General features: G+C 38.2%; 1 pseudogene; it reads right to left on the reverse strand.

Moving 5' to 3' along the window:
- Nucleotides 1-1,410: 1,410 nt before the first annotated feature.
- LOC149141785 (potassium transporter 10 pseudogene) lies at nucleotides 1,411-78,638 on the reverse strand (annotated as a pseudogene).
- Between the last annotated feature and the right edge of the window lie 65,541 nt (nucleotides 78,639-144,179).

Genomic DNA, 144,179 nt, shown 5'->3' on the forward strand with positions numbered 1-144,179 from the left:
TCACCTTTCAAATATCCACGTCAACCGTAACTGGCTATTAATTTCTAAAACCGTCAATTTGACGGGCAGGTTTGTAAATGAAAAGTTTTAAGTTTTTTTTTAATAATTTTTTGATATATATATTATATATATATTTAACATACAAGTTCCAGCTTGCAAGTCGGGAATCGGGATCGATCGGACCGTCGGTAATAGCCTATACGATTCTACGAATGAGTGACTGTAGTCTGTAGTACGCTGTATGTTGTAAGTTGGCGTGACGCGTCCACGGTCCACCAACTTTCACGAATTGAAATAAATTCTGAGCCTGTTGCATTTACAATCCACTGAGAGCTGTTAATGGCTTTATTAAATTTGGTTGATGGTATTGGTGTCCACCGCGCAGCGCCAAGATTGTTTCTTCTGGTTTTGCTACCGCGGAGCAAGCAATTGGCACAGACCCAGTTGATGGACTGGCGCAGTGCAGAAAGGATAAAACCCCCTCCGATTGCCTCACATGTATTACCGTCGCAGAGAAGCAAATTCGCAACTGCTCCGCCGTGTCTGGCGGCAGAGTTATTTATGATGGCTGTTTCTTGCGATACGAGAGCAACAATTTCTACGCCCAAGCCACGGGCCCTGGTAACACACAGTTCTGCGGTGCCACTAAGGTCAGGGGCGACAGGGGCGACAGTAATCAGTTTTCGGAAACGGCCCAAAATTTGATAGGCGATCTGATAACGGCGGCTCCGAAATCCACTGACCTTTTTGCTGCACAGCTCCGAAATACGAGTGAAGGGCCATCAAATAGTACCGGTCCGCGCTGCGCTCCGGCTCGAGTGAAAATTCCATCATACGCCCGGACCACTGAAATATTTCCAGCTTTATCTTCGTAAAAGCTCTCCGAGTCTCCCCTTCTCCGCTTGAATCCGTTGGAGCTGCTGTTTGGCGTATTTGGCTGTTGTTTGAGCGAGAATCGTGGCTAGCGCGAGCGAGAATCTGCCCATTCATCGGCAATTTCTCCCATTGAACCACAGACTCTGCTTACGATCCGGCCGAGCTACAAGGTGAGGTTTTTCATTTCTTTTTAGAGGTTTCCTGATATTTTAGTACAATGGCAATATTGTCACTGAAACCTTAAATGTAACACTAAATGAACATGAAAAGTAGTCTATAAATTGCATCCTCTCTAGTTAATCTAGATTTAGATAAATCCATGTAACTCATATACACACATTACTAGAAATTGCATTCTCTCTGGGTCATCTAGTTTTAGATAAATCTATGCAACTAATATACACACTAGTTTAGATGAATCTATGCTACTAATATACACATTACTTGCAAAAAGCTTTCCTGTATCTTGAAGTATTCCGCCACCTCCTGATGAATAGAGAACCCCTGCCTTCACTAAAATCTCTCCTCTAGGCTCTAGGCTGAGATAGCAGGAGTAAAAATTCCATCACCGATGACCATGCAAGTGCCAACAAGTACAAGAAGTAAAAGTGCATTTTGACGGTCAACTTTTGCTTCCAGCCATTTCTTTGTTCTTGCAGCAAATGACTTATCTTCAATCTTTCGCCTGCTATAAGTTGTGAGTTCTTCATCTGTGCGGTGTTGATTCGGAATAGTGCTCACTTTAACATGCCGACAGAGTAATGAATACAGAGCAAATGTTCCACCTACATCACAGAAACGTGATATCTTAAGAGCCCTTGTTAAAATTGCATTTATATGCATACTAAAAAGCAGGTGACAGGAAAAGAAATTAGATAGCCTTATAAACAGAATGGCCGAGTGAATTTTTCAAAACAATTAACAGAAAGTTCTAGCCTAAACTTTGGAATTGTCTATTGGGTTTGAATAGAATCACCCAATGATACTTAGAATGTAAGCCTAATGGATAGTTACAAAATTCGCAAGGGCCAGGAATATGCAGGGCATTTTGATTTTATCATATGCAGTCTCCTATGCAAAGCCATAGTGTCATGTTACCTTCTCCGTTGTCATTGGCCCTCATGACAACAAAGACATATTTCAGAAGAGGAATTAGTGTCAAAGTATATATGATTAACGAAAGAGCCCCCATCAACTCTTCACGATCGCGGACACCATCAGGAAATGTGCTATTAAAAACATACAAAGGAGATGTGCCTAAGTCTCCATAGACAACCCCAAGGCTCTGAAATGCAAGACGCAGAACCATCAAACCCGACAACTCCTGCACATGAAATACAGAGGATCAGGATATTACTGCTTTTTATATTTGATAATTGCTAACAAGCACTTTAACAGCCAAAGCTTCACGATCGCTATTTACTCCGGCCAACCTATCAGGCAATTTATGGAAATAATAGTATATATTATAGTCCAACGAAGCAATTTAAGATTGTAAATGCTATTCAAGATTCCAGTTATTGTGATTTGTAAAATGGTTCACTCTATCTATCAAATTAGGAAAGGAAGAATCTACTACAATGAGTGTGCATATTGTGAACATATTTTATGATTCAGAATCTTTTAACTGCAATCGAATTGTTGTCCTTTTCTTTGTGAGATTTATTTGTCCTTATTTCAATTGAAGTACTCCAATAAAGTTTTCTATGATTTAATTCAATCTAATGTTGAGTGATCTGCTTTGAGTCCATATCTTGAGTTTTTTTTACTTTATAGAGTTCTTTTAGATCATCTCACCAGCACTTTTATGGTCCTCCCAATCTATGACATCGCCCTTTCTACCTTATCAGAATTATTTCTATTATAATCAGAACACGATTAAAAATTTTAGAGAAAAGTTGGGTTGAATATTTATAAGTTGGACTCTTCACCCAAAAAAGGGGAAGTATATACACTAAATAAATTACTACTTTATAAAAATGCTCGGTGAAGTTTGTTTGAATGTGCACGCCGCTTATCATATACCAAATATGATGCCTAAAATAGTTCAAATTCGCACGCTGTGTTGGTTATTGGAGGACCATGACCGATTTCTTAGAGACTAATATTCAAAACAATTTTAAACTTTTCCTTTCTGGCAGATTTTGCGGTATATATTTTATTAGAATGGAAATCCATACATGCAAACATAATAAAAATATATGAGAATGGAAATGCATATATGCAAACATAATAAAAATATGGAATGCTGTCGGTGATGATCTACTTTTATTCTGTCACTATACGTTGCTTTAATTTCTCCATTCCTTGCCGTATGTCCAAAGTGATGCCATACCGAGAACCAGTAACTCCACCAGAGCAACTGTGGATTAACGCGTATTTTGGCTTTGAAGTTTTGTGATCAGAAGTTGTCATCCTCTGTGAAAAAGCCGCATACAGTTGGCAGGGATTCATGATCAGCAGGTCTCAAAACAAAGTGTAGCAATGAGACTTGAGCCCAATTGTAGAACAAAAAATAAAAAATTTAAACAATTATGAGTACAATTTGAAATTAGATAAAACTTGTACAAATAAATTTTAAAAGTCATATGATGGGCAGTGTAAAAATAAAAACGTCATAAAAAAATTCCTTGACGGGTAGGGTCACCCGTCAAATTTAACCCCTGCTTGTGCAGTTGGGAAATGGATGACTTGGGACCGAGTAGCAATTTTCATTCAATTCAAATCAACGGATAATCATAACCCAATCGTCTGACAAAAGATCGAATGGCACAGATTATGAGTAGCAATTTTCATTCAATTCAAATCAACGGATAATCATAACCCAATCGTCTGACAAAAGATCGAATGGCACAGATTATGACACGAAGGCAACCAGGGGAGTTCTTTTTCAGAGGGGAACGCCTTACAATGTAAATATTTCCATAGAAATTAAATTAAGGTTTTAATAAAATTAAGCTAAGATGGATCTATGTCGGCTCTTTATATGAGCTAGGGATCCAAGGGATGAGAGCAAGCAAATTGACTAATTATAATAGATTAAATATAGTGCATGATTTTTTAAAAGTTTTTCATTATTTTATTTTCTTTGACATGATTGATCCAAAATATACCATGGCTTATCAATACCACAAGTCCAAAATCCATAACTTATTTCACAACTAAAATATTTTACTACAATATGACAAGATTCTTAACCGTGGATATTCATCCCCACATTACACCCCCACATTATGGTAGATATTATTAACTTGTAAAAAATAGCATTTTTTACAATACCATGGGTCAATACCATGGATTATCAATACCACATGCCCAAAAAACATAAACTATTTCACAATCAAAATATTTTATAACAATACCACATGCCCAAAAAACATAAACTATTTCACAATCAAAATATTTTATAACAATACCACATGCCCAAAAAACATAAATTATTTCACAATAAAATATTTTATAACAATATGACAAAATTGTTAACCATGGATATTCACCCTCACTTTACCATGGATATTAACTTATAAATCCGCTTTGTTACAATACCATGGGCCAATAGCATGGCTTATCAATATCACATGCAAAAAAACCATAACTTATTTCATAGTAAAATTATTTTATTTTAATTTAATTTTACAACATTTTTTTTTAATTGAATCTAAAAGGGAAAATGTTGCAATTTGAGATATATCTAAACCCTTTATCCTCACAATTACTAAAAATATTTCCATAGAAATTAAAATAAGGTTTTAATAAAATTAAGCTAAGATGGATCTATGCCGTTCTTTATATATATATATATAAAGAACCGACATCAATCCATCATAGCTAAGGATCCAAGGGATATGAGCAAGAAATTGACTAATTATAATAGATTAAATATAATGCATGATTTTTTAAAGTTTCTCATTATTTTATTTTCTTTGACATGATTGATCCAAAATATAGGTTTAATATTTTACAACCAATTACGTTTTTCTAATTTAGATAATTTTTTAAACACAATACAATGTGATCAAATTTAAAAGAGAGTTGGGCGGGGCGTGAAGAGAGGGAGCGAGTCGGTGAAAAAGTTGGAGGATAGAGAGAGAGAGGAAGAGAGAGTGATGAGGGGGAGAGAGAGTGATCCGAATTGGATCCATAGAACACTGTCAAAGAACCATGACTGTATCAAGTCGGGACAAATCTCTAAAGAAGTCCAAAACAACGATCAAAAACACCCCTGAACTAGTGGCAATGGCAACCAACATGGAACGACGAGGACGTCGGTTAAAGCGCGCTGACCGAGGCCCATGGAGATTACGTAGGAGGTCAAATTAGCCCTTGGGAGCCTCAGATCAGGAAAAGGAGGTGCAATTTGATGTGCGATTAGCGTTAATCGTGCATCGCTAGGCGAACAGGGCCGTGAAGGAGGAGGCTCGAGCACATGAACGCATGGTGAGCCGGAGAACCGCGAGCAGAAAAGGCAAAAAGCGCTAAACGTACAAAGGTGGGACTCGCACTCTGGGAACCGGCGGTTTTGATCGGGGTGCCCTCAAACGGTAAGAGGTTTTGGACGAGAGCGGAGCGATTCCATACGTCGATCGACGCGTGGCAAGCGGAGGTGAGAGAAAACCGCCGTTGATTGCGCGCTATCAGTCGAGTAAGTCAACCGCACAAAACGTGCGTATGGCGTCAGATCTGGAGGCCTCTGATCGGACAGCTGAGATCGCGCTCGATGGGGGAAGCGGAATCGACGAAGGAATACACCGCGTTTTAGAAGGATTCGGAATCCGTGTGACCGCCACGGTGGAGGAAGAACGCATCCACGACGTAACTGAAGAAACAAACCGACGAAATATGCTAGCGTCATTTAGAGGAGGACATGTGGCCACTCCCTGAGCGCTGATGATGACGCCGAACAGGGAACACCAAGTGCAGCTGCAAAAGGTGAATTGACAAAGAGGAAGAGGAATCGAACATGCATTAGGACGAATGCCTAAAAGTCGTGAACAGAGACAGAATACACAATTGGAGTCAGTCAGAGTGAACCCAGAGAAGAGAACTGAACACTGAGAGACAGAAACTAGGGAAGAAGGCAGGAAAGAAAAAACAGAAAGAGCAAAAGCAGAAAGAGATAGAGGGCCGAGCTGACCAGCGGTAGTATCGAGCACCAGAGAGCTTGAGAGATTCAAGCCATCCCGTAAAGGAATCTGTCCGCACTGAGCACCACATTTGGCTCTTTCCACTGTAGACCAGAAGGTCACAAAGCTAGTAGGAAGAAGAAGACTCTGTGTACTCCAGTGGCTTGGGGAATCCAAGAACCATCCTACCAAGCAAAACCTGCTTAAAGATAACTCATATTGAGTCTCTACACTGTAATTCTCTGCTGAAGACACAATAAAAGAAAGCCCCCACTGAAAGCTAGACCAGAGATGTAGCCCTGGAGAATAGGATGAACTCCTTATTAATTTCTTATGTCTTTGTATTTTCTTACTGTATTTCTTTGCTGTCTTTTATTTAAATGTTTGTGTATTGACAATCTGATCGATCCGTTGCTTAAATAACACAGAACACACACCAACACATGAGTCTGTAATACCTTTAAATAATAAATCTTTAACTGATGTCACTCATAGGGTGAATATCAAATCAGAGAGTGAGGTGGGAGAGAGGGAGCGAGAGGAAGGAAGAGAGAGGAGGGAGAGAGAGAGAGAGAGATGGACTTGGAGTGGGAGAGAGAGGGAGGAAAGAACAAAGACATAGAGAGATAGAGGTGGAGAGAGAGAGGAGAGAGATGGAGAGAGAGTGAGGTTGGAAAGAGGGAGTGATAGGAAGGAAGAGAGAGAGAGATGGAGTTGGAGTGGGAGAGAGAGGGAGGAAAGAACAAAGACATTGAGAGATAGAGGTGGAGAGAGAGAGAAGTGAGAAGGGAGAGATGGAGAGGGAGTGAGGGAGAGAGGAGAGGAGGGAAGAGAAAGAAGAGGAGAGGATTGAGATAGGGAGAGAAGAGGACGGGAGAGAGATGGAGACATAGAGATGGAGAAGGACAGGGAGGGGGGAGATAGTGATAGAGTTGGACATAATAGAGAGAGAGAGGGAGAGTGATTTGGGTGGGAGAGATAGAGGGAGGTGGGAGATAAGGGATAGAGAGGAAGGAAGATAGGTATGAGGAGAGAGATATGGAATTGAAGGGGGTACGAGAGGGAGAGAACAAGAAAAACATAAGAGGGAGAAAGGTGGAGAGAGAGAGGGGGTGACAAGGGAGTCATGGAGAGAGAGTGAGGGAGAGAGGAGAGCGGGAGGGAATAGAGAGAAGGATATAGATAGAGAGGGAGAGAAGGGGAAAATAGAGATAGATAGAGAAGGGGAAGAGAGGGAGAGAGAGTGTGTGTATGTTTGGGGGGTGAGATAGAGAGAGGGAATAACAAAGAGACACAAATAAAAATATAGATATTATATAGTATTATATAACCAACCTAGATCCATATTAACCCTATAACTATCAAGTGCCGAGAGGGATCCAATCTCTCGAGGTGAAAACATTTCCTCAAGTTTTGCACTAGGAAAAAAAGTTTGCACCTCGAGGGATTGGACCTCTCTCAACGCTTGATAGATATGGGGTTAAGTAGGTTGGTTAATATGAAATTAAAGTAGTTTTTATTTGATATTATAGTCTTAAAAATTAAAGTTTCACTTTAAATTAATTTCAAATTAGAACTAGATCCAATTAGATTCAATGAATAGATTTTTAAAAAATACATAAAATAAATTTTTTATTAAAAAATATATTTTTAAAATTACAAATTATTAGAGATACATAGTGAAAAGTTGGCTCACCTATACACCATATGAGGATGAAGAAGTGTTTAAGGAAGGATAACCTTTCAACCAATCTTTAACAACCTTTCAATCCCCTATCACTTGTAAGTTTAGATTGCTTGACACAATTAAGATGACTAACATAAAAAAACTGATTCATATTATTGTAGTACTTGTTAGGTAGTTGTATTTTTGTTCTTAGACTAAATTAATCATTCATATTAGTCATTTTTAGTTGTATTACTTATTAGCTAGTCACATATTTTAACTCGTGACTAAATTAGTGATTTATGTTAGTTGTTTTTAGTTCGGTCACTTAAGATTGCTCATTTTTGGTAGTATTTCACTTGGAAAAGTTGTGGTAACAAACATTTTTAGTTACTTAGTCACTAATTTCTCATTTTCTACTAGTGCTTTGACAAGCGAACATTCAATGAAAACTCATGAAAACACAGTGAAATTCAAAAGAAAAGGCAGTGCTCTTACCTGCAGCTGACGGTTCGAGAAATGATGCCTTGGATCTCCCACACTGCTCACCTGAAAAATCGAAGAAAATGGGGTAAAAATGCACTCTCAAATTTACTCCAAGTGAAATGGTAAAAATGTTTTTACTTTTAGTCTATTTATAAGTTTTAAATTCATTTTTTCCATTATTATTAATATTTTATTATTTTCCTTGATATCAGTGATGTGTGGTTATCTTTGTGCAGTTACATGTACTTTTTGGTGGATACAATGATTATTCTTGACTGATTCAACGAGTTGTATTTTATCTCTTTTTTAGACTTTTTAAAAATAAACGAAAAAGGAACCCCCCTGAAGTAATCTTTAAGCTCTTTTCTAACTCTCGAAACATGAAAAGATCGTCGAGTACTTGTTTTTCTGAACTCATTAAATTAAATGAATTGACGTCGTCTCAATATACGTTTACTCCTTTTTCAGGTTGAGATTGACTATTTATGAAAAAGGTACACCTTGGTCGACATGGTCAAGAGGTTCTCTCAGATATTGTATTCTACCTTTTTGAGTTCGAGGGACAAATTACGAAAAAGGGACATGATGGACTTTTCTTTTTTGTCTCTTTTTCAAACTCTCTAAACATGAAAAATATACCGAGTTATTCTTCCGCCAGACTCGTTAAAACTTTACGACGAAAGACTCGTCACCATGATGAGACTGAGTTTCTCCTTCTTAGGACTTGTAAAACTTACTAGGATGGATTCATTCGAAGAATGAACTTATATGACAATCATATGCTATCCTCTTCAAGCTTGTGATAAAAAATAATTGGGGTACTCGCTAGAAATAGTGGGGGAAAATGAAAGTGAAACATCCTTTGTATAGGCAGCATGTCTCTCTTGAACATGACACTCTTCTGCTTCTCGTGTCGGGTTTGGGATATCCTCACTCAGTCACTTGTCCTCTCGTGTTTGGGTGATCCATTTTGCCTCTCATCTGACTATTCCATTTCATCATGATCTTTGGTCATATGTTGAGTCAAATTCTACCACACCCCAGAATCGTGTCACCGATGTTCAAGAGAAGTCCTATCTGCAGTCTATTACCTATACATTATCTGACCCTTCGCTACAATCTTGGATCTTATTCATTTTATTCCACTTTATTCCTCGTTTCATGTCGATGATGGGGGACTCATCATGGCCCTCCTTCAACGAGTCACTTCCTATCGACTTCATCTAATTATCCAGGTAGATGGCTTAGAGACTCCCTTTCAGTACCTTAGAGCTTGCAATGCTTAATGGCAAGTTATTCACATTCGACGACAATTTTTCATCATTGGCCTTCGATCGAATGATTCCATGAGTGTTCAACTTCATCTTCATTTTTCACATTCACAGATTATACTATCGTACCTTGAGGACCATTGTCATTACTAGTGGTTTGTCTCGTTGTTGTTAATGATCCACATCATTGGCTAGTAATCAGGTGGTTTTCTAGGATGTTTGGCTTCGAAACATTCATTCACATATTAGAATTCGTACTTTGATCGGGTTGGGATGGAGCGCAAGACCATGAGTCTTGTCTGATATGACTCAGGCTGCATGGAGTTATGTATTATTCATGATTGTACACGTTTCTGCTATACGGATGGTTATGACCATACTGTAGGATTTTACATTTATGGTGATCCTTCTATCTTGGATGCCTTCGTCCATACCTTGGATCTTAGATTTACAGATGATCCTTTTCATTTGGATGGTTGCACCCATACCATGGATCCTTTCACATAGTCCTTATTATCCGGATGGCTGTGTCCATACCGTGGATTCATGTTTTGATATCATATATGTATATGTATATGCGTCCTTGATTTGTAGGTCTCCTGACAATGTTTGTTCTCGTCCTTGCAAAATCTCATAAAGCATCTCAACCATCACTCCCTGTTCTGCCTTCATGCTTTAGGGGGCATCTGTTACACAATATTTTGTCACACCTCCCGCACTTCCCTGTGACATACCCCAAAGTGCCTGAAACATTACCATCATGCAATGTACTCATCCAAATATACAGCTTAGATCCTCCCTAAAACACTGATTGAAAATTGCCTTTAAGCTTGCCCTGAAGCAAATGGCTGTAAAACCGTAATTTTAGCTTCATCGCTCCTGTGAAACTGAAAACCACAATGGTCGTTAGTTGCACTATACTAGCCCTACGATGCCAATGCACTTTTGGATTTGATACCAACGATGATCCCTAAAAGGAAATTTTCCCAAAGAGGACAAGAAGCTTCGTGATCTAGAGGCTTTCAGAACGACAAGATGGAGGTTATTTGGTGTGGATTAGGTCAAGTTCTCTCAACTTGGCCTTTTTTTCTTATCCCTATGAGCTACCTCTTTGAGATGGGGGCCTTCTTCTATCTTTGGAGAGATCCTAACTCCCTTTCCCTGCCTATATATTCATCCTCTTCCATTCCCAAATTGTTGGTCTTTGGCTATTTTCACCCTTATTTTGAGTTTGTGCCTACATGCTACTCATTTGGCTTGGAGAAGGAGTACTTGGAGAGCTTGATCTTGGACTTGGACATTCACTCAAGGAGAGCTTATTGACATCAATGATTGGTTGTATGCTTCCTCCTTTATTCTATTAATATATACAACTACTGATTCATTTTCCATAAATGTGTATGTTAATGCATCATTTATCTTAATTCTCCTTGATTTGTTAAGTAGGTTACTTTCGATTATGCTATTTTTACTTGTATGCTTTGTTGTGTACTCATCTCTTGTGCAGGGATTTAAACGAAATGAGTAGTAGGACCAAGCCCATAGCGCAAGTGATTCGAGGTCTTCAACAAAGGAGGATATTATATCATCAGAACGAGGTAGGCCATCTTCCTCCTCTTCTATTTTAATTGTAATTTAGGAAAGTGTCTAGTAGATTGCCACGTAGGTTGCTAGTCCCACTCATTGGGCTAGAGGGATTGTCTCTATCCACAGAAAGAATTGTATCGAAAATAAAGAGACATAGTATATAGGTTATCAGCAAAGGCCAAAACCTCTCATTCTTTGAGAGGAAAACCCAAACAAATTATTCTTATAGAACCTTTAGTTGACCAATCCCAAGACCATGACAAAGACCCTTGACACTAGAGTCCTCCCAAGACTAAGTCATAAGCCTTCTCTTGAACACTGCTCTTCCTCTTCCTTTTCTTAGCTTCCTTCATATTCTCGACCTCTTCTTGTAGGAATACAACCCTTTTTCTTCACAACAGAAACCCTAGATCTGATTTGGCTCCCCAAATAGTCTCCTCCTTGAGAGAGACTCTTCTCTCTCTATATTGACTTTCTTAAGCGAAGACTTCAACCCAAACAATATCACTTCTAGGTCACTGCAACCTTCGATCCTCCCTTTCCAACTTTGGACCTGCAACCTTTGCACGTGTGAGGGTATAATTAGCCCAAAACATTCCCCAATGATGCTACTCTCCTTCGCTATCCTTCCTTCGTTCCTCATTGGCTTTAAGGCTCTTTCTAAGATGTATTGCACACTTGTTATTGTTGGAAAAAACACTGAGAGGGAGGGGGGGTGAATCAATATTAGCAAGTCAATATTTCATTTCACAATCAGATTTGTATAGGCTACTTCAATTAATAAATCCTATGTATATACGCAACTGTAGTTAAGGAAACTAGCGTATACCCTGCAGACTTATAATTTAGTTAATTCATCAGATGTTGATCTTTAATCTATGCATCAGAACCATATAAATAGTAACCAGGTACAATAAAAACAGAGCAGACAATCACACACAAGAACACAAGATATAAGGTGGAAACCCAATGTGGGTGAAAACCACCTGCTGCAATTCGTCTCTATTTTCTTTTAATAAGAAACTTCTTTTTACAATATTTCTGTACTGGTGCAGTCTTATACCAGTACACAGGCTTCTACCTACAGAAGGCTACAACCTTCTCTCGTTCTCTAGTTTCTCCTGGAAGGGAGCTTCAACCCCCTTAGCTCTTGTACTAGCTGATGTGTTTACTAGTACGTAGGTGCTGACCTACAGAAGGCTACAACCTTCTCTTTTCTTCCAGGGACCACGTTTCATAAATTTTCAAATTGGATCCATCAATAACATCAATCAAACTTCACATATATCTGTATCAACCAATCTCCTTTGCACCAATCAAAAATTGAATCAAACAATCACTTCTCTGAATGTTGTAACTAGAATACAGTAACAGTAACCAAACCCAAGCCAGAACCCAGAACACTGCAACATCAAACAGAAGTAGCTAAAACATATTTTATGAGGTGTACGCTACTTCATTGTGCTGAACCTACATGCATACGCATTCTTCCCAAGGTTAACATGCATATACGCGTTTTGAAATGCCAAACCAGCGTGTATACTTGCCTTTGCTATAATGAACCTGCATACAAATCTGTAAAAGATGATTTAACCTTTACAACTATTTAGACATCAGTTATACCCAAATAATCAGATTTACAGATTACGACATGCGCCAAATATTCAGATAAAAGATCAAAACCACACAAATATACTTTTCTTTACGCCTTAAGATCTTGACCCATCAATAGTACTTATCCTTCAGCACTCAGGTTCATCCTTGATTCAGATCCAGCGATGCACCATAACCCAATGACCTGTATTCTAGATTTTATGCTTCATTAGATATTCAATACTTGAGTGCCTTTGCCAAATGATCTTTTCCTCCTTTTATAGTCTTTAGGCCTTACCCAATACCATGGTTCAAAACCACTTAGAATCAATACCTTGGACCAAATACCCGGAGTAAACACTCCGGACAAAATACCTTGGGCCAATACCATGGACCAAATACCATGGACCAAAACTAAGTTTTCCAACATGTACGCGCCTTTCCTTGCGTGAAAGTGCATGTATATGCATACGAGCCTTTTGGTCTGCGAACCCGCATGTACACGCGACTTGGTCAATGGGAACCTGCGTATACATTTCTTTCTTCATTTTGTGAACTTGAACTGAGATCTGTCATCTGTGAGAGTTGCCATCAAGGACAACACCTGTGACATAGCGCCAAATCTGAGTCATAATGCCAACAATCTCCCCCTTTGGACTTGATGGCAACCCCAAGTCACTCTCCCCCTTTGTCATCAAGGGGAAAGGGTTATGCTCCCCTGAGTACATTCTAAATTCTTTGATATGCTGAAGTGTGTTGTCCATGCTCCCCCTGACTGTAATCAAGGTCTGCGAAAAGATGTTCTACAAGAAAAACATGACTCTATACATCATAAATGACCTTCCTATCACCAAAGACTCATACATACATCCATCTCCCAACCAAGTGGGGATATACCAAGATTGACTCATCCACCCAACCAAGTGGGGATATACCAAATGTTTATACATGACAAAACAGGAACATTACATCATTCATCCCATGCATAGTGGGGAAATAGGTCGTTACATGACCTTGATAATAAAAGATATTCATAACATAGAGACAAAATTTTGAAGACAAGACTATGATAGTTATCAACAACTATCATCAGTAACATCTGTCGATCACCATCCAAACCAGCGACCATGATCTCCCTCTACACCTGTTCCACCTGAATCAAAAACAACTGTGAAATTGTATCAAAATAATGCCAACAAAGCATTATTAGAAGGATATGCTCCCCCTGAACATGTGCCAGATGATCATTGTCAGACCCATATCAGACTCTTTTCCTGCCGAGTCTGGCCCACTGTTTTTCTTCAAACCAACATATACGCGATTGTATCCACATCAACTGGCATATGTACGCGGATACGCTTCATGAAACTCGCGTAAAACCACTTTTCTTTGAATCAGATAGGTTTCCACAACAAGATGATGCTTCAACTACTCCCAGCTTCTATCTGAGATATTCAAATGTCTCTCTGGGCAGCAGTTTGGTGAATATATCAACAACCTGTTCTTTGGAGGGAACATACTCCAATTTGACCTTTTGTTCAAGCAATTGTTCACGAAGAAAATGATATTTGATAGGTATGTGCTTGGTCTTGGAATGCATGACTGGATTCTTTGAAATACTGATTGCATTTGTATTATCACATATAATGGAGATGGGTGGAGTACATGTGATCTGAATGTCTTGCAATGTTTGCATCATCCAAAGTAGTTGTGTGCAGCAAGATGCAACAGCCACATCTTCTGCTTCAGCTGTAGATAATGCAATTGAACTTTGTTTCTTGCTGAACCAAGATACTAATCTGGAAACCATATAGAATGCACCACCACTAGTGCTTTTTTTGTTATCCACACTTCCTGCTCAATCTGCATCTGTATATGCATTAAGTGTAAGATCTGTATCCCTAGGATACCATAAACCAAAATTCTGAGTTCCTTGAAGATATTTTAAAATCCTTTTGACTGCCTGAAGGTGTGATTCCTTTGGATTTGCTTGGAATCTTCCAACTATTCCCACTACATGCATGATGTCTGGTCGGGTACCTGTTAGATAAAGTAAACTGCCAATCATGGATCTGTAGGTTGGTTGATGTACTGCTGCTGATTCATTATTTGAACTGAGACTGCATCCTGTTACCATAGGGGTACATACCAGTTTAGAATCTTCCATGCCATATTTTTTCAAGATCTGCTTGAGATACTTGGTTTGTGATAGAAAAATACCATATTTATTTTGTTGAACTTGTAAACCAAGAAAATATGTGAGTTCACCAAGCAAGGACATTTCAAATTCTTTTTGCATTACCAAAGCAAAGTTTTGACTCATGGCTTCTTCATTGCTACCAAAAATGATATCATCAACATACACAACAAGTATTAGCAATTTATTATTATCAATCTTTGTATATAGATTTCTATTAGCTGATCCTTTTGAGAAACCTTGTTGATGGAGATATTTGTCAAGACGGTAATGCCAGGCCCTTGGAGCTTGTTTTAGACCATAGAGAGCCTTTCTGAGTATGCATACAAGTTTTGGATCATTTCCAAGAATGAATCCATCTGGTTGCTCAATATATACTTCTTCTAAGTCTCCATTAAAAAAGACGGATTTTACATCCATTTGGTATACTTTGAAGTTCTGAAAGCTAGAAAGAGCAAGGAACATTCTTATGGCTTCAAATCTAGGAATAGGTGCAAAAGTTTCTTCAAAATCTATACCTTCTTGTTGAGCATACCCTTTACAAACAAGTCTTGCCTTATTTCTAATAACCTCACCATTTTCATTTAGCTTGTTTTTGAATATCTATTTTGTTCCTATGATATTCTTATCATGAGGTCTAGGAACTAATTCCCACGTATTATTCTTTTCAATTTGCTCAAGCTCTTCATTCAAGGCCTTTACCCAACACTCATCTTTGCATGCTTCATGTACATTTTGCGGTTCAATGGAGGAAAGCAATGCTGATAGCTTGAAACTTCTGTAATAATTCTTCTTGTCTGCACACTTGCCTCTTTCTGTCCCAAAATTTGAGTCTCTAGATGATTTTTCTGAACATGCCTGGATGGAGTATTTTCTTCTACCGTTATCTGTTCTTCTGGTGCTTCATTGGTTTCTTCTTCAGAATTAGTCTGATTTGATGTGGAAGGATAATCCTCATCTTCTTCATAATATTTGGTTTTTACCTGCTTTGGATTTTGGCATGCTTCATCAACTACAACATCAATACTTTCAACAATTTTTCCTAGTCTTTTATTGTAACACTTATATCCTTTACTTCGGGAAGAGAAACCAAGGAGAATGCCTTCATCTGCTCTATGTTCAAACTTGCCAAGTTTTTCATCAGTCCTTTTGATGTAACATTTGCTTCCAAAAACTTTGAAGTATTTTACAGTCGGAGTCTTACCATACCAAAGTTCATGTGGAGTTTGAGTGTTGTTTACCCGAATGTTTGTTTTGTTGAAAATAGTGACGGTAGCAAATGCAGCTTCACCCCAGAAGGTTGTAGGAGTTCCAGACTCATCTAACATGGCACAAGCCATTTGTTGAACAGTTCTGTTCATCCTTTCTACTACTCCATTTTGCTGAGGAGTCCTCGCGGTGGAAAATTCTCTTCTTATTCTATGTTCATCACAAAAGTCGAAGAATTCATCCGAGGTAAACTCCCTTCCTCGATCAAATCTGAGGCATTTGATTTTGTGGTCTGATTCATTTTCAACCAAAGCTTTGAAGGCTTTGAATTTTTCAAATGCTTCATCTTTGTGTAGAATTCCTATCCAACACATTCTGGAAAAACCATCATTGAACAATATAAAGTATTCTTCTCCACGAGGTGACTTTTTCCTTGATGGATCACATAAATTAGTATGAACAAGTTCAAGAGGCTTACTCGTTGATCCTTCCTTCTCCGGGAAATGTGCTCTGGTTTGCTTACCAAATTGACATGATTTTCACATTGTATTTTCTGGAATTCTGATGTCAAGAAGATCGCGAACAACCTGGAATTTGCATGCTTTCCTTATTCGAGGGAAGCTTAGATGCGCCAATCTTCTGTGCCATAGCCAGTGTTCATCATTTTTTCTTAGGCAACATTGTTTTTATCCTCCCTTGAGTATGTATAGGTTGTTTGGAGTTCTTATACCTTTGATCACTGTTTCTCCTATATCAAGCTCATGAACAACACATCCATTTGATCGAAATACTACCTCATTTCCTTGATCACACATTTGACTGACACTCAATAGATTATGCTTTAGACCATCAACATACATAACATTCCCATCTTTAACCTTTTCTTTTAAGAGAACAGAGCCTTTACCTTTTATGACTATAGGAGTGTCATTTCCAACCTTCTTTTCCTTTTCTAAAGCATTATATGACTGAAGTTTTTCTTTACCACCTGTCATGTGTTTCGAGCATCCACTGTCAGTGTCCCACTGATTTTCTTGTCCTTCTGCATACAAGGCTATACCACATCTTTCTGTTTGCGGTTTTTTATTTCTCCATGTTTTGGGACCCAATGAAGTTTGCTCCTTCTGAGATGTTTGCCTAAATTTACTCCTGAATTCAGAATCTTCATGACCGAAGTTGTTACAGATAGAACAATATAGTTCATTTTCAAGAAAAGAAAAGTTATTGTAGGTCATTTTCATGATCCCAGTCACATTCCTTTGATCTTGTGCTTCTTTAGTCATGATCGTCTTATAAGCAACACCTTGAGCAGCTTTGTGTCCAATGTTATGACATGAGAAATGGCCATTAAAGAAATTCCTGTGATTATCGAACCTATTGACCTGGTGATTCATTCTTGAAGAAAATTGAGTATGATTTATCTGTGGTTGGTTGTTGCTTCTGTTCATCCTCGAAGTAGATTGAACTCGATTTACCTAGTGATCTGCTTTATGCCTTTGCTGATGATTGTCAAACTATTCACTTCTCCTTGCTGCATCAAGATAGCTTTTGGAGGTTGATGGCTTCTGTGCTTAAGATGCTTCTTCAATATATCCAAGACCTGTCTTTATCAGAGGAGAACACCGCACTTTGATAATTTCATCTAAAGTTTCTGATCCTTTAACAAATCTGAGATTGAGAGCTTTTGTTTTCTCAATATCTTTTCTTAGACCCACAATTTCACATTCTAATTTTTCATTGTGTTTTTCCCTTTCAACAAGTTGGAATGTCAGAGTATCTATAATCATATTCTTTTCTTCTAAACAAACTTTAAGTTTAGAAATTTCTTCATAAAGACCATCTTCATCTAAAGCATCCAAGAAATCATCATCTTCAAAAGCCATTAGAAGTCTATAGTCATTACCATGTTCATCTTCATAACTATTTGATAAACCATCACTATCTTCATGCATATAGTAACTCTTCTTATTTACATTCTGTTTTCTATTCCATTTTTCTCATTCCTTACCTCTATCAGGTTTATCTTTATGAGAACATTTGGCCGCATAATGACCGACTCTTCCACAAGCAAAACATTTGAAAGGTAGCTTATCTCTTAATCTTCCAAACCCCATTGAAGGTTCTTGACAAAGTTTGCTTCTTCCTCTCCTTCTGAAATATGTCTTAATTCATTGAGTTCTTCTCTTCTTGAAGCTTTGAATGCGGCTTCTCTCATATCTGATGGACCCCATTTTCTCATTTCGAAAGAAGTTAGGATTCCATGCAGCTGTGTCATAGTAATATTCTGAAGATTCTGCTTTTCTTCTATGGCAGAAACTTTTGATTCAAAATTAGAAGACAGGGATCTCAAAACCTTTTCAACTATAGTAACTTCTTTTATCTTTTCACCCAAGTTTTTCATGCAATTAACAATCTCATCTATACGTAAGAAGTAATTGGCTATACTTTCATCATTGTGCATTTTGAGAGATTGTAGTTTTCCACGTTTTACCTAATTGTCTCCTTCATAGCTTAGAACGATCTTGTCCCATATTTCTTTGGCGGTTTTGAGCTGCATAACCTTGACAAATTCTGATTGTGACAGACTCCCCAATAATGTATTGACAGCCTTGGCATTTGTTTCATATTGCTTTTTACCTGCCGTATCTGTAGGAATTGCTAATGGAAATGTGTATCCTCCTTCCACGATTTCCCAAACATCTGTTCTAAGAGATTGAATATAGGTTGTGGTTCTTACTTTCCAATAGACGAAGTTGCTCCCATCAAAGATTGGTGATCTAATGGATCTCTCTCTTTCGTAGGTACTCATGATGATAGATCTTCTTTCAAGTGATCAAGCTTCTTCTGAAGGACCTGCTCTGATACCAATTATTGGAAATAATACTGAGAGGGGGGGTGAATCATTATTAGTAAGTCAATAATATTTCATTTCATAATCAGATTTGTATACGCTACTTCAGTTAATGAATCCTGCGTATATACACAACTGTAGTTAAGGAAACTAGTGTATACCCTGCATATTTATAATTTAGTTAATTCATCAGATGTTGATCTTTAATCTGTGCATCAGAACCATATAAACAGTAACCAGGTACAGTAAAAACAGAGCATACAATCACACACAAGAACACAAGATATAAGGTGGAAACCCAATGTAGGTGAAACTACCTGCCTGCAATTCGTCTTTATCTTCTTTTAATAAGAAACTTCTTTTTACAATATTTCTATACTGGTGCAGTCTTATACCAATATGCAGGTTTCTACCAATACGCAGGCTTCTACCTACAGAAGGCTACAACCTTCTCTCGTTCTCCAGTGTCTCCTGGAAGGGAGCTTCAACCCCCTTGGCTCTTGTACTAGCTGATGTGTTTACTAGTACGTAGGTGCTAACCTACAAAAGGCTGCAACTTCTCTTTTCTTCTAGGGACCACGTTTCATAAATTTTCAGACTGGATCCATCAGTAACATCAATCAAACATCACATATATTTTCATCAACCAATATTCTTTGCACCAACCAAAAACTGAATCAAACAATCACTTCTCTTAATGCTGTAACCAAAATACAGTAACAGTAACCAGAACCCAGAACACTGCAACAACAAACAGAAGTAGCTAAAACATATTTTATGAAGTGTACGCTACTTCATTGTACCGAACCTACATCCATACGCATTCTTCCCAAAGCTAACCTACGTATACACTATTTTGAAATGTCGAACCAACGTGTATACGCGCCTTTGCTATAATGAACCTGCGTATAGATCTATAAAAGATTATTTAACCTTTACAACTATTCAGACATCAGTTATACCCCGTTCATCAGATTTGCAAATTACGACATGCGCCAAATATTCAGATAAAAGATCAAAACCACACAAAGATACTTCTCTTCAAGCCTTAAGATCTTGACCCATCAATAGTACTTATCCTTTAGCGCTCAGGTTCATCCTTGATTCAGATCCAGCTATGCACCATAACCCAATGACCTGTATTCTAGATCTTATGCTTCATTAAATATTCAATACTTGAGTGCCTTTGCCTAATGATCTTCTCCTCCTTTTACAGTCTTAGGCCTTACTCAATACCATGGTTCAAAACCACTTAGAATCAATACTTTGGACCAATACCATGGTTCAAAATACCATGGAACAAATACCACAAACCAAAACTAAGTTTTCCAACATGTACGCGCCTTTCCTTGCGTGAAAGTGCGTGTATACGCATACGCGCCTTTTGTTCTGCGAACCCGCGTGTACACACGGCTTGGTAAATGGGAACCTGCGTATACCTTTCTTTCTTCATTCTGTGAGCCTGAACTAAGATCTATCATCTGTGAGAGTTGCCATCAAGGACAACACCTGTGACATAGCACCAAATCTGAGTCATAATGCCAACAGTTATGAGAGACTTGCGTCACCGAATTGATTGCGTTCAAATGAGGCCGAGCACTGGTATGTATATTCATTGGTTCATGATTGTTTAGGCCGAAATGATCCCTTTGAGTAGGCCAACTTCATCTTCTATATTTTTCCTTTCATTGTAGGCTGACTTGAGTGAGGGCTAGTGACAAGGTCTTGGAGAGTTACTTATAACGACAAATATGACTCTTTAGAATATGTAACATGCCTTCATTACATGATAATGACTCTTTAGACTTTGATGACAATATCCATAAGGGCTCTCAATGGGAGCCTCAACTAAAAATAAAATCTCGTGCTCATGAAACCCATGATGCAAGCATTGCAATAATTTTATTTTTCTTCTTTTCATCTCTTACATAAAATCATAACTACACCTCATTATGAAGACCGAACTTAGTTACACTTTTCAAAACTCCCTATTAACTAGGGAGGTATTCATAATGGTACTTGGTCATTCTGAATCTGAAGAATTTCTTGTAAGAAGAATCAGATTGGTAACCTATTTGTATAGCATCATATCAACCAACATTGTCACATAGCAAGGCTTTGACTAAAAAATCTATCTCTCCACAAGATATGAGCTCAATGCTGGCGAGACCAATGATTTATAAACACTCTCATCATTGTCTCACCCAAAACATACCCCACCCAGGTTCTTAGGGTGTGTTCCATCAAGACTATTCTTATATTGGATTCCCTAGTCCTCAAAGAATATCAGTCCTTTACGACTACTCTTATCTTGAATGCCCTATATCATCCTCAAAGAGAATCAGATCCCAAATGATTACCCAATTCTCCATTCTATCTTCCCAAGTGAAGACATGAATGATGTATCTATCTCTCCCTCTCAATTAGGGAAGACATATCAATTCCAATAAAAAAAATGAACTCATTCATATAGAAGGAATGTACCTAAGCTCCCCCTTGGCTTAGAAATTTCCAAGTTTCTTCCAAGTAAGAAACTTGTTTCTTGACTCCCTCTTAATTAGGGACCTACAATAGCTCCTCAGGTGGAGATGATGGGACAACCTATTGCTTGAAGATCTCCTTCCTTCAATGTCATGAATTTCTTTGTCACAAAGTCTTCAGCTTTTGGGACTTCTTCATAGGGTACAAACCATCCATCACTTTCATCCATGAGTCAGTAATGTCATCATTCCTTTCATCAGAAAGTGATCCATCAGTCTACATCTGGACTTTCTTCATGTCATGCGGCCTTCTTTATACTATCTTATTCGAAAGGATCTTACATCCTTCTACATGGTCCTTGGGGAAGACATCCACAATTCTTCCTTTGGAAGTTTTGCATAAGCCCATCTAGATATTTGTTCACAAATAATAAATGAACACTTAAATAACCATTACCTTTGTGATGGTCATTCATCATGACATCTTTATGTAGGCATCAACATCCTTCATACATGTTGAAACGTCTCTTAAAGATATGCATTTTCAAGGGTCTCCATCTTTTCCATACTTCCATCAGAGTATTCATATCTTCTTGGGAGATATCATAGTCAAATATTCTTGGTATTTCAAATGTTGTCTGCCTTTACCATTGTTGCATATTCCACAATCTCTTCCTTCTTCATCTTTCCTTTGGGTCATCCAGAATTCCTGTAGCATCTTCCTTTGAATGAAGTATCTCCATTCCATTGTTCTTCTTCTTTGTTATGTCATCATACCATCATCCCAATAATTCCACAAGTTTGGAATTCTTGATGAAACAATTGTTTCCCTTAATGATCAGTGAACCTTATAATGAAGATTCCATTAGAGAACCTTGAGGATCTTGCATATCCTATCCTGCAGATGTTACCTGTTGACTGATGTATGATGAGTCTTTTCCTAGATAACTTCTTTCTTTTTCCATATCACTTGAGATTTCAATGAAGTTTCTAAGAGCTATATCCTACATAGTTGACTGCCATTTTTTTTTTTTTCTAGACATCCTCCATGTTACCTATGTCACGAGCTCTTACTTCTAATGCTTCTACCATGATGCCATTTTCTAATATGATTCATCCTATTTTATTCACAATGCTTCCTATCTTGATAGCTATAATTTACATAATTGAATAGTAATTGAAGGAGATTATCTCAGTGATAGTAGAGATCTCTCACTTCCTCCTTCTTAGGCTTTTTTTTCTCAGGTTATTCCACTTCTTCAGTAATATGGACTTCTTCCTTATTTCTCTTGTTATTGCCCCTTATGAGTTTAGGACAATCTCTTCTATAGTGCCCATATTCTTGACATCCATAGCACTAAACCTTAGCCATGTTCTTCTTTTTCTTTTGAGGGCCAAATTTACCAAACTTTCCTTTTCCTTTTGTTATAGCAGCATATGCTTGATTTTTCTCATTTGATCCTACATCTATTTTTTCCTTCAGTCTGGTTTCTTCGATCTTACACGATGACCATAGATCCTGGAAAGGAGTGGATTATTTCTTCCCATAAATACTTGAAGTGAAGTTGCCCCATTCCTCTGAAAGTGAATTTAATACTACAATGGTCATTTCTTTGTGAGACATTATTTCACCCAGATCTTGAATTTGATCTCTTATTTTTGAAATCCTCATGAAATATGATGTTTTTCCTTCTTCCTTTGAGATCTTCAATTTGTAGAGTTCTTGCCTTAGAGAGATAACTTCTTTTGCAGTACCTATGAAAAACTACTCTACCAATTTGTCATATATATCTTTTGAAGTGCCTAATTTTGATACATATGAGATGAGAGAGTCTTTAATGGATTCTATGAGAATCCTCTAGGCCCTCACTTCCCCTTTCATGTATTTAGAAAGTACTTGAGTGTCTTCTTTGGAAGGTTGGGTTATTGATTCCTTGATGTGATCCATGACTTCATTCTCAATAAGGTTTAGGTCTGTTCTTTTATTCCATGCAATGAAAATTGAAGCCCCAACTAATTTGTTGCTCTCCTTGCAAAAATATATTTTGATAGAGTCAGATGAATTCATATACTTACTTGAGTAGATGCTGCTTTCTCCACTTGCTTCCTCCTTAAATGATGGATGAGTGATGATCTCAGAAATACGTCTAGGGTTTTGATCTTTCTTTTTACTTCAATATTATTTATCTCGATTTGATCCCTTTTCTTGAAACTTGATCCTTGTGTATCCTTGATTAGAAGCCCCTCCTTGACTTTTAGCACCTTGGCTCTGATACCATGTTGAGAAATTTAGGGCATCAATAGTTAGGTTATTTCTCTGCTTATGCTAATTGCTTGTGATAGTCTTTTTACTTCTTGATTATGGTCTTCTCTTCTTGAGTTATTATTGTGTTCTTTTCATCAAGACAATTACCAAATCATGAAGAATAAAGAGACAAGAGACATAGTATATAGGTTGCCATCCAGGGCCAAAACCTCTCACTCTTTGAGAGGAAAACCCAAATTAATTCTTCTTATATAACCTTCAGTTGAAAAATACCAAGACGATGAAAAATACCCTTGAAACTAGGGTCCTCCCAAGACCAAGTCACAAGCCTCCTCTTGAATGTTTCTCTTCCTCTTCCTCTTCTCATCTTCCTTCAGATTATCGGCCTCTTCTTGTAGGACTAGAACTCTTTTTCTTCACAACATAAACCCTAGATCTGGTTTGGCTCCCCAAATAGTCTCACTTTGTCTCTCTAACTCAATTTTCTTAACGAAGACTTCAACCCAAACAAGACCACTTCTAGGTGACTGCAATCTTTGATCCTCCCTTGCCAACTTCAAACTTGCAACCTTCACACATGTGAGGGTATACTTGGCCCAAAAAGGTCCTCAATGATGCCACTCTTCTTCGTTATCCTTCCTTCCTTCCTTGATGGCTTTAAGGCTCTTTCTAAGATGAATTGTGCACTTGTTATGAGATACTTGCTTCACCAAATTGATTGCCGTCAAATGAGGCCGAGCACTGGTACATATAGTCATTGGTTCATGAATGTTTAGGTTGACATGATCTCTTTGAGTAGGACGAATTCATCTTCTAGATTTTTCCTTTCATTGTTGGCCGAATTGAGTGAGGGTTAGTGACAAGGCCTTGTAGGGTTACTTACAAAGACAAATATGACTCTTTACATTGTGTAACATGCCTTCATTACATGACAATGACTCTTTAGACTTTTATGACTAGATGACAATATCCCTAAGGGCTGTTAATGGGAGCCTTAACTAAAAATAAAATATCTTTCTCATGAAATCCATGATGCAAACATTGCAATAATTTTATTTTTCTTCTTTTCATCTATTACATAAAATCATAATTACATGTCATTATGAAGACCAAACTTAGTTACACTTTTCAACACAACCTTGGTATCTGGAAGGCTAGGATGTTGTTTCTATTGGACGAGCATGGTATGAAGGATTGTGATACAACAATTATTGATATGCCAACATATCCCATTTAGTTTTATAAGTATAGGAGGGACAAAACCAAAGCAAAGAGGATGATCCTCAATGGATTTAGGGATCACATCATTCTGAATACCGCAGAGAAGGGAACAATGAAAGAGATGTGGGATGCCATCTTTAAGCCATACCAGGATTCATCAGAGAACTAAAAAATGATCCTCAAAGAGAAGCTAAGGGTTGTCAAGATGAACAAGGGAAAATATGAAAACACCTATCTCACCAGGATTTAGTCTATTAGTGATGAACTTGCAATAGTTGGAGAAAAGTCGATTAATGACGTGCTAGTGCATATAGAACTCAATGGGTTTACCAAGGAAGGACATACATTCGTCTATATGATTTCTAGGTGAGACACACTTCCAGGATGGTAACACCTATGGAGTTATTTTACTCAAGAGGCGCTGAGGCTCAACTTGGTCGAAGACACTACCAATAGCAAAAGGGAACAAGAGAATAACACTCTTGCAGGAAAAGGAAAAGTGAAGGGTCCTAGTAAGGAACAAGACTCGAAAGGAGAAAAGAAGAAGGAATTGTCAAAGGTCAAGTGTTTTGGTCGTGGTGAAATTGGTCACTACATCAACCAATGTCATAATAAGAACAAGGAAAAAAAGGGGAAGCATACAACTTCTTCAACAAAGATTGAGGATTTGTCTTCCAGGTTGGAGGATGAATTCACACTTATAGAGGCACTAGACTCAAGAGGAGGAGAAGTATGAGACTCTAGTATGTTAGATAGATCAGGCTCTGAGGAAGGAGGAACAAGGAAATCTAAATCATAGCCAAGGAAGGCTTAATCAGTAAATTAGATCCCGTTTTTGAGTAAGTGATTCCTTAGTTGGACCATTACCCTTGCTATGGGAGCCCAAGTATTAAAGTAGCAGGGAGGTAGTTTGAATTGCCCAATTGCAGAGAGAAAGGCACAATTATAGCTAGCGAGGTTTCCAGCGTTGTAGTGTTAGGAAAGGAGATAGAAATTTCTTGCAGGGAAGGCTAAAGCAGGGGGTGTGAATTGCCAGAGTGAGTTAGATAGTTAGCCAGTGCAAGTTGTAGAGGCTACATATCGTGTCCCTGTGTTAGTAGGTGATTCAGAGGAAGAGCAAGTAGATTCAATAAGGAACATGAGGTAGAGTGATTACCAGAAAGGGTTTCAGGAGGTAAGATCGAATTTCCACTGCGAGTTGCATGGAGTGCTAGTAGTCGGGAGAAAACTGAGTTGATTTGTTGGAAGGTAAATATTTCCCAATTAATTTTCAGTGGGAGATCGAGACTCATTGTTACAATGATAATAAAAATAAAAATGAAGTGGTACCACAAGGGAATCAACAATGTGAGATCATAGTAGCATAATGGAAGTGCAGATTGGTTCAACTACAACATGTAGCAGGGGAATCAAAGTAGCGCAGTAATAACATGGGTGACAGTGATTTCCAGAGGATTTTCTTCACAAAGATTCTGAGTTTCAAAGTGGGAGAGGGAGATCAATTTTTTATTTGTAGAAAGGAGTGTTAATGCTCTAGGGAGGACGCAGTCCCTCCAGTAGCGTGAGTTGAATGAGGTAGAGGGAATTGCAGAGGCAATGGGGTACTTTTCTAGTCAGATCGATTTGTAAAGGAGAAGTAATTCTCAGTTTGATGGTTCGATTTTCAGTGGAGTCCATGGTTATTTCTAGTAGTGCGAGTTTGCAGGAAAGAACAAAATAAATTGTTGTAACATAGTTTTAGAGGCCGATTTAGGGTCTCAGAGGGAGGCCAAATTGATTTGGAGTGGCTGAGTAGCTTCTAGGAGGTTAAATCAGCTAGTAGAGGTGAAGGAATAAATTTACCAAAGGTTTTCTAATTTATGGCAACGAGTGAAATATTTTCCAATCATAGATGTTGGATGCCAGTAAAATGGATCAGTTCGGCTACAACATGTTCCCACAGATCACCAGGTTGCAGATATACTCACGAAGGCCTTGGGTAAGGAAAAGTTTGTCTTCTTCAGGGATAAGATGGGAGTAATTGAGAACACCTTCTTTGTTAAGAGGGAGTATTAGTTTTTGGTAGCAACAAACATGTGTTCTAGTCTCTATGGTGTTTAAGAGGCTAAGGAACACGAGATCTCCAAAAACTAGAAAATGTTTTGCTCAAAAAGCCTTAGAAACACCTCAATTAGATTAATTAGCTAATAATTAAATATTTCCTAAGTCTAACTTAGGAAAACTGATTAATTAAATTAGATTAATTGAGGAAATCGATTTTTGCTCTAGAGACTTCTGGAAAAGTGAATTGAGGGAAACAAGATGATCTTAGCCATTGATTGAGATGTGATAATGGCCATTGGTTATCCAACATAATATTATAAGAGAAAGTCAATGGGGTTTGGGGAAGATACATAGAAGACACAAGGGTTTCAAGCAGTTCGAAGTACCCAGTTGCAGTGATTCAGCAAGGGTGAAATTGAAGCTAGGGAGACACCAAGCAATGGGGTTTCAACAAAGATTTGGGTGGAGAATTTTGGGAGAAAATTTCCATAGTGATTTCCAGTTTCCATAGGTAGGAAGGAGGTTGAATTAGCTAGTGTGAGTAGCTAGTTTGATAGTACAAGTGGCAGAGAGGAGCTCTTTTTAGTGAGCTAGTGCTAGATCTATCACTCAGAGCTAGAGTGAGTGGGCCAAGTGCGGTGCCAGAGGAAAAATGACTTATGGGAGAAATATTCTTCGAGGCTATAAGAATTTCCAGAAGTAGAAAATGCACATTTATGGCAGGCAATGTGAGTAGCTAAAGACAATGCGAGTTTGTTGGAGAGGCCATATTGAGTTTTGTCGAGGGAGGTTTTGAATCTCCAGATTATTTTATCATTGAAGATCAATATTTGCTGAAGCTTTTCCAGTGAGAAGAAAGTAAATCATTATACTCTTAAATTGCTGAAGAATTATTAATAATAAAACCCCCATCTGTTGCATTGGTTTTCCCTTTTGGGTTTTCCAAGGACGATTGTCCGAAAATATTGGTGTCATAATTATTTTGTGTGTGCATTATTTTGTCAGTTCCAATATTTTATTTTCCACAACTCTTTTATTTTTGAATAATTGCAATGTGAGTTATTCAATATTTTCCATTAATAATTAACAAAAGACAAATAAATTTCATAAGTTAGGAGATTAATTTCCAATTGCTACAGTTCATGGAACTTTCATATTCATGACTGTTGATTAAATCAAACTAGGAAAACCCCATGGCTTCCCTTCTGCAAACCACAATTCCTCTTTGACAGCTCGTACAACCGCCCCAAAAAATCTCACTACTTCCTATCTAACTTTCATAGCCTCTCGACAAAATCGCACTACCCTTGGAAAAATCATACAACCTCTGGAAACTTGAACTGGCTAATATGGAAATTTGCATTACCTCTAGGAGATTCACATTGGATTTAGAAAATATATCAGCCTTCTCTGAAGATAATAAACTGGCCAACAAAACTCTTTTTGAAACTCAAAAGATGGAAGTCTTCTCGGATGAAGAATAAACCCTACAAAAATTTCCTCAATTACTACTGTTGAAATCCTCCTGGTGTCTTACTAAAAAATCACCCAACTCAACTCACTCGATATGTCTCCAAAGCTTCCCATCAACTTCCCTTTATAATCTCTCATTCACAAATGAATGGCCATGATTAGAAGTTAACTTGTCCCAATCGATGGCTAAGATCAACTTAGAAACTTTCTAGAAGCTTCTAGAGGCAAATTGATCTTATCCCAACTAATGTCAATTAATTATCCACTTTCCCTAAGTTTTAACTTAGGAAATATTTAAAAATCACTAATTGACTTAATTAAGACATTTTCCCTAAGTGAAACTTAGGAAAAATTACATGGGATTGGAGATAATTAATTCCTCTATGTTCCTAGCCTTAATGACACCTCTCAAGGCTAGAAATTTTGTCCGAGCTACAATATTTAACACTCCCTCTTAGCGAGGAAGGTGTTCTCCACAAAACCCAACTTATCCTTGAAGAAAAAAATCTTTCCTTTATTCAAGGCCTTCGTTAGAATGTACACCACTTTCTGATCTGTAGGCACATACTGTAGCGGAACTGATCCATATTGCACACAATCCTTGATGACATGGTATCATATGTCGATATGTTTCGACTGATCATGGAATAATGGATTCTTAGATATCTTGATGAAACTCTAATTATCATAGTGAATGATGGTCAATTCCATCCTCTAGTCAAACAATTCCACTAGTAGCTTCTGAAGCCATATGGCCTCACATGCTTCCATGTACTCTGCTTCTGTAGAGCTTAATGCTACAAACTTCTTCTCCCAGTTGTACCAAGAGACAACCCCTGATCCAATGTTGAAGAAAAACCCTGAAGTGAATTTATGGTCCATTGCATTTCCTACCTAGTATGTTGATTTATGTAGCTATAGAGGTAATCCCACACACTAGGGTATAGGGTTTGGGAGAAATTTGACCCACATTGGCTTTGTGGGCGAAGTATCCAAGCAATGGGTTTTGCACCCAAAGTTGTGGGCACAAGACCATGAGGAATTTTGAATGGTTTGATCATTGAGGGCATGTGGGGCACTAAAGGAATAGATGTGGTGGCGTTAAATGAATGAAAATAATTTTTTTCTCATGTTTTATGGAGATTTAACATATTGATAAGGTTGGATTGGTGTTATGTAATGACGCTTGGTGGCCAGGGGAATCCCACCAAGATCTCTATAAAAAGGAGATAAGTGAACCTCATTCTCACACCATCCTACTACAATTCATCAAAAGGAAAGGCATATGAGGTTGCTGCAGTCTCAAGAAACCCTAGCTAAGTCTAAGAGAAGGTTGTGTTTGTGGTATTTTCTTTTGTTAGAGTCTAGGCATGATTAGGAGTTGTTGGTCGATTTCTAAAGGAGCATTTCTGGGCACTAGATCATGGCACATCTTTTATGACATGGCCACACTGTTATTTGAGATCCTAAAGGAGGGTCAAGCCCCTAATTTCATGCTATATAGAGGTGGTTTATCCCTTATACAACAATAAGAAATAAGGTTGAGTTTCTTTGTGGGATAACATAGAAGTTTAGGGTCTTGAGGAGAGGAATTGTCATTGTTTTGAGCTACTGTTTGGAAAAATTTGTGGTTGTCATGTCGATGTTACATGAATCCCTAAAGAGGGCCAAGAACTTTAGTAAAGGCTTTGAATATAACCAATATGTACCGAATTACTGGTGACGTCTTATAGACGTACGAAAATTGTCTTTCATGTTGGTGTTTTCTAGGGATGGTAGGTTGTTTCATAAACATTGAAGAAAATGAACTAAAGCAGCTTGTGTACAATGTTTGGAGGGTTTTTAGTAGCTTCTTATTGTGCCCTAGTACAATGGACAAGGGAAAGATTATCACTATTAAGTGGGAAGGTTGTTTGGGCTCTAGTTCATTGACCTCAAGAGTGGAGGATTGATGATAAGAGGGTTGGTTATTTGTGCCCTAGTTATGTGATTGATAGAGGGTTGAGTTAGAGATAATAGGGAAACCTCGAAGCCCTAAGTCTGTCATCATTGGAGCAGCAGAGAGTCAAGAAGTGGGCAGTGGTGAAGACCCTATGCGTTGGTGTCCTTGAAGGATCAAAGTAGAAACTAGTGGGAAAAATTATGATGGGCCAAAGTTTAATGACACAAAAGGAGAAGTGATCATTGATAGTGGCAGATTGTTGAGTTGTAGAAGCAAGCCTTCAGAGGAAAAAAAAATTGCTTGATCAACAGAAGAGATGAAAAATAACCTACCATATGTGTTCAAGGTACATGGATTGAAAGGGTTGTGGAAGTTCTACATTAACAAGTAGGTCAATTGTACTTTGTTCAGGGTAGATTGATCATCATAGTTGTTGATACGAAGTCCTAGTTGTTGTCTTGTATTAGGGCTGATTGTAAGGGGAATGATCCCTAATATGAGAACCAGGAGATTGTTGTATTAAATATTTGTAATATAATAAGTGTTAGGTTGAAAATTTTGTCTTATGTAATAGTTGATTCACTAATGCGTATTTTCCATTGTGAAATGTAGAAGTGTTGTGGAATTTGAGCGTGTTTGTAATCGTGATTTTAGAATCAAACCATATTCTTGAGTTCCATGGAAAAATAAACACAGTCCACATCAATGTATCCCATCAACCTAACACCATCGCCTTGAGCATATTTCAACCCATACTCAATAATACCTCATAGATATCACAACACATGATTTTCTATTGTCTAATGCACTCTCTTTAATTCCACCATGAACTGGCTAAGAGTGTTGACTACAAAGAAATTATATGGCCTTGTGTTGACTAGATACATGAGAAAGACAATAAGCTATCTATATAAGGTGGGTTCCATTGTCACCTGCTTCGATGCATAAACCTTCCTCCAATTGGTTACCATAGGTGTAGACATGGGCCTACAATCCAACATCCTGAATTTCTTGAAGATATCCAAAGTATATCTCCCTTGCCCAATAAATATTTCCCCATCTGTCTGCCACACCTTAAGTCCTAGAAAATAATGCATCAACCCTAAGTCCTTCAACTTGAACTTTGCTACTAAGTTCCTCTTGCAGTCTTCTATGAGCCACAATGACCCAATAAAAAATAGACCATCCACATACAAAATAATAATGAGTGGTTCACCTCCAACCATAATATAGTAAAGGTTTGAATTTTCCTACTCTTCACGAATCCCATCTCCTGCAAGTAGCTGTCAATATGACCATATGATGGTCTGGGAGATTTGTTGAGTCTGTATAACACTCTCTTCAACCTGAATACATGGGTTTCCTTCCCATGCATCTAAAAACCCTCTGGATACTTGATGTACACCTCCTATTCTATGATACCATTTACAAATTTCATCTCAACATCCATATGGTGAATCTACCATCCCATCTATGTTGCAAGTGAGATCATGGATGTAATGGAATTATACCTAGTCACTGGAACAAATGTCTCCTCACAATATATTCCCTCTTTCTAAGATAAACCGTTGGCCACGAAGCTGGCTCTAATTTTTCAATGCTACCAAATGTAGTGTGCTTGATCATAAATATCCAGCGAGAACCAACCACTATCCTATCCAATGGTCTAGAAACCACCTCTTGAACATTTTTCAACATGATGAAGTTGTACTCCACCATAAAATCCTACCCCACCTAGTTTTGTGAAACCTATAGTTGGAAGGCTCACTGTCAATGAGTTGACTCATCAACGCCATCTATCCTGAATATCTCTCTGGTGGTCTCCTATACTTGGTGCTCATTCTAGGAGATCCTACAAACTCCTATGTGTCTATCAATGTCTAAAGCAGCTCATGGTTCCTCCTACCAACTAAAGTGGTTGGAGTGTTAAGGTCCTCGTCATGATATTTCTCCTTATTATGTGAACTCTCCTATGCACTTGTACCTGTACTAGTCATTGCACTTATACTTGTGCCCTGCACTTGAGATTGTTGTTCAACCCTTGGAGCTTTTGCTTGCTGACTCTGATCAATTGTTGGAAACTCGCAAGATCTCCTTAAGGATTTCTCATCTTGAAACATAACATCCCATCTCATGATAATATTCCAAGTCCTTGGAATATAGATATTGTATGCCTTGGTTTTACTGTAACCAATGAAATATCCCTTCTCTGTAGTTGTATTCAACATGGTGTGCTTCTCAGCCGGAACACGATAATAAGTGATACCGCCAAAAATATTATAATCACCCACTTATGGCTTCTTCTCTGTAAAGTCCTCCTTGGGTGTCATATTTCCTAGTACCTTATGTTGGACCCTATTCTGAATGTAAAATTTTAAGATATATGATTTTTCCCAAAGATATCTAGGCATATCTTGATCATATATCATGACCCTCGTTGCTCCAACTATGGTTCTGTTACTACATTTTGCAACCCCATTCTGCTACAGGTTGTATGGAGTTTTCCACTCTATCTTGATTCCCTCTTTGGTGCAAAAATACTTGAAGGATTTCTTGATGTGCTGACCCCCATTATTTGTTTGAAGTACCCTTATCTTCTTTCCTATCAGATTCTCCACCAGAGCCTTAAACTCTTTGAAGCGATTGAAGACTTCATCTCTTATATTCAAGAAGTAAATCTAGTTCTTCCTAGGGACATCATCAATGAAGGTCATGAAATATTCATAAACCCTGAGAGATATTGTGGATAATAGACCCATAATATCATAATGTATCAAATCTAGCACACCCTTGGCTCTACTGTCACTCCTTGAAAATGTTGCTTTTGAAAACTTTGCAAATACGCACCCTTTGCATATGTCATCATGTTCGGTACTCACCAATGGAATACTTGTCACCATTTATTTGAGAAACTTAAGTTCTCCAAGATGGATATGACCCATCCTCCTATGCCACAACTCTCCCACATATTTTCTATTGTTGTTGCTAACCAATGCATTTGGAGTATCAAACTGCAACTTATACAACTTGTTGCTTCTCACCCAAATATCCTTTATTATCTTCCAATTTTGTTGTTTCAAATAGACCTTCTTTCCTTGAAAGTATATATCAAACCCCTTATCCTAAAAAGCATAAACTGAAATCAGATTCATTCCCATACCTGGCATGTGCAACACATTCGTAACATGGATATTTTTGCTTGACTCCCTCTGAAATACGACTATTCCTCTCCCAACTGGAGTACACTTGGACTTATTTCCCATTTGTACCTAGAATCCTATCTCCTCTCCCATATACTTAGAGAAATACTCTCTAACTCCTGTCATGTGACATGACACCCCACTATCGATTTACTAGACTCATGTGGTGGTCGAGATAGATAGGCAAGCTATAAAAAAAAACTCATCCTCAAGTCTTAAAGATAGTTCATCAATGTTTGCTAAAGTTTTTGTCTGCCACTTCTTCTTTTCACCCTTATTTTTTTTCGAACATTGACTAGTAGAGTGTTGTAGTTGATGAAAGTCAAAACACTTGATTTTACTCAATTATTTATTTTTCTTCTCTCCCTTGGAGTTTGACCCTTTACTTGAGTCTTTCTTGGATTTTCCCTTTCCAACAAGAGCAATATTCTCATCATCCTCACCCTTTTGGCCTTTATTTATCCCTCCACTGACAAGGATCAACCTAAGCTCTTCCTCAGTGAAATTTCTCCAAAGATGATCCCAACTAGGCAAGTATTTCCATCCATTAATCACTTGGACAATGACATCCAACTACTTTGAGAACCCATTCAACATTTTTCTCATGAGCTCATCATCTATTATTTTCTCCCCGAAAACTGGTAACTCATCTTTGACTTATCTGACCCTAGTGAGATAACTGACAACTCCTTCACCCTTGCTCTGTCTAGCATTTCACAACTTCTCTCTAAGGATCAATTTCTTGTTCGCAGTTGCAATCTAAAATAGATTCAAGATAACATTGCAAATCTTCTTACAGGTATCCAACTCTACAATATGGGGGATGCTATTATCTTAGACCCCATCTTGGATAATACACCGAGATTTGGCATCATCCTTATGGTAGGTCACTAATTGCGTTGGATCTATTGGTACGACAACAAAAAACATTGGATATTCCTTCAGTTCATGCTCCTCCAGGAACAAAAGTATCCTGTATTTCTAGATACCAAAATTTATGCACCATCAAGTCTATCTTGATCCATCAACCCAGTTGTAGCTATCTCTGAAACCCTCAGACAATAAACCCCATTAAATCTGAAGAGATCTTAAAATCAATCTATGTTAAAACCTTTGATTTCTCTTTCAAAACCCTTGTGATCAGATAGAAAATGACCTCATCCATTCAATGTTGTGATACCATGTGGAAGTTTTTCTACCCAAAAGGTGTTATTAACCCAGTTAATTATTTTGATTACTTATACACAACAAAATTGATTTATCAACTGAAAGTAATGAATAAAAACATAAATAACACCATTCACCAAACAAAATTTGTAGCGGAATATATGAGAAACCAATCACACAAATAACACATTTTTTTGGAAAAATGTCCCTAGAAAAACCCCAATGTGGGAAAATCATTCTTCAGTATGAGTATTGTATTATTAATCTTCAAAAAAGTTTGCTACTGAGAAATTACATAAACTTCCCGAGAAAACTATGACAAATTTATTTTCACCGTTGTTGATCAAATCAAACTAGGAAAACCCCACAAATTCCCTTCTGCAAATCACATTGCCTCTCTGACAACTCACACAACATCCCCAACAATTTTCACTACTTTGGCTAATTCGCATAGCCTCTTGGAAAACTTGCACTGCCCCTGGAAAACTCATACGACCTTTGGAAACTCATTCTGGCACCTCGTGCTTCCTCCAACAACTAGTAAAGGCTAATATGGAATTTACACTGCCTTAGGGAACTTCACATTGCCTTTGGAAAATAACTTTGCATTCTCTGCAAATAATAAACTGGCCAAAAAAACTCCTTTTGAAACTCAAAAGATGGAATTATTCTCGGATGAAGAATAAACCCAGGACAACTTTCCTTAATCACAGATGTTGAAAACCTCTTGGTGTTTTATTGAAAACTCATCCAAATCAACTCACTCGATATGTCTCCAAAGCTTCCCGTCAACTTCCCTTTATAATATCTCATTCACAAATGAATGGCCACAATTAGAAGTTAAATTGTCCCAATTGATGTCTAAGATCATCTTAGAAACTTTCTACAAGCTTCTAGATGTTGAATTTTGTAGCTATGGTCGGTCTTCATAATATTTCATTTGTACTTGTAATATTGAAATAGGAATTATATTTGTAAAAGAAAAAACTATTTGAAGCATGTTCTTCATGTTTGCAAGAAAAATGAAATATTTATTTGTTTTATATTCAAACTATTTTTTATAAGACATGTTCTTCATGACCTTATATAGAGCAAAAAAATGAAAATTTGAATTTGCATTTTTGACACCACAATATTATCAAGTTTTCCTCCCAGTGATGAAGTCAGCCTTACCCAAGAGACAACTATTTGACCCCCTCCAACATGTATATATAGAGAGTAGTTGTCTCCACTCCAAGAACAATTCACATCTCTTCTCATTAAGTATTTATGATATGATCTAGCAAAGAACGACAAGGAAGGAGAAGGATGAGTCAAAGAAGAAGGAGAAGTTGATCCCTAGAAGAAGACACTTCGTGTGTGATCTCTCTCTCTCTCTCTTTACTTCCCTTGCACACGTGAATGAATATCTGAAATTTATGTGGTATAGGTCAGAAAATCCGAGGCAAAGGAGAGGTCAAAATTCATCCCTACTACAAACCTAGTGGAAGTTTGAGGGAAGGCATAGTAAAGTGATTGGAAAGTTTTGACTTGGCATCTTGGGAATGTTGTGGTTGTCATATTTCTGGTTAGTTTGACTTTTATTTATCTCTTGTTGCATTGATTCTCCACGAAAAAGGTTGGTTGGGTGTTTTCCCTTTATAGGGTTATCCCATGGTAAAATATTCTTGTCTCTTTGTGCATTATGATATCTATTGATCTATTGTCTATGGTTAAATTTATGAATGTATAATTTCTTAATGATACATTGGAAAGAGAAAAATAATCATGTACATCATTGGAAGTAATAATCAACATTTCATAAATAAGTACTTGCATCTATTGTGCTGGAAAAGTCATCACGGTATTGGAGCTTTGGTGAAGGAAAGAGCACAAAGATCACTCTTGAAGAAGTCCTATCTTGAGATCAATTTGAATATCTACAATCAATTTTCATCCATGGCTCCTGCTATGAAATCAAAGAACAAGTTAGAACGGGTTATAACCTTTATATATCGGAAGACAAGAATCAACCTAATTCTTGCTAGGAAAGATCTTTTGGATATTGTATAAGGCAAGTTGACTGAACCTAATGATGAAGTAGGAAAGAAGAAGTACAAGAAAGATGACATCACTGATATGATAATTATTGTGTACTCCATCAAGGATCATCTAATTCCATACATCTCAACTCTTGGCACTTCAAAGAAGATGTATGATGCCTTAAATGATTTGTATATTGTCAACAATGTTGGTCAAGTCATGAGTTTGAGAAATGAGCTTTGTGATGTCAAAATGACAAAGAATGATACAATGGCTTCATATTTTGTAAGGATCTCTCAATTGAGAGATCAACTTCAAGCTATTGATGAAATTGTCTTTGAAAAATAACTTGTGACCCGAACACTCAATGGATTGCCACTATCATGGGATGCATTTACAACAGATATAAGTGGCCGAAAGGAAGCTCCAAGTTTGTAAGAATTTTGGGTAGCTCATTCTCAAGAAGAATAAAAAATTTTGTTTAAAGAAAGAAAATAAAAGAAAGAAGAAGATTCTCAAGCCTATGCAGCTCGTTCCAAGAAAGCTGGAGGAAGAAAGAAGTATAATTTAAGAGGAAGAAGAGGGGATTTGATAAAAAACCTAATCCTCAAAGGAGGAAAGATATGTCACAGATCCATTTTTTCTGTTTCAATAAATTTGGTCACTTCAAAGCCCAATGTCCTGAAATATTCAATGATATGAAGAAAAGAGGGAATCAACATGCTACCAGGACATAATTTTATGAACATTCCAAGAGACCTAAAGTTGAAGGAGATAAATACCACTTATACCATTCCACAGTTGTTGGATCTCTTGCAGATGATAACAACATATGGTTGATCGAAAGTGGAGCTTCAAGACAAATGACAAGGAAGCATGACCATCTTACAAGTTTGATGGGAAGAAGGTTGACTCAAAATGTGGAGCTTGAAGACAACAACTATGCAATCAAAGGAATTGGGACAACATCCATTGAATAGAAAATAGGTGAAAATGTTCACTTGAGAAACATACTCTATGTTCTAAGTTTGGAAAAGAATTTTGTTTCAATTTCATGTTTAGAATATAGAGGAGATATAGTAACCTTAATTGATGGAAATTCATTTTGCGAGATAAGGGATCTAGTATAAGATCTAGTATAAACTCCTGGGGAAACCTTCACAAGATTTAGTGCATAATGATATTAATCCTTGTGAGTTATATAGTTATGATATGCACACCTTCATTATAGAGCTTTTCCAGCTTTGAAGCATATTGTTTCAGGTGTACCTAACTTGCAGATGGATCATAAAGGTGTGTGTAGAGGATTTTCTCTTGGAAATAATGTTGAGAAACCATTTACAAGAAGTGAACATAGTCCCAAAGGGATCTTGGATCTAGTACACTCTAATGTGTGTAGTCCTCTGCCGATGAAATCTCTTGGAGGTGCTCTATACCATGTATCCTTTATCGACGACTTATCTTGCAAGACTTGGATCTATCTTATGAAGTCAAAAGATGAAGTTTTCAGAATGTTCCAAGAATTCAAAGTTGAAGTGGAGAAACTAACAAGGAAGAGAATAGAGACTCTAAGATCATATAAGGGAGGATAGTACACCTCTAAGTAGCTCATTTCCTTCTGTAAGGACGATGGGATTAAGATGGAGTTGATAGTTCTCTATAATCCTCAATAGAATGGAGTGGCCGAAAGAAAGAACAAATCTATTGAAGATTCTATGAAGGTATTGATAGATGATTAAGATGTACTAATGTTCTTGTGGGGAGAAGCAGTTAGGATAACCATTTACATTCTTAATAAAAGTACTCTTGAAATTTTGGAAGATAAGACTCCTAAAGAAGCATTCACTAGTCTGAAACCATAAGTTGATCATATGAGAATATTTGGTTGTCCAGTGTTCATACATGTACCCAAGGATAAGAGAAATAAGCTAGAGCCATCAGAAAAGAAGGGGATATTTATTAGGTATAATGACTCATCAAAAGCCTATAGGATCTATATTTTAGGGAAACAACAAGTTGAAGTAACCAAGGACATGACTTTTGGTGAAGAAGTCGCTTATTGGAAATCTAGAGAAGAACACTCAGGCACTAAAGATGAAGAAAATAATCATGTGGCTTCCAAAGAACAGGTTATAGGTCCTCCCTCATCCTCAAGTAATCTTGAAGATCATGAAGAAATTCCAAAAGGACCTTGTGAACCATTGGATCCTATGGTTATTCTAGAAAATAGAAAAAGAACAACTTGGCTCAAATCTACTTTGCAAGATGCAGAAGGACATCTGGCTCTAGGAGAAACCTTCAGGGATTCTAACAGACCTAAAAGGTATTTTGGTTATACAAAACTTATGACTAAGTTGATTGACTTTGAACCTTCCAATTTCGAAGAAACAACCACCCAACAAGTGTGGAAGGATGGAATGATGGAAGAATACCATTTAATTATAAAGAATGATGTCTGAGAGATTGTTCCAAGACCTGAAGGAAAGTATGTGTTAAAATTAAAGTAGATATATAAGATCAAGCATGCAGCTGATGGGAGCATTGTAAAATACAAGGCAAGATTTGTGGCTAGAGGATTCTCCCAGAAAGAGGGGGAATATTATGATGAGACCTTTGCACCAATTACTAGGTACACCACAATTGTATCTCTTGTTTCTATAACTTCATTTATGGGATGAAAGCTACATCAGATGGATGTGAAGACTGCCTTCCTCAATGTCATGATTATGGAGAGGTATACATAAAGAAACCTCAAGGTTTTGAGGTTCATGACAAAGAATTTCATGTGTGCAGATTGAAGAAGGCCTTGTATGGAATCAAGTAAGCACCGAGACCTTGGTATGGATATCTTATGAGACTTGGTTTCTCTAAGAGTGTTGTTGATCCAAACCTTATATCAAGGTTGTGAAGGGTGAGCCTGTGATGCTGCTACTATATGTTGATGATTTGATCCTGACATGTGTGAAACATATTATTATTTAATGTAAGAGGGAGTTGGCGTCTGAGTTTGATATGAAGGATCTTGGCTTGATGTTACTATTTGGGATTAGAAGTTTGGTAGAAACCTGATGAAATAATTCTTGGGAAAGGAAAGTATGTCATCAAGATCCTTCAGAAGTTTCGAATGATGGAATGCAAGTATATGGCAACTCCTATGGTGATGAATCTGAGAAAGATGAGATATTTTGAGTCTAATCTAGTAGATTTGTCCATCTAATTGAAGTGGACTGGATCATTGATCTATTTGGTTAATACCAGACTAGATATCTACTTTGCAGTGAAGACCTTGAGCCAGTTCCAGATGGAGCCAAGACATGAGAATTGGATTGCAACAAAGCATATATTGAGACATTTACATGGTATCGTTGACTATTGTTTGAGATATGTTTCTAGCGGTGAGATAAAATTGCAAGAATATACAGATTCTAACTAGGCAGGGAGTGTGGATGATAGGAAGAGTACATTTGGTGTATGTTTTAATTTGGGCTTTGCTACGATTTCCTAGATGAGCATGAAGTAAACATATGTCAAACTCAGTATTATAGAGGTAGAGTATATTACACCTTATCTGGCATGTTGTGAGGGGGTATGGCTTCGTAAGCTACTCTTTGGATTGTTTTACCACATGTTGGATCCAACTGTATCGTTCTGTGATAATTAAAGTTGTGTGAAGCTGATAGACAACCTTTTGTTTCATGAAAAGACAAAGCATATTGAGATCAAGTACCACTACATTCGTGATAGCGTAGACACAATCCATGGGAGGATTTTAGGACTTACGATCACATTAAATGGCCGTTTAAAACCTGCCAATCTTAAATGCCCATTATATCGTTAATCGGCCGTGTTAGTGTCGGTCTTGAAAGCCCTCCATCAGTGATCAAAACTCTTTGCATTTGCATTAGTAGGTGTCTCATCAGTGTCAAAATTTGCATCCCGTTAGGCATGCCATAACCCTGATGGAGGAGCTGGTCTATTTATATCCCTCTTGGCTTTGCTGGATCAGATCATATCAGGTCATTGAGTTTGTCAAGCTGCTCTTGTTTGGTCTTAATGTCAAAATTCCAGGTCTAGGGTTTTGGTCAATTGTCTTAGCAAGGTCATGTCTCTGAAAGTCCTTGAGTGACCAGCAAGCCAGAGGAAGGATGGTAAACATGTTCCTTTGAAATTTTCATCATGTATAGTTCATTTTTAACCTTGGATTTAAAAACCCTGTTTTTAAAGCCAAGGTCATGATAATTTTTGTAAAGAGAATAAATTTCCAAATTGTCTTCAGAAAGGCAGCAACAACCCTGGTCCCCTTGCCACAGTCCTTCAGATGATCTCCCTGCAAAAAGAATCAGGTCAAAGCACTCAAAAGGTCAACTTCAGGATAAAGGAAACCAAGAAAATCAGTGTTTTAAAAAGTGACCAAATAGACTTTATAAAGTGGGTTTTGGATGAAATTTTTTCAAAAGTGAGATTATAAAAGGTAATTCTCCCTCCTTTCACTCTCATTGTGCATTTCGAGCTTCCAAGAGAGATTGTGAGAGAGTGAAAGGCGAAGGAGGCGAAAATACAAGCGTTTCGGGCAGTTTGCAGGTGCGCGACCCGTCCAGGCTCGTGCGCGACCCGTCTAGCAGTCTCCGGCAGTGCAAAAACATAACGGGCGCGACCCATTGAGCTGTGCGCGACCCGTCCAGGGCTGTGCGCGACCCGTTCATCTGCCTGCTATCAAAACTTCAAAACAATTCCTTCATTCCTCTTCAAACTTGCTTGATCGGTCGAGGTAGGCTCCTAATCCATGGTTGATGGTATGGGTGATGAAAATAATGATGTATGCTATGGTTTTATCTTTTAAATTTTCAAATGAATGGATTAATGTGGCTGTTGCTAATGTTTGTAGAATGCTAGGGTTTTGTGAATGTTTCAAGTGTTTTTTGTCCCATTGATCCCTTCCTTTTTTCCCTCTTTCATTCATAGTCATGCTTGCATCTCTGTCCCATTTGATTTGTACATAAAATGTTGATTTTTTCCCCCATCCCTAAGCTATAAACCCTACCCCTCTCACAAGCACTCAAAACCCTAATTCCCTCTACCATACACATGCAAAAAATAAAACAAAAAGAAAAGATACATTTGAAAATAAAGAAAAGAGTCATGTGAATTTAATGTTGTTGTATATCAAAAGGCATGTACATAACCCCTATATACCTTTGACATCCCCTTGTACATGAACACTTTCCCTTTATGTGAAAATAATGTGTATGTACTCCTTAATGTGTATGTACTCCTTAATGTGCATGTACTCCTTAAAGGAAAAAGGGCAGAATTTGCCTTATGACACACATGAACTCCTGCAAGCAAATTTGTGTATGGTGTCCCTATGTCCCTATTGATTCATGTATGCCCCTTCATATTCATTATCATACATGTTTTGTCCCATATGAGATGTTCTTTGCAAATGATTTCCCAATGATAAAATTGTTCCTATATGCATGACAATTTGTAAAGTTTCCCTTGAAAATTCCCTGTTATTTTCATATATTCCCATTCCTTGTTAAGAAGTTCCCTCCCCTAACATTCCCCTCATGTTTTTTCCCCTTGAAATAGCATAGAGTTCAGTACTTTTGCAGGCAGAGGCAGCAGTTCAATTTGTCCTTTAGTTTGCCCACCTTGCTCCAAAACCATGTCAGATACCGAGACTTATGAGCAAGGTGATGACCATTCATCATCTACAGAGATTGAGGAACAGAGGAGGCCTCGTAGAGGGGGTAAGGGAGGTCACCATAAGAGGGAGGAGCCTACTTCATTGGCAGAGTTACAGGCTTGTCCTTTGGCATTGAGTTGTTTCCAGTACATGTCATGCTATCAGTTTTGTGAGAGGCTCTCTCAGATTCAGCATCACAGAGAGTTGGCCCGCTTGTTTGTCTTACACCTCCATGATGGACATGTCACTCTTGCAGGGGTGAATTTCATATTGACACCCGAGGTGATCTCAGGAGCTACAGGTATACCGAATGTGGGTGAGGTGTGGTCTAAGCGCAGACTACTTGATTTTGTTCACTTTGAGCCCTATGTCCGGCCATCATTTGTGAAACTGTTGGCAGGTGTTTTCCCATTCAGATTTCTTCGGAGTGAGTATGCTCCCCTCATGAGACTTATCATGCATTATTTCACATGTGAGGGCAGATTTTCACAGGTGTATTCATATCACATTCGCCTGTTGATGCATTTCACCCGGGTGAGGATGATGAACCTCCCAATCTTCCTATTTCAGAACATTCAAAGGATGGTACCCATGTTGCAGAGGAAGACCCCGGCCCAGCAGTACAGGAGCCTTTGTCACTATGGTTTGATTCAGCTCATAGTTTTGCATCAGTTGACACAGCAGGGCATCTCATGGGAAGAGTTCATCTCTCGTGAGTTTTTCACAGTGCCACCTCAGCCACATCAGGAGGCTATTCATGAGGAGGGAGGACCATCTCAGCAGCCAGATGCTCCCATCACCCGACATGTCAGCTCCACTCCTATGGTCACCTATCAGAAAGGCCCAAGGGCCTTATTTGCGGCAGCCAAGCGAGTACTATCTCCACAGCAGGTGGAAGGGGTCTCGCCTTCATCTTCAGAGCAGCGAGTGTTATCTCCACAGCAAGTGGAAGGGGCCTCGCTTTCTTCACCAGCAGAGGTATTGCAGAGGGGCAAAGAGCCCATGGTTCATGAGGATCCAGTGATCGATCTTGAGGTCAGTTCTCCTAGCCAAGAGGCAAAGGAGATCATTCAGCAGCTTAGGGCCGAGAATGATACTTTGCAGCGGAAAATTGAGGGTGCCCAATGGACCATCACATATCTAGAGCAGCGGAACACACAGCTGGAGGAGGAGAAGGCACTTGATGAGATTTGGAGGATTCGTAGTGATCGAGTCCTCAACCGTAGGAGGCCCGGTGATCCATTGCCTGTTGACCGGGAGTCTTTGCTTATTCAGGAGAATGCCCACTTGGAGAGGCTGTTGGCTAAGGCCAACCAAGACAAAAGGCTGCTAAGGAACATGAAAAACCACTATTGGGCTAGGATGCACGTTTGTAAAGCAAAGATGAAAGTGTTCCAAAGAAGATTGACCGAGGCTCTTAGGAGGAAGAAGAAGGCCAACCCACTCCGCATCTTGGCCGAGGCTTCTCTCACTCATCATGACACTCACTAGCCTCTTCACAGCACCAAGCACAAAATTTTTTGGAAGTTTTGGCTCATTTTTGGCATTTTTGGGCAATTTACAGGTTTTGGCCTCTCAACGGGTCTCACCCCCGGTGAGACCCTTTGTCATCGTAGCTCCGTTTTGCGAAAACTCAGCATTGATGGATTTTTCATGCAAAGTTACATATGCCCATCCATTACCTTGAGTTTTCATGAAGTTTTGGGCCTCCAAAAGGTCAAAATACAGTCAAATTTTGACTTTCTGCCCCTTTTTTGAGCTGCAGAAGTAGTCTTGGGAGAATTGACTTTTGACTGGGCAAATGACCTCCAAATCCAAAAATTCCAGTTGGGTTGGAAAGTAGACTCAGAGACCTTTCCAACGAGCTATCCTGCACCTGATTCTGACACCGGGAAGGCCTCCAAACAGGGCTCCAAAGTGCGCGACCCGTTGAGCTGGATGTGCGCGACCCGTTGAGGGAACTTTGCCAGATTTGACCAGTTCAGCCCAGAATTTGCAGTTTAGCTCCAGTTTGACTTGCTGAGCTCGATGGTGGTCCTTTTGACTGTACTTGTGGCACTTTTTGGGTACTTTTACTCTTGTTTTACTCTTCTAGAAGTTTCTCTCATGTAAAAGGGTAAATTTGACTGTATGAACTGGTTTCCAAGTTTTTAGAGGCAAGTTGTTTTGACTGCCTATTTTGTAGTGCTTAGTTTAGGAGTTGTTCAAACAGCTCCTAGGATAGTGAGCTCGAACCCTAGAGGTGGGGAAGAGGTTAGATCATCTATATTATGTACTTTCATGCTCATTTTCATGTTTGGACTCTTGAGGGAGGAACTATCATTGTATATTTTGCTTGTATCTCTGCAATTTTTGGCTAAGGAAGACCAGGGTTTTGCAGTCATCTTTGGGATTCATGTGGACTCAGGTGTTGATGGTGTGTTTCTTCATGTTATTGTAAGCTTTGTTATGTGATTCATTTCTTTTCTATATTGCTGCATATTAAACAAATGAAGTGATAAAGTCAGAATTCATGCTTGCCATGCTCTACTTTTAAATTTGTTTAATTTCTATGTTTTCTGCTGTCTAAAGAGAATTCAAATCCATTGTTTGCTCTCTTTAGCCCTCTCATCTTTCTTCTAAATCATCCCTTTCAGCTAAAGACATCTACACAAGTTCCTACGTTGCCCCAAAGACCCCCCTGCAGAAACTGTGTCCAATCCCCGCACCCTAAATTGCAGTTCCTCAATTTGCCACCAAAAACCCCAAAAACCCCCAAATCAACCTTCAAATCAGTTTACTAGCCTAATATCAGTGTTACCTTGATTGGTCATCTCTTCCTATTGAAAATTTACCGAGATTGACCGGAAAGAGCCTTCTCCTGCCCCGTAGGGCTAGCTACGAGGCTGAATGGTTTGATGTAGCTTTGAGATTTGCCTTTCTCAGCCTGAGGTGAAATTTCAAGCGCTAACAGGCCGAATGATTCATTTAAGCGTGCTGTGGGCGTTTTGGTGGTTGTGAGCAAGCGAATCATTGCTTAAAAGATCAAGCTTTAAATATAAATGAATCATAATATCCCTCTATTTAATGGCTTTTTTGAAATCCGCACTATATCGTAATCGGGCGTCGGGAACACTTAAATCCTTACGTTGACAATTTTGAAATCCTGATCGCCGATAGCGAAATCGCATCGCATCGGGGTGAATGGGCATCATAATGTGCATAAATAGTGTATTGCCAATTGCCGATTGCGATATCGCATCGCATCGGGGGTATGACCTGGGCGCCTTATTATTGTGCATGGGATACTGCCGATTGGCGATTGCGATATTCCATCGCATCGGGGTGAAAGGGTTGGGGTGTTTTGAGACTGCGTAAAGATTACCGCCGATAGCCGATCGCCGATTGCGCATCGCGTCGGGGCTAATGGCATGGGGTGCTTTAAAATGTGTATAGAGTGTTGCCGATAGCCGATAGCGATATCGCATCGGCGGAGACCAATGTGCCACTTATTTGTGTTTTCTATGCCATTGCGATATGCGATCTTGCGATCGCTTTATCGCAATGATAAAAGATTGTTTTATTTGACCAAAAATGGGTTTTTAAAAGGTTTTATATAATGTCTTCATTTGGTTTGCGGACCTTTTTCAAATTATGAAGTATTGATACCAACTAACTTCTAAAGGGACCCATTTCATATGATGATTTAGTAAATAAATATGATATGAAATGGGGGGTTGTTGTAGGGCACAACAATTGGCGATTTGCTGGAAGAACCAGTTATCTCTGGAAAGCATAGAAATACTTAAACTTTTTTTTTTTTTACAATAGAGTTCTAATCAAAGGGGAAAATTCTAATATAACTAGGTATATATGCATTCCGAGTAAAATGAAACTATTTTGCTAACTTCCTTTCTTTTTTAAGAAAATAAATACATTCTAAGTTTTAAATAGGCCTTTATTGGTTTATAATGATAAAACAGAAAACCTTTCCAAATCAGCTTTTATAGTAAACTCATCTGTCATAGGTAGAGCCTCTGTTGCCAGCAAACGTTTATAGTTTCGACAGGGATACCTTTTAACCATGCTATTGTCCATTGTCCCATCCAATTAAGAGTGTGATTAACAGAATGAATTCAAAACATGTTTTCATATTTTGTATTCCATTTTCTTTTCTATTATTAATAAGATAAAAAGCCATTGTCCTGGTTTGGTGGCCAGCTATTGACAATGCCATTCACTGGTAGTAATCTAACCGAACAAGCCGGCTCGTGATGAGACCCCTTGTCTTATAATTCTAAGCCATTACCCTGTTATGGTATGCAGTATTGGTAATGTCGGTTAAACTATTTCCCTATGAACATGGTAAGCAGGCTTGTAATAAGACCTCTTATCTTTTCTATCAAATATTTTAGAATTACACTCTGAGTAATCATAAACTTTAGTGAATGGGATGAACAATTTTCTCCTTAAGAGTAAATGGATGACAGGGTAAGAGTTGAAGATGCTGAAATTGGATTAGTTTCTATCTTAATATTGATAACCTTTTGAGACCAATTTGAAAACAGAAAATGATTTACAATACTTTTAAACTTTGAAAGGAGTTCACAAAACTTGAAGTATGCTTTCAGAATACAATGATACCTAATTTCCTAGAAATTATCCCTTTTGGTTAAGAGTTCTATTATTTAAAAGCAAATATCCATACTACTTCTGTGGGACAACTTTTAAAACACAACAAAAGGTCAATGGAAGTTACCTTACAACTTTATTTCCTAAAAATTCTACAAACTACAAAATCCTATTAAAATAAAAGGAGAAGGGGTTACCTCCTCAATTGAATAATTTTTTCAAGATCAGGCCATTAACAGGGAGAGAATCTCTCGAACCTGATAAATCTTGCAATATAAAGGTCGAATGGCCTATCTTTTCACAGATCTGAAACGGTCCAAGCCACATCTTCTGGAACTTGGTGTGTTTACCCTTGTCCTTATGGGCTTTGTCCCATTTCAGAACTAAATCACCGACTTGGAATTGTTCCGAACCGGATGAGACTGAATCAAAAGCTGCCTTGATGACTTTTTGATGTTTGGCATGAGTAACCCTGGCTTTTTCTCTTTCCTCTTCTAATTTTATAATTTGGTCATGTCTAAGCTAAATAGAAGAGGAAGGACATTCCTTAATGAATTGAACTAGGGCTAGTGAAGGAAGAACAAGATTTGTGGGCAGCACTGCTTCTTTTCCATACATAAGATTGAACGGGGAAGATCCTATAGAAGCTTTCTGCGTTATCCTATCAGCCCATAATGCAAACATTAAGGACTTGTGCCAGTTTTTATGATTCTGTTTGATAGTTCGCTTAATGATTTTGATCAGATTTTTATTAGTAGACTCTGCTAAACCATTACCCCGGGGATAGTAATTAGCAGAATATTTTAATTTAAACCCTCTTTTAATAGCGAAATCAAACATAGCATTGCCTGAAAAGTAAGATGCATTATAAAAAACAAGAGCGTTTGGGACACCAAACCTGGTAATGATGAATTGATCTATGAATTCAATGATTGCTTTAGAATTTGCTGTCTTCAAAGGGATTGCCTCAACCCACTTAGTAAAATAATCAGTAGCGGTAAGGATATACTTATGCTGTTTGGAAGACGGTGGAGTGATTTCCCCAATGATATCCAATCCCCATTGCTCAAATGGTTGTTCAATGTTGACTGGTTGCAGAGGGAAAGCTGGTTTACATTGTCTTCCACTCGAAGTTTGACAATTGAGGCATTTCCTTACATACTCGTGGGCATCTTTAAACAAAGTGGGCCAATAGTAACCAGCATGAATAATTTTGTGAGCTGTTGTATCAGCTCCAAAATGTCCTCTCGCTGGTCCACCATGTAACTCTGCAAAACCTTTTGTGCTTCAATTTTCTCAAGGCATCTCAATAAGATGGAATCATAATTCTGCTTAAAAAGCACATCATCAATAATTGTAAAATTCTTTGCTTTCAACCTAATGGCCCTTTTGTTCTTGTAAGATAGGTTTGGAGGTGCATAACCATTCTTTAAATAAAAGATTAAATCTGCATATTGAGATACGGAATCAGTAACACTTATTTGATTGATTTCTTCAGTTAGATCTGTATCGCTTGATTCTGGAATGTTGGATGCTCCTGCCAATATCCTGCAAAAACCTTGACCTCTAACAATATTTGCTGGTTTAATTTCTAAGTCATACTCTTGAAGTGCTGTGACCCAATTTGCCCTTTTTTCACCCAGTTCTTTTTGGATTAAAAGTTGCCTAACTGCAGGGAAAGGAACTATAACTTTTGTGTGGGTTTTCAGAAGGAAGGGTCTATAATGCTTGACTGCTTTAAATACAGCAAAGGCTTGTTTTTCTACATCGGAATATTCAATTCAGCACCCTGAAGATTTGAGCTAAAAAATGAAATGGGTGCTTCCAGATTGTGATCATTTAGTTGCGTGAGTACTGCAGCATACGACGAGTTGGATGCGATGGTATATAATGTAAAATGATTAGAAAAATTTGGAGTATTTAAGGCTGGGGCATTGATTATTGATTGCTTGATTAGATCAAAAGCTTCTTTTTCTACTGATCCCCACTTAAAAACTGAATTTTTCTTAATCATTGTTTGAAGTGGCAAAATAATTTGAGAAAAATCTGGAACAAATCTTTTAACAAAATTGATCTGGCCTAAAAATGACTGCATCGATTTTTTATTGTGCGGGAAAGGGATTTCAGAGATTTCTTTGATCCGATCAGGATCAATATAAATGCCATTTTTGGACACAATAAAACCCAAGAGTTTCCCTTGATCAAGAGCAAAGAAAGACTTTTTAGGGTTAAGAGAAATACCATATCTTTTGCAACGTTGAAAATTTTGATTTAGATCATGCAAATGATTATACCTCTCCTTAGAGAATACAGTAATATCATCTAGATAGACGACTACTGTTCTATTAATCAACCCTCTAAAAGCTGTATCCATTGCTCTTTGAAATGTCGCCCCTGCATTTATAAGTCCGAAAGGCATTTTCTGATATGCATATGTTCCCCATTTTGTTCTGAATGTGGTTTTAAGCTGGTCATCAGGATGAACCAGAACTTGGTTATATCCTGAGAAACCATCAAGAAAGGACATCAATTCAGAGCCTGCTACTGATTGGAGTATTTGCTCCATAGTAGGTAATGGGAAATTGTCTTTCAAGCTCGCTTTGTTCAAATTTCTGAAATCAATACAAATTCGGATGTCGCCATTTTTCTTTCTGACTGGCACCATATTAGAGACCCAGTTTGAGTGTCGGACAGGAAAAATAATCTTGGCTTTCAAGAGTTTGTTAAGTTCCGATTTTATCTGGCTCTCTAAATTTGGATGTATTTTTCTTAACTTCTGCTGAATCGGTTTCTGATCGGGAAGCATAGGAATGGTATGCTGGATAATGGATGTATCATATGTCTTCAAATCATCGTATTTCCAAGCAAAAACCTGTTTATTTTTCCTTAACAGTCTTATGAATGCCTCCTTTTCTTCCAAGGAAAGTCCTAATCCTAAATTAATATTTTGAGAAGCATGCTCAGTACCTAGATTTATCAATTCAAACCTTAGGGTAGAGCTTTGGAGCTTTGCATTAGTTACAGGTTTAAACCTGTCTTTAATATCATAAAGATCTTCCAGCTTTACCACAGGCTTAGGAATTGCATTTTCCTGAGGTGTTTCTCTCATTTGGGAGTCATGCTCATCTTCCTCAATGATTTGATTATCATAGGACTTTTCAGAAGTTAAGAATTGTAAAATATCCTCATCATGGTTGAATACTCTCCAATTAGTGACATTGTCAGGAATTGAAGGCCTAAAAAGCAATTCTACGGAAAATCTATCTGGGCTGTAGTCTTGAGAAGGTAGGAGCTTGGAAGCTACATTAGCTAGGAGATCGGCTGCCGAGTTTTGAGACCTGGGAATGGAGGAAATGTTGAATGCAGAAAAGTGCGAGGTAAGTTCTTGTACTAGCGATTGATAATGCTTGAGGTGATTTGAAAGACAATGGATTGCATTCCTTACCTGTTTAACAATAATTTCAGAATCGCCAAATACTTTTAGATATTGCACTTTAAGACCGATTGCTTTATACAGTCCCTGGACTAAGGCTTCATATTCGGCTGTATTGTTAGTGCATTCAAATTCCAGCCTACAGGACAGCATTGTCTTTTCTCCTTGTGGACTAACCAAAATACAACCTGCTCCTGAGCCCTCGCTAGACTTGGACCCATCGAAGTATAAAGACCAAAATAAAGAAGTATTAACAAATGTATTTACAGTTTTCTCAGCCTCATTGAAACATCTAGACCTATCTGTTTGTGAAAAATTCTCAATCTGAGATGTAAAATGATTGACTGAAAAAGGAGATGGTTGGGCAACAAAGTTGCCAAAGAATGACTCTGATGAATAATTCCCCAAAATGTTGTTGTTGAATGCTACGGGTTGGTTTTCTTGCTCAAATTCAGTAACTGTGTGGGTCATATGTTTCTCTCGATCGATCCTTATTTGATTTGGCTTACCCTTATAGGGAAGCCACATATGTGACCAATCAGTAGAAATATATCCATGCAATTTTTCGGACCAATCCCTACTCAAAATTAGACCGTAAAATTCAGGTATATCGGCTATTAGGATGTCAATCCTTTTCACTATTCTGGGATCAACAGATAACCTGATGGTTACGGAATTAATTTCTCCCACAACCTGCACTTTGGTCCTGTCCAACTGTACAATATGGATAGCAGACTTCTGGGGTTCAATGTTCAGTTTAGAACAAACTGAAGCTGGCATTATGTTAGACGATGCCCCTGAGTCAATTAAACAGTTATGCAGGTTCCTGTTATAAATCTCATAGGTTAGAAGGAAGGGTGGAGTATGAAAATTTGATCTATCTCAAATCAAAACTGAATTGGTAGCTTCAACCATACCTGGAGGAGGTTGGCCTGAATCATTAGCAGCTTTTGCACTGGGAAGTGGTGTAGAGGGAACAACATTCAATTCTTTAAGAAGTAATTTCTGCTGATGCTTTAATTTACTAAGTTCAAACATGGTAATGTTTGCTTTAGTTTTCTTCATGTCATCAACAATGTTATACTCCATCGAATCGGATACCACTAATGTTTTGGATGTTGAAGGAGCACTAGAAGTTGAAGGCTGGTTTTGGGGAACTGCTACTGGTGATTTCTTTGCAGGTGTTTTTTCTTTGGTTGTAGCAGCACCAGCGCTCCTTTTCTTTGATGTTACCTGAACAGGTTCAGAAGTACTTTTTCTCCTAGTAGTGACCGGGAACGCTTCTTCTTCATTATCAGTATCGGAGTTGGGGAGTATAAAATCCCACATTCCATGAAATTCTACTACTTCTTCTTCATCATCAGTCGGTGCGATTGTTTCCTCTTCCTCTTCTTCTTCTTGCTCTGAGTTTGCATTAGATATGACATTTGGGGGCTTTGACTCATTTTTCTTATAAGTCCTAAAGGGTCTTTTGGTTGAAGTTTCGGCCACCTGTTTCTTTATTTCAACCATTTCATTTGATAAAGTTTTTAGGACTTTTTGCAAACCTTCCATGTCATATGGGTCTTTTGGGGTCTTCTTCCTTGAGTCATCTTTAAAAGAGACTTTCTTGGCTTTTCTGTCTTCCAGAGCAGCTTTCTTCTCTAGAGCATTGATGCGTTTTTCCACGGCAAGTGCTTCTCTCATATTTTCAGCTAAGGTAGGTTTCCCGGCCCTGTCTACGAAAATGGCTATATTGGCAGGTAGGGCAGTAATATACCATTCGCTTCGAATTTGTTCACTTGGTTTGTAAGCTGTAGGGATTTTATTGAGGAGTTTATTGAAGCGAGCATTAAATTCCTTGATTGGTTCCCTATGCTCTATTCTTAGATTGGAGAGATCGTTTATTAAAGTAGCCAAAGACCTATCATCTCCATATTTGGTAAGAAACTGCTCTTGGCAAGTATTCCAACTGGTAATGGAACCAGAGGGTAAAGAGAAATACCAGGATCCTGTTGATCCTTGCAAGGTGTAAGGGAAAAGTCTAACAACAACATCTTGTTCTGTTACCCCTTTCAAGTTGATTGCTAACATGAAATTATTGATGTGTTCCTCAGCCTGGATTCCATCATCTGGATTAAACTTGGGTAGCCATTTTTCAGGATAATCTGGTAATGGATGCAATGGCGCAGGCATATTGACTGCACCAGGTCTGGTCCATGGATCTGCCATTGTAATAGCAACAGTGGTTGATACTACTGTTGGAATTCCAGATGTATGGGAAGGAAATAATGCTGAGGAGTGAGCAGGTTGGGATGTTGAAGCTTCTAATCCCTGGTGAACAACAATATGTAATGGGGGAGTGGATGGTTGACTTTGCAGAGGGGAAGATGCAATGGAGGATATGGATGAAAGCTCTTCACTGTCAGATCCTTCAGTATTTTTCTTCGCCTTTTTCCTTTTGGGTAAAGGGAACTCAGTGGGTTCAATATCGAGCTTTTCACTCTGAAGTCTGGTGAGAGGGTGAGGTAAATTGAACTGCGAAGTCGCACTGCTTTGTGATACCTCAGATTTCTGTGGTGAAATCGAGAAGCTCTGAAGTTTGTGGATAAGAGACTGGACTTCAGGTGATTCAAGACTTAATTTTTCTGGAGTATGATGGGTTCGAGCAGTGGTAGTTGATTCCTCTTCTTCTTGTTTGGATACTGGCGAACCAACATGTGAATGAGAAGTTCGAGGGGATTCGGAGGGAGAATTACTCTTAGAATGGCTTGCAGATTTGGGTTTGTTTGCCATTCACAGTCAGGCCCTCCTTCTAGCGCCAAAAATGTTGATGCCTCGAAAATCGCTGCAACAACATCGGGGATAACCACCCGGTCCGGACCTTAGTACAGCTCCTTTTCCGTTTGGAATAGTGGCTCCGACTGGGGATAATGGGACCAGTTTCCCAAAAGTGGATACACGGGATGAATGGATGATTTATAAACTAAGCTAGCGGTGAGCGAATAACTAAATCTATTGACAAGAATACAAAAACTATGAACTATCCCGGGAATCTATTGAGCTTTAAAGTGTAGCGTTTGATGGTCTGTGTCTAAAGACAGGCATATAGATGACTCCATCTAACAGACATAGATATTAATTCATTCAAGATTACTGTGCCTAAATAGTTAAGCAAAGCGATTAAAGCGATATTACCACACTCATCATTTATATTATTGACATATACATGATTAAAAGGAAAGCATATCATAAAACATCCAATAGTGGAAAGAATGTAGAATTGCTGTTAAAGTGCATGCATATAATCAACAATAGCAAGGATAATCAAATAACAATTCACATAACAGGAATGAATTCAGACATAGATAGAAATACCATATGAGCTGCTTTGACACTCCCGATATCAATCGCTACTTGTAATTCTTTCTTCAACGCAGAAACATTCTCAACAAAGACAATAGTGCACAATTGCATAAAAAGCCTCCTTGTTGAATTAAGAACAACTGGTCCAGTTTCATAAAAGAATATTGACTCAAGCACAATAGTGCAAACTTCAGTCTTTAAGTCTGGTACAAAACTTTACGACCCTTTCCAAAACAATGAAAGGGTCTATAAATACTAAATTAATCTAAATATCTATTAAACTGAAATCCTACTAAATCGGTATCAATAAATCTTGATCCTATTTTCCTCAGCGATCTGGCAATCGGTTGCATGATTCATCAAGTAGGCTGCTTGCCTTTAAATCCGAGCTGACTTATCGCAAGCATTGGCTCTACTTCAGGAGGTTTGTTGAGGCGCGAACTGAGCTGGGCGGCATAGGTGGCATCCTGAATATCGGGAATCATATACCCGATCGCATCTGTTAGGCACTTAAGGGCGGCTCTCTGTGTATGCGGCTTTTCCAGGAAGAGCCAATATGCTTCCATAGTTAAACTGTTAATCCCAGCGATTAATCTCCCCTTTTCCTCTAAATCAGGATAACATGATTGCTCCAATGTGTTTGTTGTTGTCAACCTTCCTGGTGTACATTGGGAAATCATATTTGACAAGTAGAGAGTGTTATTAACTAGTTCAACCAGGTTGCTGGAAGTTGATTTACATCTGGAAGCTTCCCTTTCTGCTTTCATCATCTGAGACTGCCATTCTGTGAAGAGTATATCTTTATGTGTTTCTAAGATTCTGGGCAAATTTGCTGCTCTCCCTTGTTCAGAATCTTGCCAGTCAAGAAATGCAGCTATGATTTCTTCGACTTGATCCAATTCATTCCTGGCCTTCTCTACCTGCTGATTTATGGATGTCATTAATTCACAGAGTGGCTCTGCCTGAACGATTTGTTGACACAGAAGCCTAATTTGAGATATTAATGCAGTGTTTATTTGTAATGCTTCTGCTATGAATTCAGCCACTTGTGGAACGCCCTTTATTATTTCGAGCTGCGATGACAATTGAGCGATTTGCTCATCCTTTATTTTCATCATTTGCTCGTTTGTTGCCCTTAATTGTGCCAATGCCTCTGATAATTCCTTCTGTTTCTGGATCGCGCTTTGGTCGATCCTTTGCTTTTCTGCCTGCAATTACTGAGTTAGTTGACCGTTTACTTGCTGTTGTGTCAACAATTGCTGCTCTGCCTGTTCTGCCTTCTGTTTTGTCTCAGCCAACTCTGCCTGTAATGCAAAAATTTCTTGATCCTTGGTTTTCAGTAGAAGACTTACCTCTGATGCCTTATCGATTGTCGCTGCCGAATAGGCTCCCGCATACTGCGACAGTTTTGTCAGGTCATCGGAGGGGTCGAATTCCTCCTTCCAAACCACGCTGCCCGTAACAGTTTGTTCTGGGAAAAGGGGAGGTTGATCAATCTTCCTTCTTTTCCTTTGTCGTTTTACCACTGCTTTATGCCTCGGGCTGTAGAAAACATCCAGGGGAGGAATATCTTCTACTTGGAGAATGATTTGGTCGGAGGGGTCTTTTGGTATTACCTCAACATCCTTAGAAATGGGTGGGCCGCTGGTTCCACTTAGAACCTGAGGTGAAGTGATGTCCTGTGTGTCGTTTGTCTTGGAAGTGTCTGTATCCTTGGAGCATTCCAACCCACTGATGATAGAGTCAAATTGCTTCCATTCCTGGAGCAATTTAGGGTCAATATGAGTATCTATATTGACATCAATGGTGGTTTGCTTTTGCTTTTCGGCTTGGGACTCCTTCCGCACCACTTCCTGCTCTTTCTTCTGTTGCTCCTCTTGTTCCTTCTTTTGTCTTTCCTCCTGCTCTTTCATTTGTTGTTCCTCTTTCTCTTTCTTTTGTTTCTCCTCCTGTGCTCTCTTCTGCCTTTCTTCTTTTTCTTTTCTCTGCCTTTCCTCCTGTTTCTTCTCATGATCCTTTGTTATAACCGGAGGTTCCTTTGACTGTTGCCGACCAGGCTCGCTTGATGATGTCGCCGGGGTTGTTGCTAGTAAATCTAGAGGCAGAGTTTGCAACCTCTGTTCTCTAAGTTTATTAAACTCAGTCAACCCTTCATCATTATATTTCATTCTAGCGAATTCTCTAGCCTGACCTATTGATTCGGCTGCAATGAACAGGTCGTCAAACATATCTTCCTTATGCTCAAATTTTGTCAATTTGGCCTGTTCTAGTGCATTATAGGCAACTTTCCTTGGATCAAATGGCCTATTTGGGATAGTCGCCAGAGTTAAAGATTGAATCTTTGTGGCTTCCTTTTCTGCATGTTTGAGATCATGCAGAGTATAGACACCACATCTTAGGGGAAAAGAGGGCCAGCCCCTCTTCTTTTCTTTCTTAAGAGTCTGTGTAACACTCTCAGCCGTAATCTGATAAGCGATTTCTCTTGCTAGCAGTTTATCTGGTATGTACAAAGGGAGAACATGTGGCTTGGCTTGGCTGCCGAAAACTCTTATGTAGGTAAATCTCTCCTCTCCAAACCAACTCCCTACTGCTGTTAAATCAAACGAAGCTTGATAGGAAATCTTGGGAATGGGTTTATCAAAAATAGAATAATAAATAGGCACCATAAAGCCATTGCAGATTTGGTACAGATGGTGCTTGTAAGAGGACTTCCATAATTTCTGATGGTATATGTGGATAGCCGTGGGGTCTTGTGGCGTCCACCTCCAGCCGAGCACGGGAAATTCAGAAATGAAACATATTGTATCTAAAATATATGCACTGTAATAGAATGGGGGAATTTTCCTTTCAGAGACGACAGTCTGATTTCTAAAATCAAGAACAGCTATGGCTAGTTTATTTGAGAGAATAGTGGCCCAATCCATTATTTGACTGTTCACTGCAGCTTCCATTAAAGGAACCATCTCTATGGTGAAATTAGAGGAGTCATGCAATCCCCACAATCTACACATCATTATTCCAGCGTAGCAATAAGGAGAAGCCAGGGAATCAACTGAGTACTTACCGGAAGATTCATGTTTGTGCTTGGCCGGATTTTGTCTCCAATCCCAGATGGGTTCGGATTCAACTTCATTTTCACTTGCGAATTTCTCCAGGAATGCCTTATTGTATATCTTCTCTGGCTTAGGCAAATGGTACATTTGCCTTAAGTCCTCAGCTTTGAACGACCCGAAAATTCTTCCGTCTCTGGTGCTGAAGGTTCTATCCAAGATTGGGATTTCTTCAATTGCCCAACGTACTACATCTGTGTATGGGAGAATTTGCTCCCTGGCTGCTATCCTGTGAAGGAAGGAGTCAGCTAAATCCTTAAGAGTGCACTCAGACTTCCGAGTGGAATCAACAGTGGCTTCTACTATTGTCACCGAAGGTTCTTCAATCTCGATTAAGTTGTAGGTACCCTGCCAAGTAGTTTTGCCGAGACCTGAACATGTTGTATCCAAAATTAATCCTTTCTTCTTGTCAGTGAGGACCTGTCCTGCAGCTAGCGTAGTGGAAGCGCCTGTGGTCTTCTTGGATTTCTTCCCCATTTTTCTTGAGCTTTCTCCTTTGGATGAATTCTGCACAGAGGCGCAAATATACGTAATACAGAGAAATAGCAATGAAAACTTACAAGTGATGAGAAATATTGATAGATGCGTAATAAGGGATTAGCTATTAAAATGGGCGCAGACACAATCCATGGGAGGATTTTAGGACTTACGATCACATTAAATGGCCGTTTAAAACCTGCCAATCTTAAATGCCCATTATATCGTTAATCGGCTGAATGATTCATTTAAGCGTGCTGTGGGCGTTTTGGCGGTTGTGCGCAGGCGAATCATTGCTTAAAAGATCAAGCTTTAAATATGAATGAATCATAATATCCCTCCATTTAACGACTTTTTTGAAATCCGCACTATATCGTAATCGGGCGTCGGGAACACTTAAATCCTTACGTTGACAATTTTGAAATCCCAATCGCCGATAGCGAAATCGCATCGCATCGGGGTGAATGGGCATCATAATGTGCATAAATAGTGTATCGCCGATTGCCGATTGCGATATCGCATCGCATCGGGGGTATGACCTGGGCGCCTTATTATTGTGCATGGGATACTGCCGATTGCCGATTGCGATATTCCATCGCATCGGGGTGAAAGGGTTGGGGTGTTTTGAGACTGCGTAAAGATTACCGCCGATAGCCGATCACCGATTGCGCATCGCGTCGGGGCTAATGGCATGGGGCGCTTTAAAATGTGTATAGAGTGTTGCCAATAGCCGATAGCGATATCGCATCGGTGGAGACCAATGTGCCACTTATTTGTGTTTTCTATGCCATTGCGATATGTGATCTTGCGATCGCTTTATCGCAATGATAAAAGATTGTTTTATTTGACCAAAAATGGGTTTTTAAAAGGTTTTATATAATGTCTTCATTTGGTTTGCGGACCTTTTTCAAATAATGAAGTATTGATACCAACTAACTTCTAAAGGGACCCATTTCATATGATGATTTAGTAAATAAATATGATATGAAATGGGGGGTTGTTGTAGGGCACAACACCTTCGCACTTGTTTCACCTCTTGAACTGACCTTCATTGCCTCACTCAGACTTTGAATGACCCTAGCAAAACCCTTCTCTGAGCTTGATTTGATTATTTTATTCATAATTTGGTCAGATCTGCATAAACACTCCCCCCTGGTATAGAAACAGAGTGCCTCAACGCACCTTCTCCTTGTTTGCACCTGTGCTGCAGAGCATTGGTTCCATTTCTGCACCTGTGCTAATCCCTGTAAGATGCAAAAAAAATCCTCTTGTGCCTCGCTCTCTAATCTGCTTTGTTCCATCTAGTTTTCCTTCTGTCCTTGAGTGTTTCTTGGTCTCTGAAAAGCCTTCACTTTGTTTTCTTTTGGTTTTAGTAGCCTTTGATAAGAATTTGATTGGATTTTTCTTTGTTCTCGTCAATTAGGTCATTATCAAACTTTTGCTTGATCATTCATTGGTTGAAAGAATTGATATTACAATCATCATTCTGTATATTTTATTTTATCACGATTTAGCAAGCATCTTAGTTTTCATTTCATTTGGAAATTAAGTGGATTGAAAATAAAAATCTCATCATTTTGCATTACATTTAGGGTTTTGTGTGTGAAATTGGAAATAGGAACAATTACATTAGGGGAATTGAATTAACAAATTTTGTTTGTCGCATCTTGTATGTTGCATTACTCTTTGTTCTCTTCCCCTCCATACATATATTTTCATTGAAAAGAAAATTTCATTTTGTCATGCTAGATTGCATCTTTAGGATATTCAAGTGAAATTCACGGTGAGCCTTGAAAATTAAAACATAATTCAAGATAAACTTTAAAATTTATTGAATCAATCTTAAAGAGCATTTGAAACATTAACACAAACATCTAGAGGTCTAGGCTAGAGACATGTTCCAGTGTCTATAAACATAGGAGCTGTCGTTTTTTACCAACGTTACATTCTCGGGGTCATATCCCATTCCACGTACGTAAGTGTATTAGATCATTCTCCATGTACCTCTGGGTACATCAGATGGCGCTCCATGCATGAAGAGCATATGGGAACACTCTCATCATATGGTTATGCATTAGACAACACTATTACGAACCGTACTTCCACATACCTTTGGGTATATTTTGGACGTCCCCACTAGATTTCTATCCCACCATAGGTAACCGAGTCAGCTGCCTTAAACACTGTGATACACCAAACACAACATTCGGGGATGTTTCCTGCCCGTACGTAAATCCTTGGTTCAACAAGGTGGTATATTTCAGTTGAAAGTGACTTGGTAAACCATTTTTCCTCATTACCCCTTTTATTTTATTTTGTGTCTTTAATTTCCAAAAAAAATTAATTGACCGCGAAATAACATCCTCTCCAAGGAACAACTCCTGAGAGGATCTTAGGTTGAGACAAATGGCAACAGTTCCTGTATCCACCAATCAAGGAAGCCCCTCTAACGGGAATCCTGGTTCTTTTCCTTCTTTCAGAAATATTGGTGCTCCTTATATGACAAGTTCTACCTTCTCAGATTTACCATTGGTTTACCAGTTTGGCTGTTTTCAACTCCTATGGTTCCAAATGTCCAAATTGTTTCTCAACGAAGTTCTCCTCCACCTGAACAACATAAACATCAAGTTGATCCTAACATTGACCCTTTGCCTTCTTTGCCTATCGGTCTTCTTCCTCTTCGTCTGGTGAAATCCTCAAAGTTAGTAACCAGGTGGATAAGAAGAAGAAGAAAAATAAGAAAAGAGACAACCAAACACCCATTTCTATCAATGCAACTGATGTTGAGAAACCTTCAAAGCCTCATAAAGTGAAATTCCCTCACATGCTTTGTAAAGGTGATATCCTTCTAAGAGATTGAACTGGGATTCCATAGGTGTTAGAAGTGTGGTCCACAAGCTCACATCAACCTTTGTTGTCATATTTTAAAGATCATGCTGGTGACAAACCATCACCTAGTGATAGTAAGATCCATGGGAAGAAGGATAAAATTAAGTTTCCCTATAGGTTACGTGAAGGGAATCATCCTATTCACCTTTGCCCTTATGTGGATGAAGCCTCATAAGTATTGTAAAACCTTACAACTTTTCAGCCTCGTATTCCGGCTGGTTATCAAAATATTTCCCCTAATCCTCCACTAGGTGATGAAGTGATTGATCAAAATCCATATCCAGTCAATCCCACTCTTTCTAAATGTGAATCCCATGAGTCCTTTCCTGACCAACCATTAGTTAAGAAAATGGTTGACTTGAATCCACCTTTAGTTGATCGTACCTTTCCTATAGAGAGTGAACTTCATACCACTCAGTTTCTTCTCATTTTTTCAAATTCTAATGAATTGGGGGGTAATCATCCCGTTCCAACCACACAAGGGGATAATCCTCCCGTTTCTATGACATAGGGGGGCGATCCTCTCATTCCCATACCATAGGTGAGCAGTTCTCCAATTCCCATACCATAAAGGGGAAGTTCTGTCGTTCCCACGACACCCCCTCCAAGCAATATAGTCACTTCCTTTGATTGGAGTTGACTGGAATGATATCGCCCTCCTCTTACGTGCCCTTCCAGATCATAGTACATTCTTATAATATGCTCGTACCTGAAAAAGTCATAGGTGAAGGTGCATCTACAAGTATTCTATCCTCAACTGCTTGGCAAGCTTTAGGTTCTCTGCAGCTTGAGCCTATTACCCAGAATCTGTTGGCTTTTAACAAAGGAACCAATCAATTTTTAGGGATCCTTCCTCAATTTCGTATTACTTTGGGAGGAAATATTATCTATATTTATGTGATGGTAGTCCAAGGCCCTTTTGATTTTAATTTACTTCTTGGGCGTGACTATGTTTATGACATGGGTGTTCTTGTCTCTTCACTCTTTCATGTGATGTGTCTCCCGCATGAAGGAAAAATAATGACCATTGACCAAATTTCATTTGTTAGTCCTAATTTGACTCCCAATAAAACAACTCCCCTAAATGGTCCTTATACACAATTGGTCTCTCCCCCACCACAGATTAATTATGTGGAAAACTGTTCCATGCCCGCGCCTACTGATGATCCAGTAGGTGATATGGTAAATCATTCACTGGGGGAATTGGAGCCCGATCTTTCAATTAGATCCTTTGATATGTATCCCTTCAAGAAAATTGTTCTCCCATCTGATGAGAGCTTCTTGGAAGCCATGGTCTCTGGGGATCCATGATTAATATAACCAGATCTCAGAGCAAAATTCATTTTCTTGTGTCAAGCTCGTTAAAAAATGAAACAAGGTTCCCTGAGCAAAGTTCCTTTTCTTGTGTCAAGCTCATTAAAAAATGAAACAAGATACTATGATCATAGTTCTTTTCTTGTGTCAAGCTCGTTAAAAAATGAAATAGATACCCTACCAATTCGAGTCTTTGAATGGATCTCATAAATTCCCAATCGAGTCTTTCTCTTGATCTCATAAAGGAAACTTCTTTCCATCCGCCTATTAGTAACCAGTGGTCTACTTAGGTGAATGAAATGAAGCTTGGGGTGGGGGGGCATGTGCTTAGAATTGAGTCATTATGTTGGGGGCATGCAAAATTATTTCAAACATAGTTTTTCTCTGTTTCAAGCTTGTGTAAAAATGAAACCATTTTCATCTTACCTCTCGTGATTTCCATTTTTTACCTATTTATGCCATATGAGCCTTTGTTTTCTCATTCCATTATCACCATCTGCTTGGTCGATCATACACTTTCACTTGGTTATTTTATCCTTTCCTTAGGAACAACTGTGATGGTCTTATTAACCAACCTCTTGACCTCTTTTAATTTGAGAAGTTCCATCATGATCGAAACCAATTGTTACCCTTTATACCACTCTTTCCTCCAGGAGGAGTTCTCTTTAGCTCTTTTCAGACTCCCTAAACATGAAAATATTACCGAGCACTTGTCTTTTCAAACTCGTTAAAGTAATGAAAAGACATCTACCTAGTATAAGTTTAACCCTTTTTCAAATTGAGATAGACTATTTACAAAAAAGGAATACCTTAGTTGAACATGGCTAAGAGGTTCTCTTGAGTATGGTTTTCTGCCTTTTTGGACTCAAAAGACTATTTACGAAAAGGGACCTTTGGAGTTTCCTTTTTCGCCTCTTTTTCAAACTCTCTAAACATGAAAAAGGAGTCGAGTTTTGTTGAGATTGCAACAAGATGATGGAGCTTAGTGAAAAGAGTCGCCTTCACTAAGTGGGCCCGCAGGCTATTTTTGGCGCAAGTCTATTTTTAGACATATGGATCATGTCTATGGATTGCAGGTTGCTGTTTATGGATGATTGGTCAAGTTGGGAAAAATAGATGGACTTCTATTTTTGATGAAAGTGTGAGTGATCAAAGTCTATTTTTAGACTGGCTATCAAAAATAGAAAAGTCAATTATTATTGTCTCATAATAATATTTGGACTATAAACTTGATCTTATTCTCTTGGAGCACTTCAGTTTGAGCTACAGAGGTGGCACATGCAGCTTTCAGAAGGAAATACGCTTTTCTTATGAGTCAGTTGAGTTGTTGCATGCATGACTTCAGTTAGAACTCAATCAGTTGAGTTTGGTGGAGTTGATTGTGGAGTTGATGGAGTTGTGTTCAGTTTGACTTGGTTAAACTAGTTGTAATTAGTCTAACTGCAAATAGACTAATGATGAGTTGTTAAACTAATTATTAACTCATGATGCAACTAATGAATACATCAGTTAACTCAGTTGCATGTCAGTGCATGTTTAGTTCAACAGGGACAGGTGGTAGAGAATCAGATTGCTATCAGTTGTGACTATAGTTGTGCACCAGATCTTGCACAATCAAGGGATTGAGTATGCCAATGAGTTTGCTCACGTATTTTCCCAGTGTTGTAGCCTTTGCTCACATCCAACAAAGTGTGAGTGATTATTTTGAGGTGAAATACGAGTTTGGTAAGCCATTCTCATCAGTTCTTGAGCAGGTATTGAGCAGTGGAGGCAGGCAAGCAGTGGAATAGATTTGGAGATCAGATCTGAGCTGTATTGTGTGTAACAGGTGGAGCTGGTACTGGATTGCTTGTGATAAGCATTGTACTTTGTAATGTTACATGGTCTCAATCATTAATATACAGATAGTTGGGGTTTTTAGCGAGATGCTTTCCCCGGGTTACATACTGTGTTAATGTGTGAATGCTCTTGATGTTTTATTGTTATTGATGCTGCTATATTGATGATCAATGTAGAGGAGTTTATGTATTGTGTATGTATTCCACAATAGTACATGATCAGGATAATCCCTGTTGAATATGTGTTAAATTATTCAAAATTTCTACATGGTATCAAAGCTAGATGATTTGTAGAAAAAATTTCTACATGGTATCAGAGCTGTTGATCATCAGATCTACTATTCAGGAAGTGTCTACATTCTATTTCTTCAGGCAGAGTCTGTAATCGGGCCAGGTAGCCTCTGGATTCATCCTTCCTTTGGAAGGTGAGATATCCAGTGAATGCCCATACAGTCAATCTCTGTACGAGAAATATTGTGTTCTCACGAATCTTAGATCCGAGGCGGTTGAGTTGGTTGCTGGTGGAATTCGAATTTGCAGCAGTGTTTTCTTGGTGACAATGCAACAATGTCTTTCAACGGATTGCGATTGGAGTATGCTCTTGAGGGCAGCTCAAACTATATTGCATGGAAGGACAGGATGGAGGCAGTATTGGATGATAACGGGCTGAAGGAGTTCATAGATACGGATATCCCAAAGCCTACTGATGCTTGGCAAAAGAAGATCGCAAAATGTCGAAGGATTCTGTTGGAGGGCGTGAAGGATCACATTGTGTCCAGCCTCCATGGAAAGGCTACTCCATATTTGATGTGGAAATCATTAACAGAATTATTCCAAAGCAAGAGCGATCAGAGGAAGCTGGCGCTCAAAGATAAACTCAGAAACATCAAATGCGAGAAGGGTGACAATATTCCCAAGTTTCTCACGAAGTTCACTCAGTGTCGAGATGCGCTGGGAAGTGTGGGGGTTACTGTCGATGATGAGGACTTGGTGAGCTTGGCTCTCCTTGGTCTTTCGAAGAGTTGGCATTCCTATCAGGACTCTGTCAATGGTCGGGAGAAATTGCCAGGATGGGAAAGACTATGGTCAGATCTTGTGCAGGAGGAGATCAGGCGGAGTACCAGGGACGAATCTTCGTCAAAGGGAGCTGATGAAGAGAATTGTGCTTTGGCTGCCAAAGCAAAGAAAGGGAAGAGCAAGAAAGCTTCTCAGTCTGGTGCGAAAGGCAAGAAGCAGGACATGTCCAAGGTGAAGTGTTTTCACTGTCACCAGCACGGACACTATGCCACAAATTGTTCGCAGAAGAAGAACAAGCAAGCTGCTGGATCTGCAGGGGGAGAGGCCTTAGCTTCTCAGTTTGAGCTTGATTTTTCATTGATCGCATGCTTGGTTTCAAGTGTGATGGGATCCGTGTGGTTCTTGGACAGTGGTGCGTCTTTTCACATGACGGGAGATAAAGATTTGTTCTCTGATCTGGAGGACAAAGATCTTGGAGTGCACATCGAGATGGGCGATGATGGTAGATACAGTGCAACCGGTATCGGTACCATTTCCTTTGAGAGGGAGTCTGGTAAACCCTTCGTATTGAAGGAAGTCATGCATGTTCCAGGATTGACGAAGAATCTCATCTCAGTGGCGATGTTAGAAGACAAGGGGTATGATGTTGTTTTCAGCGAGGGAAAGGCTTTCCTGCGCAGCAAGACAACTGGTGAGACACGGAAGATAGGGGTTCGAGTGAGGAACCTTTATCAGTTGCATGTAGATGGATGCGCAACAATGGCCGGTAAGGCAGAAGGATTGGTGAGCCGGGATGATGGCGAGTTGTGGCACAGGAGATTGGGTCACCTTCACCATGGAGCCTTGAAGATACTGCAATAGATCACTACAGGGCTTCCTAAAGGCACACTTGCGCAGTCAGATCAGTGCAAGGGGTGTACTTTGGGGAAGTTTGTGAAAGCCACCTTTCACGAGAAGGATAGTCGCGCCACGACGATCCTTGAGAGAATTCACACAGACGTGTGTGGACCTTTCTTAGTTGCTTCAACAGCAAAACACAGGTATTATGTGATTTTTGTTGATGATTTCTCTCGTAAGTGCTGGATCTTCTTCATGCAGAAGAAGAGCGAGACATATTCAAAGTTCTGTGAATTCAATGCATTGGTCAAGAAGGAGTCGGGGAAGAAGGTGAAGGCTCTTAGGAGCGATAATGGTGGTGAATACATCTCGGACGAGTTCAAGGATTTCTGCAAGGTAGAAGGGATTCGTAGAGAGCTCATAGCTCCCCATAACCCACAGCAGAACGGGGTAGCTCAACGGAAGAACAGAACGATCGTGGGTGTTGCACGGGCAATGTTGCATGATCAGGGCCTACCCCTTCACTTGTGGGCGGAAGCATGCAATACAGCAGTTTATGTGCAGAACCATTGTCTTCATATGATACTTGGCATGAGTACACCCGAGGAGGCTTATTATGGTAAGAAGCTTGATCTTTCTCATTTGAGGATTTTTGGTGCTAAAGTTTACATGCATGTGACGAAGGATGCCAGAAAGAAGTTGGAGCCGACCGCAGAGGTTGGGATATTTTTGGGGTACACTGCTACGCCCCACAACTATCGTGTGTATTTTACAGACAATGGTAAAACTGTTGTGCGACGGGATATAAAATTTCAGGAGGAGAAAGCCATGAAGTGTTCGCTTGAGAGGGAGCTACACTTGCATGCAGATGAGGAGCTATTAGTTCCTAAGGATGAGCTTCAGGATGTGGATTAGCCACAGGATGAGGTTCATGGAGTGGATGAGTCCACTCATGCAGCGCCAACCATCAGAGGGCAAAAGCGCTTGACAGAAGCTGAGCGACTGGCTCAAGATGCAGAGAAAGTTGTAGGACCACCTACAGCCCAACGCAGGCAGAGACAGTCACCTGATCGGTACACTGGATACATGGCTCTGATGAGCAAGTGTGTTGTAACTGAGATCCCGCATGGGTAGACGCCATGGTGGAAGAGTATGATTCTATTGTCAGAAACAGTGCATGGGAGATTGTTCCTAGACCGGAAGGGAAATCAGTGGTGGGTTCGAGATGGATCTACAAAGTTAAGCAGGCAGCTGATGGGAGTGTGGAGAAGTACAAGGCAAGATTTGTTGCTCGAGGCTTTTCACAGATTGAGGGGATCGATTATGAGGAGACCTTTGCACCTGTCGCAAGGTATTCTTCCATACAGACGATTCTTTCTCTCTCAGCGTAGATGGGATGGCACATTCATCAGATGGATGTGAAGACTGTGTTCCTCAATGGAGTCATTGAGGAGGAGGTGTACATTGAGCAACCCGAAGGCTTTGAGGTCGTCAACAGCGAGTCGCATGTGTGCAGGCTCAAGAGAGCGCTGTATGGGTTGAAGCAAGCACCACGTGCTTGGTACACACGGATAGACAACTATTTCACAGGACTTGGATTCTCCAAGAGCGAGGCAGATCCTAACCTATACCAGATTGTGGTGGAGGGTAAGTTGCTTATCATTGTACTGTATGTTCATGATTTGATTCTAACGGGTGATGAGCTGTTGATACTGTCATGCAAGAAGGATCTTGCTACAGAGTTTGAGATGAAGGACTTGGGCCTCCTTCACTATTTCCTAGGATTGGAAATATGGCAGCGCAGTGGTGGACTGTTTGTTTCTCAGGGCAAGTATGCTCGGGAGATACTGGAGAAGTTCAACATGCATGGCTGCAAGCCTGTTGATACTCCTCTTCCTGGAGGTTGGAGGAAGGAGGATGCCACTTCGGGAGAAGAAGTGGATGCCACTGTTTATCGACAGTTGGTGGGGTCGCTGATGTATTTGGTTAATACACGACCCGATATATGCTATGCAGTTAACCAGCTTTCACAAGCTATGGTTAAGCCTACCAAGCTCTTCTAGAAGGCGGGCAAGCATGTATTGTGCTACTTGAGAGGCACATCGGGATATGGTTTGTGGTACAGACAGGAGGATGAGGTGAAGCTATGTGGCTTCATGGATGCAGATTGGGCAGGGAGCCCAACGGACAGAAAGAGCACATCAGGAGGGGTCTTCAGTATCGGATCGACAGCAGTTTCTTGGTACAGCAGGAAGCAGAGATCCGTGGCACTCAATTCAGCGGAGGTCGAGTATATGGCAGCAAGTTTGGCTGCATGCGAGGCTATATGGATGAGGAAGATCCTGGTTGGTTTGTTCGGTTCTCATTTGGATCCTACTGTGATTTACTGTGATAACCAGAGTTGCATTAAACTCTCGGCTAATCCTGTATTTCATGATAGATCTAAACATATTGACATAAGGTACCATCATATCAGAGATTGTGTGCAGCGGAGGATCATGTTGCTTTCATACATTCCAACAGAGGATCAGGATGTTGATATTCTGACAAAGGCTCTCACCAGGAGCAAATTCGAGTACCACCGAGGCAGGATAGGGGTTGCTGATAATCGATATCTTGTCGAGAGGGAGTGTTGAGATTGCAACAAGATGATGGAGCTTAGTGAAAAGAGTCGCCTTCACTAAGTGGGCCCGCAGGCTATTTTTGGCGCAAGTCTATTTTTAGACTATGTCTATTTTTAGACATATGGATCATGTCTATGGATTGCAGGTTGCTGTTTATGGATGATTGGTCAAGTTGGGAAAAATAGATGGACTTCTATTTTTGATGAAAGTGTGAGTGATCAAAGTCTATTTTTAGACTGGCTGTCAAAAATAGAAAAGTCAAATATTATTGTCTCATAATAATATTTGGACTATAAACTTGATCTTATTCTCTTGGAGCACTTCAGTTTGAGCTACAAAGGTGGCACATGCAGCTTTCAGAAGGAAATACACTTTTATTATGAGTCAGTTGAGTTGTTGCACGCATGACTTCAGTTAGAACTCAATCAGTTGAGTTTGGTGGAGTTGATGGAGTTGTGTTCAGTTTGACTTGGTTAAACTAGTTGTAATTAGTCTAACTGCAAATAGACTAATGATGAGTTGTTAAACTAATTATTAAATCATGATGCAACTAATGAATACATCAGTTAACTCAGTTGCATGTCAGTGCATGTTCAGTTCAACAGGGACAGGTGGTAGAGAATCAGATTGCTATCAGTTGTGACTATAGTTGTGCACCAGATCTTGCACAATCAAGGGATTGAGTATGCCAATGAGTATGCTCATGTATTTGCCCAGTATTGTAGCCTTTTCTCACGTCCAACAAAGTGTGAGTGATTATTTTGAGGTGAAATACGAGTTTGGTAAGCCATTCTCATCAGTTCTTGAGCAGGTATTGAACAGTGGAGGCAGGCAAGCAGTGGAATAGATTTGGAGATCAGATCTGAGCTGTATTGTGTGTAATAGGTGGAGCTGGTACTGGATTGCTTGTGATAAGCATTGTACTTTGTAATGTTACATAGTCTCAATCATTAATATACAGATAGTTGGGGTTTTTAGCGAGATGCTTTCCCCGGGTTACATACTGTGTTAATGTGTGAATGCTCTTGATGTTTTATTGTTATTGATGCTGCTATATTGATGATCAACGTAGAGGAGCTTATGTATTGTGTATGTATTCCGCAATAGTACATGATCAGGATAATCTCTGTTGAATATGTGTTAAATTATTCAAAATTTCTACAAGTTTTACCTTTGTTGGACTCGTAAAAGCATCAAAAAATGATGGACTCATTAAACATGACAAGACCGAACCACTCCTTGTCAGGGTTTTTTAAAAATACTTGGAGGGATTCATCCGAAGAATGAACTTACAAATCAAGCATATGTTATCCTCCTCAAGCTTATCAAAAAATAAAGAGGTACTAACAAGAAATGGTTGGGAAAATTTGGAAAATAGGGTACTCTACCTATTAATGGCAGTGACTCACTCTTGAACATGAAACTCTTGCACTTCATCTTCATGGTTGTTGGGTTGGGAAATATACTTATCTTTTTGGTTCATTAAATCATATCAAAGCCTATGCATTCGGTTTTGGGTCAATGCTTCCAACTCCATTCAATGTTGTTGATATGTTCAAGAGAAGTTATTTGATTGATATTTGCTATGACATTCCTAATTAGCCTTCATTCATGTCTACCATTCCTGAACTAGTTCCACATCAGCATCATTCTGCCTCAAATCTTAATACTCATTTCGTGTAGTTGATGGGGGATACATCAAGGCCCTCCTACAATGGGTCGCTTCCTGTAGACATAAAATCATTATCTAGGAAGTTGACTTGGGAATTCTCTTTGGTACCTTAGAGATTACATACATCAATGGAAAGTTTCCTCGCTCTCAACGACAAGTTTTCATCATTCACCTTCGACCGAAAGATTATATTCAGTGTTCAACTTCAACTCATTCATTCACACCATACAAATTGTAGTGCAGTACCTTGAGAGCCGTTAACATCATCAGTGGTTGCTTTCGTGTTTGTTAACGAATCACATCATTGGTCGGTAATCAGATGGTGTCTACCATGTTCGACTCCAACTCATTTATTTGCATGGTTAGACTCGTACATTGGATGATCGAGTGAACGAGATAGAAGACCCCAGATCTAATTTCATCCATCTGGGGTGCACTTTTAGAATTAATACAATATTACAAAGTATGATGGATATGATCATACAGGACAGTCATCGAAGCATGGGTCTACTCTCTGTTATCAATGGATGAACTTTTTGATCACTGTACATGTAATGTTAACTTATGTGCTGAGCATGGGTATGCCTCCATCCACAAAGATATCATGATGAAAATGTATTGTAAGAGATGATTGTCTTGACCAGTTGATTCGAACTTGTCACAAGGTAAATCACTTCAGTCATCAGCTACCGTTTCTGACTTTGCGCTTTAGGCGACAATTTGTTATAGGATATTTTGTCGCATCTGGTCAATAGGCTTGCAAATCAGATCAATCCACATCCATGAACATGTTGTGATCATCCCTTCGCAAATCCCTAAGCATGAACTTTATAAAAAGTCTAAGTTTTGGGGATTAATTGCTCAAAATCAATGTTTTCGGCCCCAACGCACCCTGTCCATTTAGCCACCTGCATTCAACGCTAGTTTCTCCCTTTTGAACCAACGCTGATCAACACTTGTTGCTCCTTTCGGCACGTGCGTTGATTCTAGAAATTCGGAAAAATTAAAAAGTGTTCCCAAGCTTCCTCTTCCAGAAGCTTCCAAGGGTTGTTTCAACTATTTACCATGGATAAGAGATAAAATCCTATCTGATCCTTCCTTGGAGACTTCACCTCTTATTCCTTGATCTCGTCCTCCAATCATAAGTGGATCTCAAGCTCATTATGGAAAATACTAAACTACCATCCCTATCCTATAAATTTATTGCCATCCATAACATCAGGGTTGGATTTTTGAGACTGATTATGCCCTCATGTTGGTACCTTGAATCTAAAGGAGAGATCATCTTCATGCATTAGGGTGACATTGAGGTGTACTTTGTGACAAGGAAGGACAAGTCAAATTGGGGAGATCTCTTTAAGATCAACTACTATTCTTGGTTGTAAACTCTCTCATATTTCTATTAATACAAAGAGTATCTTGTTTTCCTATATGTCTTGTATTATGTTTACACTCATGTATTTCAATGCCTAGCTGATTAATTGAATAGATATTTTAGATTATGCTACTTGGTTGTCGTAGATCCTTTGCTTGTTTCAGTTGTGTGTGTAGGTTATAATTATAGCACTTGGAGCTTATAAGCAAGGAGGAACGAGAAGATTTTTATAGATTTGAGATAGGCCTCTTTCCCATTCTTTAACTTATCTATGGAAAATTCTATATTCTTTGTCTTCTGTTGTTCTAGATTAGTCCACTAGGTCTAGGGAAATTACTTTTGTCCGTAATCATAAATTTCACATAACAATCATGACCTATAGAGAGGCCTTTGGAGTTGAGATATGGGTGTCCCTAGGGTTTGATCATGGGTGATGGCATCCTTGAACTAGTTAGAGTACCATGCGGTGAGGTGCCCACCAGATCATGATGACTAGCTGAGTACGTACCATTGGTTAGGAATGCTAACTTGGGTTGTAATACCTATTGAAGATGATGATGATCTAGGTCAAGATCTTTGACCTAGATGATGATGTTATCGATGAGTTGAACCTTTCCTTAAAGAGATCATGTATATAGAGAACATCTGGATAGTCATTATTAATAACTCCCTAGCTAAGACGGAGTGTTGAATTTATTAGTTATGGTCAGTCTTCATAATATTTCATTTGTACTTGAAATATTGAAATAAGAATTATATTTGTAAAATAAAAAATTATATGAAGAGTGTTCTTCATGCTTGTTAGAAAAAGAACATATTTATTTGTTTTTATTATAAAAAAAAATTATAAGACATGTTCTTCATGACCTTATTAAGAGTGGAAAAACGAAAAATTGAATTTGCATTTTTGACACCACACGATGCTCAAGTGGGCCTCCTAGCGATGAATTTAGTCTGGCCCAATAGACACTTATTCGACCCCCTCCAACATTTATATATAAAGAGCACATGTCTCCACTCCAAGCACAATTCACATCTCTTCTCATTAAGTATTTTTGATAAGATCTAGTGAAGAAGGACAAGGAAGGAGAAGGACGAGTAAAAAAAGAAGACGAAATTCAGCCCTAGAAGAAGAGATTTATCATTTGTAATCTATGTATCTCTATTTCCCTCACACATGTGAATGGAGTTATGAATTTTTTGTGGTATAGGTCCAAAACTATGAGGCAAAGGAGAGGCCGAAATTTGGCCCTAGTATAGACCTAGTGTGAGTTTGTGGGAAGTCATCTTGAAGTGATTTGGGAAGCCTTGAATTGACATCTTGGGCATATTATCATTTTCATCTCGCTGGTTGGTTTTTATTTGATGTATCTCTTGTTGCATTGGTTCTCTAAGGAAAAGGTTGGATGGGTTTTTTCCCCTTTAGTGGGGTTTCCCATGGTAAAATCTTCCTATCTCTTTGTGCATTATGATTTCTATTGATCTATTGTCTATGGTTGAATTTCTAAATGTATAATTGCTTAATGATACATTGAAACAAACAAAATAATCATATACATTGTTGGAAGTAATTATCAAAGTTTCAGAAATAAGCACGTGCGTCTATTTTATTGGAAAAAACAACACTAGAGGCAAATCGATCTAACCCCAACTAATGTCAATTAATTATCCACTTTCCCTAAGTTTTAACTTAGGAAATATTTAAAAATCACTAATTGACTTAATTAAGACATTTTCCCTAGGTAAAACTTAGGAAAAATTACATGGGTTTGGAGATAATTAATTCCTCTATGTTCCTAGCCTCAATGATACCTCTCAACTAGAAAAATTGTTCGATGTACAATATTTAACATCTTCTAGAAAGAGCAAGGATCATGCTCAACAATGCCATTTTGTAGCAAGAGTTTTGGGTAGAAGCAATTAACACTGCATGTTATCTTGTAAATCAATCACCATTAGTTGCAATAAACTGTAAATTCCCTAAATAGGCATGGATAGGTCATCCCTATGATTATTCAAATTCAATTTTTTGTTGTTGTGAAGCATACGATCTTACTCCTAAGAATAAATGCATTAAATTAGATCCTAAATCAAAGAAATATATCTTTGTTGGTTATGATGATGTTGCTAAGGGATATAGATTGCGGGATCCTACTTCCCGAAAATTCATCATCAATAGAGATGTTATATTTGAAGAATCTTCTCTTATTAAACCAGATAGCGTAGAAGATTTTTTGAAATAGGAACACGCATCGAATCAACAAATTCAGTTTGAGACTAAACCATATACAAACATATGGAAATAGAATAAGCTTATGATGGTAAAGAAGTCATAGATGTTGAAGACAATCATGAAAATGTTGAAATTCCAAAACCAACATTGAGAAGATTTATATGAAAGAGAAAACCTTTTAAAAAGTATATCAAATTCATTTCGTCTACTACTTTAGTTACAACTGATGGAGATCCTTCTTATTATCAGAAAGCAGTAAACTTTGTCAATAATGCCAAATGGAAAACAACAATGCTAAAGAGGAAATTGATGGCTTGGAGAAAAACAAAATGTGGGACCTGGTAGATCTTCCAAAAGATATAAAGGTAGTTGGATGTAAATGGGTACACAAATTGAAGAGAGGTGTTGATGTTAATATTGAAAGGTAGAAAGCGAGACTGGTTGCAAAAGGTTACTCTCAAATTTCCATGTATAGATTTCCATGAAACATTTTCACTAGTTGTTAAATTTTTTTATGTTTATTGGGTTGGAACTAATTGCTTCGCTTGATTTGGAGTTAGAGAAATTTGATGTTGAAACATCATTCTTACATGGATATTTGGATAAGGAGATTTATATGGAAAAACTAGAAGGTTTTGTGCAACATCACAACATAAGATTAGTTTACAAGCTCGAGAAATCATTACATTGCTTTAAGCAATTGCCCATGAAATGGTATGAGAAGTTTAATTCCTTGATGATGACCCAAAATTATAATAGAAGTGACTATGACCATTGTGTGTACTTTAAAAGTTTGAAAACTATATTTATTAGCTTAGTGTTATATGTTGACGATATGTTGGTTGCAAGTAAAAGCATGGAAGAAATCAAGAGGCTGAAGGCTCATATGATTAGAATGTTTGATATGAAGGATCTAGGAGCTACAAAACAAATCTTGGGAATTGGAATACACCAAGATAGAAAAAATGGTAAGATTAGGTTTTTATAACAGAATTTTGTTGAGAAAATACTTGTAAATTTCAAGATGAATAATGTGACATCAATATATGTCTTTACTCTTAAAGGGGGATCCATCAATTGGATATCAAAGCCTCAAGAAACAATTGCTTTGTTCTCCATCGAAGCAAAGTACATTGTTGGCTCGCATGCCTGTAAAGAGGGAATTTGGTTGAAGGGTCTTCTAGGTGAACTTGTAATAATGTAGAACAACATAATTGTATTTTGCGATATTCAAAGTGCTATAAAATCCGACTTATTATAGTAAAGACCAAACATATTGATATAAAGTACCATTTTGTAAGACATGTTGTGGATGGAGGTGGGGCAGATCTTAAAAGGGTTTACACTCAAGAAAATTGTGTTGACATATTTACAAGACCAATGTTGATAGAAAGGTTGTGGTGGTGTTGGGCTTCTCTTGGGTCATAGAAGAAGTGGTGAAAGGAATTTGGCAAGGAATTAGGATTTTTTTTGTCAAGTTGGATATTGTTAGAATATAGACAATAATTGTAAGGAATAGAATTTAGTTATGTAAAATGTTGATGCAATTATTCTAATGGTCTTGGGTTATGAACCAAATGATAGTTATTAAAACTCTTATAAGAGTTCCTACTTCATTTAATGAATCTCGAGAGGTGACGAGGTAGTGTAAGCCTAAATGTGAAGGTACTCTTGATAAAAAAAATGCTTTTTCCTTGCTTGTGGATGTTTCCTTGACATATTGTCAATGTTTTACCACGTAAAATATTGTTTATTGAAGGGATGTTTGTGAGTCCAAGCATCATTCTGAATCTTTCAAAATTTTATCTTCCAAGTGCTTTGGTGAAGATGTCTGCAATTTGCTCATTTGTGGAACAATGTCGTAGGTGACAAGTATTAGCCTCAACATGATGTCGAATCAAATGACATTTTGTATTGATATGTTTGGTTTGATCATAGAATTTTGGATTCTTGGCCAATTTAATTGCAAAAGAATTGTTAATTAGAAGAGGAGTGGAGTGCACTTGTGTATTTTGAAAATATTCAAGAATTTTCCTGAGCGACATAATCTCTTTGGTTGCTTCTACAAATACCACATATTCTACCTCTGATGTGGAATCTTCTGGAATGGACTGTTTGTGTGACCTCCAAGAGTTAGATCTTAATCCAAGACTCATAATTTGAAGTAGATATTCCATTTTCCTTATCTCCATCAAAGTCTAAATCAAAAATATCCAATAAAGAGGAAATCTTCCACCTGTATGTATTTGAGTCCAAAATATTGAGTTCCTTTCAAGTCTTTATAACTCTTTTTGCAGCATACCAATGTCCCTCAAAAGGATTTTGCATAAACTTGGAAATGATTCCAACAACAAATGAAATATTTGGTCTAGTAGTGGTGAGGTCGATAAGGCTTCCGACAAGATGTCTATACTTAGTTGCATCCTCAAATTCATTTCCTTAGTCAGATGTGTGGTTTAAGTTTTTGTTCCATTCGAGTGGACAAAGGATTTCATTCAACCATGCCAAAAATTTTCAATAACTCTCCAATGTACTTGTTTTGGGAGACAAATATATATTTTGGATGTTGAGTCACTTCAATGCCCAAATAGTAATGAAGATGCCCCAAATCTGTCATCTTAATTCCTTTCTTCAATTCTTTATTAACGGATGCAATATACTTTTCATTGTTCCCTATCATCAACATATAATATACATATACCACAAGATAGACAAAAGAATTTCCAACTTTCTTGACAAATAAAGTTGCATCATCAAGATTAAAGTGTTTGAAATTTAGTTTTAGAAGAGGCTTAGTCAATTTTTCGTACCAAGCTCGCGGTGCTTGTTTTACGCCATACAAGGATTTGATGAATTTATATACTATATGCTTTTGTCCCTTCACAAAAAAACCTTCTAATTGAAACATAAAAACATTTTCTTTCAACTCTCCATTCAAGAAAGCAATTTTTACATCCATTTGATGGACTTTCCATCCATTCTGAGTTTCCAAGGCAAAGAGAGTTTGAATGATAGCCCATTTTTTTGTGGGGGAAAAAGTCTCCTCATTATTGACCCATTCTTTCTGTGCAAATCCTTTTTCCATGATCCTTACATTATGCTTGTCAAGTGAGCCTTCTGATTTATACTTGTTATTGAAGACCCACTTGCAAACAATTAGTTTGGTTCCAAATGGAGGGTCCACCAGCTTCTAGGTTTCATTCTTTATGAGAGCATCATACTCTTTCTGCATTGATTCTTTCCATTCAGCATGAGAAGCAAATTGTTTAAAGGAAGTTGGTTTAAAATTAGTAGACAAATTTAATTCACTATCATACGAAACATCCATATGAACAACCGAATCAGAATCATCGACATCACCTCCATTTTGTCTAGTATAACTTCTAGTTCCCGCCTTTCCAACCTCATTAGGATGAACACTTTGAGTCATTTTAGAGGACCTTTTGAGATGGTCCAAGATGCTATGTTCACTGAGATGCAGTTGCATCAAGATTTAGCCTTCCAATCCTCTTAATCATATCAGTGAAATTGTCTTCTTGATCTGAAGAAGTGGTCGAAACTTCATGAGCGGGAGAGAGTGCTTTAGAAGGAGATTCTGCAGATTGATCAAGGACAAGGATCCCCTCTTCAAGATGTGGAATATCATTATCAAATTCCTGAAAGTTTTTGCATGACTGAATCTTTCCTAATTGATCAATATGTCGCTCAACAACAGTGTCAGTCTTGGACGATTCAAGAAAAATGACATCTCTAGATAGTATAACCTTCTTATTTACCTCATGTAGAGACAATATGCTTTGGAGGTATTAGAGTACCCTAAAAAGATACACTTTTGGCTCCTTGCACCAATTTTGTTTCTTTGTTCCTTAGGAATCAAGGCATAGCAGGTGGAACCAAAGATCATAAGATACCTTACCAAAGGAATGTGGCCATAGCACATTTCATAAGGAGTCTTGTTTCTGAGAACATGAGAAGGATATATACTACACATAGAAATGCATCAACCTAGAACATCAAATTTACATTTTTGAAAAACATCATTGAACGGACCATATATAAGATTGTTTCATTCATTCTTTCAACTACACCATTCAGTTGAGGGTTATATGACATAGTTATTTGATGTTGAATCCGGCGAAGATATTTTTCAAATTTATTTGACGTACATTCTTTTCCATTATCAGTATGAAGAGAGCCAACATGAGATTGTGCATCATTTTCAATTCACGCATGAAAGTTTTTGAAATTTTCAAAAGCTTAGATTTACTGTTCAACAAATATACCCAACACATTCTAGTGTATTCGTCAATAAAAGTCATCATATATTTATTTTTGTTTGTAGAAGGAACATGCATAGGGATACACAAATCAAAATGAATTAATGCAAGCTTTCTACATGCTTTGGAAACAAAATCATGAAATGATTGTTTGCTATGTTTTCCTAGGATCAATCATCACATTGCTTTAGTTTTGTTGGAATTGTTGGAAAACTAGTAACATCCTTTATCTTCAATAAACAAAGACTATCATAATTCAGATGTCCAAATATTACATGCCATAAAAGATTGGATGGAAATGTACCTTCATTATACTGAGAATTATGTGCATATTTTTGTGCACGAGCAGACATTCCTTGCAACTTCAAGGGTCTTTATTCCTCTATTCTTGTCATGACAAATGTGTTGTTCGATGGTTTTGTCACCTCAACTTTTCTATCAAACATGTGAATGGAGTTTCCTTGTTGGAAAATATGAACTAGGGATAAGAAGTTTCTCCGCAACTCTGGAATGTAGAGAACATCATGCAAAAGAAAGTCAAGGAGTCCAGGAATTTGAGCTTAATGGTGCCAAGTCTAGATGGCTTGAGTCATGACTTGTCTGCAAAGTATACTAGTCCATCTACATTGTCACTAATGTCTTCAAAAAAATATTTCTGGAAGGTCATGTGGCAGGTTGCACCTGTATCAAACAATCATGCATCTTTCCAAGAAGAAAATGAAGTATGAAACAAATCTTTAGTTACTCCAATATTGCAATGTGACACAATATAATGAGCATATTTAGGTGCTTTACCTTTCCTTGGATCTGGTGTTTTACTTTTCTTTTAATTCCATTCTTGTTGGATTCTATCCCAAGAGAGTATGCATGTGGATGCATCATGTTCATTTATGTTGCAAAAAATACAATGGAGATCAAATTTCCCTCTTTGATGATGTTTACCCCCTTGTGTCTGCTATTCTTCCTTCCACGTCCTCTTCTTCCACCTCTTCCACTAGAAGAATCTTGTGTCTGATTCTTCTCTTTTTGTCCAAGGAACACAACTTCTTCAAAACACTGAGTAACTATCTTCCTCTTCCCAAACACTTTGTCATTTTCTACAAACTTCTCCACAAGAGTGTCAAAAGTAATGTTCTTAAGTTGGACAATAGCTTGTAAGGATTCAAGATAGTGAGAGTATGTGGGATAGAGAGCCTTGATGGAAAATGTGAGACGAATGTCCATTTTAACTCCAATGGCTTCGACATCATGCATGATACTCTGACTTTTGAGGCCAGGGCCATGCGCTCATCATCCTTCAACTCCAAGTTGAAGAGTTTTGTCATCAACTAGACTACCTCAAGCTCTAAGTATGAGTCACATAAATCTTTGAATGCCTTTAATGCATCAAAAGCATTGGTAATTGGAATAATATGTCAACTCACCTCTTCATTTACAGAATAAACTATTAGGGCATAGGATTTACTATTCTTATTCTCCCATATGGCAAGCTCTTTATTTGATATGGGTTTTGCAAGTAGATTCACCTTCTCCTTCATAGACATCTTTTCATAGGTAATTGAAAATGTGAGTGTGCCTGATCTTTATGGACCATTCATGGTAGTTCTCCTGCCAGGGAAAACTACTCCAATGACAAAAATGAGGAAATGCATAATACTTTACTATACCTCTTCCTTCCTCATGATCTAGTTATATTTTAGATACTCCTATAAAATAAACCAAAAATATTCCTTCCTCATGATCTAGTTATACTTTAAAAACTCCTATAAAATAAACCAGAAATATTCACCTCAAATAAGTAGAGCATTAGAGCAATATAATCCAAAAGTAAGCATTAAAGCAATATAATCCAAAACTATAAATAAAATGTGGTTCCAAGTAATTTGCGAGTTGTAATAACCAACAATAACTATTATGAATCCATCCAAAATTATTTACACACCAAAAATATTCCAAAAAGGGTCCAACGAATGACTTTTGACCACAATACAAAAGAGAAGTAAATTCGAGCAGACGAGCAACTGCTGCACTCTGATTGTCAGATCCCCTTCACCTTGTCTGCTAAAAACCCTGTTACGGAAACTTGAAGTTCTGCAAAGACCACCATGACCAAGGGCAGGAAAGAAGGATAGGTTTAGGCAGTCGCAGTTGGCTTCCAGCCACAAATTAAAAATGGCAATAACTAAATAATATTTGTCTTCATTGGTAGAGACTCTGATTGATATCGACTGTCTCTACGAAGGTATGGATTTTCACATGAATATTACAAGAGCCAAGTTCAAGGAGCTCATCACTGATTTCTTCGACAAGTGCATGCGAACCTCAACGAACATTTGGAGGACGCCAGTATGAAGAAAAACAAATTTACAAAGTTGTATTACTAGGAGGTTCCACCGAGCTCCCCTCAAAATGCAATGGCACAGTCATGAAATACAAACGGCGATGATGTTTGGATCGTGGTCGCTAATGGTAGAAGGAAACTCAATGGTCGACGTAGGCTCTCGAACGCAAGCATACACGAAGACGTTGGGTATGCAAGCCTGGCCGGAGCGTTAGATATATGAAATCTGATGGGCTACGATGAGACAATTCTACTGAACATGTGACACCAGGTCCACAGATGGCAGATGCCAAAAGTGAATGTTAAGCGTATAAACGATGTGCAGGCCGCAGATGTCAGACCAGTGCTGTTGAAGGTAGGACCATTGGTCTACAGAGTAGTGTGTTTCATGCTAGAGTATTAGAGCGTTGGCAGAGAGGACAAAGGGACAAAATAACAGAGGCACTTCTGCTAAAGGCAGGAAATTGATAGAGCGACATAAAGGACTTAAAGGGGCAAAGAAAATCTTAAATTTGGGAACTGTGCTCTGACATCATGTAAGGTCAAGATGATGGTAACTCCCAAATGAATATTCCAATTAAGATAAATATCAATACATACAACAGAATGGTGATGTGAATGATTCATATTCCCGGATCTTTTGCAATTTTAGGTTTACTATTTACATAATTTCATCTCATTCAGGATTAGGTGTCTTAACATTTACTATTGATCAATTGTGTCATTATTGTTGTGCTCAAATGAAATGTATAGACTCTGAAAACACAAGTTCAGGAATAAAGAACTTGTAGTGAAATGAGGAAAAGACATGACTCCTGATTTGCATACAACAACGAATATCCCTGTGGTTATAATCATCATATAATTTATAGGTCATAATAATCATATAATTATAATTTTTGGCAGTTGTAATGAGGATGCTGGTGCAATGTTGCTTGACAAACAGGGGAGAGGTAGTATTACCCTCCTAGTTTTCATTTTTCCAAATTCCCTGGAGAAAGAGTCATTGATGCTGGTGCAATGTTGCTTGACAAACAGTGGAGAGGCAATATTACCCTCATAGTTTTTATTTTTCCAAATTACCTGGAGAAAGAGTCATTGATGCTGGTGCAATGTTGCTTGACAAACAAGGGAGAGGTACTATTACCCTGATAGTTTTCATTTTTCCAAATTACCTGGAGAAAGAGTCATTGTTAATAGCATAAAGTTTTGGTTGTGTCAAAATAAACATATATTGTATCTTCATCATTATGTTAGAATCCAGTACATACAAAATGGGGTTTTGATGACTTTCATCCCTTTGATCCAATCCTCAAGTTAGTTATTCAACAATATTTTTGTCATCATTTTGCATTTTCATACAACAACAAAGAAAAACCTTACCGCTGGAAGGCATCCCATGGCTTAGTAATAGTTATGTAAGTCCTCTTAACTCCTAAATAGACAAAGTTTGCAACAACTCTTTTCAACAATGTCATGATTTAGGAGAAACATTGCACTTGCAAGTGCCTAGAGTTACTAAAAATTTAGCATCAATGTGGATTCCACGATCAATTGTTCAAATTTTGATGTGTCTCTATTTTAAATGATCACAAAGGACAAAGGAAGAAGACATGATGCCGATAAAATATTGAGGTGGATACATTGGATCACAGATTATACCTAACTCTTCATCTGCCACTTACTACAATAGGATAGGAGTAGAATAAGTCCACTTGGATGCTAGTATAACAATTTTGTCTTTTTGATTTGTTGATGTGAAAAACACATGTATAATGGAAAGATTCTAAGGTTCTCATGTACTCTCAAGACGAGCACATGTCTCGAAGTTGGAGCCAATTATCCGCCCTCCTTCTGGTAGGGTTATTCACATGCATGAGAAGAATAATTTGATGGCATGAAATTCACTTCTTCAATAGATATATTCACTTTAATTTTTTGGATGTTTTCACATTTTTTAAGGCATGCCAAATTTCCCAAGGCAATAGTCATGTCTCCTTGAGCATTTTTTTGGCTATCACATACATATGGACACCCTCTACACATTCCACTTGGAACATGCTAGATCGTTCTTCTTTTGGGGGAGTCTTTGAGCTAATTTTCATCATCATGGAGGTTTGACCCATAAATATGGGAATTTATGATAGTTGCAGGGGCTTATTTTTTGCTTATGTGGACGATCTAGAGGTCACTTAAATGAATTGGGTTAATGTGGAACTCACTTAAGGTGACTTAAATGATGTGGAGTTGACTTCGATGACACATCTTGGAGACTAATAGGCTAAACATGATGGTTGACCCCCATATACTTGAACATCAACATGGTTGTTGGGGTATTTCATTACTAGTTTTTGACTTGAAGAGTAATCAACATGCTCCATGGAGGTCCATTGACCGAAGGTATGACCGTGGAATTTCATTTGATACATTATTTGGAAGTATTGGACCTTTATATGAAATAATTTATGGAGTTGTTTTCATGGAGCCACCCCACTTTGAGAGCTTTATGTCACCCTTTTGAGGACATTTTTGACCATTTTGGAGGTTCTCTAGGAACATATATATGTTTCTTGGGGCCTGGGAGGCTAACATGGCATATTGGGACATCATTTTGGTTACTTGGATGAGACAACCTCTCTTTTAGGGGGTTTAATTCACCTCATTCATTGTCCATAAGGTTTTTACCACTTTAATTTTATTGTTGTGATAGATTAGTTAGTTACATTTTATGTTTCTTAGGATAGATCTAAGCAATCACATGGGAAATTATTATTTTATTGTAAATGAGGTTTGGCATCATCTATGTAAAGAGATGCACCTCTTTATTTGAATTCATGGTTGTATACTTGTGAGCTCTCTCTTTTTGAAGTCTAATGGACTCATATAGTTCTTGGAGCATTTATATGGAGTTGTTTTCATGGAGCCACCCCACTTTGAGAGCTTTATGTCACCCTTTTGAGGACATTTTGGACCATTTTGGAGGTTCTCTAGGAACATATATATGTTTCTTGGGGCCCTGGGAGGCTAACATGGCATATTGGGACATCATTTTGGTTACTTGGATGAGACAACCTCTCTTTTAGGGGGTTTACTTCACCTCATTCATTGTCCATAAGGTTTTTACCACTTTAATTTTATTGTTGTGATAGATTAGTTAGTTACATTTTATGTTTCTTAGGATAGATCTAAGTAATCACATGAGAAATTATTATTTTATTGTAAATGAGGTTTGGCATCATCTATGTAGAGAGATGCACCTCTTTCTTTGAATTCATGGTTGTATACTTGTGAGCTCTCTCTTTTTGAAGTCTAATGGACTCATATAGTTCTTGGAGCATTTATAGTGTTAAGGTTTCTTTCTTTGTGGTGAATGTTTCAAGTCTTGAAGTCTTTCCTACTTGGTTTTATTTGGTGCATGAAGATTAATGGTGAAATTTCTCAAGTATTCTATAAGCTTTTCAAATTAAATCATTGAGGGGCAACATTTTTCCATATGGAAGGAATAATCTTAGGGTATTTTCTCATTCTTCCTTTATTAATTCGGAACCATGTTTTGTTTTTCCTTATGGTTCCTTGGTTGAAGTATTAAGAAATATTATCAAGTCATAATTGATTTGGAGGATGAAGGTTGTCTTTCATTAAAACCCATTTTTGTATACCTTGAAGTTCATTGTTGATCATGATTTAGACAAGGGTTTGGTCTCTTGTACCCTGATCCCTCACTCTAATGTTTGAAAGAAATAAGCCAACTCCCTAGAGAGTATTCTTATTGACGTCATTTTCCATTTTGATTCGCCTTGAATCCATTTCCCTAGTTGGATTTTACACAGATCTTAATGTCCTTCTATCACCTATTATAAAAAATCTAAAAAACTCAAAATCTTGTTTTATTAAGGCTACTCTCAACTTCACCTTGCGTTGCATTGCTTAGTCTTAGTAACCCTAATAGGGAATACCCCACCTTGAGCCATAGGAGAGCTAGCCTAAATGAATAGAGGATAGGTAGTTGAGGTGAAACTGATGACCTTCTTGGAGGTTTACCCTTGGATTGTACCTTGTGGATTAAAGATTTCATAATAACGTACAATTTGGGTGGTAGCACACCCCTTAAACCATCAAATTCCCTCAAATGATAACCAAATAATCTCCTAAAATACATGCTCAAACTTATTATAAGGGAAATAACAACTAGGAGGTATGCTGATGGGTTTCCTTAAGGAAAATAGTGGCCGACTTACTACCATCCTTCACAATTTGAGCAAGCATACACTAAAATGCCCCAAAAACACCAAATTTTGGTTTGCAAATTCTATAGAAGTGTTTTAAGGTATGCTACTAATTTTTTTTTGAACAAACTAAATAGGAGATTTTATATTAATAAAAATATGGATTTTGCGCCAGTACCCTTACATCAAATCCCTTACATATAGAGTCATCCATGAAAAGAAGGCCTTTAAAAGAGTAAACAAAATGTTTACTATCACCATTGCTTACATTGCTCTTAAGACAAAATATATGGTCTCCACATATTCTACAAAAAGTACCTAACATTTACTATCACCATTGCGCTCTTAAGACAAAATATATGGTCTCCACATATTCTACAAAAAGTACCTAACATAACACAAAATTTAAAGGCTAACGTGATAACAAATTATATATCAAAATAAAGTTGACTGAGAACCAAAGCAGAACTATATTTAAGACCAATTAGCTGCTTACCACGGACCATGATCATAATCCTCCACGCCACAAACACGACAAATCTGTCTGCGCATGCCATAGATCCCAACAAAACTTCTTGCCTCGGCATCCTTCGCGGCACATTCATTTTCCATTTCCAGTGCTTCCACCCGCTCAGATAACTTTCGCACCTCAGAACAAAGCCTATCCAATGCCTACTCCATATCAGCATGATGTTCGAGAAGCTTCTCCTCCACGAAGGCTTGGAAGGAAGTTCGTTGAAACTCAATTAATCCCTCAAGCTTGCTGATTGTAGCAACTAGAGCCTACATTGAGTCCAATAACCGATCTATCAACTCAGAGGCTTTAATGGTCTCGTGAAGCTCCTGATAAATATCCTAGCCTGCCATGGAAGTCGTTGCGTAGAGAATTTTGATATACCAGTCAGCCCTGACGGAAATGGGAATAGTTAAGGCTAGTCTACCACCACCTATATGACAAAAAAAATTACCTCCGGCAACATGAACCTGAGTTAGAAGTTGGTGTTGCCTAAAGCTTCCATTGAGCCAGTTATAAATAGACCTGTAATTGAAATTCAAGCTTGTTTGAGACAAAAGATCGCCCATTACGATGAGAATCCCTTTAGGATAGAGGCGATAAGACCTGGAATTGATATCACACATTAACATTGAATTCTCCTGATGCTAGGGACGAATTCACCACACTCAATGTATACAACATTAACTTGGCTCCAGATAAATTTAAGATGAATTGACAGGAGAGAGTGAACACTAGACACCATCTATTCCTTGAATCAGACCGCCATAACAAGTGTCGCGTTGATAACTGGGCCTGCTCACATCATCGAGAACCTTCCTTTGAATTAGGTATAGACGTGATTTGGGAGATGAACAAAAAACATTCCCTTTCATTCCTATAATAAAAATGATTGTGATTCATTAAGGAACTAGATATGAGAATATTTTTGCATTGATATGGTTCCTTGAGACATATTGGACCCTCCTATTGTAAGATCGTCAACACTTAAATTCAAACTTCTATATATGTGAATTTTTTTTACACTATTAAACTTGGACGCTATTGCATGAATCATTATAATCATAGAGGAAGATGCAGAATCATTATTTTTCTTTATTTTTGTGAGTTACTTTATAACTATTAAGGAGTCTCCAAAGACCATGATTTGCTTGATTCCATGCTCTGAGGCTAGCTCCAACCCTTTCCATAATGCAAGGAATTCTACATGGTTGTTTATAGCTTTCCCAATACCCCAAACATACTAGACAACCCTCTGTTCATCAGGGTCAAATATGACCCTTCCCCCTTTGGCCTCCCCAATATTTCCTCTAGAAGCTCCATAAAAAAATATTCAGAAACTTGGGTTTTCCTACCTCCATGTGATAAAATCCTCTTGACCTAGACGAAAGCATGGAGTCTTGTTGAGAACAGGGAAAAGAGGCTACTTTATAAGAGTCTCATGAACTAACAATTCCTTTATCCATTCCTGCTTCTTGGAATTTAAATTATCTAGCTCCTTTTAGAAAAAACCACAGGATGAAATGGTCTCTCCAAGTATTGACTTCACTTTATTTACCACTTGTCATGGAGTGATTGATTCATTCCTGAATATGAGTTTGTTTTGAGCTATCCAAATCGACCAACAAATAAACTTTGGGAGGTTCACCCAACATCTTAATTACATAGAGGAGGATTTCCCAAACCAGGGATACTTTGCCTTCTAGTTAACGAACATATTCTGCCAAGTGTGAGGGATAAATGAAATCTTTATAATTGGATCAAAAGCAATTTTCTAGGTCTCTATAGCGAAGGGGAAATACCAAAACATATGAGGTATAATTTCTTCATCATTACAACATAGGACACAACTTGACGGGCCTGCTATATTTCTCTTCTTAAGGTTATATGTAGTGAGGATCTTTCCGTGAGCTAGATACTAACAAAATATGTTAACTTTTGGGATGCCATTTGGCCTCCAAATTTTAGCCCACACCTTGTTGCTAGGAGGATGAGGAAGGCTCTTCACAAGAAGGACATATCCTGACCTGACCATGTACATCTTCTAAATATTAGCAATCCAAGTGCGTTGATCCTTCAGGTCAAAAGAGATGGGAGCCATTCCTTTCAGGGAGTGACTTAAGACCTGCCATTGATTCTTGAGATAAGAAGGAAGGTTAGGTTTTAACCATCCCGCCCATCAGCCTTGATCATCCCAATTTGAAATTGTGTTTAACTTTCAGTATCCTTTATCATGCATCCATTGAGCTAAATCTCATAGAGAATTCAATTTTCCAAGAGGACTCTATGGGGAGAAATTATCATTCCATATAGTGATGTGAGCCCCATTCCCCACACTCCAACTGAGGTTCTTAATAATGATAGGGGAGGATCTTTGCAAAAACTCCATATTTTGGATCTGGGACCTCCCAAAAAACCTCTTCGACCCTCAACAACTAGTCCTTCTTAAAATATTTTCTAATGAAACCTAATTTCCACCATTCCGTGGAGTTTGAGATGAGCCTGTAGAAATTTCATCGTAGCTTAAACTGATTATGCAATGTACTAAAGCAAAATACTTAATCTAATTCTACAATCAAACTTGCGGAAGCTTAATCGATTTGAGCAAGATCAAATAGAACACATATGACTGAGAAGAAGATTCAATCACATATGAATCACAGAAGAATACTCTGGGGAAAGCCTCAGCTAAAAACCCTGCTATCTGTATTATCTTACAAGTGGAAATATCTCAGGATTACACAAAGCTTTAGCTCACAAGCTATCCAGCTCTCAATACAATCCCTCAATGCTGCTCATAAATTGAATAGACAACACACATGTCTTCCTTTAGTCCTCCAAGCCTCCTATTTCCTTGCGCAGTTTCTCCTAGGTCCTCAAGCTGCCACCTGTGTGTAATTACTTCACACACTGCTCACTAACCTCTGAAATAACTGCGCAATCCTGAAGGAGATAATTCCTTCTGCATGGATGAGTTTCCTTTATAGGAAAATTCCTCCAATTGATAGTAAAATGTCCCTGTCTTTAATCTCAACCAGGTCTCTCTCTGAACTGACATGCATGAGTTATTTATGAGAGAATATTCAGTTATTTGGAGAACACTAGTTGCATGCATGCATGCATTAACTGACTGAACTCACAATTAGTTCCTCCAACTGTTTGGAACTAATTTAACTGGACTTAACTTAGTTAACTGAGCTAACTAATTACAACTCAAATACAACTCATCCTTATCTCCTTAATTAAGGGATAACTTCCTCAATCAAAGGGATAATTGTTGCATGTCTTTACAAAGACTTCATGTTTGATTTTCTCCAACTAATTAACTCAAGATGAATTAACTAATTATTTTTCAAACAGCGAGTGAGACTAAATTCAAATTTTAATTCTCAATTTTAATTCGGGGACTAATTAAAATTGGAATCTATCTCGAAATGCTATTTATAGCAATGCTATTTTTATCATTTCTATTTTTTGCTATTTCCAACAGAGTTGGAGTATATCCTGAAATGCTATTTTTAGCATTTCTTGTTGCTATTTTCAACAGAGCCTCCAAATTATCTTAGCCTTGAGGGCGAGATTCATAAATAATGGATCCCTTTTAGCCAGTCCTCCATTGAATTTGGGTAATTGAACAATATTTCAATGAACTAGATGGAATTTATTTTCGTTGTTTTGCCCCCTTCCCATAAGAATCTTAAGATGAGGAGGCTTATTTGCATAATCACTGACTTTTGAGCAAGAAAAGTGGAACAAGGATATGGAGGAAGGGAATACAAAATTGATTTCACAAGAACGACTCTTCCAGGTGGTGTTAACCATTGAGCACCCGAGGCATTGATTTTCATTTTGAATTTGTTTATGCCACATCCCAACACTCCGGATTAGGCTGACCCAGGGAAATTAGGATCCCTAGATATTTAAAGAAATGCCATTCTTCAACCAGTGAGAACTATAAAACTTTTGCTATCTCTTGGAGGGTTTTAATGGATAAATTCCACCCATACAGTTGATTCTTACTTTTGTTTATGAGCCCCCTTGACAACTCCAGATAGCAGTCTAATATACTTTTGAATCTTATTGCTAATTTGTTTTGAAGCTCCTCCCATTAGCAGAGTATCATCTGTGAATTGAGAGTGATTTATGTCCTTTGTATTTCAGGCTATGCTAATAACTTTAATTTTCCCTTCACTTTGGGCTTTCTCAATATTTCTGCTAAGACTATTTGCAACGAGGATATACAAGAGAGGAGATAAGGGGCATCCTTACTTCAATCCTCGAGAGGCTGAAAAGAACTAACATGGGTGACCATTAACAAGAGGGGCTATCCATGACTTCCCAATGCAATCTCTGACCCAATTAATGAAATCTTTGTCGAAGCCATATTTCTCCAAGATATCAAATGGGAAAGAATGGCGAACCCAATGAAAGGCGTTTTCCATGTCTAGCTTGATGACAATACCTAACTCTCCTGATTGTTTACTCTAGTGAATTTCTTCTGGGACAAGGATAATGTTGTCCATGATTTTCCTATGTTTAGGGAAGCCTCCTTGGTTCTCAGATATGATGGAGGAAACAATGCCTTTCATCCTGTTTGCTATGACTTTGGTTACAATTTTATATGAAGAGTTACAAAGGGATATGGGTCTGAAACAGGCAAAGGATGTGGGTTTGGTTTCTTTTGCAATAAGGGCCAATAATGACAAAATGGTGCTCCCATCCAACTTCCCTTTTTCTTTAGAGGAATTCACCATTTGAAAGAAATATTTTTTATGATGTTCCAACACGAACAATAAAAAATAATAAGAAATCCATCAAGACCGGGGGCTTTGTCAGGACTTAGTGACTGGATGACATCTAAGACTTGTTCTTCCTCGATGGGCTTCAAAATTTGGAGGTTATCCATAGTGGAAACAATGGAAGGAAGACAAGAAATAAAGTTCTGAACTTCACCGTGATCATTAACCTTATTTTTTGATTAAAGATTATTGAAGAATGAAAAGGCCTCTTGTTTAATTTTAGAGAAGGATGATTTTTTTTGCTTACCTTATAGGGTTATTTCCTTGATTTGGTTCTTGATTTCACTTGCCTGGGATTGTTTATGAAATAAATATGTGTTACGATCCCAAAATTTAAGCCAAAGATTCCTTGATTTCAATCTCCAATACTCCTCCTTGTTGGGTTGTGTTATATTCTTTCCGCGACTAGCCCACATAGTTAACCGGGGGATTAGAAGGGTGGCGATGCCACCCCTTCATTGTGCTGATTGCATAGTGGGGGGACTCACAGGGAGTTTGAGGGGTGCAGGTAAACCCACTCTATGGGGTCTGGGGCAGCACCCAGAAAATTTTGGTTTTGGATCTTATGTTAGGTTGGGCGGACCTACCTATGGTTTTGTGCATGATTTTCGCACATGGTTTTGGACACGATGGTTTTCGGTCCATGGTATTGGATGGTTCAGCATGCATAAATATGTATTGTAACATTGAAAGGAATATAATGAAAAATCAAGTTGGTAGTCTCGGCTTTAGGATTCGGGGGAAAATCTCTGTGTATACATGTTTTATGTGTTATGCTATCACATTGTTTATTTTCTGTGTTTTAGAATTCATATGCAGGTAATTTTTGTACGAGGTTAAAACCTACACTCCTGACAATCGAGGGAGAGTAGCTGAGGGATCAATCTCTTCTCCTTATCCAAGTTTTCCTCCATTATTTGGCATGTTTCCATATTTTCTTGAAGGTTGTCCAACTGCATTAATGTATCAACCTTCTCGACTCCGGGAGGCTTGTAGGAAAGACGAGCCCAAGAGAGAATTGGATTTGTAATTGCTTTCAACTTTGTTTCCCAAAAAAAACTTGGAGAACATGCAACTGGGATGGCCCAAGCCTTATTTATATGTCCAAGACTCCATCCTTGCTAAGCCAACTTGGGTTAAATAGAAAGGGATTGGGCCCGAAGTCCTCTAGAATGTCAAGATCGAGAGCAATAGGGTGGTGTTCTGAATCCCCTCTTTCTAGGATAGAGGAGGAGAACTCCACTCCTTTTAGGATCCAATTAATGTGAAGTAGGAATCTATCAAGCCTAGCTGTGACATGGTCTTCCCCAACTCTCTGGTTGGACCAGGTGAAATTTCCTTTTTTAGGCACAACATTGAATATATCCCACTCCAATTAAAGGTCCTCCATTCTTTATCAGAAAGGATCACAAACGATATAACCCATTTTCTTCTCATAAGAGAGAAAAATGGTGTTGAAGTCTTTCCCAATGATGCAGTCTCTATTCTAAGGCCCTTCTTTTAGTATATTTAGAGAATCCAAAACTTTCCTTTTTCTCTATAATCCATAGGACCATAAATGTTAATCAAAGAGAAAACCTCTTTAGAGAGACAATCCTCAAGGTTGGTTGCCATCCATAATTTATTTTTAAAACTGTCTATTAATCTTAGGCTTGAGGAAGCCCAATGGATTCTTAGGCGATACCAACACTATTCCTCGAAAACCAATTTGACTTCTCTAACACTTCTTCTTTGGCTAGTTTTTTCTCTTGAAGGAAGAGAACACTAGGATTTTTAGAACTTATTAAAAATTTAATTGCCTGGGATTTGATAGGGTTTCCAAGCCCCCTTATATTCCAAGAAATAATTTTCATTTAGACTTGGAGGTTGAATACTTACCTCCTCTATTTCTGGTACCGCTAGACTCTTTCTTGGATACATTCTTCAAGATTTTTGTTATCTAAGCTTGGTTACCCAACTTGATGTTTTGTTTAGTTTCTAATTTCCTCACCTCTTTGTTGGTTGGTTTTCCCTTAGCCTTGGGGTTTTCTATTTCCTTGTTGGTCGAGTCACTTGACCATTTGAGCTTCTTCTTGGCGATTCGAGTTTGGACTTGAGAGATTTCCTCCTCATTCTCTTTCATATCTATGTGCAATGAATTTGTGCTTTTATTCCTTTTAGTCAGGGTGGTCTTGGGAGAATATTTAGGCCTGACATGAATATGATCCCCAACCTGAAGCTCAACTTCTTTCTCTTGTTCATTCTAATTCCTTTTTTCCTTCTCCTTCACTTGAAGACCTTTCTCTTCCTCGTCTGCCCTTTCCAAGGGCTCAACAACCTCTTGGGACAAAACAAAAAAAGGGTTTGCTGAGGATGATGCTACGTTCTAAGTAACAGTATTTTGAGCTCTAGCTGGTCCTTTTCCTTTGTTTGCACCTCTTTGTTGTGATTTCCATTGACGCTCTTGGGAGGAAGGTCTGGTTCCATTGGTCTCTTTGTTTTTTTTGCAATCCTTGGAAAAGTGACCGCAGTCATGGCAGGATTTTCGTTTGAATGGAAATTGATCATAGTCAAGGGGATGGATGAAAATCTAATCTCCTTGAGTCAAGTTGAGTTTTGAAGGGAGGCCCTTCTCCATGTCAACCTAGACACAGATTCTGGAACAAGTAAACTGCTGACCCTTAGGTTCAACCCTATCCAAGAAACATCCAACTTTGTTACCAATAGCCTTCAAACAATCATCACTCCAACAAACTAGGGCTAACCTAGGCAATTTGACCCACACTAGAACAACTGTTGGGATGTCTTCATTAGGATGGAAGTCGAGGGACCATGAATTTTAGTACATCTCCCTAACACCAAAGAAGTAGGGACCATTGTGAAAGATAATGTCATGATACTCTTTTAGCTCAAACAGGAAGGTGAAGAAGTTGTTACCCATAGCGTAAACCACCAACTTCCCTTTAATCATTGATCTCCAAGTCCACTCAGCCCATTGCTCCACGAATTTTGGTGAGGGCCACATTCCCATGTATTTTCCCACTAGAGCTCTGTCCAAAAAGGTCAGCATCGTCCTTCGAAAGCTAGAGGTAAGCGCTACAAATGGAATATTCTATGATCACTTAACAAACTTTTGAGAAGCTTCTTTTGGGCGAGGATTGACCTTCAATGATGTTATGAGCTGCCTAAAGGAAACCTCCTCATCAAAGAGAGAGGTCGATGCTCCTCCCTGCACTGCCACCATTAAAAATTTCTAGAAAATGTCAATACTTAAAAAAAGGATGGCAGTGATCAAGAGAGCACCAAAGATTGCAAGGAAGAAAATAGAGGCTCAGAGAATGGCAACAATCGCCAAGAAAAATGGAAGTTTTAAGAAAAATGAAGTTAGGGTTCTGGTTGTAACAAAAAATCATTTCAAGGTATGCTACTGTTAGGGATTGATTACTACAAGTTTTTTATATCAAGGAATTCTCATAAATCATCCCAAGTATTACATGCCAAAATTTATAAACATATGCACTTAGAAAACAACTAATAAGATAATGAGTTCCCCTAGGAAGTAGGTTCTATATTTCCAAACCTTTCAAAAGAAAAATCTTACTACAATTTTGGAAGTTCCACGAGGACTATAACTTCTAGATATAAACCTCAATTTTACATTGAAATCATTCCTCCACATATGTATTTAGTCAAACATTGAGCATGCATGAATTTACCAAATGGATCCCCACAAGTATTTTCAACTAATTAATTATACACAATCATCATTTTAGCCACTAAAATTTATATGAATTTAACGTCATTCTCTCATAATCAATAATGGAATTTCATTATATTGAAATATGGCAACAAGAATATTCCAATTTAATTTTTCCTTGAATTAAATTGTGAATTAAAATCTAATTTAGCCTTAACAGCGACTTGGAAATAATTAATTAATTTATTTTGAATTAATTAGTTGGAGAAATTCAAGTTAGAAGTCTTTCTGAATTCATGCAAGAGTTATCCCTTAAATTAAGGAGATAAGATTGAGTTATATTTGAGTTGTAATTAGTTAACTCAATTTACTGAGTTAAGTCCAGTTAAATTAGTTCCAAATTGTTTGAGGAGCTAAGGGTGAGTTAATAGTTAGTTGATGCATGCATGCACTCAACTAGTGCGACTCCAGTTAACTGAAGATTCCCTCATCAGAAACTCATGCATGTCTATTATGAGAAAGACCCAGTTGAGTTAAATGTCAAGGATAGTGTACTATCAGTTGCATGTGTTTTCTTATAAAGAAAACTCATGCATGCAGTCAAGGTATCATCCTTGAAGATTGTGCAGTTTTGGAGGAGATCATCCACTAGGTAGAAGAGGTTTTCCACTTGGTGAGATGAAGATCATCCACAAGGAACAATGCAAGGAAATAGGAGCTTGGAGGGCAGAGAGGAAGGTTGGAGAGAAGCCATGATTACCTGTGAGCATCTGTGAGGATTGTACTAAGAGCTGGCTAGCTGTGAGAGCTAAGGATTTGTATAATTCCTATGTATTTCCACCTTGTATTAATATAGATAGTGGGGTTTTTAGATGAGGCTTTCCCCAAAGTATTTTCATGTGTATTGTGCAATTGATTCTTCTTCTTCTAGTCCTATTGTTCAGCTCGATCTTTAAGCTTCCACAAATTGATAATAGAAGTAGGTTATAGTATTCTGCTTTGATTTATATTGCATTATCGGGTTAACCTACATCAAATTTTCTACATGGTATCAGAGCGAGATTTGTAGAAATTTTCTACATGGTATCAAAGCTGTGAACAATATACTAAGAAGAGAATTCGAAGTTTGAAGTTCGAGGTTGCAGGTGCAAATTGAATTCATATCATACTTCAAGGTTGGCCAATGGCATTCTATGGCTTGAGACTCGAGTATGCCTTGGAAGGTAGCTTGAATTACATAGCATGGAAAGATAGAATGGAGGCTATATTAGAAGACAATGGCTTGAAGGAATTCATTGATCAAGAAATCCCAAAGCCAACTTCAACTAATGCATAACAGTTGGCTGAGTGGAAGAAGTGTGTGGCGAAGGTGAGATGGATCATCCTTGAGGGAGTTCGAGACCATATTGTCTCGGGTCTCCGTGGGAAGGATACTCCATTTTTAATGTGGATGACACTAAAGGACCTCTACCAAAATAGTAGCGACCAGAGGAAATTGGCACTCAAGGTTAAGCTTCGAAGAATCAAGATGGAGAAGGGCGATACTATTTCCACAAATATGAATAAGCTCACCACCTTTAGAGATGAGCTTGGCAGTGTGAGAATAACTACTGCCGATGATGAGATGGTGAGCCTCGCTCTCCTTGGCCTTCCAAAGAGTTGGAATTGCTACCAGGACATTGTGAATGTAAGGGAGAAACTACTGGATTGGGAACGACTGTGGTCGGATTTGATGCAGGAGGAGATCAAGAGGAGCACACGAGATGGTTCTTCATCCAAGGATGATGATGAAGAAAATCTGGCCTTAGCAAGTAAGGCAAGGAAAGGGAAGGGGAAGGCTTCCCATTCCAAATCCAATTCTTGTCATAGAGGGAAGAAGGGTGACATGTCTAAAGTGAGATGCTTTAATTGTCACGAGATGGGACATTATGCGACTAATTTCCCATTGAAGAAGTCCAAGAAGGGATCCTCGGAAGGATCAGAAGGTGAGGCATTAGCCTCTCAGTTCGAAATGGACTTTACCCTCATCGCATGCATGGTGTCATTGATGATGGGTTGTGTCTGGTATCTTGACAATGGAACCTCATTCCACATGACTGGTGATAAAAGTTTATTTAGTTCCTTGGAGGAGAAAAACCTTAAGATGCACATAAAGATGGGTGACGAAGGAAGGTATAGTGTTTTAGGAGTGGGCACAATTGCTTTTCAGAGGGAGCATAGAGCTCCTATCACCTTGATAGATGTGAAGTATGTGCCTGGACTGAAGAAGAACTTGGTATCGGTCGCGATGTTGGAGGACAAAGGCTACGATGTTGTCTTCAGTAAAGGAAAGGCGTTCCTAAGACACATAGCCACAGGTCAGACCAAGAAGATAAGGATTTGGGTCAAGAATCTCTATAAACTAGACGTAGATGATTGTGTAGCATTGAGTACGAAAGCAGAATTGGTGCAAAGCCAAGACATTGGCGAGTTGTAGCACAGGTGGTTGGGCCATTTACATCATGGGGCTTTGAAGATAATGCAACAGATATCTATAGGACTTCCCAAAGGTAAACTTGAGCAAGTTGACACATGCAAAGGTTGTGCCTTGGGAAAGTACACCAAGTCTTCCTTTCATGATCGAGACAGTCGAGCAGAGGCTATCTTAGAGTGAGTTCATACTGATGTGTGTGGACCATTCTCGACAGCATCCACAACGAATCAAAGGTATTATGTGATTTTCATTGATGATTATTCTCGTAAATGCTGGATTTATTTCATGCAAAAGAAGGACCAAACCTTCACAAAGTTTTGTGAGTTTAAAGCTTTGGTCGAGAAAGAGTCAGGGAAGAAGATCAAGGCCTTGAGAAGTGAAAACTGTGGATAATATTTCTCTCAAGAGTTTAAGGACTTTTGCATAGTGGAAGGAATTAAACGAGAGTTGACGGCACCTCATAACCCACAGCAGAATGGGGTGGCCAAGAGGAAGAACAAAACTATTGTAGGGGCAGCACGGGCAATGCTGCATGACCAAGGCCTACCACTTCACTTGTGGGCTGAGGCATGCAACACAACGGTCTATTTACAGAATAGAAGCCCACATCACATACTTGGAATGAAGACACTAGAGGAAGCTTTCTCCAGTAAGAGACCAGATGTGGGTCACTTCAGGATATTTGGCTCATCAATATATTTCCATGTGACAAAGGATGCACGAAAGAAGCTTGAGCCGACAGCAGAGTTGGGGATATTTGTGGGGTACACTGATACACCTCACAACTATCGGGTGTACTTGCCTACCAGTCAGAGGATAGTGGTTCGTAGAGATCTCAAGTTTGATGAGCAAAAGGCCATGCGAGTTTCCCTTGAGAGGGAGCTCCAACTATAGGCTATGGAGGAACTGTTGGTTCCTAAGGAGGAGGAGCCTCAAACTGATGTGGAGTAGTTGCATGCAAAGGTTCTAGGAGTGGAGACATCCACTCAAGCAGAGTCTTCTAGAGATGGATGGAAGCACACAAGAGAAGCTGACAGATTGTTGGAGGATGTGAGAGAGAATGTGGGAGCACCATCTTCTCAGTGCAGATAGAGGAGGTCACCTGAGAGGTACACTAGATACATGGCCCTTGCTGGGGAATGTGTTGAGACCGAGCCATCTTCCTTTGAGGAAGCAGTGCAGCAGCTGATTTGGGTTGATGCTATGGTGGAGGAGTATGACTCCATAGTTCGTAACAGTGTTTGGGACGTGGTTCCGAGACTGGAGAACAAGTCAGTTGTGAGTTCCTGTTGGCTTTACAAGGTAAAGCAAGTTGCTGATGGTAGTGTGGAGAAGCATAAGGCAAGATTTGTTTCCCGTGGCTTTTCACAGGTCGAGAGGATCATGTTGCTGTAGTATATTTCAACAGAGGAGTAAGATGCTAACATTTTGACAAAGGCATTGTCAAAGTGTAAATTCGAGTTCCATAGAGACATGATTGGGGTGGAAGATAATCCCTTTCTTGTTGAGAGGGAGTGTTGAAATATGGCAACAAGAATATTCCAATTTAATTTGTCCTTGAATTAAATTGTGAATTAAAATTGAATCTAGTCTTAACAACTACTTTGAAATAATTAATTAATTTATTTTGAATTAATTAGTTGGAGAAATTCAAGTTAGAAGTCTTTCTAAAGTCATGCAAGACTTATCCCTTAAATTAAGGAGATAAGATTGAGTTATATTTGAGTTGTAATTAGTTAACTCAATTTACTGAGTTAAGTCCAGTTAAATTAGTTCCAAACTGTTTGAGGAACTAATGGTGAGTTAACAGCCAGTTGATGCATGCATGCACTCAACTAGTGCTACTCTAGTTAACTGAAGATTCCCTCATCAGAAACTCATGCATGTCTATTATGAGAAAGACCCAGTTGAGTTAAATGTCAAGGAGAGTGTACTATTAGTTACATGTGTTTTCTTATAAAGAAAACTCATGCATGCAGTCAAGGTATCATCTTTGAAGATTGCGCAGTTTTGGAGGAGATCATCCACTAGGTAGAAGAGGTTTTCCACTTGGTGAGGTGAAGATCATCCACAAGGAACAACGCAAGGAAATAGGAGCTTGGAGGGTAGAGAGGAAGGCTGGAGAGAAGCCAAGATTTCTTGTGAGCACTTGTGAGGATTGTACTGAGAGCTGGCTAGCTGTGAGAGCTAAGGCTTTGTATAATTCCTATATATTTCCACCTTGTATGATAATACAGATAGTGGGGTTTTTAGCCGAAGCTTTCCCCAAAGTATTTTCATGTGTATTGTGCAATTGATTCTTCTTCTTCTGGTTATATTGTTCAGCTCGATCTTTAAGCTTCCGCAAATTGATAGTAGAAGTAGGTTATAGTATTCTGATTTGATTTATATTACATTATTAGGTTAACCTACATTAGATTTTCTACACATTCGTCATTGTAAATTAATACAAAAGATGAGAGGAGGAGAGACTTATGTTTTTCATAAATTTAATTTTAAGGAAACTAAGTAGGTGTGCTCCACTCTCCTACCAACAAAAGAAAAATCCTCTAAGGATGTGAGCAACATGTTCAGATGTGGGACCACTACACTGATGATGAAAAAAATAAGACTCCGAAGTCATTCACATCTTTACTAAGAACCTCCAAAACCCACCAAGAGAGCCACTATTGAGTTCTCTACTTAATCATTAAATGCATTAGTTGAGGCACATAACCTACTGCCCCATACAACACAGGAAGGTACTTCCTTTTATACACCTCAGTCCCTTAGTAATATACTTACTCTCTATTATCTTTAGCATTTGTATTAAGGGTTCTATCACTATCTTCTTTCAAATTGAAACTTTACTAGAGTTATGATCCTTAATATATTTGAACCTTGGGTGGATCCAAATAGGGAAACAATCGATAATGATATTAAGAAAATATTTTCTATTCATTTTTGGTGTTCAATATCACCTACCAATACCTTTTTATTCCTCCATGGATCATACGAGTGTTAAGCTACAATTTATATCAAGAAAAAACTATTTTCTCCTCAAGAAGTCATGCTTTTCTTGAAGTTTCCTTATCCTAATTCGAGATTACATGAACAAATTATGTGAATGAGTGAGAAGGAGGAGCCTTCCCTCCAATCCTTACTTGGTTCCTTGATTATAGGAGTTGGTCACTGTAAAATTGGAGGTGAATACTAGACGTAATTACATCAATTCACTATGCTCCTAATTTGCTTAGCATAAAGATTATGATAAATTGGAAATGAAAGAGGGTTATGGATAGGGTATATTAATGTCATTAACCATAAGTTAATTCCCCCTTGGATTGCATTACCTTGCCTCTCTAGTGGATCATGACCCCTTTTATGCTCTCCATAATCAATCTTTAAACCTTCATTAAATTCAATATGATCAAATCACCCTGGAAACTAGCTCATGGTGTGGAACAAAACATAGAAATGAAAGGATAATTATAGAATATACTTTATTAAGTTCAAAATTCCCAAAGGACCAAAAATAAGATATTACGTTAAACCCCTCACAAGCCTTAACCTTAAAAATATCACCCAAAGGCTGCTCTCCTTAGTCACTGGTGCACATTATGTGATGATTCTCATGATATGAACAACTGAAAGCATTTTGATAATGAAAAAACCTATGCGAATGATCTTATCCTTGGTTTCAACCAAGGAATAATAAGTCTTGGTCATTACTACTAGAAATTTATCTCATAATAATATAAATAGAGTGAACCCAACACCAAATAACTGAAGCAATGATGCCAATCATAACCAAAATTAAAATAGAAATTTGAATGGTCAAACTTATACTATTATTTGTACTAGATATCAAGTTTCACAATATTGTTCAACCTAAAAAATATTCCCCTATAACATCTCCCTTTCCTTAGTATGGTGTAGCGAATGACTTGGCACCACAAAATCCAATATGGCTATGTTTGATGCATTTAAATACATAGAAGAATTACAAATTTACATAAATATTTAACTAATATTCTTCAATTGTAAGAAAAAACTTAATATAGGATTTCTTCTACCAACCTTGTTACGTTGGTAGAAGAAGTACCCAAAGAATGAGAAGTGATAGTCGTAGGAACTTACATCCCATTAGGAATCCTCCATTTATGTGAATACATAGATCATGGACAAGATTGTGCACTATTACTTCATAAATGGTTGGTCAGTACTTAGTGTCATGTCAAAGGATATTAAGGATGAAATTGTCCTATCCTATGCTAATGAGAATCTCCATAACATGCTTTCTTTCAACAAACAACAAGAAACAACTAAAAGGGAAATCAAGGATGTCGCAATAGTTCTATGCAACCATCTTGAAATTCGAACAATGTAATATCTCAATCATGGATATTGACATGAGAAATTATTCTATTATCCTTGGTTATGATTTCTAGGTCCTAATCTATGGTCACCTGATTTTAGATGGTACTCATGCCATTGTACATATAGGTCATAAGAACATCATAGTCAAAATTGAGGGTAGTATCACACCTTAACTTGAAAGTCTCCCATAGCCTATTGTCAACTTTGTTAAGTTATATTTTCGTACCTATCCCATGTTCACTAAAGAAGAGATTGTAATTCCTATAGAAACCATGCTTATTTCGGTGACCATGGTACATGCAGTTTGATGGTGCCTATTCAAGTGAGGGATGTGCTACTAGAATTATATTCACATGTAGGTAAATTGGACCAATTTTCTTACTATATTAACTTTACTTGTACAATAATATTACTAAGTTTAGCTCTAATTTGAGGTTTAGATATGGCCATTGACTTAATATGTACACACACACACACACATTCTGATTCTAAAATAATTATTGACATGGTAAAGCATGGTTATGTTCTTTCTAATACATTTCTCAAATTATATACCCAACTCATTTTGAGGTACCTTGAGAAATTTATATACTTCAACTTAACTCATATTCAAAGAAATTTAAATGATATGTTGATAAGCTTGTCTTGTATACCGTTGGACATTATAGGTGTCTTTCAAATGATCAACCCAAATATATTCTAATTTCCTTATATAGGCCCCATATCCTAGATAATGATGAATCATGGAAGGTCTTTCAAGTGATGAAGAAATATGTTATTTTCTACTTGACGAAAAAGATGAAAATGATGATAATAAATTTCCTAAAGGCCTTGTACCTCTAGAAAACTATTTCTCCTCTAGTGATATTATTGATAAGACTAAGCCCTCTCAGGAATCCCCCAACAGTTCATATCAATATCAAATTCAATGTTGATCCATAAATATTATATATAGGTGATGAATTTTCATATATATATATATATATAGACGTAGACGTATACATATACATATACATATTATACATATATACTTTATTTATTGAATTTAAGGATGCCTTTTCTTAGTCGTACTCTAATTTGCATATTGATCCAGGAATGATCCAAAAAACGAAATAAATAACATTCATATCCAAAGAAGATAATGATTGATTAATCCAACCTTAGAGGCTACTATTAGATAGGAAGTTGATAAGATGCTTGATTCAAATACCATCTTCCTAGTTAAATACTCTAAATGGGATGTTATCCTAATTTTGCTTCACAAGAAGAACATGGATATTAGACAATGTGCCAGAAATTTTCACTCTTAACAAACTAGGCATGGAGGATAATTTCCCACTCCCCAACATGGATGTTATTTTGAACATTTAGCTAGATCTCAAATGATTTTCAAACTTGAGGTTTTTTCAAGTTACAATCAAATTCTAAGGCAAGAAAATCACTATAAGACCACCTTTACCACCCAATGGAACACTTTTTCTTACAAACACATGCATTTTAGTTTAATTAATGCATGTGCCATATTCCAAAGGGATATGCATGTATCCTTTAATATCTTAATTGGATTCATAACTCATGTTTATCTTGATGACCTCATTATTTAGTCAAAACTGTGAGAAGTTCATTTCAACAACCTTTTCAAAGTGCTTATCTATTGTAAGAAGTATGGCATGTGTTTTGAGTCCTAGTAAGTCTATCATTGGAAGTTCATTTGGTATAATTTTTGGTCACATTGTTTCTAATTTTAGTATAAGTGTAGAGCTAGAAATAATTTTTCTAGGATTGTTAAACCCATTCATAATTTATTGGAAAAATATCAAGAATTTGTTTGGATAAATAAATATTGAGAAAATGTTGCATGATATTAAAGCATCCACTTCTTCTACACTTTATCTTTCAAAACTTAGATTTCTTGAAGGAATTCATGATATGTACCAATATTATTAAGGAAGCTATTTCATCCATCCTCCTACAAAAACATGATTACAATCTTCAAAGGCCTATTGCTTTTATGAGTCAAAGTCACTTTCTGACACTAAAATATTCTGTAATATAGAGGAACATATTATGTATACTCAAATCCATAGAGATGTTTCACCATTTCAGTCTTAGTAATCACACCAAGGTAAAGGTTCCCTTAGTAGTTGTTGAATTTTTGTTTTCAAAAATCTCCTTTCAAGTAAGCTAGCCCATTGGTTTGTTAGAATTTAGGAACATTTTTTGATATTTCCACTTCTCATACAATTAAGGGATGGGACATAGCTCTTCATTTGGATCAATATGTTAGGCTGGATCCTGAGGCTAGTAGTGATGATGCGTCTCTTTCTACATTATCTATTGTTGATGATAATAATGTGGATGTTGCTAGCCACCATTCATTTAATGACATTGTGGATTACTTACAAGATAATAAGTTCCTCCTTACCTAAAGAGCCATGAAAAAATAAGGTTAATGATTGAAGCATGCCCAACTCTTTCACAAATCTATAGGTGACATTCTCTTACATTATGTTGATGAAGAAACAACTTAGAGAGCGTTGAGAGTTGTTCATAGCATGGCCACTCGGTCCATCCAAATTGGTGGGCATTTCACCACCAAATCCATTGAACATAAGGTTCTTTGAACAAGTTACCATTGGCCATAAATTTTCATAGATTTACATTAGTTTGTGTACTATTCTAATTTTCCATTTACAACTAGAAGAGCAACATTTTCTACCTTGCCCTTGAAACTGGTTGTCCCAATTTTTTCTTTCACGAAGTGGAGATTGGATTTCATTAGTCCAATCATCCCACCTTCTTTTGTGGGTCATATCTTTATCATCCCAACTATTGAGTATTTTAACAAGTGCTTTGAGGTTGACACACTAAAGAATGCTAGAGATGAGCAAGTAATTGCCTTTTTGGAGATTGATATTTCTCCTAATTTGGTCTATCATTAGAAATTATTTTTGATGATGGATCTATCTTCATGTATGGGCAGCTTCCAAACTTTTGTAGCAAGTATAATGTAAAACATTTTACCTCACCTAGTATCCCTAGGGTAATGGACAAGCATAATATAACAATATGAATCTAGTTAAAAGTTTGAAAAAGATCATAGGAGATAAGCCTTGATAATGGCATATTCAAATGTTCATATGATTTATTAGTCAATCACACCACTATCAAAATCAACATTAGAGATACTCATTTCTAGTTGTTATATGGACAAGAATTCATTACTCTATTCAATCTTAAGCTAGCCTCCTTCTATCTTGCCTTCAATAATGAAGAATTGAAGTCTCATGGTCTATCTCAAAAAATCCCATACTATGCTAGCCTTAAATGAATGATATAGACATTCCATAGTAATCTGAAATATATGCCATATATGGTTAAAAAAAACACTCATAAAAAATCCAAACCCAAATAATTTGTTATTGCGTAATATGTCTTCATGTGGGATTATACTCATTCTATAATGGGAAGCACACTAAGTTTTAAAAAATCTAATAGGGATCATAAATCTTTACATCTATAATTGGAAATAACACTTATTTAGTAAAATATGAATACAAGAGAATTTTCTCTTACACATCCAATAGGTCCAATTAGAAAAAAAATTGAGCTTGACCCAAGGTTGTGAGTTAATTAAAATAATCTCAAAAGAAAATTATAAAATAACAATAAATGAAAGAAAACATAATAAAAGATCCTTTGGTTTTCTTTATTTCATTTCTCTTTTTTTTTTTTCCATTTCTTCATTTCTTTAGTTAGTTATTTTTTCTACTTGCTTTCCAACTATTCTTATATATTTTTTCAAGTTATTATCTCCATTTTAATTATTTTTCTTGCTTTTCATTTTGATTACTCCTTACCAAGATCTTTTGCGTTGTTCATCCTCGACTTTACGGGGTGAAATAATTAGAACTATTTATTTGCCTTGTTCATTATTTGATAATATTGTTGGTATCTCTTGACACTGGAAATAAGGGACATAAGTCATAAAAATGCCAAATTACAAGTTTTAGCAATTATTACCCACAAAATCATTCATATACTATCACAAGGTTTGGATGTGCATCCAAAATCTCTTTAATTTATCCCATTCTTCATCCCTTATGAACATAGCCTTTTGCATACCATGCATGGATGCTTTATTTCTCTTTTATGACATCCTACTCTAATTACTCTATAAACATTCTATAATTTCTATGCACTCTTTGACCAATATCATTTTAGGTAACAAATACCTTATCTTTAATGGTCCTTTTGTTGGGATGTATATAATCTAGACACATACACCACAAAACTTCCTTCTTTTGAACCATCACCAGTGGTGTAGATAAAGAACTTTGGCTAGGTTGGATGATGCTAATCACTAATATTTCTTGAATCATACACTCAATATCATTCTTTTGTGCATATGGGTACCTCTAAGGCCTAATGTTGGGTGGTGTACTTCCAAACCATAGATGAATGGCATGGTCATGATCTCAAGTAGGTGGAAGACACTTAGGCATCTCTTCAAATACCTTGTAATGCTTGTCGATAACTTTATAAAGATCCACTAGAACAAAGAGTCTAGACGTTTTAACATCTAGCGAGCACAATTATGCAATTACATAATGGTGTCATTTTTAGAGTAATTTTGTCATGCTATTAGAGCTCATCACTTTAGTGGGTTTCATTGGATACCACTAAGTTCAAATCCGTTTCATTCTAAATAAAATCTCATGAAAAGCTCTTAAAAGTTAAGAGTCATTGTTCCCAATGATTGTAACTATTGGACCCCTAATACAACATCAACACCACCCATTTGGATAACAATCATGGGACTATCCAATAAATACTCCCCCATAATGAGATTAATACTATGGCACTTCTCTGATTAATTAATGGCACCTAAATCTGCACAAATTACTACTTACTCTCGTGTTGGATATATAAAGCAATTTATAAGTTTTTCTACTTTAGAATTAATAAAGATATGGGTACCACTAGAATCAATCAAAATTGTTGCCATTTTCTTTTTGATATATCCTTCTATTTGGAGAGTTGCAGAGTAATCTTGAGGGTTGGAGTAATCTCTTCTATCCCTATACCTTGCAACAAGTTCCAATTCTTGATCTTCTTTCGATGTATAGTCTATGTAGTACAATTTATTTTCATTGCATTTATACCCCTTACTGTACTTGATATCACAATTGAAACAATATCCCTTCATTCTTCTTTCATCCATTTCTTGAGGTGTCAACCTTATTAGTTGAGTGAAGTTAGGAGAGCGAACATGGTTCTCTATATAATTGTTAGTGGTCACCCTTCTAGTAGCCACATGTTTTCTGTCCACCTTCCTTGCCATATTCAATCATGCTCTAGGGATTTAGTTTCAAAGATATTCACCTCATGTTGAATGTTCTCCTTCAAAGTGACCATAAAGAGATTTAACAAATTATACTCTAGAATATTCTTTACCCTAATATTGAGCTTTTGGAATTGTTGAATGTGCTTTGTAATTGGATCTTTTTGTTGAATACTTATCAATTTACTAAATTTTGTGTTACTCTTAATATCCACATAATGTGCTATCAATTAATTCATTAAATTTGACCAAAATATAATAGAGTCTTTTTTTCATCCACAAAGCCATTGGTACCAAAAAAAGGATTAGGTTCTAAATATAAAGTTGCAAGAATTACCTTTTGTAAAGTTGGCACTTGGTTTAGATCAAAGAATTGCTGCATCTGGATTATCCATATTAGAGGATTTTTACCACCAAATTTAAAAACTTTATGGCTTTAATTACCATTCCATTATTTCCATGCCTTCTTGCTTCCATTTGTTCAGAAATCAATGCTAGTAGAGTTAGGGTTAGATTTCTCTTTCTTGATAATTACTTGTGAATTAAGTTGGATTCTTTTACTTATTTGTTATATTATCTTTCATCAAGAATTACCAAATTATGTGTGTATGAAGATAAAAAAAAAACATGAGACACAAGATGTAGGCACTCTGCTAGGGAAAAACCTCTATCTAGGGGAAAACCCAGTCAAAATCTCTTCCTTCAATAGTTTTATTGAGATAATACAAGACTCTTAAACCTAGACACATATGTCCTCCAACCACCAAGTCAACCTCTCCTTCCAACAACTTTGATCTTGCAACAACAACACTTCGACCCAACACATCCAGAATATTGACCTTCTAGCAGCAGAACCTTTGACCCAACACTTTCAGAATTTTGACCTTCCAACAGCAGAATCTTTGACCCAACACTTTCAGAATTTCGACCCTTCCAGTCGTAAAACTTTGATCCAACAATTGACCCAGTAACTTCACATAAGAGAGAGAAAGAGATAGCCCAAAACCTTCGACCTTGATCCTTCCAACACTTCTTCTTCTCTTCTTGGAATTTACTTTTTCTGCCTCCTTCACTTAGATATCGAACTTGTGAGAGAGATGCCTCCAAATGAATTTGAACTGCTTGTATATATAGGCTTTAGGTGAGATCAAATTGCCTAGTTTGAGGCCAACTTGATCTCTTTGAGGCTAACTTGGTGTGGAGGTATCAAATACCTTATTTGACTTAATAATAAACCTTTTTACATGATTCAAAAGCCCAAGAAGGGTCTCATAAAATTTACAATGACTCTAATGACTCAATATAAATCCTAGGAGTCCACAATGGGGACTTTGACTAATAAAAGATGACCCAAGCATGAAACCCATGCTTTAATAAGTCATTGTAGCAATAATTAAAATTTTATTTTTCATTATTTTGAGAAGTACATTCCATAATGACTCAAATACATTTATGAAGACCAAAAGTAGTTACATTCTTCAGCACTCCCTCTTAACTAGGGAGGTATTCATAATAAAATATATAAGTACAAGGAAGATCTCAAAACATATGAACTATGGATATTTTAGGCACTGCAATGCCAAGGACTAGATTCCTTACCATGGCAATCTATCTGGGTGGGACTAATATGAACCAAAGTTTTCAGCCTCTCTAGGTATAACCATCAAACTTACTTGCTAATCATCAAACCAAGGATCCAGGTGCATATATAAGGTCAGAGCTCTATGACCAACGCCACCCTCCCTACTTCGGGATCTAGATATCAACACATGGTGCCAACCTAATGTCCTCCCAGGAAATGTGTATCACACACAAAGCCTCAACAAGTATCTTCCAAACTTTTATCATCATCAACAATATCACAATATCTACTAAACCAAGAATGTTTCTAAGATATTCAAATTTATTATTAGGAAGAGACTTTGTTAGTATATCATCTACGTGATCGTCGGTCGAGACATACTATAGCTTCACAATCCCATCCTGCACCAAGTTCCTAATGTAGTGGAACTTATTGTTGATATGTTTCATCCTAGCATGAAATAAGACATATTCAGACATCTTGATGCAGCTTTGATTATCACAGTTTATCACAGTAGGACCCAGATACTTTTCAAATAAATATGTCAGAAGCTTCCTCAACCATACAACCTCCTTTCCTACTTCACATGCAACCACATGCTCTGCTTCGACACTACTCAAAGCAACGAGATCTTGATTTCTACTACTCCATTAGATCATGGAAGATCCCAAACTAAAGCATCCACCTGTAGTGCTTCATCCATCAGTCTCACTGCCACTCGAATCATAATCTTTGAAGCCAATCAACTTGAATTCCTTGTTATCGTACTTTAGGCAGTGATGTATAGTGCCACGAAGATATCTCAATATATGCTTGGCAACTATCCAATGATCATGACGAGAATCAAATTGAAACTGGCTAAGAATATTCACAACAAAACATATATCTGGCCTAGTATTCACCAGATACATCAAAGAACCCACCAACTTCTGATAGGAGGTAATATCTACGAGACTTGAGTCATATCTCCTCAGCTTCTTGAGATTGGTGATCAAGGAATAGTCATGGTCTTGGAATCCGTCATCCCAAATTATGAAACAACTTGATGATATACTTTCCTTGCCCTAGATATATCTCCCCAGGATTCTTCAATACTTCCAAACCTAGGTAATAGTGCATCAACCCCATATCCTTCATCTCAAATTCAACTGCCAACATCTTCTTGCATTCTTGTATCCTTCACTCCACACTTGTAATGAATCATCCACAGATAATAGAATAATGTTTGGCTCATTATCCACAACCTTGATGTATAGATTTGGATCAACAATACTTTTCATAAACCCAATTCTTAGAAGGTATGCATCCATTCTTGCATACCATGCCCTAGGAGCTTATTTCAAACCATATAGGGCCTTCTTAAGTCTACAGACATGAGTGTTTTTTCTATTTACTTCAAATCCTTCGAGTTGTTCAATGTATACTTCCTCATCAATGGTCCCATTAAGAAATGTTATCTTTGCATCCATTTGATGGATATTCCATCCCATTGTAGCATCCAGTGAAACCAAAGAGCCAATGACAGTATAACTTGCAGTGGGTGCAAAGGTTTCTTCATAATCTATGCCTTCCTTCTGAGAGAAACCCCTTGCAACAAATCTAGCTTTGTATTTGTCTATACTTCCATCAACAATGTGCTTGATCTTGTAGATCCATTTGGAGATGACAATCGATTTGTCATTAGGTCTAGGAACGATTTCCCAAACCCCATTCTTCATGATGGATTGATATTCTTCTTGCATTGCCTTCTTCCATACTTCTTGACAAGAAACTTCGTCAAATGTAGATGGTTAATCTTCAATCAATTTTCTCATATATGCAACATATCCAGAATATATTTTCGGCCTTTTGCATTCTCTAAAGGTTCCTTTCGTAGCTCTATGTCCTTCAACATCTTCAAGAGTATATTTTAACCAATTTGACCTCTTCCTTGTGTTAGGTATGATCACAGGTTGAATAGGCTCACTTGGTCCTTCTTCCTCTTCTTGAATTGTAGAGGGATTGTCGTGGTGTACTTCTTCTTCTTCAAATATAGGTGTATCTTCGTCATCAAAATCAATAGGGATACCTTTGGATCTTTTGTAAGCATGATTTTCATCAAATATAATGTCCTTGCTTACTTCAATATGTCTTCCTTCCTTGATGTAGATTCTATATGCTTATGAGGAGATACTATAGCCAATAAAGATCCCTTTGATGCTTGTAGAATCTAAATTCTTTCTCTTTTCCTTTGGAACCTGGATATAGGCAGGACTCCCAAAGATTTAATGATGGTATACACTTGGCCTCTTCCCTGTGAATGCTTCCTCAGGTGTTATATTCTCAAGAATTCTATGACTTCTATTTTGAATATATACTGTTGTCATTGTTGCTTCTCCCCATAGAAAATTTGATAAGTGTTGATCAAGGAGCATTGTTCATATACCTTCTTCGATTGTCCTATTCCTTCTTTCGGACACTCCATTTTGTTCAGGATAGTAGGGAACAATGAGCTCCCTCTTAATTCCCGCTTCTTTACAATATGCAATCAATTCTCTAGAAGTGTATCCCCACCATTGTCGGATCTCAAAGTCGTTATTTTTCTTTAGGGTTTCCACTTCATATCTAAACTCCTTGAATTTATCAAATACTTCATCCTTTTTCTTGAGAAGGTAGAGCCATGTCTCTATAGAGTGATCATCAATGGATGTTACATAGTAAATATGACCTCCAAGTGATTTGTCAGACATAGGTCCACACACATCAGAATGAATGAGGTCTAATATTTATTTAGACCTTGTTTCACTATTTTTAAATGGTTTTCTTGTATGTTTACCCAAAGAACATCCCTTGCAAACTCCTTCACAATCTTCTTTGATATTGGGGATGCCATGAACCAGTTGATCAAGAGTGGTAATGACCTTGTAATGTAGATGACCATATCATCTATGCCATAGCTCAATGGGATTGATTTCCATATGAACTAGAGCTTGATGAGATGACATTATGACTCTATATAAGCTTCCTTCACGAACTCTAATAACTCTAGCTTTATCAATACTTGAATATTCTCCCCATACCAAAACCTTTCCATCAACAAAAAGCAAATCTATCCCCTTTATCTTCTCAGCAAGAAATTGGAAGCAGAGTCTTTTTCAAACCTGGAACATATAGTATATTTTTGAGATGTAGCTTAGCTCCATTCTCTAGCTTGAAAGGTGTTGATCCCAGGCCTCTAACAACATAGCTTTTGTTGTCTCCCAATTCCACTGCATGAGAAGATGGTTCCTTTGATAGAGTGTGAAGTTGTTTACTCTCCCCTGTCATATGCCTTGATCCACTGTCAATAATCCATATATTATCATCATTAAGTGAACTTGTAAGTGCGACCAAGAACCCTTGACTTTTGACCTTGTTGAATAAGTAGTAGAAGATCTTCTTGATCCAACTTTCTGCAGTATTGAATCCCATTCTCATATAAATTATCATAGAGGGAGTAATCATTTCCTTCAAGCCAACATAGCGATCTTAAATCTTCCTTGACCTTATCTCTGATACCATGTTGAGAAATCAATGCTAGTAGAGTTAGGGTTAGATTTATCTTTCTTGATAATTACTTGTGAATTAAGTTGGCTTCTTTTACTTCTTTGTTATATTATCTTTCATCAAGCAATTACCAAATTATGTGTGTATGAAGATCACAAAAACATGAGACACAAGATGTAGGCACTTTGCCAGGGCAAAACCCCTATCTAGGGAAAACCCACTCAAAATATCTTCCTTCAATAGTTTTCTTGAGATAATCCAAGACTCTTCAACCTAGACACAGACCTCCTCCAACCACCAAGTTAGCCTCTCCTTCCAGCAACTTCGACCTAGATCTTCGACCTTGCAACAACAACACTTTGACCCAACAAATCTAGAATTTCGACCTTCCAACAGCTAAATCTTTGACCCAACACTTTCCAAATTTCGACCCTTCCAACAATAAAACTTCGATCCAACAATTGACCCAGTAATTTCACATAAGAGAGAGAAAGAGATAGACCAAAACCTCCGACCTTGATCCTTCCAACACTTCTTCTTCTCTTGGAATTTCACACTTTTTCTACCTCCTTCACTTGGATATAGAAATTGTGAGAGAGATGCCTCCAAATGAATTCGAACTGCTTGTATATATAGGTTTTAGGTGAGGTTGAATTGCCCAGTTTGAGGCCAACTTGATCTCTTTGAGGCCGAATTGGTGTAGAGGTGTCAAATAACTTATTTGACTTATGATAAACCTTTTTACATGATTCAAAAGCCCAAGAAGGATCTCATAAAATGTACAATGAATCTAATGACTCAATATAAATCCTAGGAGTCCACAATGGGGACTTTGACTAATAAAAGATGGCCCAAGCATGAAACCCATACTTTAATAAGTCATTGTAGCAATACAAAATTTCTTTTCATTCTTTTGATAAGTACATTACATAATGACTCAAATACATTTATGAAGACCGAACCTAGTTACGCTCTTCAACACCATTATCCATCATTAGAAATATATTAAAAGATGTTTAAGGCACTGTTTTTACTCCTCCATGACTGCTATGTGAAGGATTGACTTCCATTTTCTAAACTCTAATTTTTACCTGCATCTGCACATAAAATAAATTTATTACAACAAACATTAGATCATTGAAAATCACCATTAGTCATAAGGATGATTGTTGTATTTCCTTCATTATTGTCTATATATATGTATTCTACTGTCTCTTCATGTACATTAGTTTCTATTTGATCCTATGATTCATCCTCTGTAGTCTGTTGTTAATCTTTACACCTCTATTGTGCATATTCTCCATCTCGACTTTTCCCAAATTTTCTATCATTCCCAATGAAACATATGATTTCCCCATCATCTCATTAATTTTCATTTGAATGTTTTTTTCTTGTTGTCCTTTATATTCAAATTCAGTTTCAAAAGAATTAATTTCATTAGATGCCTCATGCATCTCTTCCTCTTCATACTTCATGTCTACAATTGCTATCCAATCCTCCTAAATCCTTCTTCTAACATCCTTAATTCTTCATTAAAGTTTGCATTTCCTTCTTTTGGTATAAGGTTGTCATCCTTTATTTCACATATTGGAATATTTTTTTTACATATAATCATCCTATGTACTAGTGAACACATAATTAGTTTGAAAATTAAAAGATTCCCCTATCTCTTTAAATGCTTTAGATGCCTTTTCTCTATTAGGTACTTCTAAATATTGCTCCATCTTAGGCTTTTTCAAAAAAATTCCTAATAAATTAGCTTCCTCATCAAAATATATTAGCATCACATCTAAATGTTGTCTTTTATCTCCTTTGTTCTCCTTTTGGCTCTCTTCATAGGCCAACCTTTTCCTGTTTACTACAACAACAGGTTCTTGCAATTATTCTCTGATGGTTGCATTTGTCCACTATGTATGATTTCCATTCTAATTTCCTTTATAAGATAATTCTATATACCCCTTTTTTATAATAGAATCTTGATCCTATTTTTCTCCAATGCTTTGATAAATCATTTCTTCATCTTCCTCTATCCTTATGACCGTTTCTAATGACTTTCCATTATCTTCAATATCTGCAGAACATCCATTCATACACAAAACTTCATTTTTACTAGATCTAGCCTCCTTTGGTGTCTTTATTACTAGATCTTCATGCTTATCCTAACCTTTCCAACAATCCACGAGACTCTCATGAAGTCTCTCATCAAAATTCTCATTATCATCCTACCCAAGGAATGATCCTTGCTCTAGTTCACAATAGTGAACTTCTTCCTCCTCATACACAATTGCTTTGAGTTTCACTTCCTTTAACTAAGCACTCAGTTTGTGCCTCATTTTATTTCTCATATTTCTTGCAAATAATTTATTAATAGGCCATGTAACCTACTTCTTCATTATCCATCCACATCTTTGGTATTTTTCACTTTCTTGTAGCAACATCACCATTATACTGAGTTGTTCCTTCATCTCAGCAACTTTTTTGTCAAATTCCTCTTGACTCATATTCTTCTATTTTCTGCTAAATACTCTGGCATCTTCCTTCATCTTGTTGTGGATTTTCTTTGATCCATTGTCATGATCAATAGTACTAATATTTACTCTTCCTCTGTGAACTTCTACCTGTCTATTTGTGAGTTGCACTAAGCCTCTGCAATAGCAAGTTTGTTTCAGCCTACTATAATACTCACCAAGCTTCTCCTCAACCTAGTCTTTTGGTATTCTTCGTTCTCTCCTATGGAACCTTTTGAGCTTTGTCTGCTCTTCAAGGATTTTGCACTTTACCCATTCCCCCCAAGAGCTTCACTTGCTCCTTTCTTTAGTCAACTCTACTCACAATTACAACTGTGGAGCTATCTCAACAATTTCTACCCAACCTTAGCTAGAAATTGTTATAATTTCTCTTTGTTACACAAATTCTATCACATTTTCCTTTTACTTGATGCTACCTACAATCATCAATTTCTTTGCTCAAATTAAATTTAAAAATATAAGGACCATGTTACCTGTTAGATGCAATAGAAATGCACTTCCAAGAATTTTGTGAGTCCCTTTGCTTCAAAAACCTGCAAAATTCTTTCTACCACCAGTCTTCAAAACTATCATCAACAATTCTTCCTAGTTCCGCGCCTTAGTTGGAATTGTCTTCTCCCTTGCACTAGATCCTCCGTGTTCTGTCTCTTTATCAAATCCTTCATTATTGCTTATCATTGGTGTCTTATGTTGAAATTTGATCTCTCGTCTTGAATTCTTCTTCAGAATTTCACTATTAGCTTTGCTTACATGGAAATATTCAAATAAATAATTTTAATTTGCTATGATACCACTTTGATGCAGAGTAACTTCATTTTTCTCGAGCATGGTAGCCCTAACCAAAATTCCCCTTTAATCCCTTAATCACTTCATTGTGAGAGAATCCCATCTCTATCTTTATATTAAATCAAAACTATGTATCGAGATTAAACCTTTGAATCAACACCCATAGTGATTTCCCTATTCCCCAATGCTCCCACAATCAACCATGCACAACTATGCGTAATCCCTAATTTCATTTATCCCTTAGCCCTAGGGGCTTAACAACTTTAAATCAAAAGGCCCTAAGGCCTATCGACCCCCACGACCGTCGGTGCTCTTCTTTATTAATTTACTTAATGGTGGGGAACAAAAAGGGTAGTGATGACGGTAACAAATGTCGATTTCTATGGAAGATCCTGTTTGTTGGTCCATTAGTTGACAAGACCACCTCTCCACTCGTTGGTGTTGTACACACATGTTACTTCTACAATTGATCAATGGCGATAGACATACTTCAATTGTTAATAGACAGGATCACCTGACGCTTGTCGTATCAGATTGGAATAGGTTTCGTCTGTGCCAAGCCTTCATTAACTCTGGTGGTCGATGGCAGATGGATGTTCTTTTGCTATCAAATAATTTCATGTCATTGTGTTTATTGACAGATTCTCATTGGAAGGCGCAGATAGAGTAAACCCAAGTGGAAACAAAGATTTCCAAGCCTGAAGGCCGAAAGCCAATAAACAACAACATTTGATACGCTAACAACGCGCTCCTAAACTTGGTGTTTTTGTGTCGGCATCTCAAATTAGAACTCTCTTGTTGTGCTACGAATGCTTGTACAAGCCTGAAGCCGATATACAGGAAACTTTTGACTAGAAGGGTTCACGTTCCATCAACTGACAGAACTTGGATTTTGTTGCTCCTTTGCGTTATAGACTTTGGATTTGGTAAATGCCGAACTCCAATTTCCTGTTGACCAAGACTTACGATGTGAGACCAATACAAACTTAAGGATTGATAACAAATGCTTATGTTACTTGATATCAAACTTGAACTACTCCTGCAACAATTGATCATGTAACTACTCTTGCTCATCTCGCTAATCACAATAATGGGTTCTATAACGCAAGCATCCACATAACCTAAACATAATTGTAGAACACAAAGATCAGACACACACGATGGAGGATCTTCACACTATCTTTATTAACACAACCCCTGTACAAGTCTGGCTTGATTACACCAATAATTGGCCTCTCCTCTCTCTAAGACCTCTCTGGGCTACTTCACTTTATTCCTCTTCTCTATATTTTATTTACAAAGATCAATTACATATAATATGGATGATTTGTTGAGATGCACTAAAGATTAGTCTAGTCGTTTATACATTAAAAATATTAAATCTGAGCCTAAAACCTTTAACTTCTCAACAACTTTCCTTAAATGGTGTAGTAATCTCTCATTTCTTAAATAAATCTCTAAAGCATCAATGCATATCTTTAATTACATCAAATTAACTTAATTTAAATTAAGAGAATCCACTCCCTTTAGTAAATGTGGTAAGACTTCCAAGGTCTTATTGGCTTGAAGAAATGCTCCTACATCAAAATCAGCTCCATGATTTTGGCCATCACTTGCTTGTACTTTCTCACTTGGATTCGTTCACTTAAACTCACTCTCATGAACTTCATGCTTGCTTGTATTCTTGAACGCACTCGCTTGCATTTCATATTCACTTGTCTTTGTTTCAGGAACCTAACGAGTGTCAACTACTACCAAAAATGCACCCCAACTTCTAAATTTTGCAATGAGATGAGTTTCAACTACTCAACCTTTTCAAATTTTGACTTGGAATTTTATTGATTCAATCAAATTTGGGTCTCAATTTCAACTGAGAGTGCTCCCAAAAATTACAATGTAACTTGATGATGCTTACAAAAAGAACTATTGCAAGAAAATTTTCAAAATTGGTATTGAGATTGAAGTTGAATTAATGAATGTGAGTGCTCCCAAAAAAATACAATGTAACTTGATGATACTTACAAAAATAACTATTGCAAGAAAATTTTCAAAATTGATATTGAGATTGAAGTTGAATTAATGAATGTTAGACAATGTGAATTCTTGAATATGTGTGGTCATTGTTTGATTGATTGTGTTTGAATTCTTTTAATTGTACATGCATTTCATTGCTTTGTACTCAAATTTGTGGTTGTATGAGAAATAGTGTCAAAACTAGACTAAAAATCATGAAACAATCACGAGAATATTCACCATTACACACACTTAGATCCCCTTATTCAATTTTAAGCCGATCTAGAAAACAACCAAAAAAAAAAAAAAAACTTTTTATTAATTACGGATACAATTAATTATTTTGCACTAAAGAGTGATTATATTTTCAATAACAACTTATCCTTTGTTTCTTCTAAAAAAAGACTTGAATATCCACCTTCTCTACAACTTATATCAAATTTGGTTTTCACATAATTAAAACAAATCTTCCAACCAAAAATATTTCAAAATACTCCTTTTACAAGGTATATCACCAATCCAATGTTTCACATCTAACTTTCAAGGCTATGTAATTTTGAGTCTTTTGAGAAAGTTAATGCTCTCAAAGACAAACATGTCTTTTAGAGAGCTAAATTTTCAAAATTTTGTTTGTCTTTTTGTTTTTTGATTTTTTTTTAAAACTTAAATCAAATTATTATGAAACAAGCATGTTTATTTTCGATAATTTTACTTTAATTATCAATAATCATTAGGTGGATGGGAGGGATTTAACCTCCATATAATAATTCAAAATATTCTTACTAGTATAAACACATCAAATGCTAAGATTTATTTCCACAACAATTATGCCTTTTTTACCTTTTTAATTAAACCCATTAATTAAAAGCAATGTTGGCATATGAAATGAGTAAAGGTTCTTTTGGGCATGTGGTATTCATGAGCCATTAGCCCATGATACTATAACAAATCTCTTTACATATTAAGAATCGGGTGAATCTCTATGGTTAAGAATATTGTTACATCTTCTTTTTTTAAAATATATGTATGTTTAATTTATATACAATTTTTTTTTTTTTTTTTTTATCATTAATAATAATAATAAGAAGTTATAATTTAGTTAGTTTTTATGATTTTTTTTTTCTTCATAAATTTTAACACTTTAAAATGCATGATAAAGGAAGTGTTTTGATACTTATTATGATTGATAACTATTGATGTTTACCAATCATATAATTTATATGACTAGTATTCTAATATAAATTTTCTCAAAAATATATTTATACTTCCACTTACCAAATATAATATAAATCTATCCAAAAATATATTTTTGCTTCCACTTACCAAATACTTTCGAGAATCCCCTCCTTTTAATTATTTGGAAAGTGGTCCAGAGAAACAAAAGAGCATGCCAAACACAAAGCACTCCTTTTTCTTTATAAGAATTATATCTATTCAAATAGAAGCAGTAAATAAATCAACAAAAGCACAAATATTTTATGGATCCTTACCTTGTCATGACCTTTTGGCAACACTCGAACACCAACATGCTATCTGGTATTTTTGTTTTGGATAGATACCAACAAAAATAATGGTTGACATACATAAATATATTAATGAACTCACTTTCATCCCAATGACATTGATATCTGCAATTCACATGAAAAAAGGGTGACTTCCATACTTTTTCATGCGTACACAATAACTTTCCTATTGAGGGGTCTCAAATGGCTAAATATCGATATTATGGCCTCGTTTGTATCGTTCCCAGGAGAGTTTATGGCCTTGTTTGTATCGTTCCCAGGAGAGCTATATTCGACGAGATGGTTCAACATCGTTGTGTCAAAAGGTGCAAATGGTTCAACATCTTCTTGATAATGACCAAAATTGGCGGTGCCAGTTGATACCAAAATTGCACCATGAGAATTCGTAAATGTAAACTTTCCAGTATTACACGTTCCATGTTGTTGCAGATCGTGAGGACACCTTGTCATAGATCACTGAAAATAATTTTGTTAACAAACTCTAACTACTAGACTTGATAATTAGGTAACCGGAGGAAAGAAATATAGTAAATCATTGAAGTAGATAAAATCACTGATGAATTGTTGGTGTAGAACATTAAGAGAGCATATTTAAATAACACTGCAAATCAATGACAACATTGGCTGGGTTGTGTACAAAACTAGAAAACAATCACACAGAGCAAGCAAAACACAAAGAGGAATCAATGACAACATTGGCTGGGTGGTGGACGAAACTAGAAAACAATCACATAGAGCAAGCAAAACACAAAGCGGACTGATATCAACAAAGCTTTTGCAGTTAGCATCTATGCTGATGCATTTATGGAATTCAACCATAGTAACCGTTTTAAATTATGTAACTCAATCTTTGAAGGAGATAAAATAATTCAAATAGATCTTAATTTGAGAAAATTTATATGCACAAGTTGCTAATAAGAAACTAGAAGCAGATTAAAAAAGAATAATCTAATGTGTTGGATCTTTGATACAGCTCTCTCCCTTTTTCTAAATCTCACATTCAATCCAGCAATGGTATGTAAAGGTAATTGAATAGATCTATGGAAACAGATCATCAAACCCATAGAGAAAGGCACTAATAAGCACTAATAGAGAAAAGAAAGAGGCACTAATAAAGAAAACATCCTCACCATGGCCCAATTTTCACTTGTAGATTTCTTGAAATAAGTAGGCTATGCTTGTTGTTTCCATGTGTGTTGTAGTTCCTTCTCTTGTTTGAATTTGTCGTCTCCAAAATTTTATGAAGCTATCAAACCTCTCATTTAACACTATCATAAAGAATCTTCATAATTCGCACTTTAATGGCTTTTCATGGAACCTTACCATGGAAAAGTTATTAGACCCTAAGAACTATTGAGCTTTGATACCATATTAAGGCATAAACTCACAAATGAGGACAAGAGAAATACGAAGTGGAAAAAAAGAGTCTCAAGCCATATTCTCGACATTGTATTCATTTGAATGATACAAATATATAATACATCATTGAAACTCTCTTTGATTTACTTTAATACTGATCCAGGTGGATATTGGTGGCCACCTGCCTATTGTAACACACTCAACTAGCCAACCGGGGTAAACATGTGACAATAGGTCACTATCATATGATTTGACCTCCTAAATCATGTTAAGGAATTGGAACCGACGGAAACACACCATAAAGACATTCAACATCAGCATTAAAACCATTAGGAACCAATCTAACATTTCAAGCATCCAACCCCTAGGTCCTACTGAAATGTTAAACAACTTGACCTCTGGAAGCTCTCATGCTATGGGAATGCCAACGTCTAGGGAACTCTGGATGCTCTCACAGGCCTGCAAGCCAGTGTCCAGAGACTCTTTTTGTCAGTTTTGTGCCAACGTCCCCTAGAAATAAGCCACATTTTCAGGCCTAGAGCCTATGTCACTGCCCAAAATTGCATGATACCTCCAGAACAGTAAGATAACATGAAAACAACAGTACTAATGCAATTACTTGAATAATACCTTGACCAGACCCCTATTAGCCATGACAAACATTTCGTCAAACATATCATGAATATGTAATCTACATGTGTAAATAACAGATATGAGCATAGGGGTCTCATATTTAGCCGAGAATCACGAAACATTGATGCGTCAACACATCAACTGCCATTTAATCCATTAGGTCATAGATACATTGATCATTTATTTACAAGTAAAAACATGATGAGAGCCACACATAGCTACTATCATAAGACATATAAATAACTAGCATAATAGTAGCAGAAATACTCATGAAGTCACATGCATATCAACCACATATAATCCACTATAATAATCACAGAAATACAAGGAGAAATAACCTCTTATTAATGATGCAAAATCCAAACCCAGGATGGGACTTCCACGTTCCACTCGACCGTAGAATGATTGAGCCAAATCTCTCTTTAGCCATTCACCCCCATGCCATATTTCAAGTATGAATCGAGGATCTCGTAGAACACATCAACCAAAAAAACCATCCAGGGCTTTCAGAGGCCATCTACCTCAACCCATCAAATAGTGATTCCACCTCATGGTCGAACATCACAAAACCATCATTAGATTGGTCTCTATCCAAGCATTCGAGAGCTTCAAGAGTGTTTATTCCAACCAAGGCTTCTAGGACCAGTAACTCAACCCACAAATACCGCTGGGCTTCCAAAGTGTTTGTCCAAGCAAGGCTTTCGAGACTAGTAACTCAACCCACCAAGGGCTTCAAGAGCGTTTGTCCAAACCAAGGATTCCAGGACTAGTAACTCAACCCAAGTTGTTACAGGGCTTCCAGAGCGTTTGTCCAATCAGGGCTTCCAGGAACTAATAACTCAACCCAAACTAAGGAAACATGAGAACCAACCAAAATAAAACAAGGAAATAAACCCACAAACTCCATGGCTATCTAGGAAATGAAAAGCTAGGCAATCCACTACCAATCCAGACAATCCTCCATGCTAGTGATAGATCATGACCAATAATCCACATGCATATGAAATGCATGCCAAAACTAGTGAGAAAAACATACATGCAACTCAGTACCTGCAAGCAAATCACGCTGTAGCTGCTAATCCCGATGTCCTCTTGTGCTTTCCTTCTCTTCATTTTCCTTCTTGCTCCAAAAATCCAAGTATGCCACACCCTCCAAGAGTGCTCCAAGAAAACTCTAAGTCTCCAAGAATATGAGAGAGAGAGAATAATAGGAGAGCTCCAAAACTGAACTAACAAAAGGTTACCAACTGATCCTCAGAAGCCTTTTTATTAATGAGGCTTCTAGTTTCTTCAATTTCCATTATTTTCCTTTACTTTCCTCCTCACATGCAACCTGTGACCTTTCATATCTCTTTTCTCCTAATTTCCATTATTTTCATAAATAAATGTGCAAAAAATGCCATTTTGCCTTTCCAAAGCCTTAGCTATTTCCTTTGCCAATTTCCTTAGACATTAAACATCCATAAGTGATCCCCATCACTAGGATTTTGCCTAACATTCAGCTTGGGATAAGTGTAAAATCAATCATGGTTTTTATTTTGTCTTTTTTAACTTTTATTACATGGAATTTTCACTAGCATTGTTACAGAACCCTCCCCCTTAGGGGAACACTGTCTTCGGTGTTCAACAACACCTATAACCACAAAACTGTTGTAAGCAAATATACTGCCGATGCAGCTTTATAACTTAGCTCAATGCAATATTTACAATGATCAACCTGCTAAGAAGAAAACCAACATGAAACATAACATCATAATGACATGACACCCATACCGCTTATTGGAGCTTTATAACATAGCTCATGGTGGTATTTACATCCATATACATATGTACATATAGCAAAATCACTAAACATATACCAAATCATATACCAAGACATATAACAAAACACCATGCCAAAATTGTTTTGTCTCAACAGGCATATAAGGAAGGATACATAATCCGTATCTGATCTGCCATCTCCCATGTAGCTTCATCGGGCCCAAAGTGCTTCCATTGCACATTAACTTGCTCGATTGCTCGGTTCTAGAGCATGAACAATTTTTTCTGCAATATACACTGAGGCTTCGACTGATATTATCCATCTGGTTCAACTTGCAATATAGACCAGTCAATCACATGATCAACACATTTAACATACTTCTTAAGTAATGAAACATGGAAAACATCACGAAATTTCACTGTTGGAGGCAATGAAAGTTGATAGGCTACTAGCTCAATCCTCTCAATTATACTAAATGGTCCACAAAACCACGGTGCCAGCTTGGCACATGATCCAATCCCTAAGGAGATATTCCGTTTGATGCACAAGTACACATGTTCCCCAACCTGTAACTCCTTGAACAACCTTTTCCGATATGCATATCTCTTCTGCTTATCTTGTGCTACATTTAGATTCTTCTTTATAACTTGCATTTCTTGTTCCATGTCTTCCAACATGTCTCGTCCAATCAAAACCTTGTTAATTGGATCACTCCAACTGATAGGAGTATTGCGAATCAGCCCATACAATGCCTCAAATATACTCATCTTCAAAGATTCCTGATACCCGTTGTTGTAAGCGAACTCTACCAATGGAAGATACTCTTCCCACTTTCGTTGTTGATGCATCACATACATCCTCAACATGTCCTCCAATATCTTGTTGATCCTCTCTATCTGTCCATCTTTCTGCAGATGATAAGATGTACTGAAGGCCAAATCTATGCTCAAACCTGCAAACAACTCCTTTCAAAGCTTGGAAGTGAACTTTGCATCCCTGTCTGACACAATCTTCTTTGAAATACCATGCAATCTGGCCACATCTCTGATGAATACCTTTGCTACATCACTAGATGAGAATGTATACTTCACGGGAATGAAATGTGCAACCTTTGTCAACCTGTCCACAACAACCATGATGGAATCATGCAGTCTCATCATCCTCGGAAAATCTATGATGAAGTCCATGGAAATGACCTCCCATTTGCATTCTGGAATCGCAATCGGTTTTAGCAATCCACCTGGGTACTTACACTCTGCCTTCACACGCTGACAATCAAAACACCTAGCCACAAAATCTGCTACATCCCTCTTCAGGTTCGGCCAATAGTAAAATATATTCACTGCAGTCAATATCTTATGATACCTTGGGTGACCTGAATATGGTTTCGCATGAAACTCCCTTAAGATCACCTTCTTGAACTCACTGTTATCTTGCACATATATCCTATCTCTGAATCTAACCAATCCATCTAATGTAAAGCAATAGTCCACATCCCGTGCACCTGCACCTATACCTATACCTGTACTTGTACATGTACTATCACCTGTACCTGTGCTTGTACTATCACCTATACTTGTACCAGTACTCTGCGGCAACCTGTGCATAATCTCCATATATCTGACATCCTACTAGCCTGCCTGCAAGATCATATCCTGTAAGTATGTCCCATAGGAGCTCATAGCTTCTAAGTGATTTACTCAGATTTGCTTGCTAAGAGCATTTTCCACCCTGTTCTCTTTGCCTTTGATGTACCTAATCTCAAAATCGAACTCACTGATCATAGGAAACCACCGAGCCTACCTACCATTCAGATTCGGTTGGTTCCATTTGTTGTAAGGAAATAGTCCACATCCCGTGCACCTGAACCTATACTTCTACCTGTACATGTACTATAACCTGTACTTGTGCCTATACTATCACGTGTACCTGTACTAGTACTCTGCTGCAAGCTATGCATAATCTCCATATATCTGACATCCTGCTAGCCTACCTGCAAGATCATATCTTGTAAGTCTGACCCATAGGAGCTCATAGCTTCTAAGCAATTTACATGTATACATCTTCTAAGAGCATTTTCCACCCTATTTTCTTTGCCTTTGATGTACCTAATCTAGAAATTGAACTCACTGATCGTAGCCAACCACCGAGCTTGCCTACCATTTAGATTCAGTTGGTCAAATAGATACTGAAAACCACTATGATCACTCATTAATGTAAACCTCCTGCCCAAAAGATAGTGTCTCCACATCTTCAACACATGTATAATCACTTCCAATTAAAGATTATGTGTGGGATAGTTATGTTCGTGCTCATTTGGTTTCCATGACTCATAGCATACCACCTGTCCATCCTGCATAAGGACTCCACCAAGTCCTTTCTTGCAAGCATATGTGCATACTACAAACTCTTTGTTTGGATCTGCAATCTTTAACACTGGTACATGTGTCAGCAACTGCTTGAGCTGCTCAAAACTAGCCTCACACTCCTTTGTCCATTCAATGTTCTTACCTTTCCTCTGCAACGATGTGATAGGATAAGAAATATGTGAGAAGTTCCCGATGAACCTCCTATAATAGCTTGCCAACCTCATGAAAGATCTCACCTCATCCACATTCTTTAGAGCTACCCACTCCATGCTAGCCCTTATCTTTTCCGGATCTACTACAATGCCCTCCTTGGAAGCAACATGTCCCAAGAAATGTACCTCAATCTGAAAGAAACTACACATGTTGAGCTTACCATACAACTGATGCCCTCTCAACAACCTCAACACTGGTACTAAATGTTTGACATGCTTTTCCTAATTTTTGAATATACCAGTATGTCATCAATGAACACAATAACAAACTTATCCAAATAAAAACGCAACACACTATTCATTATTGATTTGGGGTAGCATAAAATGTGCTCTAAGGCTAAAAGTTTGCAGGGAGGCTTGAGCACATGTATTCCAAAGAACCCAGAAAGTGTTTTGGGAAATTCCACCCAGAAGTGATTTTATTAAAATAATTAATATTTTTAATGGGGTTCCAAGTCTAAACTTAGGAAAATTAAAATATTAATGGGCATTAATCTAATAAGGGGTGAAACATCTAGAAAAATACATGGATCAAGCAAAAATTATATGAGCCTTTGATTATGAGTTAATCTAGGCCATTGGTTGTCCAATAGGAAGATATACGAAGGGACTTGAGGGTCATTTGGAAAACACACAGAGAGTTTAAGGAAATCGATTTTGTGAAGTGAGAAGCTTAGGAGGAAAAATTGATTGAGGAGATATCTTGCAGTTGAGGGGTAGAGATATCAGCTTCTAGAGATAGAGATTCTTAGCTGGAGATACATCATCAGAGAGAGGTAGTGAGTGATCCAGTAGCCTTGACACAGAGGCTGACGTAGGGCCAAAAGGGCCACGCAAAAGCAGCATAAAGGGAGAGAGATAAAGTAAAAAATTAGAGCAAAGGGTCAGTTATAGCGACCGGAAGCTGGGGTGTGAGACTGGAAGGCTGAGAGTAGTGACTCTAGGCTACTAACTGATTCCCTAGTTGGGTGATGTAGTGCTTGAAAGGGTTGACGCTGGGACAATGTAGAGGCTGTGCAGAGATAAAGCAGTGCCTGCCAGGGGCACCTCATCCAGCAACTGGAACAACCAATTATTGTTCTCAGTGATTGTGTGAGGTAATCTCACAAATATTTTTCCAGTACTTCTCTCTATAACTGAATAACCCTATGAGGTATTCGGAGATGTATTCAGAATTTTCTACTTCTTAATAATAATAAACCAGTTGTTGCACCGATTTTCCTGCTTTGGGTTTTTACGGGGAATTTTGTCCAAAAATAATAGTGTCCTATTCTATTTTCCTTGCTCAATCTCTATGTTTCATAATCATAATTAATTTGGTGTAGGCTGCTTTAATAATTTACTTCAATGCTTCATGAAGAAATATGAAATAAGCTTGTAATGTAATTTACAATCTAGGTGAAGTAGATTCAATTGGTTTCAGTAGGATTCCTGAGATTGTTAGATCTAGGAATTTTCACATGGTATCAAAGTTGTTTATGTGAAACAGGGAAGAGCAGATCTCGCACTAAAGAAAGGGCCAACTTGCTGCAACAAGCAGTATTTTGAATCCCCTGAGGGATTGCACAGTTCTAGCCAGGAGGGCTATATTTTCACGGGTGTCTCTCTCTAAGTGAGCTGACAGAGAGGTAAGATTGTTGGATCAAAAAATTTCGAAGGCAGAGGGAGCTATGCAGAGCCATGCAGAGCTAGAGGGATGCAATTTTTGCAAGCTGAGTGCTGGGCAGAAAAATCGTCAGAAGGAAGAAGAAAATCACATAGTGAGGGAATACTTCCTCAATGATTTCTTGCCGAGGAAATCAATATTTCTCATTTGCTAAGCAGCAGAGGAGCAAAAACTTACTAGCTCCATCAAGGAATGCATAAGGCAGCCTAGGAGCTACGCAATAGGGAGAAAGAGGGAGCTATTCGACATTTTTCGGAGGATATGGAAACCAACGGCTTGAGGGATCAGGACAGGTTGGAAGGGGCTTCCAACTATGTCATTTGGAAGGTTAGAATGTCTTTCCTTCTAGATTAGCATGCCCTCAAGACGTATGTTGATAATGTGGTAGCTGAACCTGCGGATGCAGATCCGCTAAAGAAGTACAAGGCTGATATGTCAAAGGCCAAGAGGATGATCCTGGATGGAGTCAAGGATCACGTGGCATGCCACCTTGCTAGTAGAGAAATTGCTAACTTGGAGATGTGGGATGCCTTGGCCACTTTGTATCAGGGGTCTTCCTAACAACAAAATATGTACTTGGAACAAAAGTTGAGATATGCACAGATGCAGAAGAGAGAACGTGTGGATCCATTCCTCATGAAACTGAAGGAGATCCATGATGATTTGTCAGTTACGGGACATACACCTCAAGACTCGGAGTTAGTGAGACTAGCCCTAAATTTGGTCTTGGATGAATGGTAAGTATTTGTCCAGAGTATCTTGGGCAGAGCAGCATTGCCAAATTGGGACGAGGTGTGGGCAGCTCTAAAACAAGAAGAGATGAGGAGAAACTTGCTCAAGGTCAAACTTGACGAAAGCAACAACAACAATGGGTCAAAGCCCAAAGTAGAGGAGGAGGATAACACAGCCCTTACATAAAAGGGATAACAGGGGCAACATAGATGAAGAAAGATATCTCCAAGGCGAAGTGTTTTAGATGTGGCGAGATGGGCCACTGTGCATCCCAGTGTCCTTTGAAGAAAAAGGGCAAGGATGAGAAGCATGATCCTAAGGTTGTAGCTTCAAATATCCAATAGGAGGATGAGTTCGCCACGACAACCAAGTTACCTCCAGGAGGGAGGTGGGATGATATAGAACTGTAGTTCAATAGAGCTACAGATGGGAAGAATCCTTGAGGAGCCCACCTCTTAGATCATCACCTTGCTACGAGAGCCCATGATCAATAGTAGTGGGATGGAGGAGTTTTCAGTTGGTGCCATGGAGTATTTATTCGACAGATGCAGTAGTTAGTAGTGCTAGAACATGAGCAGCACAAAGTAGGGAGATAACAGTGCGAGGAGGCACATTTCAGAGCTTCAACAACGCAGTGGCTTTAGAAGACAACATGGGACTAGCATCAATCATGCTTTCAACAGTAAGGTGTATCCAACTGATACTTATCTAGTCTTGGGTGTTTTCAGTTGATTCTCTTAGCAACTGAGTTGTAGTACAGATGCAATGATAACAGTGGCAGTGCTAGTAGGATAGCAGGTGCAACATTTGAGAGGGAGCTTAGTACAGATGTAGCATTGGCAGTGGCAGTGTCAAAGGCAATATTACATTAGCAGCATCAATGCAGTAGTTGGTGGACAACATGTCAGACCTCAACGACATAGAGGATGATGCTTCAGAATTAGAGTAGTATGCAGTAACAGTGTATTGTTAGAGCACATTCCTTGCTAAGAGTGAGTGTTGATTTGGGGTAGCATCGTATGTGCTCTAAGCCTCAAATTTTGCAGGGAGGCTTCGGCACATGTATTCCAAAGAACCCAGAAAGAGTTTTTGGAAATTCCACCTAGAAGTGATTTTATTAAAATAATTAATATTTTTAATGGGGTTCCTAAGTCTAAACTTGGGAAAATTAGAATATTTATGGGTATTAATCTAATCAGGGGTGAAACTTCTGGGAAAATACACGGATCAAGCCAAAACAATATGAGCCTTTGATTATGATTTAATATAGGCCACTAGTTGTCAACAGGAAGATATAAGAAGGGGTTTGAGGGTAATTTGGAAAACACACAGGGAGATTGAGGAAACCAATTTTGTGAAGTGAGAAGTTCTGAGGAGGAAAAGTTGATTGAGAAGATCTCTTGCAGTTGAGGGGCAGGGATACCAACTTCTGGAGATAGAGATTCTCAGCCAAAGATACATCATCAAAGAGAGGCAGTGAGTGATCCATTAGCCTTGACGCAGAGGTTGACACAGGGCTAGAAGGGCCACATAGAAGTAGCATAGAGGGAGAGATAGAAAGTCGAAAATCAGAGCAGAGGGTCAGTTTCAGTAGCCGAAAGTCGGGGTGTGAGACTGGAAGGCTAAGAGCAGTGACTCTAGGCTACTGATCGATTCCCTAGTTGGGTGACGCAGTGCCTGAAAGGCTTGATGCTGGGACAACGTAGAGGCAACGAAGAGATAGCGCAGTGCCTACCAAGGGCACCTCATCCAACAACCAGAACAACTGAGACTTTTTCTCAGTGATTGTGTGAGGTAATCTCACAAAGCTTCTGCCAATATTTCTCTCTGTAACTGAATAAACCTATGAGGTATTCAGAGATGTATTCAAAATTTTCTACTTCTTAATAATAATAAACCCTCAGAGTTGTTGCACCGGTTTTCCTGCATTGAGTTTTTTCGGGGACTTGTCCAAAAATAACAGTGTCCTATATGTTTCTATTTTCCTTTCTCAATTTCTATATTCTAGGATCATAATTAATTTGGTGTAGGTTTCTTTAGTAATTTACTTCAATGTTTCATGAAGAAATCTGAAATAAGCTTGGAATGTAATTTACAATCTAGGTGAAGTAGATTCAGTTGGTTTCAGTAGGATTCCTGAGATTGTTAGATCTAGGAATTTTCACATTCATCAAGCACATAAATGTAGTTGGAACATTAATCAAACCGAACGGAACTACAACAAACTCATAATGCCCATACCTAGTCCGGAAAGTTTTCTTATAAATGTCCTCCTCTTTGATGTGTACCTGATGATATCAGAATCACAAATCGATATGACAGAACACTATTGCTCTCTTCAACGGATCGAACACGTCATCAACCCTTTGTAAGGAATACCTGTTCTTGATGGTCACTTTGCTAAACTTCCTATAGTCAATGCATAATCTAAGAGTACCATATTTCTTCTTCACAAACAATATGATGTGCCCTATGGTGACACACTTGGCCTAATGCACCCCTTGTCTTACATTTATTTCAACTGTAGATTCAACTGTACCAACTCAAGTGTGCTCATCCTATAAGGTGATTTTGATGTTGGAGCTACCCCTAGATCGAACTCAATAGAAAAGTCTACCTTCCTATGAGGTGGCAACTCTGTAATGTCCTTAGGAAATACATCTTTGAACTGCTGCAAAACTGGGTACTTTCTGAAAACATCTGCATCCTCAACTTCCTTACTCTTGTCACTAGAAATGTGCATTGCAAATAACACAGACCCTTTCCTGTGACTACTCTTTTCTTGCATAGTTGTCACCATCCTAACTGGTGTGGCTTTCTTCTTACCCTGTAAGACTCTTGGTTCTCCATTGTCATCAACACACTCAATTGCTTTGTCATAACAATATAGCTTGGTTCTATGAAGATACAACTAATCCATGCTCAAAAACATATTGTATGATCCCAATGGTAATACATTCAAATGTGTTATGGTAGGCATACCATTCAAATAAAATGCACAAGCTCTTACCCAATGGTGAACTCGCTTCTTTGTACATGTAGTGATCCAAGTGGATATCGGTGGCCACCCGCCTATTCCACTTGGACCCCCACCATTTTTTCTTTTAGTTATTAGTTTCCTTATTTGTAGCACAATTTACTATTTTTGGCAGTTTTTCAGGTCCCGAACTTCTGGAGCCGTTTTAAAGCCCTAAACAACGTTTTTAGGGAAAATGGAGAGACCGAAAAAGTCCCGAATTGGCCTAACCATTTGTTTTTGGCTTTCTCTTCGAGATCTTCGAAGTGAGGTATTATAATAACCAAACAAAGATCGCATGCCAATGTTACAACCTAGGAAGTTGATGTACCAATTTACCCAAACAAGGCCCACAGTTTTGGTGTTTCATCTACTAGGGTTAGGTTTTTGGATTTTTAGGGTTTTACATTATTTCTCAATAATAAATAGGTCTTTGAGCCTCATTGTAACACAGTTCTGAGGCATGTAGTTGCCACATCTCTTCTCAAAGATAAGCTACCATAGCTCGAGCTAGTCTCATTTCCATTCTATTTGTAAGCATATTTCAGTATTTGATATTAATGAAATGAAGTGTTATTTCTACTGCATCTTTGTATTTATGGTTATATCTACAATTTTTTGCATTCCTGTTTAAATCTGGATCGGTGGTATCAGAACGGTCTGCTCTTTCTCTGTTTTTTTTTGCATGTCCCCAACGAGGTTGGGATATAAGGAGTTACGGCTTGAATTGGTCGAACCTTTGCAAGACTAGCCTCGCAAATCCCGATGGCTTCCCATGGAGGATGAAAAGAAAGACAAGGGGGTAGGATATCCTATCAAAATATTGCTCGAAGAAGCCCTCGAGCGACAAAGGAACGCGATGATGGACAACTTTGCCCAGATCCTTCAGCGGCTACCCAAGGGTGACACATCTACTTCCAGTAGCTACTCTAGAAGCACCACACCCTTTAAGGTACAAGTTAACTTTGACATTCCCATATTTGAGGGTCAAATAGATGTAGATGTTGTAGATAAATGGTTAAATCTGCTAGAAGGATATTTTTCCGTTCATGATTTTTCCAGCCGAGAAAAGATCACTTTTGCACTTCTCAAAGTAGCCCCCTATGTCAAGGACTGGTGGGAAACCTACTGTGAGTAGAAGGATGAAAGTATGAACTCACTATTTTTAGCCGCACCCACCTAGAACTCGTTCCGGGATGCCATCAAGGAGCAGTACTACCTTGTCGGGAGCTATGAGGATAAATACATGAAGTGGACATTGCTGTGATAGGGAAGGGACCAAGATGTGCCAGAATTTACCAATGTTTTTCAGACCCTTCGCACGAAGTTGGGTATCAAGGATTCTGAGAAGCATTGGTTTTCAAGTACCGCGACTGTTTTATGAAACCAACTCACAAAAAGATAGAAAAGATAGATGAACGCCTCAGAAATAAGCCTCTTCGAGGGGTCAACCTCCTTTACATTACACAAATGAACAATTGTTGGATGATTCAAATGACAAAACCTCCTTTCTATATATAGGAGTCTAAGGGGTCACAATATAACCAAAGCCAACCTAACAATAATAATATAAAGGCACAAAAATAAAAATAGTGGGATTCTATGGGGCATAATAATAACAATATGGGGACAATAGGGGCACGACAATAACAATAAGGGATACAACGACAATTGTAATGGGGGAATCACTTGTATTATAGGGACCTAACATGCTCCTCTCTTGCAAAAAAGTGTTGTCCTCAACGCTTGAGTAGTTCTGGATGCTTCTGTATAAAATTCTCATCCTCCCATGTGGAATCTTCAATGGGTAAGTTCTTCCACTTGATGAGATACTATGAAATTGATTGATTTCGTAGCTGTCAAGTTCTTGTTTCTTTGACTGCTTCAGGTTCCAATATGATTTTTCCTTCCTCATCAAGTTCTGGCAATATTGTTTGAACTGGAAGCTTGTCACCTATAACGTTCTTTAAGCATGAAACATGGAAAAGTGGGTGCACTCGGGAAGTTGTAGGAAGCTCCAATTTGTATGCCATAGTACCTATGTTTTGCAACACCTTGTACGGACCATAATACTTTGGTGATAATTTATTATCCTTCTTAGCTTGCTTGAGGGACATTTGTTTATATGGTTGTAGTCATAGGAATACCCAATCACTTACCTCAAAACTTCTTTCGCTGCGATGTTGATCTGCCTACTATTTCATTCTATTCTGCGCCAAGGTGAGGTTATCCTTTAAGAGTTGGAGAACTTGTTGTTGATGCTTGACGTGATCTTCCACTGCTTGAACCTTATAATTTTCTCTTAAATATGATGTGATGGATGGTGGATGATATCCATAAAGTGCCATAAATGGGGTCATTTTTGTTGCAGTATGGAAGGAAGTGTTATACCACCATTCAGCTAGAGGCAACCATTTGACCCATTGTGTCTGTTTATCAGACACAAAGCAACGAATATATCCTTCCAAACATTTGTTTACTATCTCAGTTTTCCCATAAGATTGAGGATGATAAGATGAACTATGAGATAACTGAGTACCAAGATAAGAAAATAATTCTGTCCAAAAATTTCCAGTGAAAATGGGATCTCTGTTGCTTACAATAATATTTGGGTTTCCATGTAGCTTTTGAATTGTTTCCATAAATGCAGTAGAAACTGTACTCGCTTTAAATGGATGAGATAATGCACAAAAGTGTGCATACTTGGTAAGTTTGTCAACTACCACCATGATAACACTCTTTCCTTCGGACTTGGATAAACATGTGATAAAATCCATTGAAACCTCCTCCCAATGTTGGCTTGGAATGGATAAAGGTTGTAATAGTCTTGGGGTCTTAATTGTTTCAACTTTATTTTGTTGGCAAACCAAACATTCCACCACAAACTTTTGAATATCCGATTTAAGGCCATCCCCAAAAAATCCTTCTTAACCCTATGGTAGGTTTTTAGAAATCCTGAGTGCCCTCCTAAGGGAGAGGTGTGCAATTCCCTAAGAATATTTTGTTTGAATTGGGAATTATTACATAGGTATAATTGATCCTTGTACCATAGCGTATCATTTTTCCAGCTAAATGTATAAGATGTACTGGGATCTTGTTGTATCTTTTGAATGAGTGCCCACACTTCCTTGTCAATCTTCCATTCATCCCTTGCTTCGTTTATCCAATTTGGGTGGATAATAGAAATGGCGCAAAGAAATGCTTCCACATCCTCATCCTTTCTTGAGAGTGCATATGACCCGACATTTTTCTTCCCTTTTCTGTAGATGATTTCAAAGTCACAACCCAACATCTTTGTGACCCATTTTTGCTACTCTTCTGAAGATAATCTTTGTTCTAAAAAGTATTTAAGACTATCATGATATGTTTTTACCTTGAAGTGTCTTCCCATTAGGTAGGGTCGCCATTTCTTAAGTGCATGTAGTATTTCCAACATTTCCTTCTCATAAATAGCTTTGTGTAAATACTTTGCTTTGATTGGACGACTTTCGAAAGTAATGGGTCTTTCTTCTTGCATTAAACCAACACCAATTCCATTTCCTGAGGCATCACATTCCACAATAAAGGTTTTTGTGAAGTCCGATGTAGCTAAGACTGGTGCTTCGCACATTTCCTCTTTAAGATGTTCAAAGGCCTTCGTTGCTTCTGGAGTCCATGAAAATGCATCTTTATTCAATAATGTTGTTAGAGGTGCTGCTATTCTTCCATAATTCTTAACAAACTTGCGATAATACCCCATCAACTCGAGAAATCCTCATAGTTGCTTTATGGATGTGGGGATTTCCCATTCCTTAATGGTTTTAATTTTGCTAGGGTCTACCTTAACACCCTCATGAGATACAATATGACCCAGATATTCCACCTCTTGTACTCCAAAGAAACATTTGGATATTTTTGCGTATAATTATTTCTCCTCCAACAGTTTGAGCACCATGTTAACATGTTGGACATGATCCTTACAAGACTTGCTATAGATTAGTATATCATCAAAAAATACTAACACAAATTTTCTAAGGGCTTGAAAATGGAATTCATCAAACCTTGAAATGTAGAAGGTGCATTAGTAAGGCCAAAAGGCATGACCAAAAATTCATAATGACCCTCATGAGTTCTAAATGTTGTTTTTGGAATGTCTCTAGTCTTCATTCTGATTTGATGATATCCTGAACGAAGATCCAACTTGGTGAAGTAAATTGATCCATGCAATTCATCTAATAATTCATCAATGATAGGAATGGGAAATTTATATTTAATAGTGAGCTTGTTGAGATCCCTATAATTTGGATACATGCACCATGATCCATCCTTCTTGTGAACCAATACTACTGGAGCAGAGAAAGAGCTTTGACTAGGTTGAATTATACCAACCTCTGGCATTTTTGCAACCATACATTCAATTTCACTCTTTTGGACATAGGGATATCTGTAAGGCCTGATGTTTGGAGGAACACTTCCTGGAATCAAATTAATAGCATGATCATGATCACGAATAGGTGGGAGGCCTTTGGAAGTCTCAAATACCTTGGAATGATTGTCCAAGACTTTTTGGAGATCTGGATAAATGGATGATTTCGATGTGGGAACCTCTAGTGAACATAATTGTGCAATTATGCCTCGTTGTTCTTTTTGTAGAAGCTTTGTCATTCCGTTAGAGCTGATTATCTTTCCCGTTTTCCCTGCGATACCCCTTAATTCAACTTCCTTTCCATCTGAAGAGAATTTCATGAAAAGTTCTTGAAAATCAAAAGCAATTGTACCCAAGGATTGTAGCCATTGGACTCCTAGTACAACATCAGCACCACCCATTGGAATGGAAAGCATTGGGCTATTCAATACATATTTTCCCATGGATAGCTTGATATTATGGCACTTTCCTGAGCAATTTATGGTTCCTCCACTTGCAATCATCACTTGACACTCTGGTGTTGGATATAGGAAGAAATTCAATTCCTTGGCTATCTTACAATGAATAAAACTATGGGTACTTCTGTCAGGCGGAAAGAGTCGATTGTGCGGACACAACCAACCTCCCTAGGAGCCTAAGACTCTCTAGTGACAAACAAGACAAATAAGAGCAATCCTTCTCTAAACATGCATTTACTATATAAGATATCAAGTGTTTAGATCCTACCTGTAGTCCCACGCTGTTGTAGCAGTCCAGCTCCGTTGATCCGGATGAGCTCCTCCTTCACTTTGAAACCTGCATCCACTAACAATCAAACAATTAAATAGCACTTGATAATCTCATAAAATAAAGCATATTTAACACATAGACCAAGGAGTACATGAAACAACTCATAAATAACAAGTTATTGAGAAGAATGGACTCATTTGCATTAATAGGTAACAAAAGGAACAAATACAACCTGAGCCTTGGTGTTGTGCAAGTCCCTCCCAGGGTCCATCAAGAGTTCTCCTTTACTTTGACAAAGCTCACCCACTTCCAAATAGAATAAGCAAAGATGGCAATCTCTCCTCACAAGCTTCTAAATGGGAGTCCTAATTCCTGCAGCATCTACCCTTAGAAAATGTATAGCTTCCAACCTCCCCTCCTTCTGGCCCAATGCCTGTATTTATAGTGCTCAAGAGGAAGTTAATCAGGTCCACCATCAATGGGATAATCCCCTCTTTGGATGGGATAGCTCCCTTATTGATGGGATAAGTTCCTCTTTGGTAGGAGTGCATGAACCATCTGGAGGCGCTCAATACACATCGAACAACCTTCTAGAATGCTCTAGAAATGACCACAAGTAACTTTTTAAAGATGAAACTTGCGCATTTTAACCTTTACAGGGGGACGCACCTGCCCCTTTACATACAGAGCGTCCAAAGACGCAGCTTTTGTGAACATTGGGTGCGTCCCCGCAGGTAAGGTTGAGAGAACCTGCGTACCCAGAGATAAATACATTTATAAAGATTTTCTCTCTTTTTGGAGTTTGACATGGAGAGCAGAGGCATAAGACTTGCCTAAGAGGATAGCATGACTGTTGATAGAGCCATACTAACTGTAAATAGTCATGGTGACATTTTTTAGTGTAACAGATTGCCCCCTAAAGTGCGAAGCCTGTAATAGATTAGGGTTTTGTATTATCTAGGAAGGGTGAAGCGCTTTATCATTTCAAGGATTATCTCGTGGAGAGCCTGGTCAGAACCTGCAATTTTCAACACAAAATACATGTATAAGATTATATCATCACTGAGGTAGGCATTCCCATACTCAGATCAAAACTTTAACTAACAGACTAACTACTCTGATACAGGAATGATCTTGCAGTACATCATAATCATAGACTTTTGTAGACACAGTATGGGCGCAGCCATCTGTTTATGATTAGTCTACTTAGATAATGAATACAAAACTCCTCGCAGCCTGGATGGTGGAAACTAGATCCAGGGTCTTCATTTCTACTTCCCGAAATGGTACGATACTAGCCATGCGAATAAATGAGTTGATGTCGAACATGGTAGAAACCACTTGATTACCATTCAATGATGCAAACTGTTAACAAGCGTGAGAGAGACCACCAGTAATGTCAATGGTTCTCAAAGTACCCAGTACAATCCATGAGATGTGAATGAATGAGTTGATGTCGAACATTTCACGGAATCCTTCGATCGAAAGTCAATGATGTAAACTGACGTCAAAGGCGAGAAACCTGCCATTGATGCATGCAGACTTCAAGGTACTGACGATTTCTAAGTCATCTCTCTAGATAATGTGCTGATGTCGATAGAAAGCGACCCGTTGCAGGCAAGCCCACAACACGAAATCATTGTTCAAGTTGAAGAAATGTTGCTGTAAGGACTGACTCAGGGATGGTCAAATGGATGACAAGTATTTTGCAGATGAAAGTTTTGCTTGCAGACCTCTTGAACACATAACGACACAACAGATGGCTTGGTGATAAACGACTCAAAGTTAATCCCTGGAACCCGGTTGAAGACTTTCAAAGTGGTTTGATCAACTGTGAGGTAAAGGATTTCCCAACCCAGGTGAATGAAAAGTGTCGTGTTCAAGAGTGGTAATAAAGTTTCTTCTGAGACAAAAGGTAACAAATAGGCTCATTCTTCTCTCTTTTCCCCCACCATTTTTGGCAAGTACCTCTTTATTTTTAACAAGCTTGAGGAGGATAACATATGCTTGATTATAAGCTCATCCTTCGGATGAGTCCAACCTAGTTTTGATTCGAACCCTAGGAAGGAGTGGTTCGTTCCTGTTTGTAATTGAACAGGTCCTTTACTGTGAAATGTTTAACGAGCCCAGTATAGGAGAAACTCGGCGTTTTTCAATTTTAGAGAGTCTGAAAAACTTAAGAAGACTCCAAGTTGAACTTTTTCGTAGATTTGTGTCCCTCAAGCCCGAAAAAGTATAAAATAATACCTGGGGGAACCGCTTGATCTTGCGACCAAGGAGTACTTTCATAATTAGTGCCACTGACCTGAAAAGTAAAAAGCGATCAAGGACACGTCGTTTTATTTCCGTATCGAGTTTGAAACGACAAAAACCCGGCAATCTTTTCCTGATTTTACGGTCAGAAAAGAGCTATAAGGGGACCGTCTTTTAATTCCGTTTTAACGAGTGTAAAAGAAACGCTCGGCAATCTTTTCATTTTTTAGGAGTCAGAAAAGGGCTTAAAAGATGACTCTGATATTTTGGTTCGTGAAAAATGACAATTTTCCCTCTAAATCCCTTTGTCCTGCACAAAAACGACACATTACTCATACCTGTTTAAGATAGGCAAAAATACATCGAAAAACATCCTTCCATGGTGAAAAATGAACAAATTCATCCAAAAAACCTATAAAAAGACTTTTTACCATGTCATTTTTACCATTTTACTGTTGAGGTTGAAAAAAGGGCTTTTGGCAAGAAACTTCCCGTGGTCGCTGCGGAAAATCCGACCGTCAGAATCGAACGCCGTCTCTTCCAGGTATTTTACAACATCCTCCTCTTCAATTTCATCCGATTAAAATTGTGTTTTAGGTTTTAGTTTTGATTTTTGGGGGGTTTTGGGTTTCAAAGTGCGCTCTGCGGGGGACGCAGGTGCCCTTCGGGTGACCTGCGTCCCCCGACTTTTTCCTGTACAGGAAAAAGGTCGGGGGACGCAGCCCACCTTCAGGCCAGCTGCGTCCCGACGCTCTGTGTTCTAAACGCGGAGTGCGTCCCCCGTGAAAGGCGAAATTTGAAACCCCAAACTCCACAAATAACCATTAAAAATTTCCCAAATTAATTCTAATCTCTGTTTCTTGGTGTGTAGGGCACTCACCATGTTGGATTGGAGAGAAAGAGAGCACGAAGACGTTGATTTAGCCGCAATTGAACATCAACCTTCCATTGATGCCCTAAAAGCATGCGGGCTATATAAATACTAGGCCATACCTGGCATGAGGGCTCAGGTGAGATTCTTGGAATGGCTGGTTGAGAGATGGAACGTTCAAGAGCAATGTTTTTACATAGGAGGGCACCAGCTCGAGATAGAGCCCTCTGACGTATACTTTCTCACTGGCTTGCCAAATAGAGGCGAGCAACTCAATCTAGCCGGGACTAGGCCGGGTGGCCAATCCCTTGCTAGTCTCCGGGCAGATTGGTGCACACCCAATGCACACCATGCGAAAGGCGTGGAAATCAAACACATCTCTCTGCGTGAACTCAAAGTTATAGCTTTCACGGTTACCAGAATTTGCGGCGCAGCCGCTTTACATATTGCCTCCGGGTCCCAAATGCGGATGGCGATTGACTGTTACCAAGGCACCATTTTCAACTGGTGTGATGCTGTGTCAGCTAATATGAAGAGCCAACTGACTAGGGCAAAGAACGGACAACTAAAGACCTTTGGATATGGGCCTCTAGTTGTGAGCTTTGCCTTAGAGAGAGTTCCGATGCTGATCCCTCAGCAACTCACTGTTGATATCTTGGGTCCTCGGGAGCCAAAGCTGATACGATGGGTTACGGTGATGGCCCGGCATCCTGACGAGGGCACAGCAATTGTTCGATTCTCTGATAGTTATTTTCACTGGTTAGAGGACCAGGTTTTTTCGATCCAGGACTTTCCGTATGCCGGAGTAGATTTTCGAGGTGATCCGGACATGGTTCTTCCACAGGGAGAACAATGGGACGACAGAGGTACTTTATTTTTCACAAGTTTTCAAATTATGTATTTTTTTTGTTTTTTTTTTTTTATATATATCGTCTCAAAACTGACAGTAAAAATTTTCAAAATGCAGATGTTGGTCCACAGCGCCCAGCCAACCTCCGGCCTTTTGAGAGGAGACATCCAGTTGCACCGGTACCGGCCCCACAGGACGCGGCTGCAGAGTCACTAGCTGAGTTGGAGCAGGATCTAGAGCGTCTGACGGTGGATATACCTGAGACTACCATAGATGATATTCCTATCAGACTTCAGCGCTATGTAGTCGCAGTCCCTGGACCGTTTAGGAGATTTTTGTGTAAGGTAGCCCATGCAGTGGTGTCGTATAGGGAGCACCACCAGTGATTGGCTAGTCACTTTGTAGACACATGTGACATTTTTGACTTTTTGTACTTTATCATTTTTGCCGATCATAAGGTGTTTTTCAACCTATGATCGAAGACGATGTATATTTTTTGACACACTCCTATCTATATATATATCACTATTACCGGCTTATCTTGTTTAACATATGTGATGAAATGTTTTTAAATTTACTTGCATGATTATCGTAAATGTCTGTCCAACATTCGAGAAGCAATTGCATCTGCTAATGTATTTAAAGACCTTGGAATATGCTGATATTCAATGTAATCAAATTCACGTTCCAAGAGACGCACTCTCAAAAACAACCTTAATAACACAGGATTTCTAATGGCATAAACTCTATTAAGCTGTAATACAACAAGTTCAGAATCTAACCTCACTATCAAACGTCGAATTCCAAATGAAATAGATTCGGATAATAATTCAACCACTGCACTGTATTCTGCAATGTTGTTCGTTGTTTGACCGAGGCTTACCCCATGCATAGAAACTAACTCGTCAGAGGGCGAATAGATAACCCAAGCTGCGGAAGAGATATTCCGTGTACTACGACAAGCACCATCAGCAAATCCAATGTATGTTTGGAGAGGCGTCGACATCTGCAATATCAAGAGTAAAACCAAGATAAGCCAGAATAACGACGAAAAACACACTCTCTAAGCTAAGCACACTAACTAAACTAACAAACACGCTAGCTAGAAAGAAAACCTAACCTAACTAAAAAATTCTCCATACCCACCATTTAAGCATAATACCTCTTTAGGTAAAGTCCATTTCTGGGTTTACCCAAAGAGTCCCCATCAAAATCTACCAGCTCATAAGCCCCTTTTGCTAGCTTTCGCTTTACAATGTAGGGTCCATGCCACATAGGAACGAATTTTCCAGCACCTAGCTTATCGTTAGCTTGATCATATAATAGCACTAGGTCTTCCTCCGAAAAACTTCGAGGGGTCACATTTCTATCATACTGAGCTTTCATTCGCTTCGCGTGAGTCTCGATTGCCAATGCAGCGTCACGTCGAGTCTCATCTAATTTAGCTAAGTACAATAAACGTTTCTCCTCTTCGGAAGTAGCTGGAAGTAATTCGACAGCCATTTGAAGTGATGGGATTTCGCATTCAATGGGTAACACAGCTTCCAAGCCATAAACTAGCTGGAAAGGAGTGAACCCTGTTGAAATTTTCACTGAGGTTCGGTATGCCCATAGCGCTGAAAATAACATGTTGTGCCAATTCGATCGATGAATACCAATGGTTCGTCGGATCATGATAACCAGAACTTTGTTGATAGACTCAACCAAACCGTTGGCTTGCGGATAATAAGGAGTAGAGCTATCGTGGCGCAAACCAAGCTGGCTTGTAAGCTCAGTCATCATGATGTTTCGAAAATGGCTCCCATGGTCAGTAATGATTGCTTGTGGGACACCAAACCTAGTTATAATATGATTGAATACGAAAACTGCAGCTGTTTTGCCGCTTGCGTCGAATGTAGGCATCGCCTCGGCCCATTTAGTAAAATAATCAACCGCGAGGATGATATACGCATGCCCCCCGGCCGAGTGAGGGTTACAAGTAATAAAGTCGATACCCCATTTGGCGAATGGACCAACGACAATTATAGGGTGGAGAGGAGCAGGTGGTGCGCGCATCTTGCGATCAAACACTTGACAGTTGTGGCACTTCCGGACTGCAATGATACAATCTTTAAACATAGACGGCCAGAAATAGCCAGCGCGCAACACCTTCTGAGCTGTGGCATACCCAGACATATGACCGCCACATGCTCCAGAGTGACAATCATTCAAAACCCTCTCAGCCTCTTCGTGAGTTAAACAACGTCGAAAAACTAAGTCTGCCCCCCGGCGATAAAGTGTATCTCCAATAATCTTGTATTGCTGGGATTGAAACCGAATTTTTCGACGTTCCGCCTTTGAAGCTTCAGGCCGAAAGGTTTGGGTTTGGAGATAGATGATTATATCTCCGTACCACGGATCTAAAGTACTGATAAGAAACAAAGATTCGTCCGCAATGGACTCCTCTGCCACAGTCTCTGTGTCAGCACTCGGGAAATCACACATCAATTCCGCAAAAACTAAGGATTTCTTAGACTTGGACTTCTCGAACTCCAAGTCGAACTCTTGCAGGATAACGATCCATTTAGAGTACTTGCCCCCTAGCAGTTGTTTTGTCAAAATATAAATCATAGGGTTGCAATCCGAAATAACTGTAGTTTTACGGAGAAGAATGTAGTGACGAAAACGCTGGACAGCTTGAACGGCTGCCAGGGCCAATTTCTCCACATGCGAATATTTTAGCTCAGTGGGATTTAAGGTCCTACTAAGATAATATATCACATGTTCCGCTCCGAATTCATCTTCTTGAACTAACACCATTCCAATGGTGGAATGCGAAGCTGCGAGGTATAAGAAGTAGTCCTGGTTGTAGTTGGGAGGATGCAACAACGGTGCATGGGTCAACGCGTGTTTAAGTGCATCAAAAGATTGTTGGGCAATCTCGTCCCAAAAGAATTGAGCGTTCTGTTTCAACAACCGTGTAAAACCTTTAGTGACCTCGGCGTAGTTTGGAATGAATCGGCGTAAAAAGTTCGCTTTCCCTTGCAAACTTTGGAGTTGGCGCAAACTCGAAGGAGGAGGCAATTTGATGATAGCTTCGACCTTCGAGGGATCGACGCGAATGCCGGCTTTTGAAACAACAAATCCCAGCAATCGACCCATCTCTATACAGAAAACACACTTGTGGGGATTCAACCGAATTCGATAATGCCTACACCTCATAAAGATTGCTCGTAAGTGGACAAGGTGATCAGCTCGATGTAAAGAATGAGCAGGCAAATCATCGAGATACGGTTGCACAATGTGCTTGATGTCATGAAATGCATAAGACATTGCCCGTTGAAAAGTGGCCCCGGCATTCTTAAGCCCAAAAGGTAATTTGCAATAAGCAAATGTCCCCCATGGACAAATGAATGCCGTTTTTGGTTGGTCGGCAGGTAGAATATTGATTTGATTATAGCCCGAAAAACCATCCATAAAGGAAAACATTTCACTTCCGGCACAATCATCAATAATTTGATCGATATAAGGCGTAGGATAGTTGTCTTTTGGACAAGCTCGATTTATATCCCTATAGTCGATACAGATTCTTATTGTTCCTTGTTTCTTGTTGACCGGAACAATATTCGATACCCAATCCGTTAACGGGATCGGATAAATGAAACCTGCTTTAAACAGCTTTTCGACTTCTGCTTTAATCGCAGCCGCTTTCCGAGGGTGAATCTGACGCAACCGTTTCCGGACGGGTTTAGCATCCGGGTAGGTCTTTATTTCATGAACAACAATGGCAGGATCGATTCCCGGCATTTCCTCGTAAGACCAGGCAAACACATCGCGGAATTCTTGGAATAGGGCCTTGTAAGTTTGGATTTCATCTTCTGTACATGCGGCACCTATATGAATGTTTTCCTCAATTCCGGGCTTCACTGAAATATCAATGGGAATAGTACGAGAAATATTCCCCAAATTCAACTCTGAATCAGAATGTTTCGTTGGATCCTGAGCGTCTTTGACATATTCAGCGGTAAAAATAGATGAAAAATCATTTTCAAATGCATCATCCTTAGGTAAAAACGAAGATCTGTGATGGAGATCTTCCCATGGTAGATCGTCTACACTTAGGATTTCGCGAAGTTGTTCGTCAGATGACACGACTTCGGGAAACGCTATCCGTTCTAAGGTTGAGGTGAAAAGTGATTCTTCACTGACCACATTCATTTGGTCGATCTCGGTTGAACGCGAGTCGGTAAAAGACATGACAGCTTCATAAGCAATTTCATATGGACTCAAAGGCATAGCATCACCGAATGAGTCTATCTCAGATTCAGATGGGACAATCCAAGGATCATCATAAATAATGTTTTCTGATGTAATCATATGAATTGTTGCAAATGAAGGGTCTACGCTGATTGGAGGGAGAGGAAAAGTTCCCAGTAAACCGGAATCTTTAACTAAACCTACGCCAACGTCCCTATAAGGGATTGTCGTCTTACCGACATGCTGGATACTCTCTGAAGAGGCTGGGTCGGATGAAAAGTATGTCAGCTGATCAATAGTCACGATCTTACCGTTATGTGGAAACTTAATTACTCTGAAGACCGATGAAACGACCGCTGTCATAGCATATGACCAACTTCGACCCAAAAGAAGGTTGTAGTCTAGAGGGGCATCAACCACTTCCACATCCAGACTAACGGTTTTACCTTCTACCCCTATAGGCAATTCCTGTAGAATACCAAACGGACGGAACCCACGGCCATCAAAGGCCTTAAGGATGGTGGGGGATTGGTTCAACGAAGGAGAACCAAGAGATCTCCAACATTGAATCGACATAATACACGTAGAAGCTCCCTCATCAATCACAGTCCGATGAATAGGCCTGTTTTTTACTATCACTGGAATTTGGAAAGCCATTTGATGGGGGAGACGCGGTGTACTATTTTCTAGATCGAAGATTATTAGATTCGGGTCCTGAACATCAACAGCTCCGATAGCCGACAAAAGTAATTTTCGTTGTGTTGGGCATGATTGCAGCACTTCTAACGCCGACATTGCTGAGGGTGAAACAGCTAAGTCCTCAACAATGTTGTAATTCTGGGCTGCTCTCGCATGTGGATTGAAAGCAGACCTTCGAAGTACACCCTTGGCGGGCGGTTTAATTACTAAGTCCGGGTTAGGTTTCTCGATCTGTAGTGGATCGGAACCAGGAGCTGAGGTTGATGGGTTAGAGTGAGAAGATTCTGCTTCCTTACCATCAACAGGATTCTTACTACCATAATCTTGCGATCGAGTCGCAATCCTCACATGAGACATCATCAAAATGGGTTCTTCACTGGCATTCGAGGAAGAACCTATCATCTTATTCTCCTGCTCCGGAAATGGATTTTTTAACACAGCAGGAGTGGGAGAACCTTTGACTATTTTCACAACCTCGGCCCGATGAGGGCAATCTCTCGTAAAATGATCCTCTTCACAAATAAGACAAGGATATCGAGGTTTGCGCTTTTCGTCATTGGTTTCCGACTTTTCCTTTTTCTCCTTCGGAGCCTTGTCTGCTTTAGCCTTCTTCTTTCCTTTCTTCTTTCCACCGTTTTTTGATTTGGCCGTAGATGACTCTACAGCGTGAATATCGGCGGTAAGTTCAGGAGAAGACTCTCCTGTCGGGGAATCAGGCAAAGTGATAATAGGAGTAGTTGAAGCCTTGGAAGACTTCTTCTTGCTCTTTGTATTCACGATACCAATCATACCATCAGCGGCATGAGATCCCGAAGGAGCAGCAGCGATTTGATTCGATTTTGGAAGATCCGGAATCTTCTCGTGTAACGTACCCGACTGAGTGTAAACTAAGTCAAGGTATTGCGCCTGAGCAATGACTTGCTCCTCAGTAACTACTCCGGCCTTAGCTACATCTTCAGTAATCTTCGGTAATAATGATTTAACAAACCATTCAGCTAAGATTTGGTCCGGGATAAAAACTTTCACTAGTCTTCTTCGACGTCTCCACTCATGAATGTGATCAGAAATATACGTGGACGTCGATTGTTTTAGTGAAGTTAATAACTCCGTGCCGTTATCGTATCTGACCGACAACTGAAAGTGAGTTAAGAACGAGGTAGCTAACTGGCTAAAATTGTAAAAAGAGGCCCGTGGTAACTCAATGTACCACTTGGCCGCGAGACCAATGAGTGTACGCTGGAAAAGACGTAAGCGGATCGAATCATCCGAGATAGAATTTGAAGC

Source organism: Pinus tabuliformis, chromosome X (genome assembly GCF_031772625.1).
Source record: "Pinus tabuliformis cultivar Carrire ecotype Pingquan chromosome X, CPIR1, whole genome shotgun sequence".
Taxonomy (NCBI): Eukaryota; Viridiplantae; Streptophyta; class Pinopsida; order Pinales; family Pinaceae; genus Pinus; species Pinus tabuliformis.